Raw genomic sequence first — 121,790 nt, forward strand, 5'->3', positions numbered from 1 at the left:
ATATATATATAATATATATATAAATATATATATATATTTATATATAAATATATATATATATTTATATATATATATTTATATATAAATATATTTATATATAAATATATTTATATATAAATATATTTATATATAATATATATATTTATATATAAATATATTTATATATAAATATATTTATATATAAATATATTTATATATAAATATATATATATTTATATATAAATATATATATATTTATATATAAATATATATATATTTATATAAATATATATATATTTATATAAATATATATTTATATATAAATATATATTTATATAAATATATATAAATATATATATATTTATATATATTTATATATATTTATATAAATATTTATATATATTTATATATAAATATTTATATATAAATATATAAATATATATATATTTATATATATATATTTATATATAAATATATATATATAAATATATATATATTTATATATAAATATATATATATTTATATATAAATATTTATATATATATATATTTATATATAAATATATATATATATATATATTTATATATAAATATATTTATATATAAATATATATATATATTTATATATAAATATATATATATTATATATAAATATTTATATTTATATAAATATTTATATATATATAAATATTTATATAAATATTTATATATATATAAATATTTATATAAATATTTATATATATATAAATATTTATATAAATTTATATATAAATTGACTTTTTCTTTTAAGAATTCAGAATTTTTTGTTTTGAATTCCGATTTGTAATTTTTAAGTATTCTGATTTTCTTTCAAAAATAAATCTTACCTTAAACTTTTTTCTGAAGAATTCTGAGGTTGTTTTTTTTTAAAGAATTTAGCTTTATTTTGAATCCTGATTTTATGCATTTTTATGACTGACTTATAATTCAGACTTTTGTTTTTTATTAGTTACGTCAATCAAAAGTCCTGTCAGGCCAAAACTCATAACAAACCTTCATAAATGTATGTTATTTGGTGCTGATGTAACAGAACCCCCCTCTGATCTCTAAGCTGAGCACGGGGAGGTTTAACTCCACAGCTTCAGGAGCCTTTCTGTGAAACCTGTGATGAAACCTCAGCCTCTGCAACGAGCCGCCCAACTCCGACCAGAGTTTCATCATCCTGGGGTTCAGGGGAGAGCTGCAGTGTAGAAAAATAAATGTTCTTCACAGGGTTTTCCTCAAAAATGATAGAAATTCAGGCAGAAAACACTGAAGGCTGCCTGGGTTTTAATGTCCTGATCCCAGAGAAATCCCAGTGGATACCAGGTGAAGATTGGATGCTCTCCCAGTGTCACCGTGTAAAGTTGTATTTTACTCAACCTTCATCTACGTTTCAATCAAGCGAAATCTAAACACATTTAGAACGTGTTAACAAAAGTGCAGTAGTCCTCCTTTCAGAGACGTCACTTAGTGTTGTTTATAGTCAGTGTAAACACTTTCTACGGAAAAGGATAAGGGCCACTTTTAGTTTCATCTGACCACAAGCTATATGTTTCATTGTTCTGATTTCTTTTCTTCTTTCTAAAGTTCTGACATGTCTTTGTTTTTTTATGAATTCTGACTTCTTTCAGAAAGTTGTCATTTTTCCAATCAGTATTCTGACTTTTAATCTGAGTTTTGTCTTTTGTCTTTCTCTCCTGGAATTCTGATTATTTTATTAAAATATATATTTTTTATTCTGATTTTTTTTTCTTTAAAGATTTTTTACAGAAATCTGTCTTTTGAGAAAAAGGAATCATGACATATTTTATAGAATTTAAAAAAAGGGAATCTGTTTTTATTTTTTCTGACTTTTTCTAAATTCTTTTTTTATTACCTTAAAAAAATTCTGACCTGAATTTCCTCTTTCAGTGTTTATGTATGCCCCTCCAACACTAACACCACTAAAGCACAGTCCTTGTAGATCTACAATAAATCTGATCATTATACTGATAATGAAAAACCATTCATCCCACAAAGGTTCTCTTGATGGAATCGGAGGTCATGCATCCATCAGCTTGAGGAAACAACTTCATCACCTTCACTCATAAGAGTTTTTTCTCTTCAGTCTGCAAACGTTCCGGATCATTCTGAATAAATCTAATGCAGGAAGCAGGTCATGGTGTTGCAGCATCAGACTCTGGAGCTGTGTTTGTGTACAAGAGGTCAAAGTGCAAACAGCTATTAGCTGCCATGAATGAGGCCGTATCATTTCACCACAATATTAGTCATATAGATAACTTACATTGGTTTATGGGCTCATCTTAACTGCAGCGGTACACAGTCATAAAGCCAGTGAATAAAACCTTATGATTACAAAATGCAGAATAAACTCAGTGCATTTCCAATTTAAGAAGCTCTGCATCCCATTTAGTTTAAACCACACAAGTAATCCTGCCAAATAATGGACAATTTGAAGCTAAAATACTACTACTACTTTCTTTATAGTAAGGTTAAGTGCTCCTAATACAAAGTCTGAGTACTTTATAACTTCCTGCGCTGATAGCAACGTAGCAGTAGTACCCGCTCAGCAGTTTGCCTGATAAGACCATAATAAGCTGCAGATAAGAAACAAGCAAAACAGATTTCATCCTGCAGCCGATAAAACACAGAGCCATTCAGGAACGTGTAAGGGTTGTATTTTTAGAATATACTTTCATCATTTGGGGATTACTGTATAGGGCAAAGGAATGGCCCCTTGAATGTCTTGGGTTCTTTTAAATGTATTTTCAAGATGCTAATGATCCAAAAAGCATTTAATTCATTGAGTAAGAATATATGTATGTTCTCAGGTGTTCCTATCTGGTGGGAAATTGGTAAAGAAGCAGCCATTGGGTTAAAAAATGGTCAAAGCTGCACATCACCTGCAGTACCTGGATTTGATTCTGAAGACAGGACGTGAACTGCACCGGACTCCCAGCACAGACTGCGTGAAGCATTCTGAGCACTTTCCAGCCAAAGAGACTTTCAGCACAGTTTGCCCCGATAGGATTCAGAGTCCCTCCGCTGGCACAGTTAGTGCTCTGAAGTCAACGTGAACATGGCCCTTCAGAGGAGAGTAAATAAGAATGGTACCTCATGCTTCCCCGGGTGCCGTACATATGGAGCCCACTGCTCCCAACACTAGGATGGGGCAAATGCAGAATGTACAGTCCCCGTCTGTGGGACCAGTAAGGGTTCCTGCTTCTGATACAGGGCGCCTCCCATTGTCTTATTATGTGTAGTAACAGATAGAGGGTATGCTATCACTTTGCATAGCATCGCCAGCTAAACTAAACTAGTTCGATGGATAGAAAATGTTAGCTGTTAACGTTAGCTTGCCGGTTTGATAGATAGATAGCTAACATCCTCAAGTTAGCTCGAAAGCTAAGGTTCGTTAGCTATCTAACATACAGTTAGACAGAAAGACAGACAGAGAAGATATCAAAGTATGGTTATAATTTCAATTATAAGACCCACCAATTTGGCCATAGCTAGCTAGAGCGCTAACATTTGCTGGCGAGTCTGTTAGATAGGTTGCTAACGTGGGCTAGCAAACCAGTTACCGTAATTTCTGGACTATAAGCCGCTACTTTTTGCACAACCTTTGAACCCTGCGTTTTATAGTCCGGTGCAGCTTTTCTATGGATGTTTCATGATTTTTGTGATATCGTAAGAGGTTTTGTTTTGTTTTGTTCCGCTGTTGTACGGCACTACTTTGTCTGGCGGAAGGGCATGTGATCAGACACACACGGGGGAAAAGAGTGGTATGTTGGTCACATGTCCGTCCGCCAGGCAAAGTCGTGCCGTACGAATTAGCACGAAAAAGAGACTAGATTAGCAAGAGCAAGACGAGTATTACAGGAGCAAAGGAAGCTTTCATTCACAAACCCTCATTATGGCAAACAAAAGAAATGCATATGATGCAGCTTTTAAATTAAAGGCTCTCAATGAGGGAAATAGAGCTGCTGCACGTACCCTTGGTATAAACGAATCAATGGTGAGACGTTGGAGACGCCAGCGTGAAGAACTGGCTCAGTCCAAAAAGACGAAAAAGCTTTCAGAGGTAATAAAAGCAGATAGCCCAAACTTGAAGACTTTATTGAAGACCGGGTGAACACACAGAGAGCAAACGGGCGAGGTGTTTCAACTGTGCAGATCCGACTGAAAGCCAAAACAGTCGCCACCGAAATGAAGATAGAACATTTCAGAGGGGTCCATCCTGGTGTCACAGATTTATGAAACGAAAGGACTGTCCATCAGGGCGCGGACGACTGTGTGTCAGCAACTCCCTCCCGACTACGCGGGAAAAATAACAAACTTCCGCAAATTCACACTAAGAAAGATATATGCATGTTCTCTTACATACGGTAATTAAACATTAAAGCACCTGCGGCTTTTAGTCCAGTGCAGCTAATGTATGAACAAAACAGGATTTCCCCCTAATTCCAGTTTGTGCGGCTAATATTCAGGTGGCCTTGCAGTCCGGAAAATACGGTAGATGGAAGGAACATGTTGGCTGTTAACGTTAGCTTGCCGGTTTGATAGATCTATAGCTAACATTCCCAAGTTAGCTCTAAAGCTAGTATCCGTTAGCTAGCTGTTAGACGGACAGACAAAGAAGATATTAAAGTTAAGATCTAATTTAAATTACGAGAGCCACCCATTTGGCCTTAGCTAGCTGTGCTCACATCTGCTAGCTTAATAGCACACTGACTATAGGTTGTTTTTATACGTTTCAACGCTGTGGACCTTTGTCTCACCTTCTTAATGTTCAGGACTTCAACATTAAAGAATGGAAAGTTAAAGTGATTATAAAGGTTGTGAATCCTTTTTGAATTGAGGATGTTCTTTATATCTGAGAACATCCACAACGTGCTTTATTTTTGGATGAATATCCAGGGTACATGTGACTTTCTTCTATATTCGAATCAAAAGACTCTGTTTCGGCAAACTGTTTTGCAAGGCCACGCACACACACACACACACACACACACACACACACACACACACACACACACACACACACACACACACACACACACACACACACATTCTCCACTGTGTATGGACCATTTAATGCTTTAAGATTTGCATATGAGGAAAAATCCTTCATCCTCCCTCTCAATTTATTTTCTTTTGTGTGTGTGTGAGAGAGAGAGAGAAAGAGAGAGAGAGTGAGTTTGCGTGTGTGTGTGTGTGTGAGAGAGAGTGTGTGTGTGTGTGTCCGTCAGCTTCTCTTTCAGCCTCTTTTGAATTCGATCGCTCTCTCTTGTGATTGTGCTTTTCACCTCTTTAGTTCTCTCCTCTCTCTAACCCAGTTTTTTCCCTTCTCAGCATCTTCTGGTTGTTCCCACGTGTGTGTGTGTGTGTGTGTGTGTGTGTGTGTGTGTGTGTGTGTGTGTGTGTGTGTGTTGTTTTTTTCAAATGAGCCAGCGAGTTCCTGATCTGTCAGCTTGCAGCATTTTGGATGGATTTACTGAGGTTATGTAATGATTTCCCCTTTCCCCCCTCTTTTCCTGATGGTGTGTGTGTGTGTGTGTGTGTGTGCGTGTGTGTGTGTGTGTGGTCTTGTGGGCTCCGAGGTAATTATGGGAGATTTCTCCCTCACTGGAGCGAGGAGGGTGTCTTAGGAATAGTCTCTCCCTCCTTGCCTTTTCTGTCCTCATTACGGCGTTATGGTGTTCAGGTCATTACATCGTGTCACTTCATTTGTGTTTCCTGTAAATGCACCAAAAACCCTCACACACACATTTCAGCACACATGTATATCTTGTTCATAGTATAATTTAAAGCTTGGCTAGACAACTTTCGGGATTGTTTTATTGAATACCCAGAAGGTAAAAAGCTAATGTTTGGCTATACAGGAACTACAGCACGGTCACATGACTTCAGGTCACCACCGCTAAGCTAACGGCGGCTAATGTTGGGCTATAAAGTAACAACAGCACGGTCACATGACTTCACGTCTCCACCGCTAAGCTAAAGGTGGCTAATGTTGGGCTATAAAGGAACAACAGCACGGTCACATGACTTCACGTCACCACCGCTAAGCTAAAGGCGGCTAATGTTGGGCTATAAAGGAACAACAGCACGGTCACATGACTTCACGTCACCACCGCTAAGCTAAAGGCGGCTAATGTTGGGCTATAAAGGAACTACAGCACGGTCACATGACTTCACGTCACCACCGCTAAGCTAAAGGAGGCTAATGTTGGGCTATAAAGGAACTACAGCACGGTCACATGACTTCACGTCTCCACCGCTAAGCTAAAGGAGGCTAATGTTGGGCTATAAAGGAACTACAGCACGGTCACATGACTTCACGTCACCACCGCTAAGCTAAAGGAGGCTAATGTTGGGCGTGATGACGTTTATTCGTCTCATTTAGACTCTTGTTAGCAACCGTCGTTTTTAGCCACCAGTGGGATATTTACTGACAAATTTCATGTCGTAGAATAAAATGTCTTCAGCTTGTGTTAACCTCAGACCATACTCAACAACCAAACCAAATATTTCAACAACCAAAAACACTTTCAGAAAACCATTGACTTCCCGACGCTGTGGGCAAGAAGTGGTAAAGAAAATACTTGAACAATTAACAAAATAGCTGCCATTTAATTTCCCATCACTCCAACTCTTCCTCCCTTCTCCTTCCTCTTTCTTGCCTCCTCACCCCCTCTCTTCCATTAATCTGGTTTTCTGGTGACGGTCCAACAACAGCTGTTTCTATTGGCTGGCAGAGATTTGGAGTGTTGTGTGTGTGTGTGTGTGTGTGTGTTCTTTTTAATTTACCCTACGACACTCTCATCCTCTCAGTTCAATTCAAATGGGCATCATCATCTCTTTATAACTACACACACACACACACACACACACACACACACACACACACACACACACACACACACACACACACACACACACACACACACACACACACACACACACACACACACACACACACACACACTTGTGTCTCATGAATCTGGCAATTCCTTTCCTTTCTAAATGCTCTCTCTTTATTCCTCCTCCTCTGAGTGACTCAGGGATAATCCTCTCCTCCAAAATAAAGCTGAAAGGGAAGATGGAACAGAACCAGGAGCAGCAGAGAGGGGAGGAGAGAGTGTTGAAATAATACAGACGCTGCTAACGTTGCTTTAGGTATAGTATTAAACAGCTTAGGCTCTATTTGCTGCTCCCTGCTCTCCGTGTTTCCTTGTTACCCTCTGACAGTTGCTATGCAGAACATCACAAATATTATTCCTGTGCAGCTTCAGTGAGCGAGACATCAAAGCGCAGAGAAATACAATTTGGGAAAAAGCATCCTGTGTTTAAAGAAAGTGCAGTAGCATCTCCCAGCACAGCAAGTTCCCCTCTGTCACTGTGCATTACATCACACACACACACACACACACACACACACACACACACACACACACACACACACACACACACACACACACACACACACACACACACACACACACACACACACACACACACACACACGCACACACACACTGGGGGAGAGGAGCTGTGTGTATTTATATTTCCTGCCTATTTGTTTACAGTATAAGTGCATGTAAATAAATATAGACATTGTTTTGCATGCATGTGAGCTTGTTTGTTTATGTGTGTGTGTGTGTGTGTGTGTGTTTGTGTTTGTCTGTCTGTGTGTGTGTGTGTGTGTGTGTGTGTGTGTGTGTGTGTGTGTGTGTGTGTGTGTGTGTGTGTGTGTGTGTGTGTGTGTGTGCGTGTCATTGTCCATGCATTCATTCACACACACGTTTTTCTGTTACTTTCTTTTATTTGTCAGACGTCTTCCTTCTCATTCTTCTTCTTCCCGTGTGATTTAGGCTGCTCTTCTCTCGTGATTTTATTGGTGTCCCTGTGTTCTGAGGGAGGTCACAGCAGGATAAAGGTGTGTCTATAAATCAAAGGTGGGATCTTCCGAGGAACTCATAAGGAAACCAGTTAATGTAGTGTAATCTGGTGCGTTTACGTTTATGATAAGACTTTCTTCCTTACATTATAAACCATAAACTCCTCTGAGTTGTTGACACAGTGTGCACTCCCATGATGCATTGTGCTGGTGTGCAGCAAAGCCAAATAAACAAATGCAGGAAAGGCCTTTTGAGTAATCCTTTTAGCACAGATGCATGAGTTGTTATACATGCCAATGCAAAAATATACAATTCAAAATTCATAACGCTCATCTGAATCCTAGATGAGACATAAGACACATTTTGAATATCTGCAATCTCACCAGAGACATTAGTACAATGTGCACCTCTAAAATGATGCTCATTTAATGATCTTACTTTTAAATGAATTGTATTCGTGTGTGTGTGTGTGTGTGTGTGTGTGTGTGTGTGTGTGTGTGTGTGTGTGTGTGTGTGTGTGTGTGTGTGTGTGTGTGTGTGTGTGTTGAGAGGCTGAAGAGCAGAAGTGTCTTTGAACAGACCCAACAATGACAAGAATGCGACACATGCGACTCAAAGTACACACACGCTGCTTTGAGTCAGCCTCACACACCATTGGACACACACACACACACACACACACACACACACACACACACGTCCCACAGTGCGCTCTGTAATTCCTCTCTTTCTCTTTTCCATGCACAAGGAATTAAGATGACTCATGGTGGGGGGGGGGGCTGATTGGCTCGGTATGCAATGTTAGCGTAGTTTCCTCAGCATTTGCCTATACAGCCTCCGCCCAGGGTTAAGAGAAAGATGGCGCCCACCAATTCGGCGCCCTAGGCGGGAGCCTTGTTCCCCTATAGGAAGGGCCGGCCCTGCACACACACACACACACACACACACACACACACACACACACACACACACACACACACACACACACACACACACACACACACACACACACACACACACACACCCAAACACACATTTATCTATCTGAAAAGCTAACCAGTGAACGTTAGCTATCTATCCAACCAGCTAGCTAGTAACTGTTAGCTATTACATTTAAACGCTAGCTAATGTTCGTCGTCTATCTAACTAGCTAGCTAGCTTACATTAGCTACCTATCTAACTAGCTATCTAGCGAGCTCTGGCCAAATTGATTATAAGTATTAACCCCTTTAGTTAGACTTAGTTAGTCTACGTTCAGGCAGTGAGAGTCATTATACTGCTGACAGTGTAAAGGGTTTGTTTGTCACAGTTGTATTCCTAACAGTTTATTTGCAGAGCTTAAAACTGTTTCTTTGTTAAGTCAAGCTTCATAAAGCTGGTGATGCTATGCTAAGTTGGTGTAAACGCTCTCCAGCAGGTGAAGCATGAGGTGACGGACACTTCAAGAGGAGATCATGGATGTTGTTCAGCTCCATGCGGGATCAGACGTCTGATGCTCTGCAGTGTTGACGCAGGGCCGAGTCAGCGCGCCTGCAGAGCTGCTGTTAATGAAAGATGTTTTAATGAGGCCGCCTTAATGAGCAGAGCCCCAGTTTAAGTTCTCAGGGCAGCTCTACATTTACTAAAGAAATGGGTCCTGGACTTAATGGGATCTTAAAAAGCTTGGTAGCAGCTAATGAGAGTTGATTTAAAGAGACGTTTGACTCTTTTCACACGAGGACAGCACTTTGGTTTCTTATCAGAACCCCCGGACTCTTAGTAATGGAGGTTTTTTAAATCAGTCCCCTCAAAAACTCCAAGGTCAGGAAAAGGTTAGAAAACTTTAAAGCACTCATAGATCCCAGAGGAGGGGAGGGGGTGTTCTGGAGGCTGATATGATCATTTAATCATAAAAACCCTGAATTGTTTGCATGTATTTTTAAAACTTGGTCCCTGTCAATCACTTCTTCTGACGGCTGCGGTGCAACTCCACCTTTCATGCTTTATAGGCTTTCTGTAGTTCGGAACCAGAGAGGAGGACTGACAGAGCGTGACTTTAGATCAGATCTACTTACTCATACCAGATTGGGAAACAGTTTTGTTGTTTTTGTTTTATATGTTTCAGCATGAGTTAGAAAAATTAACATGGACAATAAATGTGTGTGTGAAACCGCAGAGAGATACTTTATTCATAAACTATAAAAGGGTGTATGGAAGAGGACTAGGGCCACATGTGAGTATCAGCAGAGTTTAATAAAGAAAGTAAAAGAATAAAGTCAAAATCGCAGAATGTCTACTTTTTCCTCCCAGATAAAAGCATGTGGTCAGATCTCTCACATTCATTCATATGTAACCCTAATGTTCGTCCGTTTGGTGCAGGTTGCATGTATTTTAATCCAACCTGCATACTTTAACCTTAACCATGAATTACATTGAGCTGACATTCTCTGTTACTGAGATGGGTCCTTAAGCATAATGAATACTTTGATGCTCACACTTCCAGTTGTCTTGACTTTAGTGAAATCTTGACTCGAGCACACGATCTTATTTCCCCCTCTGTTCAATAATTTAGAGCCAAAAGAAATTCTAAATTATTTTCCTACATTCAGCCTGCAGCGTCTCTGTCCATCATCTGACCACTCTTATCCAGTGTGTGTGTGTGTGTGTGTGTGTGTGTGTGTGTGTGTGTGCACGTGTTTTTGCACTCTAATCAATATTCCTTGCAGAGCAGCCACAGGACTCGGCTCACGTTGCTCCCTCTGACTGAGCCAGCATCAGAATCTTGATCAGAACCGCTGCTGCCCACCTGCTGCACGGCCGGCTCGGTCCAAAGAGCTGAACTCTGAGAGGCGTACAGTTTCATAGTGTCCTGCAGCCAAGGACGGGACATTGCTTCATGATCCTGAACGTCCACCAGCACTCTGGTCCCAGCTGTGTGTGTCTCTCTTTAGTGTCCCCTGGTCTCCAGCTGTGTGCGTTTCCTTTAGTGTCCCCTGGTCTCCAGCTGTGTGCGTCTGTGTGCGTCTCTCTTTAGTGTACCCTGGTCTCCAGTTATGTGCGTCTCTCTTTAGTGTCCCCTGGTCTCCAGCTGTGTGGATCTCTCTTTAGTGTCCCCTGGACTCCAGCTGTGTGCGTCTCTCTTTAGTGTCCCCTGGACTCCAGCTGTGTGCGTCTCTCTTTAGTGTCCCCTGGTCTCCAGCTGTGTGCATCTCTCTTTAGTGTCCCCGGGTCTCCAGCTGTGTGCGTCTCTCTTTAATGTCCCCTGGTCTCCAGCTGTGTGCGTCTCTCTTTAGTGTCCCCTGGTCTCCAGCTGTGTGCGTCTCTCTTTAGTGTCCCCTGGTCTCCAGCTGTGTGCGTCTCTCTTTAGTGTCCCCTGGTCTCCAGCTGTGTGTGTCTCTCTTTAGTGTCCCCTGGTCTCCGTTGTGTTGGAGCTTCTTGCAGCGTTTGGTTTCTGCAGCTTTCAGTAAACTGCTCATGTTTCCTCTGCTGAATGTTCTCTAGAGGCTGCATGTGTTGAAGAGCTGCTGCAGATGTTTCTGCATGAGTTCTGATTTGTGTTTCTAAATCTGCATCCTCTCTGAAGCTGTTCCTGCTGATGGAAGAGTTCTGGACCGTTGCAGCACAATAGTAATCCAGGTTAAAAAGAGAATACAAAAAGACAGATTAAACTATTTGTAATGCTGCAGATGATACTAGGCTTTCGTCTTTGCTTTAATATTTTCATAACAGCTGGATATTTAACCAGAGGGATAAAAAAACAAAAACCAGTAAGCGCTCTTAAAGCTGCTGAGCACCTCGGTCCAGGCTTACAGCGTCTCCCTCTGCCAGGCCGGGATGTTTACATTAAACATAATGATTGGACTGAAGCCTTACATCTGTCACACACACACACACACACACACACACACACACACACACACACACACACACACACACACACACTCTCTTTGCATGCACACACACACACACACACCAGATCATCCATGAGAAATACCTGCATTCCCTCTCACTCCCCCTCTCACCCCCTCACCCTCCATCTGCCACACAGAGGCTTAGCATGCATTGTGTTTAACCGAGTCATCTCCGTGTGCACGAGTGTGTGTGAGCTTTTTTATCCTCCACTGAACACACACACACGCTAGGAAGTGAGACAGATGGAAACGTAGAGACGGGGACATGAATGCTGATTTACAGCCAGTGGGAGAGCCCGGTCTGCTCTGATTGGTTGACTGGCCGGCTCTGTTGTGATTGGTCAACCAGTTTAGAGATGTCCCGCTCCCTTATGCTATCAAGTACAATGTGTTGGAGCGCAAGTGTTTCATGTTGATGTAATTAGGTTCTGGGAATTTGGGATTTTAGCCTTTGCAGACCATTTACATGCACTAAAACCTGTATGACACACTAAAGGAGAGGGAAACCTCCAAAAAGTGTAGGCTCTTTATAGATGAAGTATGCCAATGCTAATGTTAAAAGCTAATGTTTATGTGCTTAAATACAACTTTCAAAGATGTTTTGTGGTGCTGCTCAGATATTCCCGCCTACAAATGATAATCAATAATGAGAAGAAAGATGCAATCCCTCCAATAAACACACAACAGGAAGAGGAACACCACGAAGAGCAGAATAGGGCCCCTTTAAATGTTATTCACACACAATATACAATGATACGCTTTTTTATTTTAGCTTCACTTGAGGTAAAGAAAGTCCTCACTTTGGATCTGTTCTGGAAAATATTTATAGCATAAGGATTATTTCTGGATGTTGGAGAGTTAATGTTTGGCCAGTAAGGATTCTGACATTCAAGGAGATAGAGATGGATGAGAGAGTGTGTGTGTGTGTGTGTGTGTGTGTGTGTGTGTGTGTGTGTGTGTGTGTGTGTGTGTGTGTGTGTGTGTGTGTGTGTGTGTGTGTGTGTGTGTGTGTGTGTGTGTGAAAGAGAGAGAATGACACAGTCACACAGAGAAGGAGAGAGAGAGAGAGAGAGACTCTGCGTCGTGATTGGCTGAGAGGACCTCTTGTATCCGAGTGGAAACGAGAGCGAGGAAGAAGAGGAGAGAGAGGAAGGGTTTACACGTGCTGCCCTGTCACATGACTCTCTCTCTCTATCGCTCTCTCTCTTCATGTTTTACTGTGCTCTCTCGCTCTAATCCCTTCCTCTTCTTCTTCGTCTCTCTTTCTTTGCTCTTCTTCTTTCATCCTCTTCCTCCCATCACTGATATCTCTAACTTCCCTGTGCATCATACACCTTTGTGTGCGGAGGTCGACAGGTGCAAACACCTGACAACAGAGAAACGTACTGCAACTTCGAGAGGATGCAGATATAGAAACACAAATCAGAACTCCTGCAGAAACACATGCAGCCTCTAGAGAACATTCAGCAGAGGAAACATGAGCAGTTTACTGAAAGCTGCAGAAACCAAACGCTGCAAGAAGCTCCAACACAACGGAGACCAGGGGACACTAAAGAGAGACGCACACAGCTGGAGACCAGGGGACACTAAAGAGAGAAGCACACAGCTGGAAACCAGGGGACACTAAAGAGAGACGCACACAGCTGGAGACCAGGGGACACTCAAGAGAAACACACACAGCTGGAGACCAGGGGACACTAAAGAGAGACGCACACAGCTGGAGACCAGGGGACACTAAAGAGAGACGCACACAGCTGGAGACCAGGGGACACTAAAGAGAGACGCACACAGCTGGAGACTAGGGGACACTAAAGAGAGACGCATACAGCTGGAGACCAGGGGACACTAAAGAGAGACGCACACAGCTGCAGACCAGGGGACACTAAAGAGAGACGCACACAGCTGGAGACCAGGGGACACTAAGAGAGACGCACACAGCTGGAGACCAGGGGACACTAAAGAGAGACGCACACAGCTGAGACCAGGGGACAGTAAAGAGAGACGCACACAGCTGGAGACCAGGGGACACTAAAGAGAGACGCACACAGCTGAGACCAGGGGACACTAAAGAGAGACGCACACAACTGGAGACCCGGGGACACTAAAGAGAGACGCACACAGCTGGAGACCAGGGGACACTAAAGAGAGACGCACACAGCTGAGACCAGGGGACACTAAAGAGAGACGCACACAGCTGGAGACCAGGGGACACTAAAGAGAGACGCACACAGCTGGAGACCAGGGGACACTAAAGAGAGACGCACACAGCTGAGACCAGGGGACACTAAAGAGAGACGCACACAGCTGGAGACCAGGGTACACTAAAGAGAGACGCACACAGCTGGAGACCAGGGTACACTAAAGAGAGACGCACACAGCTGGAGACCAGGGGACACTAAAGAGAGACGCACACAGCTGGAGACCAGGGGACACTAAAGAGAGACGCACACAGCTGGAGACCATAAAGCTGTCTCTGTCTCTGTCTCTGTCTCTGTTGTTGTTCTCCTGAAATGTTTTCTGGTCTTATTTTAACGATGTGATCACAGGACTCCTTCTGATGTCACTGCAGATCAGCTGTGAGCTAGCTCGCTAATGTAGCTAACCTTCAGATAGACTAACAAACTCTTCCAGTTCTGAGACAGACTCACTCTGAGGCAGAGACATGTATTGCCTAACCTGAATGTCCTACACTGATGTTGGACACATGGACAAAAACGTGCAGAAATAACTCGAGTTTCACTTTGCAGAAGGACTGATTCTATTTCAGGTGTGCAGCAGGGCGGGGTCACGGTAAGTCGGGTAACTTCGGTTAGAGGTCAGAAGTGTATTTATAAAGTGACCAGAGGTCCCTCAGCAGCGCAGCGACCTATATCAAAGAGCGGTGTTCAATCTTAACCTCCAGAAATACAAGACGGCATCGGGAGGATCATTAAAGGGGCTATAGGGGCGGGACATCTCTAAGCGGTTGACCAATCACAACAGAGCAGCTGACCAGCTAATCAATCAGAGCAAACTGGGCTCTGGTTTCAGATGGAGGGTGAAAAGTCAAGCTGCAGCACAGGCAGTCTGAGAGACCCTACATACTGACATACACCTGAACATCAGCAGGAGAGGACTCTTTAAAGTAGAGACACTACATACTGATATACACCTGAACATCAGCAGGAGAGGACTCTTTAAAGTAGAGACACTACATACTGATATACACCTGAACATCAGCAGGAGAGGACTCTTTAAAGTAGAGACTCTACATACTGATATACACCTGAACATCAGCAGGAGAGGACACTTTAAAGTAGAGACACTACATACTGATATACACCTGAACATCAGCAGGAGAGGACTCTTTAAAGTAGAGACACTACATACTGATATACACCTGAACATCAGCAGGAGAGGACTCTTTAAAGTAGAGACACTACATACTGATATACACCTGAACATCAGCAGGAGAGGACTCTTTAAAGTAGAGACACTACATACTGATATACACCTGAACATCAGCAGGAGAGGACTCTTTAAAGTAGAGACACTACATACTGATATACACCTGAACATCAGCAGGAGAGGACTCTTTAAAGTAGAGACTCTACATACTGATATACACCTGAACATCAGCAGGAGAGGACTCTTTAAAGTAGAGACTCTACATACTGATATACACCTGAACATCAGCAGGAGAGGACTCTTTAAAGTAGAGACTCTACATACTGATATACACCTGAACATCAGCAGGAGAGGACTCTTTAAAGTAGAGGTGAACATGTATATTTCCCCTGTCACTGTTTGAAGCTGTAACATGAAGGGAAGAACTCTTTTTTCTTAACCTTGGTGCACGTTGAGTAATTCCTCAGATGGAGGCTCCAGCTACAGGGGGGATTATTGATTGCTCAGCTGCATGTCCATATGTTCTGCTTTCTCTGCAGATTTATATCTATCTGTTTATTTCAGGAAGAGCACAATATGAGATTCATGGCGGTGAATACATAAATGAGAAAATACATATAGGTGTCAGCTGCCAGAGCCCATGACTCCAGCTGAGCAGCAGCAGACATGTTTTATGCAGATGGATTAACACCGGCTGTAAATAAGAGTGCTGTCTGCACACATATCAGCCTCTTCCCTGCATGCTGAGGATATTTCACATCCCTTTATGTCAATTGTATCTCCTAAAAGCAATAATCACACCAGTGGAAGCACGCTGGACCAGGTGTCTTTAATCCAGTGAGCTCTACATATCATTAAAAGAGACTCCCTCTTCTTCAGTCACTCCTCTTCTGTTCTGAAATGCAGGTGTTTTTATTATTCCTACACATTGAACTCAAACTACAGCCTCGTGGCCATGTTTACATCTGTCTCGACTCATGACAAGATATTCTTTTATCAAAAGAAATAAGCAACTTTTTGGGGGCAAAATGTGTGATTTCGACTCAATAGTTTTGACTAGGAATTATTCTCTCTTTACTCACAGAAAGTAAAGAGAGCTTTGTGACATGCTGCAACTGTGAAGAGGAACCAGTTACATGCCAACAACGACACGCCCTTTCTGCTATCCAGGTTCCTATTTGTGGAACGAGCTGTCCACTGACATCAGGACGGCGGAGAGTCTACATATCGTGCGCTGCAAACTGAAGACCCTCCTGTTTCTCTTATTCCTTTGTGAATAATCCAAACAAAGAGTGTACCTGATGCAGCAGCTCTTACTGTGGTCTGGCTTGTGTGAAGTAAACATGTCAGCACGGTTCTTGTTGTCTTTATGCTTTATTGCACTTATTGTACGTCACTTTGGAAATGTAATGTAACTACAGTCACCCGGCGCTCAATCTCAGCAGGAGCTATGAAGTTCTACCCATATACCATATAATAAGCCTTTTGTTCCTCTCACCTTTTGGATATTTAGGTAATAAAGTGCCAGGTTTTACGTCCATAGACTAATTGGAATAATCTCCAAGCGCTGTAGCTCTGGGGTTTCATTACTCGTCTCTAAGAGGACATATTCAGCTCCTTTTCAGGTTCGTGTTGTATTTTCTTTTCCTCTCCTGTCCGATGTTTCTATAACACCTGACATGGCGTCATGGATCCATCCATGTGTCGTCGGATGAATCGGACAAACAGTTCTGATCTCTGGAGAAGTTTAAGGAGGAAGTGAGGTTTTGTGTGTCGTACTGGATCCGTATTCTTTTGCTGTCTATCATGCAAACACTGGAAAACAAGTTGAACAACTCAATCAAAATGTTCTTCCTCTCTCTGTTTTCCCACCTGTTTGATTATCTGATCCTGTTCACCTGCAGCCCTTCCCTTCCACAGGTGTGCCTTGTCGCTGTGATTAATCCTGCATGGTTTTAAGATCTGGTTTTCTGTCCGTCCTTGTTTGTTGTTGAATGGGGTGTTCTGCTCAGTTTGCTTGCCTTGTCTTGCTCTGTTATCCCTGGATATCACCCTGCTCTGCTCTAACGTGACATCTAAAAGATATGTTCTTTGTAGAACCCAAATTGTTTCCAACGACTTAAAGCTCCATGGGATCATCCAGGGATATGTGATGCTCCATTGGCCTTACTGTCTAACCTCTCCATTTCACTCCATTTATCTCACCGTATAAGATCTAGAGAGGCAGGCTTGACGACGGGGCTCTATAAGGTGTTGAGACTTTAAGGTCCTGAGGAATTTGTGGGGACATGGGTTCCCATCCCGACAGCTGCTTCTCTTGAGCCTTCTAACTGCGTCATGACCCAACGGTTTCAGATTCTCTCTGAAGACTTTGGACATGGGGAATAAAAAGACACCCAGTTCAACACTTAGAAATGCTGTGGGGGGTGCATGCTTTACGGTCACACCTTCACTCTGAAAGCAAAAGATAGCTAGCATTGTCAGCATGCTTTTAAACGATAACGGGGTCTGGCTCGGGCTGTGCAGGGGATTTTATTCCCACACGCCTGCCTGTTGTTTGGTAAAGAATGTGATATAATAACCGGGACCTAAAATGCAAAAAAACAAAAGTCTTAACTGAATTTAAAACAACCAAAAGCCAACAACTCTGCAGGCAGAAACACGCAGCTAAAAACAAACGCTCTCTTGATTAGACGTTGAAAAAGAGGAACATGGGCAGGAGGACTAAATATAGAAGAGTTGATGGGAGGTTTTGACAATCAAGGGTGGGGCTGCCCAGCACACTTGCAGGAAAACATACAATGGATGAAGGTGAAGGGCTCTGAAATGAGACAGAGTACAACATAAAACAATGACTCAACATACATCTCTGAATATGGCAGATTTAACAAACATAAACCGTGCTTTCCACTCCTGCTGCTCCTCTTTACCCTCATACACTAATGCACCTCAGAGTGTTCTCTGGGACTCTTAACAATAATTAGATGTGCTCGTAATGGTCTTCTGAAATGGACTGCTTCAGGTTTGCTTTAGTTGCAAAGTTCTCTCGATTAACGTTGAGAGTCTAAACTGATCTTTACACTCCAGAGTTTCTAAATCATGGATTGGTTTCTTAACCACAGAACTACAGCCTGTGTAACAAGAAGAATGGGTAATAATCTCCTGGATGCTAAATGAGCTCTTTGTACCTTTGGACTGCTGCTCACCACCCTCGATGTTCCCCTGCACATCTGGGTCTCTTCCAATCTTTCGGTGCTGCTACTCAGCTCAGTTTTTGTCTCTTGAGATGTTTTGGTACAGTCCATCATCGTGACCTTGTTTGACTGCAAATACAAACTCCATTTGTCTAGAAATGCATCCTTGTTTTCTGACTTGTCTTGTCCATGTGTCTTCACTCCATTTATCTCACCTTATAAGACCTAGAGAGGCAGGCTTGACGACGGGGCTCTATAAGGTGCCCTCTACTGAAGACGCATGGATACAAGTTAGGGGAACTGGGATGTACCAATGCGTTATAATCCCTGCAGGCTCTACTTTTATTGCACTTTAATACAAAAAGAAAGGCATTATGATTCGCTCAAACTCATGTAATCAATTGTTTGTACTCCTAGGATCCCCCTCCTGACACATCTGACTGTAATGATTCCCTCTTTAAAGAAAGGGACGTTTATCACAAACTGAAATGACCCTTCATTATGATGGAATATTCTACCCAACACTACGCCTCTTAATTACACAACCCGTCACACCCTTTATATGTCCGCTGATGAATGTATGATGTCGAGTTGTTTTAAAGGTGAGCAGAAGTCGTCTAGATTAACGACCAAACATCAGGTCATTTTGGCGGGTGATGAGTCATTGGGGATTATTCACGTCAATCAAAGCGCTGTAAAATGTTTCTCCAGATGAACATCACCATATGTTTCCATCCGTTTTTGTTGATTCATAACATTTCAAATGATAACAAGTCCCAATTTGGCCATAGCTGACTACCTACAGAGCTAAAATTCATTAGCTCGCTTGTTAGGTGGGTAGCTAATGTAAGCTAGTTCACTAGTGAGATAGAAAGACAATGTTAGCAAGCTTGTCCAGGAGATAGCTCAGGTTTGCTAGCTTGTTAACTAGACAGCTAACATTCGCTACCTGTAAACATTTACTAGCTTGTAAAGTAGATTGCTAACCTTCGCTAGCTCATTAAGTAGTTAGCTAATATTCAAAACTAGTTTGATAGGTCGATCATTTAACAGATCTATGGGATAGTTGGCGCAGGCACATCAGTTTATTGATCCTGCTGATTGATTATAGGCTAAGCACACATATATGCGTCTGATCTGAAAACTACATACTTGCAGACATATATTTGCAATTTATATACTTTAGCATCCCAACAGGGCTGCAGGGTAAGAAATAACACTGCCTTTTCTGAGGCCTCCTCAATATGTTGACCCAAAAACCTTTAAGCTATCTGATCTCTTTTGCTGGTTCTGGGAAAAGCTATATTTTGATGCTTTTTTATCCCCTCATTGAAATGCAAATAACATGTCTCAATCATTCAAATATGTCCATGTAAATCAAGCAGCAAGGTCATGTAGACTTTAGGACACACATAGGGAGAGCTGTTATCCAGTCAGCTGTTTTTTAGGTTGCTGGGAACGAGATGTCAATGGTAATGTGAGGGAGGCAGCGTTCCTGGTGATCCAAGATCTGCAGCCCTGCTCATGGAGGCTTATAAAGTGTTGGCCTGGAGAGAGTATACCAGAGTAACTATAGAGACAGAGGGATGCTTCATCGCTGCCGGTGCATGACAACCCATTTTTGGTCCTTTTCAATGTTTTGAACTTGAATTGAAGGACACTCAAGTGAATAGACTGTAGAGCCTCCAAACTGCCCGGCTTATTATTCCTCACTGTGAAAAAGACTGGCATTTGCAGTGTTTCATAGGTCACTGGTAATGTGCGGGACTAAATATAGTCCTGAAAGAACTGAATATTGTGTGGTGGAGCATTTTGCTTCAATATTGATGCAGGAAAAGGGCTTGAAAATGACTCACGGGTCCAAATGATGTCCAAAGCACCAAAGTCTGGAACAACTGTCACGCTGTAGACTCCTTATTTTGTTATTCCAGACCTGTGTTTGCGTTCAGATCTTAAATGCTTTAACTTTTGGAAACAATACTTTTTTTCAGCCTATATTATTCGTAATGGTTAGTAAACCCAGCTCTATGATTGGTAATGGTTAGTAAACTCAGCTGTATGATTGGTAATGGTTAGTAAACTCAGCTGTATGATTGGTAATGGTTAGTAAACCCAGCTCTATGATTGGTAATGGTTAGTAAACTCAGCTCTATGATTGGTAATGGTTAGTAAACTCAGCCGTATCATTGGTAATGGTTAGTAAACTCAGCTGTATCATTGGTAATGGTTAGTAAACTCAGCTGTATCATTGGTAATGGTTAGTAAACCCAGCTCTATGATTGGTAATGGTTAGTAAACCCAGCTCTATGATTGGTAATGGTTAGTAAACCCAGCTCTATGATTGGTAATGGTTAGTAAACCCAGCTCTATGATTGGTAATGGTTAGTAAACTCAGCTGTATCATTGGTAATGGTTAGTAAACCCAGCTGTATCATTGGTAATGGTTAGTAAACCCAGCTGTATCATTGGTAATGGTTAGTAAACTCAGCTGTATGATTGGTCAATGCTAAAAGCGGTGAAGGGTTGGACCAAAGGCTGATCAGAAAGATTTTGTTGTGGGTGTTTTGCAGAAAGCATGAGACTGGAGCGCTCTTCATCAGAAATGAACATGCAGTGAGGCGGCGTGGAGAGGAGGATATTTGAAGCCGCTGCACGTCTGAACACCAGTTTCTCACCTGTGGGTGGAAGTGAGCGAGCCGTAGAGGAAGAGATAGAGTAATAAAGAAAATGAGCATGATGGTAATGATGAGTGTGAAATGGAAAGAGGGAAATAAAAGGGGTGAATCAGGTGGAGGTGGGGAAGGAGAGAGGAGGGATTAGAGGACAAAGATGATGAGGAGGAGACGATAAGGAGAGGAAGGAGGTGTTGTGGAAAATGGGATGAAGATAGGGCAGATGATATTGAAAACAGGAAGGATTTTAACAGGGAAAATGATAAAGGAAGTAAGAAATCCAGAGGAAAGTGGGAGGAAGATTTAGTGCAGGAGACGACAGGAGATGAAAGAGGAAGTCTCTCATGCTGAAGTTCATGTCCATACGACCTCAAACCTACTACTTACTCCATCCGCCTGAATCCAAGTGTTCAACACAAGAGGAAGTCGTTCCCAACACTAGGAGTCTGTGAAAGCCATAGGTTAAGGGTAGCATGTTTGTGGGATGTATTAAAGTGTGACCCATGCTACACACACACACACACACACACACACACACACACACACACACACACACACACACACACACACACACACACACACACACACACACACACACACACACACACACAGTCTGTCCTCCTCATGTGTTTGCTGTGCACTTCCTCCCTTTGTCTGTTTCCCGCCCCGGTGATTGTTTGACTGCACCTGGTGGTGTCTGCAGGTGTAAATAGGTCCGGTCGCTCCAGCGTTTCGTCCGTTGTCTCGTAGTTCAGTTATCGTCGTAACGATCGGTCATTGGTAGAGAAAGGTAAGATCAGGTCGTATTTAATTAAGTATTTTTCTAGTTATTATTATTATTAGTGTATATATATTGTATGTGTCCGTAAAGACTCTTTTGTGCTTCAAACCAAGATAAGCTCCTCTCTGTTTATTGCAGCTTCGGTTTATTAAAAAACGTCAGGACAAGAAAATTAACGGCTGCTAATCTAAAACAAAAGACTTTCACACAAATTGTAACCATGACATTTTTGGGCCAAAACCAATTAACGTCAGCCGTGGATAAGAGAGTCAGAGCGTGCTTTCCATGCCGATAAGCTAGCACAGTGAGCTCTGCAACAAGAACAGCAAAACAGAGACCAGAGAAAGTTTGAGCTCTGCTGGCCTCGGCCTCTGTGTGTTTATTGACTGCTTTAACACACACACACACACACCGGTAATCAATACACACATGACCCGTCTATGAAATAGGTCACGGCCCTGATTGAAAACTACAAACAAGACAGGGCTTCCAATAGTTCCCATCGATAGAGGATGTAGTCTGGCTGCGAGGCGCTGCGTGTCACCCTGGGTAACCCCGCTGACAGCTTCATGAGATGCTAATTCACGAGGCAGATTTAGAGACTCAGAATCAGAAAATCATTAGACGTGTGTACAAAGAAATATCGCAGGCTTCTCTGTGTGCCGTTTAAATATAGAACCACATAAACGAAAGCAGTGGTGACGACTGTAATTTGGCCCTTTCACTGTCCACTTGCATTGAGTCAATAGTTCTGTCGTATTTCCCATTTTGAGATGTTTATTTGTTGTATTGGTTCATTTTATACCTTGGACATGTTGGATACATGCTGGTGTGACAAAAACATTGTAAGTCTTACCTTACCTTACCTTACCTTACCTTACCTTACCTTACCTTACCTTACCTTACCTTACCTTACCTTACCTTACCTTACCTTACCTTACCTTACCTTACCTTACCTTACCTTACCTTACCTTACCTTACCTTACCTTACCTTACCTTACCTTACAAAATGCACAGTTTTTATTTTGCAGTTAACATGAAGATGTCTTTGGTGGATGCAGTCTTTGAACTGTGGTTGTCTCTGACTTCTTCCGATGTATTAAAGTTTGGTTAATCACATTTTTATTGGTGACTTAATCAAAAACACACTGGTTGCTTCCATGTTGTCCTCTCTGCTGTTGGTAGTTCAGGTAAGAGCATACTTGCTATAACCTTGCATCACCAGCTTTATCAAACAGCCATATCCAACTATACACCGTTCATAAACTTTTTGTTGAACTAGTTAGCTGCTTACATAGGTAGTTAACTTTACCTAGCTTGTAAAGTATATTGCTAACTTTAGCTAGCTAACTTATTAGATAAATTGCTGACTCTCACTAATGAAATATAGATAGCTATAGATAGACAGCGTTCGCTAACTAAAAAGACTGGAATGGATAAATTGCTAACGTGGGCCGGCTAAATGCTGAGATAGGTAGCTAATATTAGCTAGCTTATAAAGTAGATGGCTAACTTAGCTCGTTAGAGAGATAGTGTGCTAGCTAAATAGAATCACAGTCTACACTGTGGACCTGTGTGTACCCTTCTGGATGTGAGATTTATTATAAACTAGACTGATTTTTTATATTATGTAAAATAATGTTTCCACCTAGTGGCGCCTCTGTAGTCCAGGAAATACAAAAGACTACAATTCCCACAGAGCCAGCCTTTAAGGGAAACAGATATAGGCAAACTGTGTGAAGACCCTGTAGAGAAACAGAGGGGCCCCTATTCTGCTTTTTGCGGTCTTCCCTCACCTGTAGTGTGTTCTATCTGTGTGCATGTAAATGGTCTGATAGAGTTATTCTAAACTGTCTTCATGAGCTGTCGTCTGCAGTCTGACCGGTTGGTGAGATTCAGTACTTTGATAGTTTGCCATCTACACCAAGAGACTCTGCAGGGTTATTAAAAATGTGAGGTTCTGGGCCATCCTGCAGCCACTAACAGCGGATGTTTGCTGTTAAACCATCCCATAGCTGCAGTGCAGCTGAGAATGATCCCAGATAAAGTTCACTGTTTATTTGTATTTATTTTACACCCTATTTTGCAGCAGTTCGGTGGATATATGCTACGTATTTCTGAATTCTGTTGGAGTGTGTATCTTGATGCAGACTGCAGAGGTACGTGCTGCCGTGGTAATTGGAATATAACACGGTTAAAATCGAATTGGACCATCATCCCTGCTGTTCAGTGGGAGGAAACAACCTCCAATGGGACCAGAGAGATGATGAGGGAGAGAATGAAAACATGAATGAAGCATTTAATGGTTTAGGATTGTGTTTGCAGAGAGTGGGGAGAGAGGAGCAAATTCACTTTCTCCGTGTTGATGGAGCGAAAACAGACATTTTCTTTGTGGTTATGTTCCAATTAAAATGCTGCGCGAGTTCAAAGCCACTGCCTGAACTCTTGGCAAAACTAAATGGGATTCAGTGCCGGTTTCCTTCAACGGCTTTTATGTAGATATCTTCAAGAGGGTGTGAGGAGATTACATAACACAGGAAGCACCAGACAACACGATACATCTTTCAATTGAAATGACATGGCTAAAAGGAGGAACCATTTTAACCAGTCCAGAATCTGTTGGCAGAGTGTCTCAGAACTGGAAGTGTTGGTCAGGATATCTGAAGGTTAGCTACGTTAGCGAGCTAGCTTCCAGCAGATCTGCAGTGACATCAGAAGGAGTCATGTGATCGCATCGTTAGAATAAGAGCAGAAAACATTTCAGGTAAGTTCCAAATGCCCGATCATTTTTTTCCCTAAAAATTCGACTTTTAAAATGTCCCTCTATTTTCTCATTATTCTCACTCCTTCTCCATGAGGCCCTAATCGTCTTCACCTAATCATCTCCCAGTTCTCCTTTTGATTTACTTTCAAATTTTGATTTATTAGAAATTCCGACTATTTCTTCAAAATTATCACTTTTTTCCTAAAAGATCTGAGTTTTTATCAAAACAGAATCAGAATTTTTTTAAGTCGACATTTAGAAAAAAAGTCAGATTTTTTTGGGAAAAGTGATAATTTTGTCAAATGAATCTGAGATTTGTGACGCACTCAGCTGCTGCTTTGAGCTTCTTGCAGCGTTTGGTTTCTGCAGCTTTTAGTAAACTGCTCATGTTTTCTCTGCTGAATGTTCTCTAGATACTGCATGTGTTGAAGAGCTGCTGCAGATGTTTCTGCATGTGTTGAAGAGCTGCTGCAGATGTTTCTGCATGTGTTGAAGAGCTGCTGCAGATGTTTCTGCATGTGTTGAAGAGCTGCTGCAGATGTTTCTGCATGTGTTGAAGAGCTGCTGCAGATGTTTCTGCAGGTGTTGAAGAGCTGCTGCAGATGTTTCTGCATGTGTTGAAGAGCTGCTGCAGATGTTCCTGCATGTGTTGAAGAGCTGCTGCAGATGTTTCTGGTGTGTTGAAGAGCTGCTGCAGATGTTTCTGCATGTGTTGAAGAGCTGCTGCAGATGTTTCTGCATGTGTTGAAGAGCTGCTGCAGATGTTTCTGCATGTGTTGAAGAGCTGCTGCAGATGTTTCTGCGTGAGTTCTGATTTGAGTTTCTATATCTGCATCCTCTCTGAAGCTGCAGCGTGTTTTATCCTAATGGAAATGTATTGTGATCGTTGTGCAGCGTTTGCACCTGTACACTATATCCAGTCCTTCCTGTAAACACTGTGAGGTATCTGTATAATTGTTACCTGTAAACGCAGACGCTATTCCCGCCTGCATGGTGTGTGAAGAGTGTCACACCGTCTGCTGGCAGCAGCCTGCAGCCTTCTCATGTGGCCTCCTCTGGATCCGTGCTGTGATTTACGATATAATTTATGAGAGGAACTGAGTCAGAGCCAACTTTTGTGTTCCAAGTCTCTGTTGCATCACAGCCAGAGAAGCTCATGGAGGTCTACATGTGAAGAGGCTGAACTGTAAATAGACGGCATCAGACGGCATGTCCTCCTCACACACTGACCTATCAGTGACCGAGGCCGTATTAATAACCCATCGCGTGATGGGATGGCATTTATATCAGCATATCTGTCTGCGTTCACACTTGCAGTGATTAAACGGTGGGGATGCTGATGGATGACACTCACACACACACACACACACACACACACACACACACACACACACACACACACACACACACACACACACACACACACACACACACACACACACACACACACACACACACACACACACACACACCTGTTACACAATAAACAAAAAGCAGCAGGATGATCAGAGCCACGATTAGCATTTCCCAAACGCTGTCTGTTTTGACTAACGGGTGTTAGAGACAACACATTCCCACAGAGTCAGCTTTAAGGGTCCCTAATATTTTCTAAGGGGTTTTCCCCCCCTCTCCTGTAGTGTGTTTTTCTGTAGGTTTTAGTGCATGTAAATGGTCTGCAAAGGCTAAAATCCCTGTTTCCCTCCGCAGGACTCCTTTATTTACTTCCTGAACATAGTGACATCATGGAACACTCGCGCTTCTATTGGCTAGCACTCCAACACGTTGTAGGTTAACGGGCGGGACATCTCAAGGCAGGGTGACCAATCACAACAGAGCCGGCCAGATAACCAATCAGAGCAGACTGGGCTCTGCTTTCAGAACGATTATACAATAACTAACATACAAAAACAGCCCCTTCTTCCCCTTCGTTTTAAAGCGACTACAGGTATAAAGATACCCATCGTTATGTGTTTGTACTTGCTGCTGAAGCACATGTTCAGTCAGGTCTGTTGGAGATGAACACTCTTAAAATATGGGGCCAGGAAATAGACCAGCATGCACTGCAGCACAGGTTTTCTTTTCAGTAAATTGCGAAATGTCTCTTTTTATGTCGTCGCTTAATCTAAATCATCTCTCGTTGATTTCAAAACCCACATATTTCTCCATCATTACACCATGTTCCTCGTGCTTTCCAAATACTGTGTTGTCTAACAGTAGACCCCCCCCCCCCCCCACACACAGTATCTTCATGTTGGTGGTGTCCAGAAGAAGGGGCCAGCATGACTGAAATACCAACTAAATATTCCAGGGTTGCGAGTCCTCTTCTTGTGTTACAGCCCTCTGCCAGCAAGGTCAACGGCAGAGGAGCCGTCCAGGCTTTGACCGTCAGGAAGCAGATCTTCAGTGTGTGAAAGTTCAGAGGGGATGGTTTATAATAACTCTCAGTGCCAGACGGGGAGGCAAGGGGTTTAAAATTAGAAAAACACAGAGTTCACACAGAGACCAAACTAACCTGTCAGTGTGCTAGTTAGCTAGAAACGTTAGCGATCAGGCTAACAAGCGCAACTTAGCTATCTATCGAACTAGCTAACGTTAGCTATCTACTTCACAAGCTAGCCACTGGCGGAAGAAGTATTCAGATGCTTTACTTGAGTAAAAGTACTAATACATTATTGCATTCAAAATCTCCCTTAAGTGAATCAGCTAAATGTACTTCAGGTGTAAAAGTACTCATTGTGCAGAAATTGTGTTTATTTCATTATATTTATACATGTGACATTTCAAGTAGCATGTTACTGTTGGAGACAAACAAGGATCTGATTGCATTTTTGTAAAATATTAAAATAATTTCACTCTTTGTGACTTAAACACTTTGTCCTCTAGTTTCATTTTTAGAGAAGCATTTTGCTAAAAGAAGCTAAAGCTGTTGTGACAGAGCATCATGGAAATACTCCAGTAATAGTTCAGTACAGTACTTGAGGACATGTACTTTCCACCTCTGAAGCTAGCTAGTGTGTGTGTTTACTATCTATTAGCTATACTTATGTTAGCTCCCTAAGCTAGCTAGCGTGTGTCAGCTATCTAGCTAGCTACGGCTAAATGTGTGGCTCTGATAATTTCAATTTGAATGATTACTTAACCCCCTATGGATGGACTCTCAGGGTGGAGCGGTGTCTGCGTCAGACAGAGAGAGGAATTATGAAAACCTTGTTGACGTGTTTTGTCTTTAAGCTAACCGGCTGCTCTCATACAGCAGCAGCACCTCACAGACATCAACGTAGATTCATAAATAAGTGTTATTTGGACAAATTAATCACATATTGATAATCTTAAGGTGAGTTTCTTAATACCAGTTGATTTAAAAGCTTAAAAAGAGTTTATTTGGACAGGTAAAGGTTGCTAAACCTAGTGATACAGCTATGCGAAGTAATAGAAATGAGTCTCTAAAATAACTGTAACAAACAAATGATATCTCAGTACAAACAACTTGAAATAAACCCAACGTGTGACGGGGGGACGAGGACATGGGGCAGGGGTTTACTAAATGAACAACTCAACCGGACAGAAACCCAGGAGGATAAACAGGCAGCTTCAGTTTACCTCGCTGAGCTTCAGACCAACATTAAACACAATCCCACTGTCTTAAAGCGGAGAGGATGTGTGTTCTAGCAGCTTCCACACACTCCGAGTGACATTTCAATAATGTCCCGTCCTCAGGCTGCAGACAGGGCCAACAGCCTGAGGTCACACAGCGTTTAGTGAGGGGACCACCCTGCAGGACGGCAAATACGACTGTATTTATACAACTGTTTCAAACACAAAGGGAAGTGCTTCACAAACCAGAATCAGAAACAGAAATCAAGACCGACCCTCCGTCACTTTACAGGTAATAAATAATAAATAGGGATAAAACCAAGAAAAAATACAGAAAAATAAAAAACAAAGAAATACAAATAAAGAAAGTAAAATAAAATAAACAAAAAAATGTGAAATAATAAAATAATAAAAAACAAGAATTTAAATAAAATAAAAGAATCGAATAAGGAAATAAGAATTAAACAAAAATTAAACAATACAATTTAATGAAAAGCCAAATTATAGGATGCCTTAAATGTATAAAATATGATTAAATAGAACCCAAAGGTCAGGACGAGAAGACCTGAGGGTTCAAGAGGGTTCATAGGTTAAAAGCACACCTGATAAATAGCTATGTATCTGTGCAGGTGATCTAAGCATGCATTAATACCTCTGTGCTGGTTGAGAGAGAAACGTGTGTGTGTGTGTGTGTGTGTGTGTGTGTGTGTGTGTGTGTGTGTGTGTGTGTGTGTGTGTGTGTGTGTGTGTGTGTGTGTTCCCCATATATACAGTATAATAATCTGCATGTATGTATGTGTGATGCCCTGGGCAATGTGAGCTCATCCTTGGCCGGGATTTCACCTCGTGTTAACCAATCAGAGGAGAGAACAGCTGCTTCGGGTTTTCTATTTAACTGAATGACGACACGTTGAGGAGCTGGAGGAAGGGTTTTAAACGTGTGAGATACAGGTAAGAGCTGAAGGGACGTCAACACGGAGGGGGGGTGTTAATGCTGCCTTCAGGTGCTGCAGAAAGCTGGTATTTATGGCTTCGGTCGTTAAGAATATCACTGATTTTGCACATTCTTGATTCCTTATTTTGGCTGCTTTCTCTCCAGATCCCCTAGAACATATCCTGGCACCTTTCTTCCTTGGTGTTTATTTTTTAAACGTTAACCTTGTACATATTAGTGACATTTAAAGTAGTATTTCTATGTATTTATTTAGCTTTTAAAAAAAATGTTATTGGTGTTTTATTGACACGCACAAAACCACAGTAATATAATTCAAATTGAACAAAGACATGTAAACAACAATGGAGACAAACACATCCAAGCACTCATTCATACTAAATAAATGTCACATATAACCTGTGCAGCGTCTGCAGAGTTGACCCTCTCAGGTATTGCTGCAGCAGCGGTTTGAACACGAGGAAAATGACCATCAGCGATATCTCTGCAGCTTCACTGTCCTGCTCTCCCGCTCCGCATGGAGGCCGTCTCTAGCAGAGCACCTTATCATGTTCTTCATCGCCTCAGCGCCACCTCATCGGGATTCAATTACCATGTTAAACTCACCTTTCCCTGCCGAGTGTGCTCCGCTCTGCAGGTTGGCTGACCACCAAACACTCACATTCACAGCACCTGAAGGCAGCGGCACACTCAGTGTTTCAGCGATTTCTTTTTTTCATTATTTATTTAATTGTTTGCATTGTATTTGTACCCCTGACGTCATTTCCTATGTGTTGTGTGTATATAATGTACAGTGGGGCAAAAAAGTATTTAGTCAGCCACCAATTGTGGAAGTTCTCCCATTTCAAAAGATGAGAGGCCTGTAATTTTCATCATAGGTATACCTCAACTATGAGAGACAGAATGGGGGAAACAATCCAGGAAATCACATTGTAGGATTTTAAATGAATTTATTTTCAGATGATTGTGGAAAATAAGTATTTGGTCAATAACAAAAGTTCATCTCAATACTTGTTATATACCCTTTGTTGGCAATGACAGAGGTCAAAGGTTTTCTGTAAGTCTTCACAAGGTTTCCACACTGTTGCTGGTATTTTGGCCCATTCCTCCATGCAGATCTCCTCTAAAGCAGTGATGTTTTGGGGCTGTCGCTGGGCAACACAGACTTTCAACTCCCTCCAAAGATTTTCTATGGGGTTGAGATCTGGAGACTGGCTAGGCCCCTCCAGGACCTTGAAATGCTTCTTACGAAGCCACTCCTTCGTTGCCCTGGCGGTGTGTTTGGGATCATTGTCATGCTGAAAGACCCAGCCACGCTTCATCTTCAGTGCCCTTGCTGATGGAAGGAGGTTTTCACTCAAAACCTCACGATACATGGCCCCATTCATTCTTTCCTTTACACGGATCAGTCGTCCTGGCCCCAAAGCATGATGTCTCCACCCCCATGCTTCACAGTAGGTATGGTGTTCTTTGGAGGCAACTCTGCATTCTTTCTCCTCCAAACACGACGAGTTGAGTTTTTACCCAAAAGTTCTATTTTGGTTTCATCTGACCATATGACATTCTCCCAATCCTCTTCTGGATCATCCAAATGCCCTCTAGCAAACTTCAGACGGGCCTGGACATGTACTGGCTTAAGCAGGGGGACACGTCTGGAACGGCAGGATGTAAGTCCCTGGCGGCGTAGTGTGTTACTGATGGTAGCCTCTGTTACTTTGGTCCCAGCTCTCTGCAGGTCATTCACTAGGTCCCCCCGTGTGGTTCTGGAATTTTTGCTCACCGTTCTTGTGATCATGTTGACCCCACGGGGTGAGATCTTGCGTGGAGCCCCAGATCGAGGGAGATTAGCAGTGGTCTTGTATGTCTTCCATTTTCTAATAATTGCTCCCACAGTTGATTTCTTCACACCAAGCTGCTTACCTATTGCACATTCAGTTTTCCCAGCCTGGTGCAGGTCTACAATGTTGTCTCTGGTCTCCTTTGACAGCTCTTTGGTCTTGGCCATAGTGGAGTTTGGAGTATGACTGTTTGAGGTTGTGGACAGGTGTCTTTTATACTGATAACGAGTTCAAAAAGGTGCCATTAATACAGGTAACGAGTGGAGGACAGAGGAGCCTCTTAAAGAAGAAGTTACAGGTCTGTGAGAGCCAGACAGTCTTGCTTGTTTGTAGGTGACCCAATACTTATTTTACCGAGGAATTTACCAATTAATTCATTACAAATCCTACAATGTGATTTCCTGGATTGTTTCCCCCATTCTGTCTCTCATAGTTGAAGTGTACCTATGATATAAATTACAGGCATCTCTCATCTTTTTAAATGGGAGAACTTGCACAATTGGTGGCTGACTAAATACTTTTTTGCCCCACTGTATGCTGTATCATATTTGACAAAAAAACCCACTCCTCCAGACTGTAACCTGTGTGTGTGTGTGTGCAATACAAAAACTGTGCAGCTATTTTTTGTTTTTGCTTCCCATATATAACATATTCTTAAAGCTGCAGAGAGTTGGAGTTGTTTGAGTTGTTTAGCAGCTACATGTATGCTCACGATCCTAGTAATAAAACATATTTGATTGTACGGGTGTGTCCTTCTTCCTGGTTGTGATGACTAGTTGTGTGCACAGGCTGCAGAGTGTTAATGCACTTTGAATTTGAGCCTTAACGAGTCTATCCCTCCATTATTTACTCACACTTTCTTACTTTCATCAAAGCGTTTTTTCATAATTGACCTTAGAGTTGAGCTAACATGTTTAGCAGCCCCATCTTTCCGTCTCTGGTTGCATATTTTCCAACAGACGGTTTGGGAACAAATCCACCTTCCATGTATCTTGTCCACAAATAATCAAACCAAAACACATCTGACTCACCTGGGGGGTTTGTTTTCTACCCGTCTGATCACGTGCTCCAGTTTCCTGTCATACTTCCTCTGACATCCAAGAAACAACAACCTATTGTTCTGTCCGGTGAACGCTGATGATCAACACGAATAAAAGAAGAGTTAAAAGAAGAAGAACCGGGAGCAGAGGAAGCTGACGGTCCTCACAGAGATACATGAAGCCGTACACATGTTGTATTAAGGTCAGCTGTCAGCCTTTTGAAACACACACACACACACCCCCACACCCACCCCCCCCCCCACAAACACACACACACACTGACAGGCTGATTGCATTGTTATCACTGCATTGCAGCACATTCTACTGTCCGTAAGTAATGACTGTAACTGTGTGTGTGTGTGTGTGTGTGTGTGTGTGTGTGTGTGTGTGTGTGTGTGTGTGTGTGTGTGTGTGTGTGTGTGTGTGTGTGGGTGGGGATGTGTGTGGGGGTGTGTGTGTGTTGCAATTGTTGAACCTTGTAATGCAATACCAGAAAGAGTCTCATGAAATTGATCAATCAAGGTTTAGATTGCCTCATGATGATGTCATGGGAAAAAGAATATTGTAAAACATCCCATAATATGAAACGACTCAACTAAAGTCAGATTTCATATTTATCCAGGGTTGGGAGGGTTACTTTAAAAATCTGCAACAATAACCTGTTACCTGTAAAGAAATGTGATATAAGGATCACTCTATAAAGGTCATGCCACCTCAATGTGAACCGCACGGTGATGTTTGAAAATGTGTTTGTATTTTTAAGCCTAAGATTAATATTTTGACTTCATGATATATTTATATTATTATTTATACATTATTATTTATATTATTATTTATTATTATTATTATTATTATCATTATTTTTAATATTATTATTTATTTTTAATATATTCATATTTCCTATAATTATGTTTTGTGGGACAATTAATATTTAATGAGTTGTTATTATTCAAAATAATATTTGACATATTGTTTTTTTTAAATGAACTTTATTAGATCTGTGTACATTTATATATTCAATACTATTACCTTTCAGTTTTAACTGTGAACCAAAGAGTTATTTGGTAAATGTGTATTACATTTGATATATTATTTTATATTTAAATTAGTTTTAATTATTGTTTAAATAAATATTTAGCATTTTGATAAAACATATGTTTTATATTTTATGATTAAATATATGTATTTTTTATGTATCATTCTATTTCTCTATATTTATATTTCACATGTTTTCAAATTCCTGGTAATTACTCACGTTTTTGCACTAATGCAAATCTGCTGGATCTTCCGGAGACACTTTACACAGCACCATTGAGATCAATGCCTCCTCATTTTACTCTAGGACCCCCTGGAGCCTCTGACCCTTGGAGGTCTCCAGACCCCCCTCTGAGGAGCCGTATGTCTCCAGGTTTGTAAACAGATGCGCCCCCTACCGGGGACCTTCCTCCACTGCTGCTCCTCCTCCTCTTCCTCCTCTATACCCGGTTCTCTGGTTCCTCCGCTCCTCATTCACTAGAAGATGGCGGACTGCGCTCCACTATTAGATGAGGAACTCTCGTCCTTTGTCTTCAGTTACCTGACAGAGACATCCGGCAGCCAGGTAAGATCCGGGACTCTTTGGAAACCCCGTAACCAGGGCTCTGCACACCGGGGTCCAGCTTTACGCGTCGCCGCCTGTGGCGCTCGATTTGCCCGGTAGATGCTTGCCTTTCCCCGGCTTGTCAGGCAGCATCACCCCGGTGTGTGCATGTGTGTGTGGATGTGTTTGTGTGTGTGTGTTCAGTATATCTTGACGTGTGGCTTTCACGTGTTTTCTGGAGGAAATGTCATCAGGAAATATTGAAGGAGAAGAATTTTCCGGATTTTGTAACGTTTTTTCTGTGTGTGTTTGGTCTAGGTGTGTTTGTGTTTGCAGCGCACACACACGATACTTGGTATGCAGAGGGCGCTTTGGAAACTTTTGACGCATTCTTCTGGGAAGTTTTAATGTCAGTGACTGGGCCACGTGGTGCGCGTCTGAACGCATGGACCGAGCCTGAAAGGACTGTTATGATTTTATCACATTATTGAGCCTTTCCAGGGTTTACCGGGGGGGTCTGAGACCTGAGACCGGGCAGAGAAACACGTGTACGGCGTGTTTGATTCATGGGACATCACGCTGTAACGGATCGGAGCCGGTGGTTTAATAAAAGTGTGTGTTTGGGTTGAGCACACCGCTGTAATGTTGTGTACCCTCGCCAGTCGGTAAGCTCCTTGCCACAGCAGGGTGAGCTTACCCCGGCTCTCAGGGCTGGAGATCCGCTGCGCTTTTATCTTGACCGCCGATTATTCCTGTCATTTCCACACAATTCGTCCATTATGTATCACACCATGTTCTGCAGTGCAATGGGATGGAAAAGAGACAGTGGATTTTTGGGGTCAGCTGAGAAAGTTGGCGCAGTTTTTACGCTTTCATAACCGTTTGCGTAATCGTCAGGGAACGGTTACAAAACGTGTGCATGTGGACCACTACATTGCTTGCTGAACACACACTGATTCTTGGGATGTGAGTGTATGTGAAGGGTAATGATGACGCCATACAGTCTATAATAACCCCATGCTGTGAAGGTGATTTTACACCGATTTTCGTGCATACGCCAAACAGCGTTGAGAAATTCCTGCATTTTTAGGATTCCCATTTTAACTCTACATTTTACATCATTAAACATGCATTGTTTTTTAAGTGAATGGATGGGATGTTTAGTTTTATTCGGGATACTATCAGTACACCCAAGCAGCACTTAATTGAAGCAATATATGAAGTTTTAAACCTGACTCTGCTGTTAATCCCAGAATAAGCTCCTGCTCAAGAGCACAGGGAAGAGGCGCTTTACCATTTATAGAAGTGGCGACTACATCTAAATGATGTGTTTCCCTGCACCTGAAGAGAAGCCGAATAATCTATGAGGACATATTTAATAACTACAAGTCATTTGTTGTTTTGCTTTATGGTTTTTGCATCGTATCTGGAAGGAAATGGTGAATTAGCGCATTCCTGCAGGGGGTTTGGTGCCTAACGCAGATGGGAACCTGTCAGATCTAATCCCCCCCGCGCGGTTGTAGAGTCGGTTGTAGAGTTACAGTGCACCCATAAACCGGGACGTCATTGTAAAACAGCACCCCCCCCCCTTCCCCCCAACACCACCATCACCACCACTGCATCACACAGTGACGTCACATTGCGTCGTGCTGATTGTTATTGCTGTGATTGCGCGGTCATCTGAGGGTGTTATACTTACTGTATGAGTGTGTGTGTGTGTGTGTGTTTGGGGGGGGGGGGGGGGGTCTGTCACAGCTGATTGGCAGTTAATTCAGTGTGTGTGGAGGATCCAGAGAGACCTGAGCTATTTATAACCTGCAGCCTCCTCAGAAGATGCACAGAGAGGAAATGCATCAAAACCTGCCACATAAAGGATCTCATGATATTCATACATGTCTTATTATCGTGCATTATAAAACTCTACATAGAGACATTGTACATTAATATCCTGTCCTATATAATCATCAGAATATAGTGAAGAAATGCATCCCAGCTGCACTCATACTCCAAATAGGTCATGTTAGAGTAAATGCATCGACATATACCCAATCTATTTATAGCAATTGTAATCAATGAGTTGTTTAGTTTATAAATATCAGAATATTGTGCAGAAATACCATCCGAGCTACATATACTCCAAGTTTGAGTCATTTTAGGTTATTTTTCAGTCACAAAACCCATCATTCTTAAAGCTACTATGATACAAAAAGCAGGATTCTTCATATTTGAGTCGTTATTATGGTGTGATTCATCTCAGACTCTACAGCAATTTGCATTTTGCTGTATCAAGTGGATGAACTTGAACTTGGGAGTCTAAAAATACCCCTTTTTTTGGGCCATCTTTGAGTGAAAGTACTTTAAATGAACAGAAGATGCAGCCAAAGAGATGTTTACACAGGAAACACTTTTCCATCTCATGCTTTGGTAATTGGACTGCGTGCATTCCTGCAGTAGCATGCATGCTCTTTATATGAAATATCTGCTCATGAAACTGGATTGCTGCAAAGTCCTTGAGACAGAAACACACTCTCTGAATCTCAGCTTGAATTCTTTCTTCAGTCCGATAAGGTTCTCTATCCTCCAAATGTTAATAAGTTCATATCTACTTAGTTATTTGTGTGTGTGTGTGTGTGTGTGTGTGTGTGTGTGTGTGTGTGTGTGTGTGTGTGTGTGTGTGTGTGTGTGTGTGTGTGTGTGTGTGTGTGCGCGCCCCTGCCGGCTGGTTATTGTAATATTACTCCATCCTCGTGACTGGAGTTACAGAACAGAGCTGCTGCAGTCATGTGAGTCGTAGTGGAGGGAGGAGGGGGGGAGGCAGGGAGGGAGGGGCTTTACGTCACTCTTCACGTCACGATAATGCTCCCTCCCTCCCTCCCTCCCTCCCTCCTCCTCCCCCCTCCTAACATGTGACTGCTTCCTCCTCTGTGTGTGATTGCTACACATGCATACAGTAGCGTCTCACTCACTCGTTATGCTCTCTGCATGTTGGAGTGATTGTGTAACGTGTGTTTACTTGTGGTTGTTGTTTATTATCTAACACAACACATGTGTTTACAGGTGTTCATGCAGCCTCTTTAATAAGTGCAGAAGTTCGAAGTATGACACTCAAAGCACCTTTACTTTGACTGATATTGCAGCAGAGGGGTTATCATTATTATATAAATACGTTAAAACTGTGCCATAAAACCCACATTATTGTGCCATTTGTTAAGTAAAAGTGTCTTATTTTACACGACAATATAAACTAAACAACATCATTAATACAAAGGGACAATACTGACACTTTAGTTCAATCCTCTTGCCCTAAAACCATAGTATAACACAACCAATGCATTTCAAATTCCATCCAGTTTGGCCTTTATTTTTATCTCGGTCTGCAAAGATGGGTGGCTCCCCGTGCGATGCGTTGTCCTGCTAACCAGTAACTATACTGGCCACCTTGACCCAGTTAATGACAAGGTCAGGACTGACTGAGTGATGGATCTGTTCACTAACACAGTCATCGTGCTGTTAGCATCAAATCCTCTCTGATGTTAGTATGAGTACCGGACTCTTCAGGAGGATGAGATCTGAGTTTGTTTTACGTGTTTGGTGTTGTAGATCTTCAGCTTCCAGAGGAGTAATCGTGGCATGTTGTGTGTTCATTATCGGTAAAATGAATCTAGTTTTGAATCCCGTTTTCTGTCCTGCAGAGTAGGAAACCAGGTCTTTGTCGAGTCTAAACACAGTCACAGTTTTCTGAGATAAACCGCTTATGTTTTGTGTTTAAAATCAACTGAACATCCTCCAGCTCCATGCCTGGACGTATCGAGAGCCCTGTCAGGGAGCAGGTGGATCCTCAGAGCTATTTCCATGCTAATCATTGGGGGCCGGTCTGGATCCCTGCAGGGGATTTGACTCTGAAGATCAGGCCGACTTAACGTCAGTCACCACATCCTGTTGTAACAGGACACAGCCGGCGCAGAGCTGGTGAAATATTAGCCGCGACTCCACTTTGGCTGTGAGAGAGAGAGTCGCCATAAAGTCAAGCTCGAGGAGACGGCGTTTCCATTTCAGAGGCACATGTTTAGCTATCAGTGCGCGGTGTGGGTCAAGCCTTGGGTTTTCTTTTTCAAGTTTATTTTGAGTTTTGAAGAAAAGAAAGTTGCATTAGATTCATCCTTCACTGTTCTACTGTTCAAACTGCACAAAGTGGTGCAGGAATGAGTCCTCAAACCTTGGAAATCAGACATTTTAGCACGTTCTTTTCCCTGGTCTGGAAGTCAATGGTTTTCTAAATGTGTCTTTGGTTGGAAATAGAGCAGCTCTGCAGAGGTCAGGCTCTGTTGGGGTATTTGGATTCTATAGTATGCATTCTGGCACCTTATGTACAGTAAACATGCAAAAAAGTGGTGCAGGAATGAGTCCTAGAAGTGGAAATTGAGTCAGCATTTCAGCATCTTTGATTCTCTGGATTGGAAGTCAATGGTTTTCTGAATGTGTGTTTGGTTGTTGACACTCTTGGAGCATTGTGTTCTTGTTCCCCCGTTACAACAACACTTAATTTGAGGCGTGTGATAAGAGAACAAGACGTTAATAGACAGCGGTCGGTGGAAACAGATCCCTGATTGAAAAACTTTGGGAAAACCTTTTCAGGAACACATCGTTCCCGGACCGCTTCCTCCTCCTCTGCGCCGCGGGTTACATGTTGTTGTTGAATAATCAGCTCTGCAGTGTCTAAAGCTTTAATTGCATCTCTAAAAACGACGCCTACACAAAAACCAAATGGAAAACTTAATAAAGCTTAGAGCCATTACTGCGCCTGACCGTCAGTCAGCACTTTATCCTATCACTGTGTGTGTGTGTGTGTGTGTGTGTGTGTGTGTGTGTGTGCAGCAGGCGCTCCGCTCTCATCTTCACGTTTCAGGTGATCCTGTCTAATTCTGGATCGGAAGTCACAAAGCCTTTCAGTGAGCACGTTCACACTGATGCTGCAGGGTTTTTAAAGCGTTAGTCAAAAGTACATGAATACAAACGTGGTCTTTAGCGTGTAAAGTCGTCACATCTGCATTATTTTCATGCAAACTCATGGTGTACACTCTCCCTGGCTGACTCGTGTTACATAAGTGTCTTTGAGTCTTCCTCCTACGTAGAAAAGAGCTTTAATTCTCCTCGTTGTTTTCTGACACATGCATGCTTTAAGTTGATGCATGGACGGTGCAGTGCAGATGATTTGCAGCAATGTTAGCAGTTCTGTAGAGACCCGGGTGGTGCAGGAACACTTTGTACTTCAGAAATCATAAAGTGGTGTTAATGGGTGGGGATTATCTTGCTGATTATTGCCCAATAATCCCCAAATCCAATGGAGGAATCCCCTTGGATTTTTGTGGAGGGAGCCCTCGAGATGCTAACTTGCTTCTGAAAGTACGTCATCGCTGCACCACTCTCGCCCTGAGCGGCAGGTATCGCCCTGCTGATGGGACTTAATGAATCCCAGTGTCAGTTTGACAGCACAGCAGGCGGCAGGAGAGGGAGGGAGGGAGAGAGAGAGAGAGAGAGAGGGAGGGAGGATTGGCTCTCAGACTGATCTCCTCTCCTTGGTCTGCAGCTCCTCTCCTGTGTGTGTGTGTGTGTGTGAGTCGTGATGTCGGTGCTGCAGTGTGTGTTCATCTGCAGCCTTCAGTGACTCACCTGTCCTGCTGTCACTGAGCACCGGACACACACACTTCAGCACACACACACACACACATAGTTTATGCTGCGTGATCAGCATGATACCTGGAGATGATATTGTTTACTAGAGGGCAACATTTGATATATGCATTCAACTCTATATCTTTGAATGTGGACTGATGATGATGATGATGATGATGCAGAACTCATGATCGATTTTAAATATTATTCAGATTTTATATTCATGTATTTCTTTTTTACACTTTATCATTTGTTTTAATATGGTTACATTTGAGATATTTCAGAACATGTATTTTGTATATATGGTGTTTTTATTTAACATGTTATATTTTGTATTTGAGGGCAGCACCAGATATCTACTGCTAATTAGGAAACTGCAATAATAACATTTAAATTGAGCTAAAAATCCAGTAATTTTGCAGCCTTGTGAATATCTGATTAACCCCGTATCCTAAAATATGTTGCATGAAAACAAAATCACTTTGTTCCATATCGTGCCGACCTTGTGTGTGTGTGTGTGTGTGTGAGTGTTTGCGCATCAGAGTGGGAAGTGTGTGTGTGCGTGTGTGTGCGTGTGTGTGCGTCAGAGTGGGAATTCGGCTTCTTCCTCCCAAATCCCTCTGAGGTTCATCAGGCATCCGGCTTAAGACGCTGACCCCCCCCCCCCTTTCCCAGGGGCCTGTGTTAGTTTGTGTGACTGTACATAAAGTGTGTGTGTGTGTGTGTGTGTGTGTGTGTGTGTGTGTGTTGGCTGTTGCTAGCTGGCATGCTAGCAAAGGCAGGTTAGGGGTCTCTCAATAATTCAGTGCGTAGTGATTCGTCAGCTGCTCACTCGGGCCTGCTTGGCAAGACTTGGCTGCAGCACACACACACACACACACACACACACACACACACACACACACACACACACACACACACACACACACACACACACACACACACACACACACACACACACACACACACACAGGTCTAGATGAAACACTAATCATGATTTATTTCTCTCAGGTGTCTCTCAGTGTTCTTGGCGGTGTGTTCTCTCTGTTCCTGTGAGATGTGTCCTGACGTAACGCTCCTTTCTCGAGCGTTAGTCTAACACTGTTTCCGGCTGTTTGTTTCCTCGTTAGCTTCATTTAAATACCATGCTGCGATAAGCTCAAGACCACAGATTCACTTCCCTGCGTCCTCATCATCGTGTTTTACTCCTTTTAGTTTGACATGCAGGAGCAGAGGTGGATGAAGAACTCAGATTTAAGTACAATCAGCGATACTACAGCATAAAAATACTCATTTACAAGGAAAAAGTGCATTAAAACATACTTTAATTACCAAAAGTCCAAGTACTAATCATGCATAATGGCTCATTAAGGCACCATGTACTTCAGATCCTTGTTTCAGATCAGATTGTAAGATTACATTTTTAGGAATATTCTGCAGCAGAATGGTTTCAGTAAGGCAGCGCTAACCGTTAGCCTAGCACTCGGATGAACTTAGCAAAGGATCCAGCATGCGCCACCGTCAAATCTACATCCTGGCATTTCTCTGCCTCCTTCAGTCATTTAAAGTCTCATCCTGCAGCCTGGGCTCCGTAGCATCACATGCTAAGCTCCTGGAATGAAGCCGCTCGTGATTTGAGGCTCATTTTACAACATTTTTAGGTAGAACTTTAAACATTTCAGTCTCCTGTTTGTTTCCCCTTCTTGCATGGAGGCAGCAGGATTTTCCAAACCCTGCCTCCTCCCCTGAGGTGCAGCAGCAGAACGCATTGAGCCGTGCAGAGAGTCCAACACGCACAAAGGCTGCAAGGGAACGAGGAAAGGACGGAAATAAAGGAGAGTTTGAGACTGAATTTATATGAAAATCTATTCTCCGTCCCTCTGTGGTTTAATACTCTTCAGTCCGTGCTCTCTCCTATCACCTCTCATCAGACTTCCTTCCTGCTGTCTGTCTCTTTTTTAATGCTCCTTATCTTTATGCCTCAGTCAGACCCTCGGCAGACCACAGAGGATTTATCAGTCGGGTTCTTTATTGTTAAATCCTCACCAGCTAAACCTCTACCGGCTGGAGCGCAGGTTCTGTAGTCTGGATGGATGATTGTGGTGCTGCTGTGGCGACCATTAAAAACCTAAAACAAAAAGACCATGGGCCAGGTGGCAGTGTGACAGCTGGGAGAACTGGGTAGATGTGGGGCGTACAGCACCGTGCTGCAGGAGCACACATACACAGGGCTGGGCCCAGTAGCCGTGGTGGGAAGTAGATTTAAGTACAGTTTTGAGTTACTTGTACTCAGTATTTTCATTTTACGCTACTTCATACTTCTTCTCCACTAGCCGCTACTCTGCTTTTAGGTGTTTACCCATGTGTTCTATAGGTTTGAGTGCTTGTCAATGGTCTGCAGAAGCTCAAATCCCTGCTTCTAAAGGCTGCATGACAGTAAATGTAAAGTAAATATTGTGTGTGTGTGTGTGTGTGTGTGTGTGTGTGTGTGTGTGTGTGTGTGTGTGTGTGTGTGTGTGTGTGTGTGTGTGTGTGTGTGTGTGTGTGTGTGTGTGTGTGTGTGTGTGTGTGTGTGTGTGTGTGTGTGTGTGTGTGTGTGTGTGTGTGTGTGTGTGTGTGTGTGTGTGTGTGTGTGTGTGTGTGTGTGTGTGATCTGTCCTTAGCTAACCTTTACTGGCAATTTGTATTCATCACAGGGACACTGTTGCTATATTGATAGTGTCAACAGGAGTGTGAGGCTGTTTGTCATTCTCTGCACCCCCCCCCCACACACACACACACATGAGGGAGGCAAGGAGGGAATACGATCTGCAGCTGAGGTCTTTGTAGGAAGAGGTGGAACAAGTACTCAGGTCTTGAGTAAGGGTAGAAGTACTCAGGTCTTGAGTAAGAGTAGAAGTACTCAGGTCTTGAGTAAGAGTAGAAGTACTCAGGTCTTGAGTAAGAGTAGAAGTACTCAGGTCTTGAGTAAGGGTAGAAGTACTCAGGTCTTGAGTAAGGGTAGAAGTACTCAGGTCTTGAGTAAGAGTAGAAGTACTCAGGTCTTGAGTAAGAGTAGAAGTACTCAGGTCTTGAGTAAGGGTAGAAGTACTCAGGTCTTGAGTAAGAGTAGAAGTACTCAGGTCCAGAGGGAATGGAGTCTCTGCCCTACTTCCTCTCCTCCTCTGCTCCCTGATGTATCTCGGAGCGCGGCCTCTGGGGAAAGGTTTTATTTTAAAGCGTTTCTCTGTGAAGTGACGGCGACACGACGTCCTGTTAGCCGTGGACTCGAGAGGCATTTGAGGCACATGAGAGATAATTGAAGAGGAGGGGTGATGTGTGAGGAGAGCAGTGTGTGTACGGCTGTAAACACTCCTGTTGAAAGGGGATTTCAAACGACTGTGTTTGTGCTCATGTGATGGAGGTGTGATCTCTCTTTGCTCTGACACATTATGTCTGTATCAAGGGAGCTCTTATGATGCATACGGTTGGAAATATTGCAATTATTTTGACTGTTATTGCAATATGAGACGGATTGCATCTTGATTCTCATCATCAATTATCATTTGTATGCGGGAATTAAAAGTGGTATTTAAACACATTGACATTAGCTTTTAGCATTAGCACAGTTAGCATTTAAAGAGGCCCTATTACACTCTTGGGGTGCTCTGTAGCTGTCTGTCACATTAGACGCAATAAATACTAAAATAAATGTGAAAATGAGCAGATTGTGTCTTAATTCAGTTAGATTTTGAATGCAGGACTTCAAATGCTTTAGTTTAGGTTAATAATCGGAGCACTTCTTCCACCTCTGGACACTGCACGAGTCCGTTAAATGTCAGATAGGGTCGGAGGATGAAACCCTCTTTATTAGTCACATACATGCACACAGCAGAGCACACACAGTGAAATGTGTCCTCTGCACTTAACCCATCCTAGTGCTAGGAGCAGTAGGCAGCTATTGTGCAGCGCCCGGGGAGCAATGGTGAGGGGGGATTGGAGGTGTCATGGTGCCTTGCTCAAGGACACCACAGCAGGGCCTAGGAGGTGAACTGGGACCTCTCCAAGTAGCAGTCCACTTTCCATATTTCAAGTCTGTTTGGGGACTTGAACCGGCGACCCTACGATTCCCAGTCCAAGCCCCAAGTTAATCATGCAGTGAGGATCCAGTACTGTCCACAGCTGTGAGGATGATGCGTTCACTGTCCGCTCCACGGAGATGGACTTTGACTGCGTCTGCTGTTGTAAAAATGTAGACTTTGATGCGGTGCCACGCTGTCATAAAATGCCCGTGATGAATGGGAGTCATGTAGGAGTAAAAACGCTGCTCCGTCACGGCCCACAATGCATCTCTCTCTCTCTCTCTCTCTCTCTCTCTCTCTCTCTCTCTCTCTCTCTCTCTCTCTCTCTATCTCTCTGATCAGGGAGTAAAGATGTCTGGACGGTGGATAGGCAAACTCCCAACTTCACACAACACACACAGGGTTGCTACCGTACATTGTGTTAAGAGAACCATCCTTATCTCCTAAAATCCTCTTGTGTTTCCTACTGCTTTTCTCATATTTCCTAAATCCTACCCTCTCCTTGTCTCATCTCCTCCCTCATCTCTTGTTTCCTTTCCTTATTTTCTCTTTACCTTCCCTCTCTCCTTTCCTTATTTCCGTGTCTCGAGTTCTTGCAGTAAACTCCAAAGGGGTCCACATACTTTTTCTCGCCACCATCATGTCCCTACCCATAATGCACTGGTGCTGCAGGATTATTGTGTGTGATTACGACCCGTGCCGCTCAAGGTTAGGGATTACAGGGTGCATTCAGGGCCCGAGTGCAGTCTCTCTCAGCTGTGTGAGCTCATTAGTGACTGACTGCAGGACGTCTTCATGCCGCTCTGCTAACGGTTAACCGGGGGCGGGTAAAGGTGCTCTGCCTCGGGGGGCCACTCTTGTAAAATGACGGTTAATGAATAAACCGGAGCGGCTCGGCAGAGGTCAGGTGTGCCGGGAGGATCTGGGTTAGGAGGGGCTTAGCCGACCTCTGATACACACACTCCATTAGCATGTGCTCTGGCTCTTTATTCACAGTGAACATGAACACACATGTTCCTGTAGTGGTGCAGGAAGGGGCCCGGAGTTAGCATTTAGCATGTGGTGTTCCCTGGTCTGGAAGTCAATGGTTTTGAGCCTGAAATAAAGAGCTGCACATTAAAGCATAGAGACATGTCCCAGTAGTAGTGGGAGCTGTAGGAAACAGAGCGGTGTTGTCAGTGGAAGTACTAGGCTCAACACTACGGCCGTTTGTTTTATCTCAACCGTGGCCTATACACCCTCCTGTGTGTGTGTGTGTGTGTGTGTGTGTGTGTGTGTGTGTGTGTGTGTGTGTGTGTGTGTGTGTGTGTGTTTGATCTCAAGGGCACTGGTGTAAACGAGACAAAAGGTTAGAGGAAATTTCCATGGCATGGTGCACAGGGCAAAAAGACACACACACACACACACACACACACACACACACACACACACACACACACACACACACACACACACACACACACACACACACACACACACACACACTTATGCTAGCATGGCATATAGCCGTGGCAACCAGGTGCCAGGGGAAGACAAGCACAGACTGCTCTGAACATGCTCATACACATACACACACACACACACACACACACACACACACACACACACACACACACACACACACACACACACACACACACACACACACTCACCAACGAGCTCATGTGCCTTTTTATCTGAGGAAGCATCAGTGTCTAAAAATAACAACAAATGGCTTTTAAAGCAAGCTAATGGAGTGTGTGTGTGTGTGTGTGTGTGTGTGTGTGTGTGTGTGTGTGTGTGTGTGTGTGTGTGTGTGTGTGTGTGTGTGTGTGTGTGTGTGTGTGTGTGTGTGTGTGTGTGTGTGTGTGTGTGTGTGTGTGTGTGTGTGTGTGTGTGTGTGTGTGTGTGTGTGTGTGTGTGTGTGTGTGTCTTTATAAATACTTTTAAACCGGGATGGACCTGCACTCGTCACTGTCACAACACACACACACACACACACACGTTTTACCTGTGTGTGACCTCACTCTCTCTCTCCCGCCTGCATCAACTCTGATTATTTCACCGATAGATCGTAATAAACATCAGGGTGGGGCTGGGTTGCAGTCTCAGGTGGCTGTGCAGGCATGGAAAGTTTAGAGGTGTGTGTGTGTGTGTGTGTGTGTGTGTGTGAGTCATGTGTGTGTGTGGATTGAAAGCAAGCAGCAGGCTTCTACCTGCATAAAGCATGGGGAGAGGGAGGTGGGTGAGGTTATTAATGCCCTTTTGGGATGCAAACACACTGACACACATGTATTTACTACACACACACACACACACACTCACACACGTCAGTGCCATATATGGTGTGTGTGTACATGCTTTTATTTATGTTATTTGCACCATGTATGTTGAGTTGTTGGAGGAGCACGCGACATAAGATTTTCATTGCCAACATATACGCTGTATCTGCTGTGCATATGACAAATAAAACCTTGAAACCTTGAAACCTTGAAACCTTGAAACTGGTAACTTTCCACTGTCACTGCTCCCTCCTCTTCCTCTTCATATCTCTTCATGTATCTCTCTCCCTCTCTCTTTCACTCATTGACCTACTTCCCAAAGGCTGCTCAGGCTTGCGTGACCACAGTGCAGTACACACACAGATAAACACACACACACACACACGCATAATGCTTGCACATGTTTACGGCTCCTTGCACATCAGAAGCCTTCCTCTCATAGTAACAGATTCAATAATAATGTTTATTCTTGTGATGATGCTACGAGTAAATAGTAAATACTTTATACTCCACTACAAATATTTACCCACATGCTCCCTGTGTGGGCTCGTAGAATAAAGGACCAGAATAAGTCCTCTGATCATCTGTAAGGATCCGTCAGCGATGAGCTGCAGGCTGTAGGATATAAACTCACCGGCCATATTTACTTGGTATACTTTGGGCCCATTTGTACCAGTTCAGCGTGGTCTAAAGGCCACAGCCCACCTGAGTGTTCCTCACGGCGAGGGCGTTGGATGAAGAGTAAAGCTTTTCGTGCATTTTGATCCTCAAGTCATTAAAGATGGTACTGACCAAATGTCGAGTGGATTGGATGAAAACTGTAGGAGGAATTTGTTCAAATGCACCATGTGAAAAATGGCAAAAAGGTGCATATACAATTCTAAATCACTGACTTCCTGTTTGGTTTATGACACACCTTGAAGAGGCTTTTTTCTGCGTCTCAACGTGTCCCATATGCCTACCAAATACCAGACTTGTAGGTGAAACCACAAGGAGGGGCTGCCTTTTAGCAGTTGGAGGCCCTATAGATCCATCTTCCCTTTATGAACATAGGGTTCCCGTCCTCTGACTGCTACTTTCAGCAGGACGATGTCTCACGATGTCTTAAAGTTCAACTCATCCCAAACTGGTCATGTCAATATGGACCAACACCAGCACCTTGGTGTTAATGCCACGAAGAATGAAGGTAGTTCTGAAGGTAAAGGGGGTCCAACCTGGTACCAGGAAGGTGTGCCTAATGATAAAGTGTCCAGTGAGTGTGTGTCGCTGTTTTATAGATTCAGATGATCGTAACTGGTATTAAAATTAGAGGATCAAACATTCATTTGTCAGCTACAGTCAGATGAGTTTCTGCAGCGGATGTCGTCAACATCTTCCAGCATGCAGGTGTTTGTTGGTGTTTGTAAACCCCTTCATCTCGGTCCGACAGTGAAGCTCTGTCGGCTGCACGCACAGATTGGTCCAATAATTTGCATAAACCGTCCGAGGCTGAGCGGTGCCTGCAGGGCGCCAGGTGACGGGTTAATAAGGAAACACTTCTCCGAGGGACTGACTCACGGTATTGTGTTTCCATTCACACCCTAAATCTTCTGTCTGTAGGCAGTTAATATCCCGTCTCCCTCATCAGATTAGAAACGAGCGGCGTCTTGTAGCTCGCTCGCACAAAACAATGACACACCCCACATGCCGGAGTATGTGTGTAGAGTGTGTGTGTTTGTTTCCCTCTAACAAACCAAGAAAAGGCAGGGGCGCTGTCGGAATGTAACTACTGTGATGCAACATGGGTAATAAGCCACATTCCTGCATGATGAGTGTGTGTTCATGTGTTTGAACGAGTTCAGGGATCCTTTATGTGCAGATATTAATGTGTTTACATGGGAGGGTATCTGGATACAGTGTGTCCCCTCCTCCTGCTGGTCAACTGATTTTAAATGGAGCGTCCCCAGTGCAGACCGGATCGACTTGGACTGGTGTTTTCCGTGCATTAATACCCAGAATGCTTCGCTGTAAGACTGTGTACGGTTACATCTGCTTTAGGTTTTGTGATGCAAAACGGATTTTTTTCAGAATGGTGTGGACAGAATAACCAATCAGATCTGGGCCCCCCCATATGCATTACATATCTTACCACTGGTCACATGTCAGCTACAGTATGTTGCTGAGTGCATATTATCATGCATATGTCTGGAGTTGGAGCAAATGCCTATTCTACGGCAAGATGTGTGTTTGCCTCCACGCCACTTCAAGGGCATTCGATGTAGAGTAAAACATTTAATGCATATTGATCCCTAAGGTCTTAAGATAATACTGACCAAACTTGGAGTGGATTGGATGAAATCTGTTGGCGGATTTTGTTCAGATGCACCATGTGAAAAGTGCAAAAAATGTCAAAAAGTTGCACGTAGAATTGAAAATAGCTGACTTCCTGTTTGGTTGACGATACCCCTTCAAGAGGCTTTGCTGTGCGTCTCATCATGCTGCATATGTCTACCAATTTCAGACTTGTACTGTAGGTCAAACCACAAGGAGGGGCTGCCGTTTAGCAGTTTTGTAGGGTCCTCTAGAGCCATGTTGCCTGCCCTGATGAACCCTCAAACCTCCTCCCCAGTGTGCCCTTCAAACGTTCATGCTGGGCAGAAGGATGTGGTTTTCTGTGCAGGAGTGGAGGTGTTCTGCTGATGCATGATACGGATCTGTGTCCTCTTCAGGCCTGCAGCATTAATACAGACATGAGTCACTGCAGGATCTCTGTTAGTTACTAAGCTACTGATGCTCATATTAGTTGACACGTGTCCTCACACACCTTTCAATCTCTTTTTACACACACACACACACACACACACACACACACACACACACACACACACACACACACACACACACACACACACACACACACACACACACACACACACACACACACTATCAGAGCCAATGAAAACACAGCATGAAATACAGAGAGTGTGTGTGAGTGTTCACGGTTCCTCTTTCTGTATGCTTCATGCTTTTGCCTCAGCTCTGCTCGGCTTTTTTGTCAGCAGCGCCTGACCTCCTTTCAACCACCTCTCTCTTTTCCTCTGTCTTTCACTTTTCATTTCAATGCCTCCCTCTCTCCCCCTCTCTCCCCCTCTCTCCTCTCTACTCTATTCATTTGTTTTTACCCACATCTCACGTCTTCCCCTCTCTTTGCATTAAATATAGTATATATAGTTCCTGCCTGTTTTGAGATAGCAGGGCGAAACACACACACACACACACACACACACACACACACACACACACACACACACACACAGAGACACACACACACAAAGCGACACAGGTGAGTGATGGATGTTTTGTCAATCGAATAAGGGATTCAGTCTGAAAACACACACACACACACACACACACACACACACACACACACACACACACACACACACACACACACACACACACACACACACACACACACACACACACACACACACACACACTATCAGAGCCAATGAGAACACAGCATGAAATACAGAGAGTGTGTGTGAGTGTTCACGGTCTGATAGCTTATCGATTCCTCTGCAGGATATTTCAGGAGGAAGACAGAAAGTAGACAAAACAGAAGGACAGGTGAGGCGCTGGGTGTCAGAGAGACTCTCATTATTCATGCGTGTCGAAAAACTCTGGAGATGATTTTGAAAAAAAGACGTCTGATCTTTTCCTTGAGTTGCATCCATTAAAAAAAGTATTTTCTAGGAATTAGAGTCTGATGGAAACGGGCTTAAAGCTGCTTAAAAAGTTCCCTCTCGCAGAAACACACGTTATGGTTTGACAGGCTGGAAGGTGGAGAGGTAACGGTAAACTAAAGGTTGTTGAACTCTGGTTCGTCCACGAGTGGAAAGCAAGCTAATCAGTAAGCTTTGGAAGAGCAACAGCTCAGCCTGCAGTGGATGCAGCCTTTTATGGGCCCTGTTTTCTCCTGGAACTTTAACCAGGCTCATTAGCATACTTTGGAGAGCTCTTTATGGCCATTTGAGAGGGAAGAAGAGTCCTGCAGAGCTTCACGTTTAACCGTGTGTTGGCTAGCCCTTTAGCTCTGTAGCTTAGCATCAAATAGCTCTATTTATCATGACCTTTCTTAGCCCTTTGTGGCAGTGGTTGCTTCTGTCTTACAAACCAGATTTGATTAGCTGAGTGAGCTCTTAAGTGTTTTCCACTGAGCTATTCTGAATGTTAGCCGTCTAGCTAACCAGCAAACGTTATCTATTTCTTTAACAAACTACATGGCTTACGAGATCTATCAATCTAACACGTATTGCTAGTGAAGGTTAGCTAACTTCTTCACTATCTATCTTACGTTAGCTACATGTCTAAGAAATATTGCTAGGAAAAGTAAGCTTTCTACTCAACAAGTAAACTAACGTTTGCTTTCTATGTAACTATTCAGAAGTGGCTGCTCAAAGATTGGTAACAAAAACATCATTTGGAAACAACACTTGAGATGCCATCACGGTAAAAACGCAGAAACATGCCGAGCTTAGGTTAGCGATCTATCTTCTTGGGGTGCAACCTCTATTCCTACATCCCCCTATTCCTACATCCCCCTATTCCTACATCCCCCTATTACCACACAATTTTAGTACCGCCATTCCGACAGTCTACCCAGGCGCGTCGGGGCATCGTCTTCCTTTCATTTTTGTCTGTGTGTCTTTTGAACACATTCAGTTTATTTAGTTTAATATAACACAGCCTGTTGGTGTAATGGATGCACTGACTGGTTTCGTTGTTGTCCGATCGCCCTCCATCCGATCTGCAAGGGAGTCGCTCAAAGACAGCTAAAGCTATGCAAGCCATCGAGGCTGCTCCCAATTCTGCGGAGCTGTAGACCGGAGCTGATGGGATGACGATAGAGAGACTCGGAGGAGCAGTGGCGGTGGATTCGGGAGGGCTATCAGAAGCGTCTGTGAGGGAGGAGGGGGGCCCTGCGTGTCTGACAGTGTCAACTACCGCTCCGAATGCTTCCACTGAAGTGGAGCTATGCAGACCCAACGCACCGCAGATGCAGACCTTCCGACACCCTCCCAGCACATCACACACACACTTGCAGAGATGGCCTACAGGCCTGTGTAAGCCTATGGCCCCCATTTTATATTAATGACCTCATGTCGAAAAAAAAGTAAAGTGCCGTGACTCAGACAATTAGACGTCAATGTCGGAGTAGAGGTATGTCGGAAGCAGCATGTAACCTATCTTCTTTACCATCTAGCTTACGTTAGCTACTTGTTACATAGATAGCTAACTTCTTTACTACTTCTCTACTTTCTACTTTACAAGATAGCTGTATTGTAAAGTAGTTAGCTATCTATGCTACTATACAGAAATGGTAACAAGACGAGCTGCATCACAGTGAACGTGCAGAAACACAATATTTTCCCCTCAAATCTTATATTTATATAATTGAGTTAGCTGTGGTTGGCCCTGGTTGGCCCTGGTTGGCCCTGCAGTGCAGATCATGCTGGTTGGAAAGGCCAGTTTGGCCCAGAGTCAGAACACTGCGTAATGCTGCTTGGTACTCCGGTCAGATCCCCCTTCATGTGTGTTTGGGTGGCGTTACAGCCATACCGTCTGGTCATGTAGTGGACCGCCTACTAGAAAGTCTGAATGATCACCCTGAGTGTGTGTGTGTGTGTGTGTGTGTGTGTGTGTGTGTGTGTGTGTGTGTGTGTGTGTGTGTGTGTGTGTGTGTGTGTGTGTGTGTGTGTGTGTGTGTGTGTGTGTGTGTGTGTGTGTGTGTGTGTGTGTGTGTGTGTGTGTGTGTGTGTGTGTGTGTGTGTGTGTGTGTGTGTGTGTGTGTGTGAGTCCCATTAGAAAGGCAGCCCCGGTGCGGTTCATTAGTCTCGTTGCCAGCAGCTGACTGAAGGAGCAGAACACCTCGGAAACCAGCAGAGAAAAGCTTTCTGTGCTTCCTTACACTCGCCTCATTCTGGAAGCCTGGCCACCCGCGCAACAGGAAGACACACACACACACACACACACACACACACACACACACACATACATTCTCAGCTGTTGTGGCAGTAAAGCAGCCTGTGTGTTGGGATGCCCGGCGTAACTTCGGAAGTTGGTAGAACAAAAAAAAAAATCCAATCCTGATTTTAGCTTTGTTTTAATAAGGGACACAATTGTTGATTTTAAATATCAATTACTTGTGTCAAAAATGTGCCAATTAGCATTTACTTTAGATTCACAACTAAACATATTCAATTAACAGCCAACAGTGAGTGAAAACACATCAAACATGATCGTTTTAGGAGCTGGAATCAAGGAGTTTACTCGCTAGATATTTGGTAATTGACTTAACAATTAACAACTTCTTGATGAAGTTAATTTTTTTGAATTTCCTAGACTTAGTCACCTTATGTAGGAGTAGGTCTACAGTAGTGAAATGTTTATAAAAACAATTAACCTGTAGTTTAAATGAGTATTGAATGTATTACATGTCTAATAAGTAATATAAGGTCCTGTAAGGCGCTTTGAGCACATGTCAATTAACCAATTAGTCTAAATAGCTAGCATACATGTTAGCTCACAAGCGGACTAGTGTTGAGTACTTCTGCATTTAATACTTCAAGTACATTTTACTGCTTACTTTATACTTTGAAAGGCAGTACTTGTACTCTTAACAGAGTATTTTAGTGTGTATCAGTACTTTCACTCCTGTAGTAATCCTTTGATGATTGACTGGAAGCAAATGTTCCCGTTTCCTCTCGAGTGGAAAGAAATGTCAAGACTGCTGAGATGACTAACGCTTGCATAAGAACCTCCTACACACACACACACACACACACACACACACACACACACACACACACACACACACACACACACACACACCCACAAGTTTGCAAATTCGCGGAGTGACAGTGTGTGTCCATAACTCATCCCCTTTTTTCTTGTAGTGTGTGTTTCCTTGAGCTTGTGTGTGTGTGTGTGTGTGTGTGTGTGTGTGTGTCCGAGAAATGCTGTTACGACATCGTGCCTGGTTGGAAAAACTCTGCTTTCTGAAGTCAGATCTCTGCCTGCTTTCCCTTTGAACATTTAGTGTGGTGCTTACACACACACACACACACACACACACACACACACACACACACACACATATACACACACACACACACACACACCACATCAGTGCACAGGTGTGTGTGTGTGTGTGTGTGTGTGTGTGAAAGACTGAAATGGGATCGAGGTCTCTATAGTAACAGGATGAGGTGGTGGCGTGAAGGTCGTTCTGCCACTATAAACATGGAGACACACACACACACACACACACACACACACACACACAGAACACAAGGTCTCACAGCCGTCTGTCCCACCCTGTGTGTTATATACTGCGGCATATTCCAAGCTAACCTGCTACCTGAGGTGTGTGTGTGTGTGTGTGTGTGTGTGTGTGTGTGTGTGTGTGTGTGTGTGTGTGTGTGTGTAGGCCAGTTCCAGTCTGTCAGGTGAAAGATATGCTGCAGTCGTGGTGACAGGGAGGGACATTTACCCAATCAGCTGCTACCAAAGACAGAAGACAGTCCCTTGATCCTCCTTCAGTGAACGGGCTGTTACAACAGACCTCTGGAACATCCAATCAGCATCGAGTATTCATCTGAGCCGTGCAAAATGCATTCTTTATTAAGCAACATGTTATTTCTTCAGATTTTAAAGCCTCTAAAATGAAAGGATGACTCGCTGTCTTCTGTGTTTCTCAGAAATAACTCTCTAATGGACATTTTCTTGCAAGTCTTCCATCATTGTCCCGTCCAAACTCCCAGCTGATCGAATAGAAAGCCTTTCATTTATCAGTCGTATTGAATTTAATCAGGATAACTGAAGCTCACACATCTTCCTCCAGTTCATTTATATCAATACGGTGCTGGAGGATGCAGAACATCGTGTACTTTTCTGTGTGTGTGTGTGTGTGTGTGTGTGTGTGTGTGTGTGTGTGTGTGTGTGTGTGTGTGTGTGTGTGTGTGTGTGTGTGTGTGTGTGTGTGTGTGTGTGTGTGTGTGTGTGTGTGTGTGTGTGTGTGTGTGTGTGTGTGTGTGTGTGTGTGTGTGTGTGTGTGTGTGTGTGTGTGTGTGTGTGTGTGTGTGTGTGTGTGTGTGTGTGCACCTGCACAACCAGAATACAGCATGTTAGCAAGTGTGTGTTGATCATCAGGCTTTGAACTTCCCAGCAGTCCCATCAAAAGATCTGCTTCCTCTCTGCATCACACACACACACACACACACACACACACACACACACACACACACACACACACACACACACACACACACACACACACACACACACACACTGTTACATTGTGTTAAAAGGGAACCATCCTTATCTCCTCGATTGCTTTCCTCCTGCTTGTGTTTCCTTTCCTTGTTTCCTCCTGCCTCTCTCGTATTTCTTATATCCTACCCTCTTTCCTTTCCTTTCCTTTCCTTTCCTTTCCTTTCCTTTCCTTTCCTTTCCTTTCCTTTCCTTTCCTTTCCTTTCCTTTATTTTCTCTCTTCCTTTCCTCTCCTTGTTGTGTCCCCTCTCCTTTCATCTCCTCTCCTTAGTTGCCTCTTTCATTCTTGTTTCCTTTCCTACCCCTTCATCTCAAGTCCTCGTTCCGTCTCCTGACTTGTTTGGTCTCCTCTCATTTCCTCTTTACACTCTTATTCTCTCATCTCCTTGTTTCATATCCTCACTTGTTTCCTCTCCTCTTCTGTTTTCTAGTTTCATGTCTTGTCTGAAGGCTTGTTTTCATGGTTCTGTTTGTTTTTATTAGTGTGTGTGTGTGTGTGTGTGTGTGTGTGTGTGTGTGTGTGTGTGTGTGTGAAGCTGTTTTAAAAGTAAATCTCATACATTTAACCATCTGTGAGATTAGTGAAATGGCTCTTTTGTTGCTGCTGCAGCTATCAGAGCGCCTTTACCCTGAAAATCTGAGGAGATTTCAGAAGTGTAACGACCAATCAGAGAGAAACGTTTGATAAACAGATCCATTCCTCGTCTGTTCTGCACCTCCTCTGTTCACACTCTGTCTGAAACCAGAGCCCAGTCTGCTCTGATTGGTTAGCTGGCCGGTTCTGTTGTGTGATTGGTCAACAGCTTAGAGATGTCCCGCCCCCATAGCTTATCACGTACAATGTGTTGGAACATAGTGATGTCACTGGACGTAAACAATGGAGACGTTTGAGGCAAAGATGGCCGAGTTGATGATGTCACTGTAATCCCCAGCGACAGGTCAGAGGAGGGGTCGAGGCTCAGTAAGTTGGACTGGAGCCTCCACAGTAAGCTAACTGGTTGTACTGGTTGTTCTAAGTCTGTGTGTTAAGCCAATAAGCTCTGTTTATCTGCTCACAGTGCTGTAAGCAGGCTAACGTCTGGAGGGGGGGGGGTCTTCCTTCCTTCCTTCCTTCCTTCCTTCCTTCCTTCCTTCCTTCCTTCCTTCCTTCCTTCCTTCCTTCCTTCCTTCCTTCTTTCCTCACCCATCCTCCTATTCATGGCAGTATGCTGATGCTAAGGTTTCTCTTTTTGAGAGCTTGTCCTTCAGCTGAGTTTAATGCATGGACCTGGAAGAGTTGGTGTGTGTGTGTATGACTGTGTGTGTGACAGGTAGCTGGTGGTCTGAGATTGAAGTGGGGCACTAAGTTCACAGATATACGTGTGTGTGTGTGTGTGTGTGTGTGTGTGTGTGTCCTGTAGGTTTTTGCTCTATGGATTTTTCTAAACCACACAAATTAAAAAAGATGATAAATGGTCAGATTCTTTTAAATATCAGACAAAAATCCACCCAGCACAAACCCATCGTGCAGCTGCTCCCAGAGCGACTGCACACCCTGCAGTACTGTGGTGTGTGTGTGTGTGTCCTGCAGACTCTGGGATATGAGGATGGAGGTCACACCTGTGCTGCGTCACATGATGCATGCTAATGTTAGACTGAGCTAAGCTGCGCTACACATGTTAGCATGCAGGCCGGGCTGGGTGGAGGACTTTAGGAGCTCACGTTAGGAGACACAGTTACCTGTTCTCAGTGTCCAGTTACACCTGTTCCTCCCCAAGCCTGCTCACCATTAGCTTTCTGTAGCAGTCCCCCCATCGTCTGCCTGTTGGAGCATGATTTGAGGTATTGACCGACCAACTGCTTGTATTTCTGTCCTGCAGCCGTCAATATCTGTAGTCACCTTGTATGTTCCTAGAGGACATGGGGTCAGGGGTCAGCGCTCTGCCGGCTCATGTTTCGGCTCGTGTTGCCTGCCGCAGCAAAAGCTACTAAGAAGATTTGTTAAACGCTTAGTCATGCTTTTATTCCCGCCTCTCCGTTGCACGTGTGTGACGAGGCGACCTGTGCAGCCGCTCCTCTGTTTATGTAAATGTGTGTGTGTGTGTGTGTGTGTGTGTGTGTGTGTGTGTCGGTGTGTGTCCACCTGGCTGTCCTGACAGTGATGAATAGGACAGGCTGCATCTGCTGACACTTCTCTGCACACACACACACACACACACACACACACACACACACACACACACACACACACACACACACACACTCATTAAAACATGAAAGCGCAACGTATTTATAGCCGCGTGTCTGAAATATCCTCTTCCCTCTCAGCAGCGTGGGAGCTGTATCTCGAGGACGTGCCTCAAAAGCTTCTGTTACTGCGTGCTTGTGAGGTCACCGTCTGCTATTTGCGGTGTGTGTGTGTGTGTGTGTGTGTGTGTGTGCACACCAGTGTTGTAGTCAAGTCACTATGCCTCGATTCCAAGTCCAGGTTCAAGTCTGAGTCAGCTCGCGGATGGATTAATAAAAACCAAAAACTAAATTAAACGGGTCGAGAAATACACCTGGGCGGCCGTTAATACACCTGGGCGGCCGTTAATACACCTGGGCGGCCGTTAATACACCTGGGCGGCCGTTAATACACCTGGGCGGCCGTTAATACACCTGGGCGGCCGTTAATACACTGGGCGGCCGTTAATACACCTGGGCGGCCGTTAATACACCTGGGCGGCCCGCCCAAGTAAAGTCTATGTGTGGGAAACCCTCGTTGTTAAACTTCAAAAGAACATAACTGTGGTCCCGCAGCTCATAGGCCTGTCCTAATGGCGGGCGCTGTGAGCTTTCATATGCACTGAAAGGGCGAATAAGAGAGCTTAACACACATCATTCACAAAGATGTGTGTTAAGCTCTCTTATTGGCTCCCTAGCTCCGGCTGTGAATCACGTAGGCTCTCGCAGGAGAATGCATCGGAGAGAAGAGAGTCTACCGGTTCCGGCAACATTTCTACGCCGTATTACGGCATAAATATTCATGGAAACATATCGACCTCAGGGTTTTAATAACAAAGTCGAGTCCTTTCGAGTCATCGCGAGTCCGAATGCACGAATCCAAGACCAAGTTCAAATCATTAGTGCTCAAGTCCATGTCAAGTTACGAGTCTCTAAATTTAGCTCGCGAGTAGGACTCGAATCCTGGACTCGAGACCTTCAACACTGGTGCACACTCACCAGAGAGGGGGTCTCTACTCTACCCATTTAGTCTCACAAGGTTGCGGTCGATCTGTGAAAAGAAAATCAGCTCTCTGTCTTTGTCCTCACCTCAGAGAGACGTCAGGGGCTGGGGCTGGAGGATAGAGACACCTACGCGACATCGTTGGTGTGTATTGTCGCTCTGCATCACTGTAACGCCGCACCGCAGTGTCTATATTTGGGCCAAGCACAGTGCTGAGAGCCTCAGGGAACAGAAACCTTAGCCTCCAGACCTCTGAAGAAAGTAGAGCCGCAGTGAAACTCAGGTACACGAATCTGTTTCCGAGATAACACTCTTTATTTTCTCACACTGCCCCTCTGTTCACCCTCTGTCTGAAACCAGAGTCCAGTCTGCGCTGATTGGTTAACCTGCTTAGACATGTCCCGCTCCCTTAGCCTGTCACTTACAATGTGTTGGAGTGCTATATTTTCCTCACTATGTTCTGGAACTTTTAGCCTCTGCAGACCGTTTACATGCACTAAAACCTACAGAACCCACACTACAGGAGAGGGAACACCCTGATGACACGACGTTTCTGATTGGCCAGCTGTGTGAAGGTGAGAAAGTGACTTCTTCACACACCTTGTTCAGGAACAGCTGAGTGCAACACCAGCAAAGTCTTCTTCCTCCATGTCTCACCTTTGCTCTAATTCCCCCCCCCCCCCCCCAGACTGCTGATATGAAAGTCAGGCAGCCTGAAGGACATGCAGCCTGGAAACAGAGCAGCTATAAATACAGCTTCCCTCTGAAGAGCCTGAGAGTGTTTCAGGATCGGAGGGGAATCACTGCATTCAGCGGGAAGCCACGTCTCTTATTTATAGACCTATATGAGCTGGGGAGGGCTCACTTGTTCGGAGATCTGAAGGCCGTCCTGAAGGCCGCAGACGGCCAATAAAATCAGGATATGGATTACAATAATTTCCTCTGTCAGCTGTGTCTCTCAGATCATCCAGAGAGGTTTACCTTTCAGTCCCAGGGTCAGAACCAATCCAGACCACCTAACCCCAACCCTGAATTCTTGCTTGTGTAGATTTGAGTGCATGTAAATGGTCTGCAAAGGCTACAATTCGTCAAAATGTTCATCAAAGATTGCATCAAAACTGCTCTTCAGATGGAGTTGTGAGCCTCAGAGCGTTTGAAGCAGACTCTCAAACAGTTGGCCTCAGTTTCCTCCTCCTCCTCTTTCACATGTTCAGTCCCCATGTGTGAACCTGAGGCAGCTTCATGTGTGTGTGGTGTGTGTGGTCTGTGTGGGTGTGTGTTGCCACGTACGAGTGTGTGTCTCAGATCTGCGGGTTTTCTGAGGACGAGGCTTCTCTTCTGCTGACAGATTGCAAGTGGAGAGAGAGAGGATACTTAACTGTGTGTGTGTGTGTGTGTGTGTGTGTGTGTGTGTGTGTGTGTGTGTGTGTGTGTGTGTGTGTGTGTGTGTGTGTGTGTGTGTGTGTGTGTGTGTGTGTGTGTGTGTGTGTGTGTGTGTGTGTGTGTGTGTGTGTGTGTGTGTGTGTGTGTGTGTGTGTGTGTGTGTGTGTGTGTAAAGGGGAGCAATTGTGCAATGCTGGCCGTCTCCAAGGAGATGCAGGAGGCGAGAGAAGCAGCCACCATGTGTAGTAAACCAAAAAAGTGTCTGTGTGTGTGTGTGTGTGTGTGTGTGAGGGTGTGTGTGTGTGTGTGTGTGTGAGGGTGTTTACAGTGAACTCTTTACCTGCTTATTTGTCGCCTAGCAACTGTAAGTGTACTTTATTGAGGAAGGATGCTTGATCTCAGGTAGCAGGTGTGATTATTGTTCATCCTTTATTTTGCGGGATGGTTTTTGTTCCAATATCGACTCACTTTTTTTTCCTGTCAGTTAGACAGGCTTGACGACACTTCCTGTTCATCAGGTGTGTTTTTGTTCTCCCAGTTGTTTGATTATTTGATTACCTGTTGTTAGGAAAACAAAGGTTAGGAAACATAATGAAATGTATTTATATTTCCTCTCCTGCTTACACTTTAAAACCCTCACAATGGAGCCAAATTAGCAATCAAACATTTCCACTTTCACCGTCTGAAACGCCGTAATTACACTGTGTGTGTGTGTGTGTGTGTGTGTGTGTGTGTAGTGGGATGATGGTTTGTGTTGGCTGTCGGCCAGCGGGGGGAATTACAGGTTATTTGTCAGAATAATGCTGTTTGTTGACTGGAGGATTGTGTGTGTGTGTGTGTGTGAAGCGGCAGAACTGGATGAGTTCTATTTGTGGAGCTTTTGTTATTGTGTGTGTGTGTGTGTGTGTGTGTGTGTGTGTGTGTGTGTGTGTGTGTGTGTGTGTGTGTGTGTGTGTGTGTGTGTGTGTGTGTGTGTGTGTGTGTGTGTGTGTGTGTGTGTGTGTGTGTGTGTGTGTGTGTGTGTGTGTGTGTGTGTGTGTGAGTTTGAGATACCTTTGTTTGTGTCTGAGTGGTGCAGGAATGAGTCCTCAAACCCAGGAATGAGTCAGCAGTATAGAGACATGTGACCCTAATAGTGCACTCCTATTATATTATGCAAGGGCTTGAATCTCAAAAGAGAAGCGATAATCAGATTTAGATATTAGCTAAGGCAGGTAAACGCGAAGCATCAGAAATGAATGAATGAAATCTTTCATTTGAACTTTTATTGAAGAACGGGCGATTTGATCCTGACGAAACTGGGTTTTTAAAGTACCATGCAATAAATCTGTATGTTTTATCTACAATAGATACCTCTTTACCCTCGCTTCAGAATAAATGTATACTTCTCCTTTCTCTCCTAGTAAATTGAACCTTTAAATCTTTAGTTATTCTAGTTTTTTTTTGCTGTAAATCTGATTTTAAATAGAAGATCGTTTTCCTTTTTAATTCATTTTATTTAACATTACATTTTAGGACCATTAAAAAAAGATCTTGTAATTCTACTTTTTTTTGCGTCAATTTATGATTTTATAATTAGACAGAATATTTACCAAACATCTCAGAAAGTTCGCACAGTTTCCTCCTAAAGACTCCGCTTTAATCTCTCATTTCCTCAGAAGGTTCCCTCCCTCTCCATATTGTCTGTATTTTTAGCCACTCGTTTTGCAGCTTCTATGTTTCCTAAAGCCAGAGTCCTGTTCCTCGAGCGGTCCGAGTCAGTGTCAGGTTCCTCCACCCTTTACTCTGATATTCACTTTGGGCCTAATTGACCCGGCGACCCGGTATGACCCCCTGCTGTGGCAGTTTGTTTAATCTCCGGTTTACGAATCATTTTTTTTCAGCCCCTTTTCCCGCGTTCCCCCCTCCCCCACTTTAAACTCCTCCTCACCCCCTTCCTAAAGCTACAAATCTCCGGCCTCACCCTAACCCCTGTGTATTGACTGGTAGGTGCATTCTGGGAAATGAAGGAGGCCCAATGCTCAGAGGGGATTTCTGTCAATAGTGTTTACAGATTTCTCTCTAGTGTTACCAGTATGCCTGTTTACCTCTCCTGTCAGTTCAGATTGGTATTGAAGGCATCTTGGCTTTCAAATCCTTATTGATATGTTGATTTTATTGCAGTTTGAGTTAAATAGTGCTTTCAGAGTCAGAGGAAGTACAACGTGCAAATATAAGCAGTTTTTAATGACAGGAACATTTTTGACGATATCTTTTAAGGAGATAAATCCCCCTTTTTACTCGTGTTTGTAGAGAAGACATTTGTATATATTTTTAACTCTTATTTATTTAGTATTTCTCATGAGTCCTTATGTTGTTGTGTTATTATTTGCATTAGTAAATATATTATTTTAGTTTTTATTATTGATAATACTTTAAAAAATGAATACATGCTGCTGACGACAAAAGGTGAACACATGTTCCTGCCCTGGTTTCCTTTTGCATACTCATGCTAAGCTCCCTCTAGCCGCAGCAGCATGCACCGCTAACACTTAGCGTAGCATCGAGAAGCCCAGCAGTCAAAATAAGGCTAAAGATTAGCTCTGAAACCAGGCTAGGTAGTAAACCCTATTTAGCCTCGCACAAACAACCAGGCTAAGGATTAGCCCGACATAGCTTCAGGCTAACGAGGTGTTAGGTCCATTCAGAGAGACGCAGGACAAAATGTACCAATTAAACCAGTGTGTGTGTGTTCTGTGTTTTTGATGTGAAAGTGTGTCAGCCAATCACATCGCTCGATGGGAACAATGTTGCTGGGTAGGAAGTTGCTTCAAAAAGTTGCTCGAGTGCGGTTCCCTTTCGAGCAGATGGCCCAGCCGCCTGTCTCCACATTAGCAAGATACTGATTAGATGAGTCAGTTCACACACACACACACACACACACACACACACACACACACACACACACACACACACACACACACACACACACACACACACACACACACACACACACACACACACACACACACACACACACTCACAATGGCAGCACTGAGAAGAACAGCTGAAGCCCCAAAACTCCTGGAGAATGCTATATGCTTTGTTTGATAGAAAATCAAAAGCACTTCTGATTGAAAACTGTGATTTTTTTCCAGCGCCGCATCAAAAACAATAAAACTCTGGGGAGAAAAACACCACCACTGTGTCTGTGTGTGTGTGTGTGTGTGTGTGTGTGTGTGTACACTGAGACTTTGAAACACACTTAATGGGCTGCATCGTATTCAACTCTAACTCCTGAGTGCGTCTGACTGCTCTTATGATAGGGCTGGAAATAATAAACAAAGCTCTGATGGAGATGCAGAGTTTATATATACACACACACACACACACACACACACACACACACACACAGCAGCTTTCCGCCTCTATCGCCTTAGAAGACGCTGAATCGACGGCGCTATAGCTAGCAGCGTTGGGATGTGAGAGTCTTGATCTTAATTTAGCCGTCACCAACGTAGGAGTGATTCACAGCCAGAGGTCAGCTCAGATCTCACCCTCTCACTGGGGGGTGTTTACCAGCTGAACAGGCTGTTCTTCTGGGGGGGACAGGGTCAGATGAGGTGCAGGAGCAGTGCATGAAAGCTACCTTCTGATTCTGAATCCGGCCCTGGTTCGGTGTTGCAGGACAGACCCTTTAAGGATGCTATTCTTAAATCCTCCTCTCTCTGAAGGCAGCATCAACGTTTCCCAGACTCACAACCAGCTGTTTGTCGGCATTAATTCATGAGCGGAGAATAAAACAATTTCAATAATTAATCTGGCTGCATCCATAAACATAAAGCACATCCCTTCCTGTGCAGTTTTCCTGGAAAAGGAGACTTTCATGGCCCGGATAAATATACCGTAGAGTGAATTAAAAAGTTGTGGATTATTGTCTTAACGGTATGGAATCAGAGCAGATCCTGATTGCGTAACGTCTTTTAAACATGCAGAATCAGCTGTGAGGCCCCAGCTGTAATCGCTGCTTGCGTGGGAGTGTGTGCGACAGCTGTTTCCACTGTGTGTGTGTGTTGGTGTGTGTCCTGGAAGTGTGTGTTTGTACAGGAGGATGTGTCTGAAGCATTTGCATGTGAAAGGGTTGAAATGGTTGTCTTTTGGTGGATTTGGGTGCTAATTTTAGGCACAGTTTTAGATTAGATTTACTTTATTTATCTTTATATTTAGCAACATGTTTACAAGGCATTGTACACAAGATGAACATATCATGAAATATATGAAGTAAACTGTACATATTTACATTTAAACAGGAGGAATATAGACAGAATAAATCAGAATACAGAATAAAAAACCTGAGTCTCATCCAGAATGTATTGAGGTTAATCTCTGACAGTGAGCACCTTGGTTCCCTGATGAACCATATGTTGGACTTTTGTGTGTTTGTTGTGTAAAATGTGGACGTCGCGGCAGTTTTCCTAAAGTGGGAAACTTTCCCACGTCAGGAAAATGTTGGTTGACTTTAACATGGGTGTCTATGGGCGAGGCAGCTGGACTTTTGTCACTTAAGGGCACTTTTGGACCAGATATGACGCTCACTTTGGTTTAATGAAGACATCCACACGACACTGAGGACAGTAGCTACTGTTATCATGTACTATAGTATATGTAGAGTGAATATTATGGGATTCAGAGCAGTTTTGAGACCTCTTTTCAGAACACTTTAAAGCCCCTCTACACTCTAACTGATGATGTCATCACTCTGAACATTCCGCCACATACACACCCATCATAGCATCTGAAGAAATTCACCAAAAGTTAAACTGGGATTACAGGAAAACTGTTCCATGTTTCATAAAACCCTTTCAGTCCCATAAAGCTAAGAGTCTGGAGAGTCATTTAAACTTTTGATCTGTTTGTTCCGTTAACGTTTGGGGAAGCCGTGGGACCTCAAAGTCGGGGGATTTTGAGCTCTATTCATGTTGATTTCCCATTCATTCCAATGGGAAAGGTTTCACCAGGGAAACAGAGGAACACCTTTTATAAAGCAGGTGTGTTTTGTGTTCAGCTGGTTGGTTTGAATGCTTTAGGGGGGGACAGCTGAGAAGCAAACCTGTGACCTTTCTGGTAGTGGACAGGTGGAAAGACACCCCCCCCCTTCACAGATGCTTCACACTGTTTTGTGAAGCAGAAATCGTGTTTTTGTTGTAAATCTGTTTATCTGTAACTTCGGACAGCTGTTTCTTGCTGTGTCCTTAACACACACACACAGACACACAGACACACACACACACACACACACACACACACACACACACACACACACACACACACACACACACACACACACACACACACACACACACGCTCACGCTCACACTTATATACGCCAGTTATCCTGTGCAAAGGTCAGAGCTCCACCCCCCAGGGCGACACACACTAGAGTTTCAAAACAAACCCCCCCCCCCAAACCCATGGCATTTGCCACTTTCTCAGGCGAAGGGGTGTTAATGTAGAGTGATGACACCCCAAAACCTCACACACACACACACACACACACACACACACACACACTGAAGCCAGTACTTTGAAGTAATCCCACTGGAATGACGTTGAAGTGGACGAGTGATCTTTGATCTTTAATTTGTGATCCAGGAGCTCCAGTTGTTTGCTTTTTAAACTGTGTGTGTGTGTGTGTGTGTGTGTGTGTGTGTGTGTGTGTGTGTGTGTGTGTGTGTGTGTGTGTGTGTGTGTGTGTGTGTGTGTGTGTGTGTGTGTGTGTGTGTGTGTGTGTGTGTGTGTGTGTGTGTGTGTGTGTGTGTGTGTTGGGGGTGATTATTTTTTTGCAAAGGAAGTGGTGCTTTTGTTCCAGAAGTGAGTGTGCATGTCTCTCGTTGTATCGGAGCGTTTCCCTGAGGAGGAATGAAGCGTAGAGAGAGAGGGGGAGAGAGAGAGAGGGGAGAGAGAGAGGCTGCAGGAATAACTTCCATATTTAGACTTGGAGGAAGAGGAGAGATCCGGAGAGAGGAGCATTAAGGAAAGAGCATCACAGGATGGAAAGCTCTTAAAGAAGTCTGCAGTTCTGCCCGGAGAAAAGTTGAGCGGTCTTGAGCCAAATCTGCGCTCCTAAAGTCCACATTTCTTCAAAAATCAGAAAATGTAAATATTTAAAAATATTTGTATATGTTTTGTTTTAGTGCATGTAAATGGTCTGCAAAGGCTGAAAAGTCTGCCTTTTCTTCACTGGTCTTGATGTTTGGAAATGAATACTTGTCATAGCTTTTAAAAACCGACTCTCTAAGTAGTTCCTGTAAAGCCGTCACACATTTCTAACCTCCGCTTTCTTTTTGTCAGTCTGCAAAATAACCTTTTCCTCCTCTCAGAGCCCATTAAAGGTTCCACTTCAGATTGATCCCTCACTATTCAACCATCACATTAATTAAGCATTAATGGCGTTTTATGGGACCTTTTTAAAGGAACTATACCTCCTAAAACGGCTAAGCAGGGATGTGATTTAAGCTCGTGGCTCCATTTGGCCGAGCTCTCTCACATCAGCATCTCATCTGTACAGTAAAGCTGGGCCAGTTGGGGGGGGGGGGGAGTTGACCAGCACTTTGGAAATGATGATGGTAGTCAGTGTGCAATTTAAAAGAAGCATCTCTCTAATCGGGCGAACGAGCCAATCAGACCCACAAAAGCTTGCTTAATGAGAGTATCGTAAGGCCACTCCCTTCCGCATTGTCTGTAGTCAGTGTGCAATTTAAAAGAAGCATCTCTCTAATCGGGCGAACGAGCCAATCAGACCCACAAAAGCTTGCTTAATGAGAGTATCGTAAGGCCACTCCCTTCCGCATTGTCTGATTGTGTGTTGGTGCTTCAAATTAGAGCATTATTGCTATACATTTTCATAAAATCAACATCCTTATCGACAACAAAACAAAAAACAAAACAAACTTTTAAGCTTTTAAGGAGCTTTTATGAACTAATAAGGCCAGACATGAACCATTTAGATTACCAATATGTGTGATGTTTATCTACATGAAGCATATTTAGGAATGTACGGCGATGTTTAGAGCTGTAGAGCCTGAACAGTGACCATGGGATGTTAAATAACCTTTGTAATTTAAATTGTTAATGCCAAAAATTTAGCCATACCTAGCTAGAGAGCTAACATTCTCTAGGTGGTTAGGTGGCAAACGTAACCTAGCCGACTGTAGATGGATAGCGAATGTTAGCTGGTTGGTAAAGTAGGCATACCATTAGACGGCTGGTTTGTTGTTGTTTGGTTAGGGATGGATAGACAGCTAATGGTCGCTCGCTAATAGCACTCTGGGTTGTTTCTCTACGTGTCAACGCTGGACCGCTGTCTCCCCTTCAGGCAGAGGGAGTTATCGTACGGATAGCCGTGTTTTTAGATCGATGAACGGGGTCTTCTTGCGTTTCAGGCAGCCATTAGTTTCCATTTCTGTCAGCAGAGAGAGGAATCAGAGCGAGGTCCAGAATAAAACCAGAGCAGCACCACTTATTCCTCAAGGTCTTCTGATTCAACCTCATCCCCTCATCCTCTCTCTCCTCTGCATCCACTCCTCTGCATCCTTTCCTCTGCCTCCTTTCCTATGCATCCTCTCCTCTCATCCTCTCCTCTGCATCCTTTCCTCACCATCCTTTCCTCTGCTCCTTTTCTATGCATCCTTTCCTCTGCCTCCTTTCCTCTGTCTCCTCTCCTCTGCCTCCTTTTCTATGCCTCCTTTTCTATGCATCTTTCTCGCCTCCTTTCCTCTGTCTCCTCTCTATCATCTCTCCTCTGCCTCCTTTCCTATGCCTCCTTTCTCTGCTCCTTTTCTATGCATCCTTTCTCTGCCTCCTTTCCTCTGTCTCCTTTTCTATGCATCCTTTCCTCTGCCTCCTTTCCTCTGTCTCCTTTTCTATGCATCCTTTCCTCTGTCTCCTCTCTTCTGCATCCTTTCCCCTTCATCTCCTCTTTTCCTCTGCAACATTAAGGAGTCGTGACTGGACGGATGGATGCAGGGATTCGTGGATGGAGGGATTGAAAGCAAAAAAGAGGGGGGGAGGGCAAGGGAGGAGAGGGTGTGTCGTGATGCTCGGCTTCACCTTTCAGCTCTGCAGGGTTGGGAGGGAGGGGAGGAAGAGAAGGAGAAGGAGGAGGAGAGGAGGGAGAGATGCATTAAAGACATAGGAAGAGGTTAAAGAGCAAGGAAACAGGAGTGAGGAGAATCAAATGGAAAAAAGAGGAAGAGCGTAAAAATGAAGGGGGGAGGAGAGGGAGAATTTGCAGACACACAGCGCACTGCATGAGAATGAGGCAGGCCACACACACACACACACGGTCGTGATGCATCTGCTAGATGAGCCGTTGGATCAGGTGACCGACGGCTCTGTTACCTTCTACCTGCTTCTCCTCTTCCTCCATCTCTCCATCCATTCATCTCTCCTTTTTAATCCTTAAATCACCACTCTTTATTTTCAACCCTCCATCTTTTCTCTCTTTCAATCTGGCTTCTTATCTACCCCCTTCCTCCCTTAGTTAGTGGGAGTCAGTGTCTCAGTAATGAAGCTCCTCTCTGTCCACACTAATAGAACTACTGCCATACAGGAAGGCCATAACTCAGCCCTTCAGTGTGTGTGTGTGTGTGTGTGTGTGTGTGACATTTAGATGTGTCATTGTGATATAAGTGCCTAATCTGCCTGGATACAGTACCTGTATCACGTGCACACATACACCTACACACACACACACACACACACACAGACACATAGAGGTGGTGCCACATAGTCAGGAGGTCGAGACAAATTCAGTGTTCAAAACGTCTCCTTCGTGTTGGGGGGGTATATGAGAGTGTGTGTGTGTGTGTGTGTGTGTGTGTGTGAGTGTGTGTGTGGGAACAGGTGTGTGTTATCCAAGCTGCTGTAACATTAGACACCTTCTGTCATTGTCTTTGTGTAAAGGATACCAAAGTGCTGACTGACTCGCTAACCCCTGTAGTGTGTGTGTGTGTGTGTGTGTGTGTGTGTGTGTGTGTGTGTGTGTGTGTGTGTGTGTGTGTGTGTGTGTGTGTGTGTGTGTGTGTGTGTGTGTGTGTGTGTGTGTGTGTGTGTGTGTGTGTGTGTGTGTGTGTGTGTGTGTGTGTGTGTGTGTGTGTGTGTGTGTGTGTGTGTGTGTTTTTGAAGCTGTGGGAGAATGCAGTCATGAATATGCAGGAGTGTGACAGATGGTTAAGGGTGTGTCTTAATCCCACCTGATGGTATACAAGATATAATCAATATGACTTCCAGTCTGTAGTGAAGGGTTATTTGTTTTATTGATTCTTGTTTTATTGATTATTTGCTCTTCAAATCATCTTTAATGTATTAAATTCATTTTTTCTATTAGTTTGTTTTTTGTTTTAATTTTTACTTTTTTATATTTTTCCAATTTTCTTTATATTTCTGATGTTGGATTTCTGTCCCGTTTTAGCCCATTTTTATTGGCTGTAAGACATTTAAAATGATATCCACCCCATAGCCATGTGCAACATTGCTTCACACATGCTTATAATATTCATATTTAACAGAGATTTAGTCGATAAAATATCAGAAAATTAGAATAAATCCCCTCCAAATGAAGACCATTCCTCATTGTTTCTCAATTTCAGTTTTTAAAGAAAAGGGTAAAGATGGGGGACTTGATTTGATCAACGCTGGTTTAAATAAAGACGTCCCCTCATCTGTTCTCTATACTTTAATTACATTAAGGTGTCATAATTAATTAGGCGTTGATGAAGTGATCGTGTGTTTTCCCGTCCAGAACCCTTTAACCCTCTCATGCTGCTTATCTGCACCTTTCCTAGAAATCTCAACACGACCTTGAGAAGTCGCCCATGTGTGTGTGTGTCCATGTGTGTGTGTGTCCGTGTGTGTGTGTGTTTTTCCGAGCTCTGATAAGATTTTTCTATTAGTTACAGCTAGCTAGGCCCGCCCTGCTGAAAGGGAAAACGGTGAATTGCAATTGAATTTAAAACAACTCACACAAATGGGCTGTTTGGATCGCTGATAGAGTGTGTAACTAAGACGCCGCGCTAACACGTGTACATGTATGCTGTATGGAGTGGTGTTGTGAGGGACGGATTGTGGGACCTTTTCATTGGATTTTCAATCACTGCACAAAATACAAGGTTCACGTCTCCACTGCTAAGCTAAAGGAGGCTAATGTTGGGCTATAAAGGAACTACAGCACGGTCACATGACTTCACGTCACCACCGCTAAGCCAAAGGAGGCTAATGTTGGGCTATAAAGGAACTACAGCACGGTCACATGACTTCACGTCACCACCGCTAAGCTAAAGGAGGCTAATGTTGGGCTATAAAGGAACTACAGCACGGTCACATGACTTCACGTCACCACCGCTAAGCTAAAGGAGGCTAATGTTGGGCTATAAAGGAACTACAGCACGGTCACATGACTTCACGTCTCCACCGCTAAGCTAAAGGAGGCTAATGTTGGGCTATAAAGGAACTACAGCACGGTCACATGACTTCACCTCACCACCGCTAAGCTAAAGGAGGCTAATGTTGGGCTATAAAGGAACTACAGCACGGTCACATGACTTCACCTCACCACCGCTAAGCTAAAGGAGGCTAGACGTTTAGGCGTTTACTGATGTATTTGTCGTAGAACAATATGTTTTCCTCTTCAGTTTGAGTCTGCTTCTCTTAAAAGCTTGAATCAGCGATTTTACCTCTGAGTGTTATTGATGCTTTTGTTTGTGTTTCTGTGTTTCACTTTAATGAGAAGCCAGTTAGCCCGGTGACCAATCTTCACAATGCAGCTCCACTCTGTAATCTGCAGGCTACAAAAACAATCAGCTGCAGTTTGTTTCACACACTCTCACTCACACACACACTCAGGTTTGTTTATGTTTTGTGGCCGTGCAAACAGGAAGTGATTAGGCTGTAATCAGCTGTGAAGTTTTCATCAGGTCGGTGCGTCTGCGCTGAGAGAAAGATAGATGATGCTTTGAGGTTTCTGAGTTTGACCCTTAACTTTTCGGATCCATCTGCACCATCTCATCTCAAGATTGACCTTGTCAGGAATTGATTGGGTGATTGAGAACACTGAAACAGAAGGACCTTCTCTTTTTAATATTCATCCACTAAAACACTACATACTGATATACACCTGAACATCAGCAGGAGAGGACTCTTTAAAGTAGAGACGCTACATACTGATATACACCTGAACATCAGCAGGAGAGGACTCTTTAAAGTAGAGACGCTACATACTGATATACACCTGAACATCAGCAGGAGAGGACTCTTTAAAGTAGAGACTCTACATACTGATATACACCTGAACATCAGCAGGAGAGGACTCTTTAAAGTAGAGACGCTACATACTGATATACACCTGAACATCAGCAGGAGAGGACTCTTTAAAGTAGAGACTCTACATACTGATATACACCTGAACATCAGCAGGAGAGGACTCTTTAAAGTAGAGACTCTACATACTGATATACACCTGAACATTAGCAGGAGAGGACTCTTTAAAGTAGAGACACTACATACTGATATACACCTGAACATCAGCAGGAGAGGACTCTTTAAAGTAGAGACACTACATACTGATATACACCTGAACATCAGCAGGAGAGGACTCTTTAAAGTAGAGACACTACATACTGATATACACCTGAACATCAGCAGGAGAGGACTCTTTAAAGTAGAGACACTACATACTGATACACACCTGAACATCAGCAGGAGAGGACTCTTTAAAGTAGAGACACTACATACTGATATACACCTGAACATCAGCAGGAGAGGACTCTTTAAAGTAGAGACTCTACATACTGATATACACCTGAACATCAGCAGGAGAGGACTCTTTAAAGTAGAGACGCTACATACTGATATACACCTGAACATCAGCAGGAGAGGACTCTTTAAAGTAGAGACACTGCATACTGATACACACCTGAACATCTGCAGGAGAGGACTCTTTAAAGTAGAGACTCTACATACTGATATACACCTGAACATCAGCAGGAGAGGACTCTTTAAAGTAGAGACTTTACATACTGATATACACCTGAACATCAGCAGGAGAGGACTCTTTAAAGTAGAGACACTACATACTGATATACACCTGAACATCAGCAGGAGAGGACTCTTTAAAGTAGAGACTCTACATACTGATATACACCTGAACATCAGCAGGAGAGGACTCTTTAAAGTAGAGACACTACATACTGATATACACCTGAACATCAGCAGGAGAGGACTCTTTAAAGTAGAGACTCTACATACTGATATACACCTGAACATCAGCAGGAGAGGACTCTTTCTCTTTGATATATTCAGGGTGTCTGAGGTGTGGAGGAGGAGGATGAGGAGGATGATGAAGAGCTGCGAATGAACACAGCTGTCATGTTTCATCCCAGGGTTTCTCTCCCAGCATAAAGAGTTCCTCTCATGGGAGTGCAGGAGCATTCGGGTCGTTCCACACACGGAGGCATTATCTAATTTGACTCTTTATAATTGATTAAGGCACCGGTGACTCAGTGGTATCGTATTACTCCCCCCGTCCCCGTCCCCCCCCCCCTGTCCCCCAGTGTCCTTGCAGCTCTGTTTCTGTCTCAGCTGTTCTTTGGTCAGAATAAGCAGAATGTGTTGCGTCCGCTTATTCTGCACGCCGCGTACAAAGCACGACACGACATCAGCAGGTCCAGGGTCAGTGCGGCGGAGACGAGAGGAGAATCCAAAGCAGGGTTTGTTTGGACGATAAATCCAACACACACACACACACACACACTCACACATGACGGAATGTTAAGAAAGAGGCAACAAGGGTACTTTTTTTTATTCGTCACTTCAGCACATCTCAAACATTTGAGCAGATAGTCAAAGCCTCCATCGTTGAGTGTGATTGGCTGAGATCAGGGGACTTTAAACCAACGAGCAGTAATCTGATTGGTCGACCTGGCGCTGCCGTATTAAGGTCAAGTGAAGCAATGGATTTCAGAACGAGTGTGTGTGTGTGTGACGCGATTGGCCGAGGTCCAGAGTTGTAATCAGGGTCAGGGAAAAGTGTAGGTTATGAAAACACAAACAACCTTTATAGACTCCTGCGTGCTACAAAATGCATCCTCTTCCTCCTATGCACACACACACACACACACACACACACACACACACACACACACACACACACACACACACAGCATAATTAACCTTTGACCTGACCCCTGTGATTCACTCTGATTTTCTCCAATCCTGTTAAGCGCTTTAAAACGCTGATCACCTGCGGAGAGGAGAAATGGAGGTAGAGGTAAATAATGTTTTAGCAGATATGGAATAAACAGGAAATGCAAATAACCTCAAATATAATAATAATAATAATAATGTGCTTTATTATTCAAATCTTTTCGTCCAACAATTGGAGTCCACAGTGCGTCACGGTAAACGATTGACAACTCCTAAAATGGTCACAGAGAATTGACGTCACATGGAATACAGGTACCAGAAAAAGACATGTACTGAGCATAAATGCATCCAGATTTAAGACGGTATAATAGTGCATTAAAAAGAGGATAGTGGAAGTTCCCAGTGTGATTACAGCTGGAGATAATGGCAGCGATGTGATATCATAACAATAATAACACAAAATCAGGGGACAGTTTGAGGTGCCTCAGATAGCAAGTGTTGGCTTTCTAAAAGAGAACAGATCAGTTTGGAGCTTCATTTACAGGTCTTCCACTGAGCATGCCTCCCCGGTATTTTGTTCCATAGCTTTGGTGCATGATTGAGGGATGCACCAAAAGAAATCCAAGGAATCCCATATAATTTGCATTAAGTAATGAGTGTCATGCTTTAGGCTGTCCAAGGCATGTGACAGGAAGTATAGAGAGAGGGGGGGGGGGGGATGAGAAGCGAGACGTTGCACGGGTTGATGGGTATCCCTATTTGTTCCCTCCTAATGAGATCCCCACTGGGAGTGATCGGAGGGGGTTTGACCTTGTCTGGAAACAAGCATGTGCTGCTCATACATGTGTTAATGCACCGCAACCAGCCGGAGATGGAGCATTGAAATAAAGGAAGGGAAGAAAGAAGTGATGAAATGCTCATGAAGAAAGTGGATTTACTGCAGCTGAAGTCAGCTTTATTGCCATCTTCTCCCCACCAATGCTGACTCATTCCTTGGTTTTAGGACTCATTCCTGCACCATTGTTATATCTGAGCTGCAGGAGTTCATTTGCATCAGAGTGAATATATCTCACTTCAGAGGTGTGCAGGCTGGTTGTTTCCACATCAGATTGTCCTGTTGAATATTGAAGGGTAAGATAATAGGGAAGTCAATCCCTCGCATGTTGCCTCAGTGACAAAAAACACACCTTTCCACTGATTCCTTTGTTTCCGTGTCCTTTACCGTCACTCCTGCACTTTGCGATCTCTTTAAGCACTGGTAACCAATTTCCATTTCCCTGAGAGACGCGTGTTGATTAAATTGTCGTTGAACAGGTTTTAACCGCTGCTACGTCCCAGTCTCAGGTGTCCAACCGTCCCAGTGTCTGGTTCCTCAGCACCACAAAACCTCAAACCCCTGCAGTGCATCCATTAACCGTCACAGTCCTGAGTGAACCTCTCTACGCTGTGTTTGGATGTAGGAGTCCCACAGTGGCAGACGTGTGCATTTATCCTGTATTTGTCGTATTATATAATTAGAAATAAGACAGAATCTTTATTTAATTTGATATTTATTTATTTATTTGATTGAATATAGATTGTTCTATTAATTTGTTTAACTTTAATTTTGTATTAATATCCTGTCAAATAAATAGAAGAAAAACCTTACATTTATTTATTTATTTTATGGAATATTTATTTATTTCTAATACATTTTATTTAACATTAATTAGAAAATGACTTTTTATACGGCTTCTCTTTCTGATCTTATGTATTTCCTCTCCACGACCACCCATCACCACTCAGCATCCATCAGCCCCCCTCGCTCCTGATTGGCTGCGACTTCTTCTTTATCCACCAGCCAGTGGAACAGTCCGATTTAGCCTCGGCTGCTAATCTGACAGCATAAAGCAGGGTGCTTAGTGGCGGCGTGACGGTGGCGTGGGCGTCGTCCTGTCACAGAAACCAGACAGAGTCCAAAGATAGAAGAGGCAGCTCCACGTTGCATCCATCCTAGAGATGCATCAGACTCAGTATTTTAGCTTAGTCTTATTTAACCAGTAACCTATTAACTCCATCCAGACAGAATCAGAAAACGTCCGGTCGCATTATAGCCGCGTTTTTGTTGCGCAATCGCTGCTGAAAGCTAAACTATAGCATGTACGAGAGACAATAGACAGACTCCTGATGTCAAATACTCCTCCATCTGTCTGTGAGATGTTCTGTCTCTGCCTCAGCATCCTGGTTGGGTTAAACAACAGGCGTGTCTACATGTGTCAAAAGTGGATTTGTGCATGCAGAAATGCGGCATGTTTACAGCCGCTGATGCAAACCGCAAACATTATTGTTCCTCAGGTAAAATAAAGTCTCCAGGCGTCGCTCTGGGGCGCTTTGGTGGCTCTACGTCCCCACAGCGTGGTCCTCTCGTATTGTACGAGAATGGCTATCACTGACTTTTTTAATACCTTTTAAGTTGTGCAAACAGTAAATGATTTTTAACCAAACATGATCAGAAAGATTTAAATCTAACCCTAACCTTCTGTAGAGTTTTCTGCCCATAGTCAGTTTAATACCGGCTAATGGGAACACTGGTTCTAGTCTGTGGTGTGGTTTACCGGGGGCCGTGGAGGTGGAACAGTTAGCAGGAAGGAAGGACCTCTGGTTTCTCTGTCAAGTTAGCTAGCTTACATAAGCTCTCCGTTATACACCGCCTGAATCAGCAGAAAAAAACACTTCAGACTTCAAAGGTTTTGGAGTGAAGACAAATGCAATCATTCATCGGAAAGAAAGCAACAGATGCATTGATCTGTGTGTGTGTGTGTGTGTGTGTGTGTGTGTGTGTGTGTGTGTGTGTGTGTGTGTGTGTGTTAGTGTGTGTGTGTGTGTGTGTGTGTGTGTGTGTGTGTGTTAGTGTGTGTGTCTTATTGTGTGTGTGTGTGTGTCTTATTGTGTGTGTTACCAACCCTCCCCGTCATTAGCCTCTTACAGGCGAGGGGAGGGTTCACCTGGCAGCCACTTCCAGATTTGGCCTCCTCCTCACCGTGGGTCTGAGGAGGGATGGAGGCAGATTATGTTTCAGAGGGACAGAGGTTGGCTGGAGGTGAGATCGGTGTAACAGATCTCAGGAAGCGCCGTACACGGATTCCTCGCCATCGGTGACCCGGGGAAAAGTGACACACATGATTTTTTTATCACATAGGGATGTGGAGGATTTCCAATTAACATTAGTGATATTTATGAGAGTCATTAGGAAGTTATGAGATCATTAGCTTCCCTTTTGGGCGCCCAAGGTAAAATATAAAGACCTGAACTAAACAAAACAAGGAGATATGACAGAAAGGGTCTTAGTCTTCCAAGTTTGCAGAACAAATGATAAAGAAGCTTATAAACTGAGTCAGTTTGGTGTGGAAATGCAAGGAGAAAAACCACAGAGAAACTCTTCTGGGTATCGATCGAAATCTTCTGGTAATATTGAAACAATTAAAAAGAGCACTTCCTTATTGAACTTCTGCAGCAAAACTTTCTTATTGCCTAACACCGGGATTCCACCGGGTCCGTCTGCACCGCAGTTTTGTTCTGACCTCCGAACGGCATCATACCCCACCAGGCGCGTTTCAGAAGTGGAGGGTCTTGCGTGCACGGATCGCAGTTATTGTTGATTTGGTCATATCTCCTGGACATTTGTACTTCTACAAGAAAGTAGTAGGCTACGTAGTGAAACCCTGATGTTTGACAAACCTCTGAGGCACTCACCTGATAAAGGCGGCGGTGTATCGTCCAATAGAAATGACACATAGAGACAGAGTGAGCTTTGGATTGAACCCCTGAGTGCTTTTGATTTGGGCATGAGCGGCAGTCAATACCACTTGTTGTATCGACTGTAGCGCAGGCATCGTGTGTGTGTGTGTGTGTGTGTGTGTGTGTGTGTGTGTGTGTGTGTGTGTGTGTGTGTGTGTGTGTGTGTGTGTGTGTGTGTGTGTGTGTGTGTGTGTGTGTGTGTGTGTGTGTGTGTGTGTGTGTGTGTGTGTGTGTGTGTGCGTGCGTGCGTGCTGTGTGTGTTAAAGAGTGAACAAAGGAATCAGTGTGTGGAAAGGTGTGTTTTTTGTCACTGAGTCAACATGCAAGGGATTGACTTCCCTATATCTTACCCTTCAATATTCAACAGCTTCACCTAGAGACACAGAACTCCATTAACCTGTCTTTGTGCTTTTAACCTACCTACCTACATTCTTTCCTATCTGCAAGTACTGCAAGAACGTTAGCTATCTACTTTACAGGCTAGCTATCGCCTATCTAACCAGTTAGCTCGCTTGTATTAGCTACCTATCTTACAGGCTAGCAAGCTAACATATCTAGCTCGATGGCTAAATTGGTGGCCCTCATAAGTGAGAGATGAATTATTATTTAACCCCCTATGGTTAGCCTTACAGTGTGGACCTGTGTCTGTGGTCAGACAGTGAGAGTCATTCTTAAAACATTGATGACGTTTTCTTTTTTAGCTACCCGGCTCCACATAGCTCCAGACATCAACGTAGATTCCTTAATTTGCATAATTTGGATAAACTAATGTCATATTGGTCATCTAAATAGTTAGTTTCTCACCTAAACTCAATAACAGTTCATCCAAAGGCTTTAAGGCAGTTTATTTGGCAGGTAAAGGTTGATGAAGCGGGCTATGCTATGCTAAGTAATAGCAAAGACTCTCTAACTGGATGTACCAACACATGATAAGACAAAATGCATGAGAGTATCTGAAGCGTGAGGTGAATTATTTCTGGACGCAGTGCTCTTATTTTAGGCCTGTAACGTTTTAAAGTGCTGAGTGGTCCTCTTGCTCAAGGGCACCTCAGTAGGGCAGGGTGTCGCATGAGGGAATGCCATTCCTCCGATGAATGCTGGTAAAGATATATATATATAAATGCACATAAAACATATAATCACACACACACACACACACACACACACACACACACACACACACACACACACACACACACACACACACACACACACACACACAGCCTGCAGCAGTCTGATGGGAACAGCCAGTTCTTGACAGCACACTTCCCCCTCAATTCACCTCATCACAGCACATTTTAACACACACACACACACACACACACACACACACACACACACACACACACACACACACACACACACACACACACACACACACACACACTCTCGCTGACCTCATGACTTACTGACTGCCTGATCCGGTCCTTCACAGAGTTAAATTAACGTAAGAGGGAAATCAGACAGAATGCTCCTTTAAAGGTTCAGAACTGCAATAAAGCTTCCTCTCTCTTTCACTGCGGAGGCTCTTAATAAAGAAACACCGGCTGCCAATTTAACCTCTCATTCATCAGTGTGTGTGTGTGTGTGTGTGTGTGTGTGTGTGTGTGTGTGTGTGTGTGTGTGTGTGTGTGTGTGTGTGTGTGTGTGTGTGTGTGTGTGTGTGTGTGTGTGTGTGTGTGTGTGTGTGTGTGTGTGTGCGAGAGCGTGTGTGAAGGGTCATCTGTCTGGCAGCGGCTCCCCAAGTCAGAAGCCTATGGAAGAATTGGTCATGGGACCGGGATAAAAATAGACACACACACACACACACACACACACACACACACACACACACACACACACACACACACACACACACTCAGGGCTGTATCGGAATGAACCGGGGAGCTTATGAAGGTTTGCAGAGTTGCATTTCGTGCTTCTTTCTTATTTCCAATAGGAGCGGTTCTCCGACTTCAGAGTCGCTTCTTCAGGAGCATCAGTATTTGGAGACGGTCTCTTTCTGTGGCTCGTGTTGCCTTTACATTTTCCTCATCCGTCTCTCGTGCCTTTACTAATACTCCACTGCAATGCTTATCTTTAAGTTATATACTCTATTCACATAATAAAAATCAGGATCAGATTTGGGAGTTATTGAACCATTTGTCTTCGGAAGATAAGTGGAAATAAAAACAGCAGGTTTAAAAGACATTAATATAAACGGGTTCAATGTAAGATTACATTTAATTCATACGATCTCTATTAAATCTCTTCATCATTAATCAATTTAGGATCATCAATAGATGAATGATCTTCAGGTCATCATCGTTTACTGCAGAGTATTACATGGATGTTTGATTCAACACAACATCTCTTGCATTCATGTTGATCCAGAGGCTATGACTGGTGATCTTTATTCCAGTATTTGTTTTTTGGGGAGTTTTTCCTTATTTCATTCCAAAATGTTTTAGGCTTTCGTGCTGCAGGAGTGGAAATAAAAATACTACTTTAAAAGGTTGTCAAGAAACAATAATCTAGAAGAGAAATCAACAAGTATAACCACCAAAGAAAAGGAAACCTGCACAATATAAAAAACCGCTTCAATAACTACTTTCATTTTTGTTGATTTTTATCCAGTTGCGATTCCTGATGTTTCTTCTGCTTTGGGGACTTATTCCATCTGTGGAGGTTACATATGCCGTACGGATTGTAAATCTTCCCGAGGAGATGTGTGATATAAGGAGGTTTGAATAGAGAGTTGGAAAGGTGAGCTCCTGAGGCTCGATGGATGGCAGGTTTGATTGTTGTGTGGAGAAATGAGGACTAAAGGCAGGAGATATTCTGCTGCAGTTTGTTTTGTAAAGCCTAAAACACATTTTGTTGCTCAGTCAGGCGGATAAATAAAGACTGAGCAGCGCGGGATAATGATTCCCATTGATCTGCATCCTAATGTAGCGTCCCGTCCGTCCCCCTGTGAGCGAATTTGTACCTCGATAATCAAACGGCACATAATTGGCTTTTTGTGGCCCTGATTAAACATGCAGGGTTCTGTTGGCAGTCATTAAGCCCGCCCTGTCTCTGTTGGAGAAAAGCGAGTCGGGAAGTTTTAAACTGTGCAGCTCTCATTCCCTGTCAACAGATTACCCATCATGCAGCAGGTCGTGGTTTTACTGCACAGGTCGTAAGATGATTGTGGATTGATAGCCTTGTGTTAGACGGGAGGAACCTCCTCAGGATGGATGTACACGGAGGAAATAAGCAGTAATCATAGCCGCACAGACAAAAGCGTGGCAGAGATCCAGAGAACAGATCACCCAGACCGGCTAATTGACAAGAACTGCAGTGCTGACACACCGCGGCAATTAGTGCTTTGTGTGATTCTCTGAGGATCAAACCCGCCGTCTGTTCATCAGAAACATTTCAGGAGGAGAAGCAGAAATCTGGAAGACTTAATTCCCTCTCTCTGTCACTCTTAAGACCTAACATGTTCTTACTTTATGATATACTTGCTTTTAAGAGACGCGCTGTAGCAATTAGCACCAAAGTTCGAGACAGAATCAGAAAGATCAAGGCTTGTCTGGATCTGTAAATGTGAATCTCTGAAGATCAAACCACAGTCGTTTCCTCTCTCTTTCCCTTTTAACCCGTGCATGTTCCTCTCTGACTCTAGGATACACTTGTTTTTGATAACAGTCGTTGCTGAAACACTGTTAGCAGTTCGTCTGGATTAGCATTAGCACTTGCAAAGAGAACTAAAACCTGTTAATGTAGTGTTTTCTGTCACTCTTCATACCTCTATTAGCTATTCATGATATACTTGCTTTTGATAATGCAGTAGTCTGTGCTGAAACACTGCAGCAATTATCACTTATCACCAAAGATCCAAAAGACCAAGACTCGTCTGGATTAGCATTAGCACTTGCATTGAGAAAATAAAACCTGTTAATGTTTTGCAAATGTGAAACTCTGAGGATCAACCCCACCGGAGAGAACCAACGATCTGGAAGGCATAACCCTGTCCTCTCTAACTTTGTGATATACTTGCTTTTAAGAACTGTCGGTCATGCTACAGTCGTTGATGAAACACCCGCTGCAATTAGCACTTTGCACTATAGACCGAGACAGAATCCAAAAGACCAAGACTCTTTTGGATTAGCACTTGCAAAGAGAGAAAACACCTGTTAATGAAGTGTTTCTGTCACTCTTCATACCTCACATCTTCCTCTGTTACCCTTACTTTATGATAAACCTGCTGTAGACAATGCAATAGTCGCTGATGAAACCCCAACAGCTGTTAGCGCTTAGCACCAAAGACCAAGAATCCAAAACTTGTCTGGATCAGCACCGATAAATAAAACCTGCAAATGTGAATCTCTTAGAAGCATCTAACTAAGGAGAATAGATATACCATTCTGTCTGTCTCTCTTCTTACCCGACATATTCTTCTCTTCATGATACACCTGCTGTTGATGATGCATGGTCATCCTGAAACCCCGCAGCATTTAGCACGAAAGATCGTAAAGACCCAGACTCGTCTGGATTAGCATTAGCACTGCGATGGGAAAATAAAACCTGTTAATGTAGATGTCGATTGCTTTACTCGTCCTCGTTAACGGGGGTCACGAATCGACTTGAGGAAGCACTTCCTGTCAAAGTGACCTACAAGACAGTGAGTGTTTGATCTCTCAGGTCAGTCGGATGTTCGAGTCTTGGAGGCGAGTTTAACTCCTCCGTCTGGATCCTCTCATCACCATTTTTCAGTTGAATTGGCTTCAGTTTGTCACCTAACCTTCATGCACCCCTCCCCATTTTCTGTACTACTAAGGCAGGTTTAATCACAGGTGCATTACTGCTGCTAAAAACTTACAAATATTTCAAAATGCTCTTCAGTGCAGCTTTAAGAGGAGCTATTCTGCCATTTAGACCTTAGAAGGTAATCCCTTTCAGATCTAATCCAATTCTAATACAGTTGTCTGTAGCTGGGGTCACTCATGAACCTCCATCATGTCTTTAAAGGTCAGTTTCAGAGTTTGACTTTCCGCTGAGCTTTTCTGATGGATTACAAAAAGACACGATTAGATTTGCTCCTCTTGGGAATTGAGTAACGACGCTCAATTAGGCTCAACAGTTTCCCAATAAGTAAGAGGGATTTCTGCAACATCTGTATTTGCAACGGCATGATCTGTTTGTCGTCTACAACCCCCCCACTGATCCGATGGAACCTCACAACCTGTGCTTCAGAAGCCTTTGAGGGTCAAATATAGAAAAAAAACCTCCTTATATTCAGAGGACACTTATAGCCTTTTTCCCCTCCTGTGATCTACAGCCGAGGGTTGAGGGATGTTGACCTTGTATGGCAGTGCGTGTAGTAAGTTTGTGTGTTAAGTGTGTGTGTGTGTGTGTGCATGCCTAAAGGGAAGTTTGGAGAGTCCTGAAGCTGGCAGGGATTCACCGGCACATGATCCAGCGTGTGACTCCACTTACATAACATTACTGCAGAGCCCAGAGAGCAGCTGTGATTGCTCTGTGTGGATCCATACATGTTCATTTTAATATCAGAAGCATGTAGTGGGGAGGGGAACATGTGCTTTTAATACCGGTGCAAAACAACATACCCTAAAAAATAAAATATTCATAGATTTTAAAAGTGTTTGGAGTTGAGGTTTGAATGATTTGGGACAGGATTATTCCATCCAGTGCGTTTACGATAATAAGTCCGGTTGAGTTCTTGCGCAATAACTGCATAAATGACACTGCAAACTTAAGTATGTATTGTTGTGTCCCCCATAACCAAATAAATGTATAGTTTCTGGATAACTAAAGAAGGACACTGCAGACGGAGCTTCTGAAAGTAAAACCAGAACTTACTTGCAGTCTTTAGTCTTCGGTCTGATTCCTCAGATGTGTACCTACGTTTATAACTGAACTGTTTGTTAGGAATTACATTTGAGTCTATCTAGTACTCTGTGGGAAGCGCTTCTGGTTCCCATTGAGACGCGGCATCATGTAGGTCAGTTATCAGCTGATCGCTACGCAGTATTTACATGTTGAGCTAACTAGCTGGAGTGTAAGTAGCGTGTAGAGTCATATTTATAGCTTTTATTCCAAGAAAAGGCGGCTTTTTAAAAACCCACGCAGAGCTCAGGATGATTCCTCCAAGACGTCCTTGTGTAACCGAAATCCCAAAACGCTATTCATAGAAAACCACCGGAGGGTAGAGTAGAGAGATAACAGTCAGAAGAGAGTGTGTGTGTGTGTGTGTGTGTGTGTGTGTGTGTGTGTGTGTGTGATAGTGCCTACATCACGATCTCCTTGCGGGTGGTCTCCAGCATCATGTACTTGGTCCAGTCGTTCCAGTTCTCGTAGGTCTTCGACTGGTCCACGATCTTCTGGAACATCGTCCTCTTCCTGCAGAGACAGAGCAGCTTTCAGTCTCAGGCTCTCATGTTGTGATACTACATACTGTGTGTGTGTGTGTGTGTGTGTGTGTGTGTGTGTAGATAGACTAAAGATGAGGGATGCTGAGCACAGGCTAGAGTTGCGGTGGTGAGGGTTACTTCCAACATGCAATCCTTTTATGATGAGTCTTTATGTACCTATATATTCTTCTGAATCTAACCTGACCCCCAGATATGTATTCATATTTCTACAACGTCGGCCTTTACTACTCCTGGTTGGATAACATGTAACAGAATTATCAGCAATGGAAAATAATCAGGTTACTTCACTTTTATATCCTGACTTTTTTCACAGAATTTAGAATTTTTTCCTGATTTCACATTTTTCAAACAATCAGATTTTTTCTTTCTAGTTTTAATTTTAAGACTCTTATTAGCTCTTTCCTTACGTAACTGTGAACAGCTCCTTTTTCTGTACCCTGTAATCCCATTACATGTAACCCATTACTCCCATTACTCCACTTCCCCTCGCTGCTGTAGCCCAGATAGCCGTCCCTCGTACCGCCTGCTATAAATAGCCCAGTTTATTGCGTGATGGTCCCGGGTCTTTACGAGTGAACGGACCAGTAGGTTTGCTCTGTTGTCACCGAGGCAGAGATTAACCACAAATGGAAGTCACCACACTTCATTTCTTTTTACCCCCGTCCTCCTCATAACACGCTGTTATTATATATATATATATATATATATATATATATATCGGTTTCAGAAGGGGGTCAGAGGTCAGGACTCAGTTTGCATTCATGTACAGATATATCGTGCAAATAAGAAATGCTTTCAGCGTGTGAAGAAATAGGAATAATTTGCAAAAACTAGGGAATTTAAAGCTCCTTTAAGGGACATTAAAGAGGTTTCCCTTTCCTGTAGTGTGTTCTATAGGGTTTAGTGCATGTAAATGGTCTGCAAGCGCTAGAATCCCTGTGTTCCCTCCACAGGAAGTCACAGTACAGCCAAAAGATTCTGATTTCAACCTGAAAAGAGCAAAATATGTCCATTTTAATTAACATCCACTGTAAGTTTTGTATTTTACACATATCATTTTTACTTGTTTTTGCATTGGATTGCACACGTTGTCAGTTGTACTCTTGTTTTACACTTTTTTTTGTTCTATTTTTGTTTCTTTTTGCACTTCTGTCGCATTGTTGGAGAAGCCTGGGACTTTAAACACCAAATTATGCTGCAGCTATTTTGGAAATTACAATAAGTCTTTGAATTTAAGTCCTTAAGCATGTAGTTTGAACTCAATGTTCCTCAGTTCTGTAGCGTTTGAACCCCTTTGTTTCTGCATTGCTCTGGTCTTTCTGCAGCGGTAACCCTAACTTACCTCTGCATGAGCTCATCACATCTCCCTCTGAATTATTCCCTTTCTTAAAGGTGTTATTGTACTCTACATTAATTTCACGCCCATTTGCTTAATGTGCCCACTCTAATGCTCCATTTAAGACATAATACACTCAGAGACTCTGTGAGTGATGAGTTCATTCCTGATGTTCAGTTAGAGCCATTATAGTGCAAAGACACAGGAGAGAATAAGACACCTTTTCCTCTCGTTGTTTCCCGTAGAGCCTGCATTTATCGTGCTGTAGTTCCAACGTTAGCCTCCTTTAGCTTAGCGGTGGAGACGTGAAGTCATGTGACCGTGCTGTAGTTCCTTTATAGCCCAACATTAGCCTCCTTTAGCTTAGCGGTGGAGACGTGAAGTCATGTGACCGTGCTGTAGTTCCTTTATAGCCCAACATTAGCCTCCTTTAGCTTAGCGGGGGTTACGTGAAGTCATGTGACCGTGCTGTAGTTCCTTTATAGCCCAACGTTAGCCACCTTTAGCTTAGCGGTGGTGAGGTGAAGTCATGTGACCGTGCTGTAGTTCCTTTATAGCCCAACGTTAGCTTCTTACTTCAGAAATGCTAACTGTGTGGTTGTCGACCTGCACCGCTCTATAGTATGCATGTTTAAGACAGTAAATGCATCGGGACGTTCGGTGATGATGTACAAAACGAGTGTGTATGTGTGTGTGTGTGTGTGTGTGTGTGACATGTCTTTATTGGTGCATTTGTGTGACACACCAGCTCAGGACTGCTGCCTGGTATGTGGATGTAAAGCAGATCATATCTCATGACGTGTGTGAGTGTGTGTGGGAATGTGCTGCCGGTTTTCCACTGGGCTTCCATGCAACATGTGTCACTCGTGGGTATATTTGTGTATGTGTGTGTGTGTGTGTGTGTGTGTGTGTGTGTGTGTGTGTGTGTGTGTGTGTGTGTGTGTGTGTGTGTGTGTGTGTGTGTGTGTGTGTGTGTGTGTGTGTGTGTGTGTGTGTGTGTGTGTGGCCTAAGGATGTTTTTATTGATTGACGGCTGTGATGGAGGGAAGGAGGGAGGCTGAGCAGAAGCAAAGTAATCAATCAGACATGTCCTCTGAGTTTATGAGAAAGAGAAAGATGAAGGGAAGAAGGAGGGAAGAGGAGACGAGAATACAGGACGAGAAAAAGGGCAAAGGGAGAGGAGTAGGGAAAAGATGGAGCAAAAGGTGGAAGAGAGGAGGAAGGATACTGAGGAGAAGCAGGGTAGATGTTGGAGATTTCAAGGAAAGAAAGATGGATGGAAGAAGGTAAGGGGAGACAAGATTAGAAGACAAGAAAAAGGGAATAGAGAGGAAAGAGAAGAGGGAAAAAAAGGGTGATTATTTGACAGGAAAAGAGGGAACAGGATGTAAGAGGTAGGATACTGAGGAGATATCAAGGAACTAAGATAGAAAAAGAAGGTTGAAGATAAGAGGAATAGGAGGGTAACGAAAGGGAATGAAAGGAGAGGAGATGATGGGGGAAGGTAACATGAGAGGAGGTCATGAGGAAAGAAGGATGACGAGTTAAAAGGAGGAAGACTGAAAGGAAGGATTAACGGAAGAGGAGACAAGGACAGAAGACAAGATGGAAAACGTGATGTTTGACAGGAGAGGAAATAAAGGGGGAAGGATGTCAGACAAGAGCTGGGATACTAAGGAGATATCAAGGAAGGAAAGATGGAGGCTGGGAGAGAGAGCAAGGGAAAGAAAGGCGAGGAAAAGGAGATGAAGGAAAGGTGAGGAAGATGGGAGGGAAAAGGAGATAGGATGAAGGAAAGAGGTCATGATGAAGGGAAGATGAAGAGGAGAAGGACCGGAGGGAAGGATGAAGGGAAGGTCAGATGAAGGATGAAGAGGAGAGGGGTCAAGGAGAGAAGAGGAGGTAGAGGGAGGAAGTGCTGAGTGGTGGAGGGGTGAGTCAGACCTGAGGGGCATGTGAGCTGCATGCTAATAACACACACACACACACACACACACACACACACACACACACACACACACACACACACACACACACACACACCACACACACACACACACACACACACACACACACACACACACCTGCATCTGGAGGCAAAGGGAGGGTCTTATGAAGGGCGTCCTGTTCCTCGCTCTCTCTCATCTCCTCCCTCCTTCCCTCCTGCATTTCCATCAAGTCACGACTCCGCCTCCTCCCCCCATCGCTCCTCCTCTATCCCCGTTTTACTCTCCTTCTTCTCCCCCACACATCTCGTTCTCCTCTTCCTCTTCATCCCTGAAACACCTATTTATTTCCTGCAGGAATGAGTCCCTAAATCCCAGGAATGAGTGGGCATTTCCCTACCTGTGTGGTGTGTGTGTGTGTTGTGTGTGTGTGGTGTGTGTGTGTGTGGTGTGTGTGTGTGTGTGTGTGTGTGTGTGTGTGTGGTGTGTGTGTGTGTGTGTGTGTGTGTGTGGTGTGTGTGCGACGCGTGTGCGTGTGTCTGCGATGTGTGTAACCATGAATGATATCAGCTCATGCTTTCCATTCTTGACCCAAATAAACACTCCCAGTACAGACTAAACACACACACACACACACACACACACACACACACACACACACACACACACACACACACACACACACACACACACACACACACACACACACACACACACACACACGGGGGAACACCTGTATGAGGTCGTAAATGAACACGCGATGAACAGAGATAATAAATACAATGTAATAAAAAAACTAAAATAATAAAATGATAAATAAATAACAATTAAAATAATAATAATATTAACAATAATAAATAATCATAACCATATAAAAAGGTAATAATAACACACATTAAAAAACAGACACAATAATAATTATAATAGAAAGTAATCATTGCCATAATAATAAGGGTAAAAAATGTTGACTGAATTTTCCCCTCTAATATTTCCTGGTAGGGTTTTAGTGTGTGTGTAGTGTGTGTGTGTGTGTGTGTAGTGTGCGCAGTGTGAGTGTAGTGTGTGAGCGTGGTTGTTGGAGGATTGGAAAGGTGCTTAAGTGGAGTGATGAATAATGGAGTGATGAATAAGTATAATAACATTTGAATTATTTGGACAGGAAAACGTCTTTACTTAAATGTGTGGATTAGGGTTGAAGTGAGAGCCTTACTGCTCTGTGGAGATAATGATGGAGTATAATACTGTACATCCATCATTAACGTGTAAGCTGTTTGTCAATTAGTTTTTGGGATGACGAAACACACCACTCACAGTTAATGAAGAGCCTTTCTGAGTAGAGTAAACCTGGTTCTGGGCTGGATTATCAGTAATAGGTGCAGGGACACTTCACCACGGAGCTCGCGTGCCGTTGAGCAGCTGAGATCAGTGAGGAAACCTGAGAGAGGACGATGTCTGTTGATTCAGTTTGAAACAGGGTGGGTGTAACTGGTTGACCCTGTGTGTTCCCACACTGAGATGAATGGGAAAGTGTGTGTGTGTGTGTGGGCGGTTGAAGTGAATGAGAGTCAGTAGTACCAGTAGCAGACTGTGTTTCCTTATTGGGAGCACAATAGGACATTTGATATCCTGCACACATTGACTCGTAAAAAACACTTGGCCTCAGGCTCACTCCATTCCTTCCCCAAACTTTTTCCTCATTCCCCCCCCCCCTCGCCCCTAGAGACCACACTTCCCTTTACACTGAGTCACGTACACACACTTCCTGTTCTTCTTCTTCTACACTCTGAGTGACGTGGCTTGTTCTGTCTGAACCGCAGCATGTGTTGTGACTGCAGGCCACGTGGCCGACAGAGGCTTCCTTTCAGCAGATAGGGAGCACAGTGGGGCTCTTTAGGGTCACTTTAGAGGGTCTGAAGGGTCCTTGAGGGTGTTGCAGGAGTTTCTATGTCAGGTTGAGAGCACTTTGATGAATCTTGACAAGATTCCAGCAATGAAAATGGGGGTAAGAGTTCCTAAAGAGGTTTAAAAGTGTTCTTTTATGCGTCTTCTTGATGATTACACACAATTCATCCCATTATTGGATTTCTTACAGCTTTTAGAGAGGTTTAAGGTTCATGTAGGGGGTTGTTGAAGTCTCCAGTTCTTCCATTCATGGGTTTTTATATTCTTAAGAAGTTCCTGAAGAGGTTTAAAGGCGTTCTTGAGGGGGTCTTGAGGGGGTCTTGAGGGTTTAGGACAATTCAACTCATGCTTGTGTTTCTTAAGGACGTTCTTGGTTCTTTTGGGGGTTGTTGAAGTCTCCAGTTCTTCCATTCATGAGTTTTTATATTCTTAAAAGTTCTTGAAGAGGTTTTCACAGTGAGGACCCGGTGTTGTGGACTTTCAGGTTTCTTTGTAGACGTATCAGTAATGAACATAAAGCTCAGAGGGGTTCCTAAAGAGTCGTTCTCTCACCCGCTTCTTGGTTTTTTTGGTGGTTGTGAGGTTCCTTATTTTGCTGTAAAAGTATTGGGAATATTACCTCCAGCGATTTGGGTTATTCAAGGGTTTTTAAGGTTCTTGAAGATGTCAGAAAGGTTCCTGAAGATGTCAGAAAGGTTCCTGAAGAGGTTTAACTGTGTTTTTTCAGGGGTTCTGGAGGGTTAAGCATAATTCAACCCTCTCTTGGGTTTCTTGAGGACGTTCACGTTTTTTTTCGGGATGTTGTTTGGGTCCTTCGTGGGTTTTAAGGATCTGAAAAAGTTCTTGAAAAGGTTCTCTTAGAATTAATCGGGGGTTATGGAGTTTTTCAGGTTGGATCAAAGAGGTTTCAGCAATTCCTTGGGGTTCAGAGTCGGATCTGATTCTGGAAGTTTCTAAATTGGTTCAATGGGAATAAGCGGATATTTTATGGATTTGTTTGGTGGAGCTCAGCGGAGTTTAAGGCGGTTAAAGGCATTCTTTAAGGGATTTCTGGGTTTTACAAGGGCATTCCTGTGTCCTGATGAGGTTTATAGGGGTCTATCAATCAAAAGTACGTCTAATTTCCCTGTACTATGAATCTATGAATGAATGAAAACGTGCGTCAGAGCAGTAGAGCAATGATCAGAGTGTTTGCGTGATTCAGGCCGTCTCTCTGACAGAATTAAAGACAGAAAACAAAGATGTGCCGCCGTGACTAAAGAGTCCCCAGACCAAACAGAGCAGCTCATCTCACTGATTAACACACCCTCCACCGACGAAGGGGAACTAATCAGCCGAAGACATCCTGGGTCACGGCTGCACTTTGTTGTGAGGGAGACGCTTCCAGATAGGTGCTGCCGCTTAATCCTGCAGTGTGACGCGGCTGACGCCTCTAGTGTCGAACCTCCTCTCGCATGGAAGTCTCATTATCTGTAATGAGGAGCTGTTGAGAGACGAGAGGCCGTGGACGAGCATGGACAATAATATACAGTACAGTACGAGGCGTTTATCCAAAGTGCCTCACAGTGCTGCAACTGTGCACACATGTTTCAGAAAGAGAGGCCGTGGACCGATGGGAAATCAACCCCCCTGATTCTAACAATGGCTGGTGCGATGAACTTCCCAGGAAGCATCAACCCTCAGAAGTCCCATCGAGGGGACGCGGTTATTTCCCATGTGTTTCACAGAGCTGTGGTTCCAGAGAAAACATCCACTCCTTTGTGATGGCGTTAGAGAGCTTCTCACCGAGGGTCTCATGACACCGCACGCAGTGACTCTAAAACAGACAAACCGCCTGGGAATCTTTTTCTGCTTTAATCTCAATGTTTGACTAACGTGACCTTTCCCTCTCTTTTTCCATCTCCAGTATGGGGAGGAGGAGGTGTGTTCGGACCGCTTGGACAATGACTTCCCGGACATCGACCTCTCGCAGCTGGACACCAGCGACTTCGACAGCGTCAACTGTCTCAGCGAGCTGCAGTGGTGCAACGACCAGTCGACGGACGCGTCTCCGTCCTCCATCCACTACAGCACGGCGGACGAGCTCTTTGAGGTGAGGACACGTGAGGAGAGGACTCTTTAAAGTAGAGACACTACATACTGACATACACCTGAACATCAGCAGGAGAGGACTCTTTAAAGTAGAGACACTACATACTGATATACACCTGAACATCAGCAGGAGAGGACTCTTTAAAGTAGAGACTCTACATACTGATATACACCTGAACATCAGCAGGCGAGGACTCTTTAAAGTAGAGACTCTACATACTGATATACACCTGAACATCAGCAGGAGAGGACTCTTTAAAGTAGAGACACTACATACTGATATACACCTGAACATCAGCAGGAGAGGACTCTTTAAAGTAGAGACACTACATACTGATATACACCTGAACATCAGCAGGAGAGGACTCTTTAAAGTAGAGACTCTACATACTGATATACACCTGAACATCAGCAGGAGAGGACTCTTTAAAGTAGAGACTCTACATACTGATATACACCTGTACATCAGCAGGAGAGGACTCTTTAAAGTAGAGACTCTACATACTGATATACACCTGAACATCAGCAGGAGAGGACTCTTTAAAGTAGAGACTCTACATACTGATATACACCTGAACATCAGCAGGAGAGGACTCTTTAAAGTAGAGACGCTACATACTGATATACACCTGAACATCAGCAGGAGAGGACTCTTTAAAGTAGAGACTCTACATACTGATATACACCTGAACATCAGCAGGAGAGGACTCTTTAAAGTAGAGGATGAAGAGGACCTCTAACCTATACCACACATTGAATCTGGGCCTGGGGTCAGTCGGTTGACAGGTACCTGACCTCTCTGCTGAAATGTGAAATCCGCAGCACGTCTCACCGGTTGCTGCCAAGGTTTTCGCAGTTACGCTATGTGAAACATGAGGAAGCAGTCCATTAGCTTGGATCGGTCGGCTTCTACAGGGCCAATAAAAGCCCAGAGGCTCTGGTATCAGGTGCATGAATTCAGGGAATACCCTCTCGGTTCGTCTGGATCTGAAACCCTGGATCATTGATTGTCTTTAGTTTTCCAGCCCCGGTGATGTCTCCTGGTCCCATTACGGAGGCTGTATTGAATGCGTCTCCAGGATAAAACAACAGATAGATAAAGTGGCGTTCAGGTGCAGATCGCTGGGTGTGCACTGCTCTGCTGGTAGAAATTGCCGTGACGCTGCAATGCACCGCCGAGTGTTTGTTAAATGAAGACATGATGGGAATACAGGTGGAGTAAACACGCCCTGTCTCGGTCTGAGCTCTCTTTATTCTTATTCCCATCCCCATTAGCCCACGTCCGACTGGTTTGTCTTCCTGCTGTCGACACAAAAGTTAAACCACAGTCGGGACAAAGTGCTTCATTACCTGTGATGCTTATTCATTTAGAAGACGTAATATAGGAGCATACTGTCTTTGATCAAACTGTTATCTTGTCTCTGGCTCTTTCTTTGCCTGACTTCAGTGTCACCCTGTCATTTCCCTTTCCGTCTTCATCTTTCCTTCTCCTGCCGGGCATTGTGTGGTTTTTCTCCAGCTTTACTTTCGTTGGTTTTTATGGGATTCTAGAAGCTTTCTTTCCTTGCTCTTTAACGTTCTATTTTACGGAACAGGATAAGAGCCACATGAAAGAAGTCAAAATCCGGGAAAATGTTTGATTCAAAGAAAACAGAAATCATGTGAGAAAACTTAGATTTAGAGGAATAAGTTAATCATGTTCAAAAAGTCAAAGTCGAAGAGAAATGATTGATTCAGAAAAAAGAACCCGAACATAAAGTAATGTGAAGTCATCACTTCACGTTGCTGATCATCTTGTCCATGAAATCACTCCCCATCCTGTCTATCAGTGTCTGTCTGTACACACTCCAAGGTTAAATGAAGCCCGGCCACACACACCCACCGATCAATAGTCGGCTGACATGGGATTAGTTTCCGATGCGGTACGTAAGGGATCGGACGACAGCTGGGGGGCTTTTCATGCTATTCAGTAATGTGTTCATAACCAAACCCCAGCTGCCCGTCTGCTGCGCTCCGCTCGTCTGATCGATACTAAAATATAATCTCCCCGGGTTAGAGGTTGACCTTTTCCCAGAGGTGAGGCAGAGGGCAGTTATGTACAGGCTGGAGGAGGGAGGGGGGGGGGGGGTACATTACTTTTATATTGTGATGCTTGGATTACATGTTTTACTGGTAACTGTGATGAAATACATCAACCCTCCTCATGCATCCTTCTATCGTTCAGTATTCCAAACTAGTAGGAAGACTAGCCGATAAATGCTAATGGGTATTCTTAAAAACAAACTCTCTCTGGAGGGAACACAGGGATTTTAGGCTCAGCAGACCATTTACATGCACCAAAACCTATAGAAGACACCACAGGACACCTAAAAAGAGTAATTGGGGAGCAATAACTCGACCGATTCAACCCCAAAACACTATCAGGAAAAGCATCATTTCAACCCCAACTTTGATTCAACTTGTTTTTGACATCTTGAAAAGTCTAAACTGCAGCATCGGGGGAAGGATCAGAGAGTCAGAGAGCCCGACAGACAGAGAAATAAATAAAAGGATGAAGATTCTGACGCCGGGAACAGATCGAGGCTGAGGATAAGAGAGAGGAATGCAGCTTCTGATTTCACCTCCGCTGCAGACTCTGCTCTCACCGAACACACACAGAGGCATGATGGCTGGAAATACAGATTAACTATAAGTTCTGCATTGGCAAATTGGACCGTGACGTGCAGCCTGTGCACCATCAGGAGAAGCTGAGATACAGTAGAGGCAGGTAGTGCCAGCTGGTGGGTTCAAAGGCATCAGAGTGTAAATAAATAAGAGATAGAAGAAGAAGAGTGGACTTCAGACTGCAGCTGATCAGCAGGTGACGGGGATTAATAGAGAGAGTCGTCAATGACACACATACTTTTTTTCTATCTGGTGCAGTGATGACGTATCTCAGTGGGCCGAACCCCTGAAGCTAGCATTGCAATGGTTCGCTCCATAAATAGTCAATGGGATTTAATGTCTGTGTTTCTGACTTCTTGCAGGAGGAGAATGCCGCCCTGCTCGCCGCTCTGACAGACAGCCTGGATGGGATGGTGGACGCCGAGGTGAGCGGGCTCTCCGTCTTCCCCGTCCTGGGGGAGGGGCCCGACCAGGAAGAGGAAAACGAGGACAATCTCTCTCTGAGCACCGAAGACTTCCGCCGATCCCTGGGGGCCGACACAGAGGACCCATCTCTGGTAAGGACTCCTCTGTTCTTCCTGTGTCTTCTTATTTCACCTTTGTAATAGAGTGGGATGTCATTTGGAAGTTAGCATCGCATGGGCTCCCTCGAAGCCAATGGGATTTCTCCAATTAATCAAACTTCAGCACGGTCACATGACTTCACATCACCACCGCTAAGCTAAAGGTGGCTAATGTTGGGCTATAAAGGAACTACAGCACGTTCACATGACTTCACGTCACCACCGCTAAGCTAAAGGAGGCTAATGTTGGGCTATAAAGGAACTACGGCACGGTCACATGACTTCATGTCTCCACCGCTAAGCTAAAGGAGGCTAATGTTGGGCGTGATGACGTTTAGCCGTGTCATTGAGACGTAGTTTAAGACGTGTAAATCTCTACAGCTCGTGCAAAAACTTAGACCCTTGGGATAAAGAAGTGCTAAAATGCTGACTCATTTCCAGGTTTAATGACTCATTCCTGCACCTCTCTACAGAGACAGCGTCAACTTATTATAATTCCCCCTGACCCCTAACATCTCCCCCCTACTTTGAGTGCTTGATATCTCCCCCTTGTGTTTTTCCATCAGAAGTTCTGAAATCAAAAAGTCTTTCATAAACGCTTCAAACACCAACCTCACCCCCGCCTCGTCGTGCCTCCCATTTCCCATGATCCCCTCTCTCTCTCTCTCTTTCTCCCCTGGTATCTTCATCTGTGTCGCGTTTGCACACCTTGATGTTCCCTCTTGTCGGCCTGCGAGGTTCAAAGTCTGCATCTCTACTCCAGGAAAACAAGAGGCCCGCTGTGACCTTTCATCCAGAGTGTGTGTGTGTGTGTGTGTGTGTGTGTGTGTGTGTGTGTGTGTGTGTGTGTGTGTGTGTGTGTTTTGTACTTCTGTACTGCTAAGCACCACATGTCATTCCAGGAATAGAGAGAAAGTCTACACGCTGCAGATTCTCATGCAGAGTGTGTGTACAGTAGCAGGAACATGTGGGCCTTATCGTTTCATTATGGACGGTCACGTCTGGATTTCTGCTCCTTCTAAATGTTGAGCTCAGGTTAGGAGTAATCTTTATTTGCCCTGGTTAGATGGCATAGTGGTGGCATGTTCCCAGAGCTTTGGTGGAATATTAACTTGCTAAATCCAGCTGGGGACATGGGGAGTGAATGTTTAGACGCTACATCACTTAATACATCACCTTTTATTCCTTTTGGCTGGTGAAGGATGCTAATCTTTAGCCACTTACAGGAAGTCGGTGATCATTGACAGAAACGCTTTCAAACCCTGCATTAGAAGCAGCTGTGTCCCTCCGTCGGACTCCTGTGTTTGCTTTAGCAACATAATGACATCACTAGGTAACATTTGCGCTCCTATTGGCTAGCGCTCCGACAGATTGTATGATAAAGGCTAAGGGGCGGGACTTCTCTAAGCGGTTGACCAATCACAACAGAGGGACACTTTTTGTTGTTTTTAGGCTCAGGATTAAACGAGTCTTCATGTTTAGTACTCTGAACATGTATGACCTCTTTCAGCTGGTTTATGTGTTTGCCTCCCCTCCTCCCCCTCTCTCTCTTTTCACACAATGCTGCTGGATGCCTCCCTCTCCCTCCCTCTCTCTCTCTCTCTCTCTCTCTCTCTCTCTCTCTCTCTCTCTCTCTCTCCCCTGGCCCCTTCATCTTTCTCTGAATCAGATTACTAGGAACTTGTTTTTGTCTCCTCTCTCTGTTACCACCCCCTCCCCCCCTGCACCTGACACAACCCTCACCCCCCTCTGCAAAAACCATTAAACCCAGTGCTGGAAGAAGTACTCAGATTTAGGCAAAAGTAGGGATGCTAGAAAAGTACCCAAATCTTTACAGTAATTAAATATAAAATGAGGTGCAGTATAAGTAGAAGTGCAAATACCTCAAAAAGTACAACACTTGAATAAATATCTGAGGTAACAATACTCTAATAGCATCAGAATATACCAAAAGTACTCAAACAAAAACCAGCGAAGGTGGAGCTTACTGGAATGGGTTTTATACATCTTCATCCCGTTCACTGAAAGACTATACACAGGATATTAAGAATCAAGCTAGATACATGTAGGGGAGTTCCAAGTACAATATCTCCCTCCAGGAGTGCAGGAGAAGTCATGCCCTGTGGTTTGACCCGCTGCTGGGTGTAATGGTTCCCAATGCTAACCCCAGTCTCATGAACATTGGGCCCGATGACAAACCAAACCAAAACATCTGTTAAATATTGGTTTCTTCACCAGTACATTGTAGAAAATGATAGCGTAATGCAGTTTATATTTATGAGGGAGAGATGTTTCTGTTCGAATAAGACCTGAATCTAAAACCGTAATGCTACAAATGCTAATTGTAGTTCATAAACCGATGACTTTTGAGTGAGGGATGTTAGCCTTTGCAGACCATTTACATGCATTAAAACCTTTTACAGGAGAAGGAAGGCCCGGAACAACAGATTAGGGCCTCTTTAATTAAATCTCAATGTGTCATAAACACAGAAACGCTCTCCTCTTTTTTCAGATGTCCTTCCTTTAAACTCTGTCTATGGAGGAGAACCATGTCAAAAACCAGAGTAAAAGTACTCATGATTCCTCCTCTCATCATACAGACCCTCTCAGTTCTGCTTGTGTTCGTGTTGCCCTACTTTCCTCCGGCTCTGCAGCTTCAGTGAAGCAGGAAGCTCTGCAGCACACCGCTCCTGGTTCCTGCCGTACGGCCGGCTTATTCTCAGGAAGAATTCATCCCGCTTCCTAGATTTGAGTTCTGAGCCGAAGCTTCCAGGGTTTTCTGCCGCGCTGTGATGTAGCGTCGGATCACAAAGGAGCGATTGTTTTGCAGCTATGCGTCACGCTGCTCCGCTGAATACCTAACCGCTCAGCGGGCCTTTCTGTTTGTAATTAAACACCGTACTATATAACACTCAGAGGATGGCCTGATGCTTTACAGTGAAAGGACGGGGGTGTAGCAACAGTTGTAAACTCATGGACATCTTTGAAACCTGCAGGAAACCTTAAGATCCCATTCCATCATCCTAAGATAAAGAATTAGGACTTTCAAATGGTCTGGTTCATCATTTTTGTCCACAAATACTTAAATATTGCATAAATTGATGGAATTATTGGAGAAAGTATTGGATGCTTTGACATGAAATTTGGTAATTTGCACGGCAAATTTATTTATATATGAAATTTGGACACAATGCAAAAGAAACAGCATAGAAATGACGTTTTTTGTCATTGCAAGCAGTGCCCAAAAACAAGCATTTCATCAGTGGCATCACTGGAGATTTGCTGAAAAGTTGAAAAAGTGGTCGTGCAAAAAAAGGCAGAGCGCAAAAAGACGCTGGGTGCATTGATTTCACGCCAGGCTCTCTGTGTTTATTGGAAACTATTGAGGCGCTGGTGCTCAGAAACAGGCGCTACGTGGTCTCAGGCCCTGATGGGATCCTCCTGGCAGCAGAGGGACCAGAGGAAGGGGCATTCCTGTCAAATTGGTGGAAATGAAAATGACTTTAATGAAGCTCCATTACGGGGATAAGAGTGGTTTGGCAGTAAAGGAAGCTGAGATCTCTGTGAGCGGGTGGATTACACTCCCCTCCGCTGCTCTTTAAGGCCGTGCAGGTAGAGTTTAGTCCATAACAACCGTCCAGAGACACAGCGATGTCACACCAGCAGATCCCACCCTCTCATGGAAACATGGAGGTCGAATGCTCTGCCTTCGACTCACCTTGACTGGTTCTGCTGGTTATCAGTCAGAATCAGAGCGGAGTGTGTGTGTGTGTGTGCTGGTTAATCAGTTACGGCTGCCAGTTTCCCTCAGTCCACTGCATCGGGGCTCTGAAGGTCGGCTGGTTACCGAGGGGAACCTGATTAAATGCAGCGTGAGTCGACGTGCAGGAACCACTCCATCATGCTTACATCATCCATCAGAGCACCGGGCTTTCTGACGCCACCACGGTGACTTTGGGGGTGAACGCATCGTCCGTGCATGAAGAGTGAGACACCTGGAGGTTACTGCAGACTGCAGACCTCTGCTGTTTCTGCACCTGATGAAATAAAGCTGTGTTCAGACGTAATGGATTCCTCACCCAGGTTTCACGAACATTGGGCCGGATTTGTTTGCAATCCTGACAAAAAACCCAAGTGAAATATTGGTTCTTTACCATTAAAGTGTTTAATATTATAGATTTATTTCACCTTTATTACATCAATGGCACAGAGGCCACCTTGTTGCCACTTTTATTGACTAAAAAGGCGTTTCTGTTTAAATAAGACCTAAACTAAAACCTTAATGCTACAAATGTTAATTGTAGTTCATAAACCTTTGATTTTTTGTAAGGATCACTGGGATTTTAGCCTTTGCGGACCATTTACATGCACTGAAACCTGTAGAACACACATCAAAACCACAAAAACAGAACAGGGTCTCTTTTAATTAGATATACCTTGATGTCAATGTGTCATAAACACTTCTCAACTATTGTCCAATTAGTGCCATGTTTCTGAATGTCCTTCCTGTAAACCCTGTTTGCTGTCTCTCTATATATAATATATATATTATTTCCTCCTGCAGCAGCCACTTACCTGTGCTCACACCAAACACCTCACAGGTTAAATCACTGTTTACCCGGCAACAGGGACCTGTGTTTATATCCGAGCGTCTCCGTGACCCGCTGTCTGTCGCCCGGGTCCGTCATGTTCTCATGTCTGCAAGAAGAACTGCACACCACTGCAGGAATATCCATTTCAAGGTGTGCTTGGGTGGTATTCCCTGCCTTGGAAGACTTGAGACTCACTAACTGAGTGAAATGCATAGTGCGAAAACTCCAGGAGCTCTCTATATATTATTATACATAAGTTATATAATAAGCTGTGTTTACCATCCGTGGCAGAAATAGCAACACAACAACCACTCACAGAGAAAATCCTGCTGGAATAACATAATGCTGTTTACTGTGTGTGTCTGTGTGTGTGTGTGTGTGTGTGTGTGTGTGTGTGTGTGTGTGTGTGTGTGTGTGTGTGTCTATTCTCTTCAGTTGAGTGGTTTTCTGTCACCTGGTTGCTGTCAGCCATGTTTGAGTGTCTCTGCCCTCTACTGGTGAGAAGTGGTACTGCAGGCAAACTGTGTGTGTGTGTGTGTGTGTGTGTGTGTGTCCGTGTCCCTCGCAGAACAAGGCCTGCATTGATGCTCTGGCAGGCGTCCAGAGTGGAGTAGAGTGTGTGTGAGGGCTTTCAACGTTTCACACAGACACACACCTTCAGTCTCCCCTTCACTTCTCTGAGAGCAACACACACACACACACACACACACACACACACACACACACACACACACACACACACACACACACACACACACACACACACACACACACACACACACACACACACACACACACACACACACACACACACACACACACACTCTCTCTCTCTCTCTCTCTGAGCCAATTTGGCCTGACCAGCAGAGATGTCAGTCATTTGACCCAGATAGTATCTCTGCCAAAGGGTTGTGATGTAGTACTCATTAAAGTATTACAGTAGTACACACATTACTGTAATACTATCAGAGTGTTGTAAATACACTCATAAACAGCCGGCACCATAAACACTGCGTTTCAGAGGAGTTCTTCACGTCCCATCAGTTTAGATTTACCTCCATAATGTTTTACAGCACTGTCAGAACCAGCCAATAAACAGTAAGAGCCTCAGCAGGGGGGACTCTTTAAAGTGGAGACACTACATACTGATATACACCTGAACATCAGCAGGAGAGGACTCTTTAAAGTAGAGACACTACATACTGATATACACCTGAACATCAGCAGGAGAGGACTCTTTAAAGTAGAGACACTACATACTGATATACACCTGAACATCAGCAGGAGAGGACTCTTTAAAGTAGAGACACTACATACTGATATACACCTGAACATCATCAGGAGAGGACTCTTTAAAGTAGAGACTCTACATACTGATATACACCTGAACATCATCAGGAGAGGACTCTTTAAAGTAGAGACACTACATACTGATATACACCTGAACATCAGCAGGAGAGGACTCTTTAAAGTAGAGACTCTACATACTGATATACACCTGAACATCAGCAGGAGAGGACTCTTTAAAGTAGAGACTCTACATACTGATATACACCTGAACATCAGCAGGAGAGGACTCTTTAAAGTAGAGACACTACATACTGATATACACCTGAACATCAGCAGGAGAGGACTCTTTAAAGTAGAGACTCTACATACTGATATACACCTGAACATCAGCAGGAGAGGACTCTTTAAAGTAGAGACTCTACACACTGATATACACTGAACATCAGCAGGAGAGGACTCTTTAAAGTAGAGACTCTACATACTGATATACACCTGAACATCAGCAGGAGAGGACTCTTTAAAGTAGAGACACTACATACTGATATACACCTGAACATCAGCAGGAGAGGACTCTTTAAAGTAGAGACACTACATACTGATATACACCTGAACATCAGCAGGAGAGGACTCTTTAAAGTAGAGACTCTACATACTGATATACACCTGAACATCAGCAGGAGAGGACTCTTTAAAGTAGAGACACTACATACTGATATACACCTGAACATCAGCAGGAGAGGACTCTTTAAAGTAGAGACGCTACATACTGATATACACCTGAACATCAGCAGGAGAGGACTCTTTAAAGTAGAGACGCTACATACTGATATACACCTGAACATCAGCAGGAGAGGACTCTTTAAAGTAGAGACGCTACATACTGATATACACCTGAACATCAGCAGGAGAGGACTCTTTAAAGTAGAGACACTACATACTGATATACACCTGAACATCAGCAGGAGAGGACTCTTTAAAGTAGAGACACTACATACTGATATACACCTGAACATCAGCAGGAGAGGACTCTTTAAAGTAGAGACTCTACATACTGATATACACCTGAACATCAGCAGGAGAGGACTCTTTAAAGTAGAGACTCTACATACTGATATACACCTGAACATCAGCAGGAGAGGACTCTTTAAAGTAGAGACTCTACATACTGATATACACCTGAACATCAGCAGGAGAGGACTCTTTAAAGTAGAGACACTACATACTGATATACACCTGAACATCAGCAGGGGAGGACTCTTTAAAGTAGAGACTCTACATACTGATATACACCTGAACATCAGCAGGAGAGGATTCTTTAAAGTAGAGACACTACATACTGATATACACCTGAACATCAGCAGGAGAGGACTCTTTAAAGTAGAGACTCTACATACTGATATACACCTGAACATCAGCAGGAGAGGACTCTTTAAAGTAGAGACTCTACATACTGATATACACCTGAACATCAGCAGGAGAGGACTCTTTAAAGTAGAGACACTGGGAAACTACCCCTCTTCCTGTAGAGATGCTGGAGGGTGTTCTGCTCTGAGTGAACTCTGTGTGTTTGCTGGGAATCATTTGGGAATATCCTCCCGCTCCTCACTCTTCTCACATCTGTATGATTCCCGGCGTTTTTCTCCGGGCTGCGCAGCTTAGCGGGGGATTTTCTCCCCAAGCTGATTCCTCTCAGCTGATATCTCCGTCATGAAGCCCGGCGCTGGGACTGATTGAGCGGATGAATAACAATGAAAGGATAGTGGGGGAATCAGGAGCGTTATGGTAATTTCAAAACCCTTTAGAAGTAATTATGGGGGAGTTTGTTCTGATTCCTGCTTCCTGTTTGATCTGAGAAGAAGAAGTATATGAATGGGAGGGAAGGAGAGGTCCACAGGTGTAGATGAAGAGGACTTTTTTATTGGAAAGGAAAGTAATGGAGAGTCAGAGAGGGAGGGAATAAGAGATGGAGAAGGATGGGAGGGGAAAGAGGTTGATGATAAGACATGAGGAGGGATTGATGGAAACATGGAGGAGCAGAAGTCATACAGTGTTATTACAGCCAGAGAGGAAAGGCTGAGTCCGGCTCTTTAATGGGAGTCGTGGATGTGCCATGTAGCTGTCGGCTTTGGAGATGTGATGAATGTACAGTAGCGTTACCCCGGGACCTCTGCTCACATTATTCCCCCGAACAAACATCCATCTGCGGGGAGTTAGCGGCCGACAGCTCGGAGATTAGAGACACGAGTTTGGACGGGATCCGACTTTTTATCCACGTGGAAACATTAAAACCTCCGTGTTAGTCTTTGCCACGCACACACCAAGTCATGTCTTTATCAAACACTTTGCATCCGATGGAAGTTAAGGCTGAAAGATATACATTCTCTGCCAAACAACATTTGCTGAGATTCAAATTCCTCTGAAGCAGCTCTAAGTATAACTACTGTATTAAAGGTGTTTGTGTTTCCCTCCTCTTCCTCACCAGCTGAAGAAGCTGCTGCTGACGCCGCCCAACGTTCCCGCGGGAATCGACACACAGAAGGTCAACGGCCATCGGTACAGCAACCGCAGCCTCCGGACGGTCAAACCTCTGGTCAAGGTGAGTGTTGTTTAGTATTTACTTCCTGTCTTCTGCTGTTCCCTTTAGTGTTTACTTCCTGTCTGTCTTCTTCTGCTGTTCCCTTTAGTGTCTACTTCCTGTCTGTCTTCTTCTGCTGTTCCCTTTAGTGTCTACTTCCTGTCTTCTTCTGCTGTTCCCTTTAGTGTTTACTTCCTGTCTGTCTTCTTCTGCTGTTCCCTTTAGTGTTTACTTCCTGTCTGTCTTCTTCTGCTGTTCCCTTTAGTGTTTACTTCCTGTCTGTCTTCTTCTGCTGTTCCCTTTAATATCTACTTCCTGTCTTCTTCTGCTGTTCCCTTTAGTGTTTACTTCCTGTCTTCTGCTGTTCCCTTTAGTATTTACTTCCTGTCTTCTGCTGTTCCCATTAGTGTCTATTTCTGTTGTTCCCTTCATCATTTACTAACCTGCCGCAGCAGGAAGTGTTTCCTCAGTAGCTTTTTGTTTGTGTTGGTCTGAAGTTGTGCATCATCCTGCCTTAAACAACATCAGTCCCCGACTCCATTACGCTGGCTGTCTGCAGAGTGTTTAAACATTAAGGTTTAATTAAAGACTTTTGTTTGGACTAAATTATTCTGAAACTACTGAGAGTCTGTCACTGACTTACAATAAATAACCAGAACCAGAGAATGAAGGAGCTCCTGGAGAAGCTGTAAGTCTTCGTTTCTGTACCTCTAACGATCAAACTGTTCAAAGACGATGTCTCTGTGTCTCCGCCCTTCAGTGCGACCTCCGTCCGGACAGGAAGCCCCGCGCTGTGCGTCCGGCCGGCCGCCTCTGCACCGAGCTGCACCGACACCTGACCACCGCCCGGGACCACGAGGACGCCCAGGCCCCCGACACCGAGGAGGACGAGGAGGAAGAGGAGGACGAGGACAGTGAGTCGGAGGAGGACGAAGAGGAGGAGGAGGAGGAGTCTTCCAGCAGCGAGGTGGAGGGTGGGGGAGTCGCTGCTCCTCCCCCCGCCGAACCGCCGAAACCTCAGTTCAGCTCGGAGAAGGAGCTGCGCTCGGTGGTGGATCTGATCACCTACATGCACACCTACTGCCTGCCCAGCCGCAAGCAGCAGGGCTGGGATCGCAAGGAGGCGCCGAGGCCCCGGGCCCGACACGAGGCCCCCCGCCCCCCCACAACCTCCCACAGCAGAGTCGTATTGGTGGCGGCTCCGGGGACTGGGAGCATCAGCGCCCCCCGCAGGCTGCCCTTTGCAAGGTTAGTCCATTCAAACGATTTTCTTATGCTAAAACTGTCAGAAAGGTTTTCAACATCCTCCGAAAGAAATTTTGAATCTGGTTCTGATTCTGAATCTGGTTGTGGTTCTGGTTCTGATTCTGGTTCTGATTCTGGTTCTTCTCCTGAAGGCGGCGGGAGATGAAGGCCAATTCCCTTCTCCGAGATCTCCTGCAGCAGAGCAGCTCGTACGACGTGAGCAAGCCTTACAGACTGCACAGCCCCCCGTATGTCCACTCCCCCAGCAGAGTCTCTCCCCCGGCTAAATCGGCCTCCCCCGTCTCCTCTCACGGACCCACCTCCACCGCCTCCGCTAAGCTGGAGCTCCGTAAAGACTCCCAGCAGAGGAGGCCTCAGAGCCCGGAGGACTCGGCGGAGGACGGCGGCTCGTTCTCGGTGCGTCGCTCCCGCCGCCTGGCCTCCTTCCCCAGCCGCTTCGCCAAGAGGCTGCGGCCCGGACGGGAGAGGGAGGGAGTCGTCGGGAAAGACAGGGAGGAAAGGGAGGAGGCAAGAGCCGGGGTCAAACTGCTGCCGACACAAGCAGGAGGAGCGACTACGATGACAGAGACCGAGCAGCTGACGTCCGGAGAACAAGACAACAAACCCTGCTGCCACCACGGTGAGGCGGCTGCAGAGCGCACTCAAACACTCTGATCACCAGCTGCTAAAACACTTCCAGTTCCAGTGAGCGTGCATGTTGTGACGTTGTGTTTATAACCGTGTTTTTTATGTGTTTGCAGAGAAGCGAGCCTGCCTCTGTCTGCCTCTCAACCCCAAGAACACAGGGTGAGTCTCTCTACGTTAGGATACCTTTCTCCAGGCAGAGTCTGATGCTTAGTCTGATCTAAACTAAATGGATTCACTTGAAGCTACTGGTGCACATTGCTGAGGAAATGCATTCAGCTTCATGCAAATGGTTTATTGATGATGGCTGAGTGAGGCAGCTTCCATTAAGCGTTGGAGGATTGTTTCTGCTGTGTTATCGTAGAGCCTGCAAACCCCGGCGTTCATTTCCTCTGCTGTCATCTCAAAAACTCCCCTCTAATTGGTTCGATCCCACTTGTTTTGTTGTATCAATGATATAATATAGTGCTTCACATTGTGGCAGCGCTCCATAACTCATGCATTTTCACTTCCAAGTATTGAGTTGTTTGTCCAGGGTATTTGTTGTTGGCAGGGAGGGAAAAACCTTCTGAAACTTAGACGGATAACACAGCGCTGATGAGCACATTTAACAAAGTCTGACGGATCGATTGAGGATCTTAAAACCTGTTTGCTGCAGACAGGTCGGGTCTATCGTGTATCCATCCCAGTTTAAATTGAACCATTCCTGCTTCTGCCTGACGAAAGCAAAATATGAGTTTGACAGCTTCAGTCACTTCATAGAGGATCCTCTTCAAAGTACACTGATCTGGAACATTTCCACTTGGGCTGAAAGCGGCCCCCCCAGATGGTTCCTATGAGAGAGTGAGGGATGTAGGGGTGAAGGGATGAGAGAGTGAGGGATGTAGTGTTGAAGGGATGAGAGAGTGAGGGATGAAGGGATTAGAGAGTGAGGGATGAGAGAGTGAGGGATGAAGGGATTAGAGAGTGAGGGATGAGAGAGTGAGGGATGAAGGGATGAGAGAGTGAGGGATGAAGGGATGAGAGAGTGAGGGATGAAGGGATGTAAGAAAAGAGGGATGAAGGGATGTAAGGATAAAGTGATGTAGGAAAAAGGGGATGTGGCATGTAGGGATGAAGGGATAAGACAAGGGAGGGATCAAGGGATTGTATATGAAGGGATGCAGGGATTTAGGGGTAAAGATAGAAAGGGATGTAGAGATAAAGGAAGGAAGCGATGAGGGGATGGGAGAGTAAGGGATGAAAGGATGGAAGGATTGATGAATGAACGGATTGTGGATGAAGGGATGAGGGGAGGGGTAGTAAGCTAAGTCTTTGTGGTCTGATAAACAGTAAATTGATAAACTATGGCGTCCCATGTTTTTTTCCCCCAAAGCAGCGTTAGTGGACATTATTACAGCGTTGTTAGATGGGGATATCCACGTTCTGTTTATAGGTCCATGGTGTGGCTGTGGTTACATCCAAACTGGTTTGAAAAAACCATAGACGCAGACGGGTCACCTGAAAAGATGTGAGGGGCTAAAATACGAACAAAAAAGTCGTCAAAAATCTCCAGAATTCCTGTATTTTATTCAGCATGGATTGCATTCATGTCATGTTTCATCTCATAAAACCAGGCCCAGTTTTTATTTTTGAAGATCCCTAATGAATCGGGACCTCTGCCCGGCTCTCTCTGATTTAAATCTGTGCCAGACAGACTGCTCTTACTTTACCAAATCAACCCCCCACACTCCCATCCAGCCTGGATCTGCTCCAGCTCCAACCCAAGCTGAATGTTTCCCCTCCACAAACCCCTGGCGTCCGTCCATCTTCTAAATGAGTCTGTCTTCTGAAGCAAAGAAAGAGTTGTGTGTGTTTTTATTTTTTGCCCTCCTGTTCTCTGAGGAGTTTCAGTAATAACCCGCCTGAAGCCAATCCACTCCGTGCTGCCTTTCATGGTGACGGGAGAAACAGCAGCCAGGAATAGAAAGCAGGAGAAGAATAGGGGAGGACAGTGGCGTACATGTGGCTGCTGTGATAAGAGACGAGCAGAAACATCATTCAGATTCAGCAGACATCAGCTGCAGCTATTTTTATGTCAGGGGGAAGAAAAGCTGTCAGGCTGTTATTGGATTCCTTTTGACTCGCAGGATTGAAAAACACAACAGACTCCAACATGACAAAGCACCCTTTAATTTAACCCTCTCTTCCTCTGTCTCCAGAGAGTCCCAGTACAGCAGCAAGCCTTTCGAGCAGACGCTGGGTGTGGACCTATGTGGGACGGCAGGTAAACACCGCTCACCTTTAATCAGGGTTTGTTTGGAGAAAGGAACCAGGTCCGCTCTAACGTGAGGGCCAGGGAGAGCAGGACTAGATCTGACTTTGTTTGGGCATCAACGTAGAGATTTAGGAGTTAGATGCAAAGGTCGATAACCCTCTCATATATACAGCAAATATCGACCTGGAGTCAGCAGACTGTTAGCCTAGCTTAGCATAAAACGGGGAAACTAGCTACGCTCTATGCGGCCTTTATGTCTAGAGGGTAAATGGACTGTATTTATATAGCGTGGTATCCAGTCAGTTTGATTCTGGTTGGTCAATTTGGTAATTCAGCGGTCTTCTGTAAGGCAGATCACTGCTAGCAATAGCATATTGTTGCTAATAAAGGGACTATGTGCGGTCATATCAATCCGCAGAAAGAAGTCCGGACCATTTCACGTCCAAAATAAACAGATCTGTTTTCAACTCAACTCCAAACCGTTAAACATTGAGTTCATACGGGGGTTTATGTGCAGGACTATTTCTTGTCAGGGTGCAGTTTGTTCCCCGCTCATGTTGTCCCTCCTTCCTCCCTCCTCAGGTCTCACCCCCCCAACAACCCCGCCTCACAAACCAGTGGAGGATGAGCTCTTCAAACCATCAGAGGCAGGAAAACCGGGGGAGGGGATGGGCGGCGGCAGCAGGGGCGACGGCGGCGGAGGAGGCGTCTCCACGAAGGCCTCGTCCTGGCTGAGCCGCGCCCACCCCCCGCGGAAGCTTCCGGAACAAACGGAGCTGTACGCCCAGCTGCGCCGCATGGGCCAGGCCGGCGACACCGACACCTACCGCACCTTCGGAGACCACGACTACTGCGCCCTGAGCGTCGGGGAGAGCCGCAAGCGCAGCGCCGACATGCTGGGCGCCATCCTGCAGGCCCAGAGCGGGGGGGATGGAGGCCGGGCACCGAAAGTTGCAGACGATCAGGGGTCGGGGGAGAGGGAGCGGGAGGACGGGGAGGGGCTGGTGGCGTCGCAAATCGCAGACCTGCTGGAACAGCAGACCCCCACCACCACGAGGAGGCTGGTGATCTCGTCGACGCCACCGCCATCGCACTGCCACGCAGCGACCGCCACGCCGCCGGTGAGCGAGGAAGAGGCGGAGCGCTCGTCTGCGTCCCGCTCGCCCTCACCCACAATCCACCTGTGTCCCGACTCCCCCGCCAGCAAGACTGACTCCAGGTGAGACAGAGAGAGCTGGGCGTACCGATATGGGTCAGAAAGATCAGGAGGGAAATGTAGAGCGACCCGGAAGCTAGCATCACAGAACGCCAGGCAGTTTGTAAAGTCTGTCAGTGTCTCTCTGGTGTAATCGTCTCGGCATATTGTGCCACATATGGGACGCCAACTGCCTCACAACACAGGCTCTGCAGTCTGTCTGCACACACAGGGCATTATAAGAGCAGCATCTCTACGTCTGACTGAACACCAAACCCTGCAGACAACAGAGCACTAATGCACACATCTGTGGTTGTAAATGTGCAGAGAGTCGAAGCATCCAACGCTGATCAGACCTTTGTCCTTTCACTTTAACAACCACCGAGATGTGCCGTGCTCTTTTTGCCCAAACCAGTGAAGGGGATGCATTCAGTCAGGGGTCGTTCAATAACCAAATCATGCACACATTTCAAAGCCTGTTCTTAGAATCAGGTCAGTGGTCGTTTCATTCCTGCACAGGAAGAGAAAGGGAGGGGGGGTGAATCAGTGAGAGGCGTTGCAGTGCTGCAGTCAGCGGGAGGAAGTGTCAGATTTTGCCGCAGTTCACCTGTTCCCTCCCGTCAGCCTCACCTCCTATCCGTCCTCCTCTCTCTAACGACCCTCTCTCTCTCTCTCGTCCTCCTTTCAGTGAGAACTCGGAGATCTGTCCCGACGACAAGAGGAACAAAGCCAAGTCTGACGAGGTACAGAGAACATCCAAAAACTTTTGAAGCTAAATGCAAACTCCTCAGTAGCCTTCAGACTTTAGAACAAACCTGTAGAAGTGAAACGTTTGTGACCCAGATCTGATTTTAGGTCATGCATATGCAAACTGACCCTCCGATGCATGCTGCAGCTGCGTGTGAATGAGTGTCGCCTGCCCTGCAATCATTTCCCATGTCTGTCCCTCCGTCCTTTTTTTTTGTCCCTGACTGTTGCCATGGTTTCCCTGTTGCCAGGACAACTGCCAGGTGTTCTACATCCACAACCTGCCATCCAGCGTGACCCAGAACATGCTGCGGAAACGCTTCCAGGTGTTTGGAAAACCCGAGGACTGCAAAGTCATCATCTGCAACGAGTGAGTGTCCCAGTGTCAGAGCACCCTTTGTGATCAGAGGGAGGGGTCAGAGGAGGTCCCGTAGTTATCAACTTATACCACACTGAGGGCTGAAGCTTTTTAAATGAGCTGTAGATGCCTGTCTCAAGTCTCAGAAGTGATCCGGCAACCTGTTGCTTTAAGGATCAGCGGCAATCTTTCTCCTCTTAAACAGAAAGGAGTGTTGCTCTTGACCGAGTCACGTCTCCTGGGACTGTCTCTGCCCAACAGAGGACAAGTGTCCCCAAAGAACGTAATTAAATATGACTCTTAAACAAAGGAAGGGTGCCCGCTTTAGCTGCAGACAAACCCAGGCATTGTTCCTTTTATGCATCCTTTAAAATCGAGTCACTGCTGAAATACAGATCAGGCATCGGTCCAGAGACAGAGCGGATCAGGCCAGACGGTTCGGACCGCTTCAATCCCATTACCCTCTCGATGTGTGCGTTGGATGCCCGTTAAATGAAAGGATGCATATGATCCTTCAAGCTTTCATCCTCTCAAAGCATTATCTAATGCGTGTGTGTGTGTGTTTGCAGGGAGCGCTGTGGGGTGATAAAGATCCGCCAGGCGGGGGTTCAGAAGCACTGGAGGGAGCGGGAGACGGTTTTCCAGAACGCTCCTGCAGGTCTGAGGCGGCTGACGAGGAAACGCTACATAGATCTCGGTAATGAAACTCTCTGACAGCTGAACTGCCGGATACAGCTTCACGGTGTTCTGACATGTTTCTGCCATAGACAGACGGATATGTAGATACTCTATACACTGTATGAACACATCTACAGTACAAAGGACATGTACCACAAAGACACACACTACAAACTGTAGTTACTAGTTGTTGTTTTGTTTGATTCTGCACTTGCAATTGGACGGCAATTTGTGAGCAGCATCTCAGGGGAATACTAGTTCTAGGAGTTCCTTCAACTGGAGCTGAACTGGGTTTTCTTTTCTTCCATTATATCTTTCTTAAAACAGGACATATTTGTGCATGTTTGTTCCTGTGAATCAAGAGCTGTGCTTGTTGACTGGACCTGTGTTTATTCAGTCCATCTCAAATTCAGATTCGTACTCAGGAAAGATTGAGCGGAACTGATGAAACTGGACTATGCCTCCGTGTGTTTGACCCTGTCTCTGTGTTTGTGTCCTGCAGACGAGGCAGGCCCGGGCCCCGTCAAGAGCAAGTACGATGCACTGGACTTTGACACTCTGCTGAAGGAGGCCCAGAAGTCCTTGCACCGCTGACAGTGCCCCCGTCTGGCCAGCCTTAGTGAACTGCAGCAACACCCTCTACTACACGGCCCTCTGACGGGCCACTAGTACCTCCATGCAAGGCAACCTCGCAAAATGTTTACATTTTTACCATTGGAATAAAGTAGTGATAAGGACCTCGTCGTTTTTTTTTGTTTGTTTTCGTTCACCGGAGGATATCGCTTAATAACGAGGAAGGGAGTCCGGAGAGTGAAATGATTTAACAGCAGCGGTACAACGAGTACGAACGATGCCGCTACAGTTGTTTGCTGACAATAACCGAGCCGTCTGTCGGTGACTTCACTGCCCGCCTGGAGCGCGGGCGGGGGGACCTCTGTAGCAAACCCTTGCTATTCCTGCGTTGGTCGTCGTGGTGTGTGTGTTTCTGCGTGTGCGTGTTCTTTGTTCTGTTTGTTTTGTAAAAAAAGATAAAGCCTCCCTCTTTCCGGTTACGGGTGGTGGCGCTGCACGCTGTGCGGCCGTGAACCAGAACAAAAAAAACCCCCTGCTTTGTTTTAGCGAAAAATTGTGGATGTTATAAATTCTAAAAATCTATTGTGTGTGTGTTATGGACAAAGAATATATAAAATACATTTAACGTAATCATTTGATGACTGATACAAGTTTACAGATCTAAAATGAAGAAGAAGAAAATCATGTTTGTTTTCTTTTTGTAACTGTAGTGCTTCCTTGATTTGATCTATGCACTGTACGGAGGGGAGCGTCTCCTCCTCCTTCCCTGACTCTGCCGGGCTCGAGGCTCTGCTACTGGCTGCTGCAGGCTCCGTTTGCTAGGCGATTTATACATTAAGGCCCCGACTACGACCTGGAAATGTACTTTATGTAATCCAACCCATGCAAACACGGATTGGAAAGGCAATACCTGCTGTGTTGGTGAAGCAAACCGAAAAGACCTGCGGGATACTCAGAAGCGTGCTGCATCGGTTGCTTCCAGGTCTGGAGGGGTCTTGATGTATCCTCTTGATGTATCCTTGGTAGGGTCCCACTGAACATGTGTCCTCTGAAGGCTGAAGCCTCATGACACCCACAGCCAATGCAACACTTACTGTTTACATTCGGACTGCTGCAAGCGGGACGGAGATGGGGAAATGGAGATGGTAGCCATAGAATACTTTGTGAACTCCTCACAGCTGCACTTTGTCCAGATCATCCCAGTCCATGCCCCCATTACAGACCATTCAGCTATTGTTAGTGTCCTGGTGACACATTAAGGGGGGGGGACCATTCTTCTCCCCCTGTGATCCACATCATCCTCATCATCGCAGGAAGTAGACGAATCTGTTGGAATGTATTCAAGAATTTGAATGTAATCATCGAGTTTTCCCCATGTCTGCTTGCCCAAAGATTGTGGAGTTTTTTTGGTGCTTTAAAGTAAGTTGTCCGGTCGACTGCCTGCAGGAAGTTCCCGTCTGAAGTGCAGTCCGGTTAGAACCGCTTCCCTGACGCAGCCAGTAGCAGTGACACAAAGGGAGAGAGCCTCCACACCTGGTGGCACCGAGGGCGAGCGAGGGACGGGCTTGAAAGTAAAGAACAAAAAAAACAATCTGCCGAAAATCTGGTTTCTCACCCGGGAGGTATCAGCTGATCTCTACCTCACACCATCCGTCCCTCTCTCGTCTCCTGGAGGCTCTCTGCCGTCTCCTCGGTTCCTCACTTTCCTTTTAGAAATGATCTGTCCGTCCCCGGGCGGTTCTGGGTTTTGACTTTTGATACTACGACCCCCCCACTAAAGGGGAGTAATCTCTCTCTCTTTCTCTAACTCTTTCCTCCGCTTGCCTCATACCGGTTTTAAGCGTGTCCGTCACTTGGAGTCTCGACCGTGTGTCCGTGTGTTTCTGAGTGTTTCGTCTTTGTCTCGTGTTTGAGTCGGACACTGCTGGCGCTTGCAGGTCGGTGAGGAGGGGGCGAACGCTGGCTTTAGGGGTTGTTCGGTCCTCGATGGAAGGGGAAGAGTCTCTCGGTTTTTATTCAGGGACACGTTCCTCCTCTCCTCGCCTAAGAATTTCAATTAATCGCAGCCCGACTCCCTCTATCGCTTTCCGTCGCGTGGGTTCTAGGCCTCTTCCCCAAACCCCTGGTAATCCGCTTGATAACAAATAGTCCCTCTTTCACCCGTCCTCTTTCTCTATCTAATCAACTCCTTGGTAACACACACAACAAATTGAATGTTTACATCACTCGATTCTCCTTTGACTTTATTAGGAACGCACACTTAGTACAAAGGCGCCTTATTCAGTGTTTAAAAAATAAGAATTCACCGCAGAGTGAAGTTTCCCTCCCCAGGCTCACTGATGTCCCAATCTAACAGAAACTCTTTAGTGCTATACATACTGATGAGAAGTAGAGACGATATTTAAAACCACAAACAACTGAATAAGTGTTTGTGCTTCGTATGTACAGTACTAAACAAGTGAGAGAATGTGCTGGTTTACATAAAAAAGACGATATATGAATATAAATGTGTATATAGCACTATGCCTCGTTGTAAACATAAATTGTATTGTGTGTTTTTTTATTTTGAAGGTTATAGTAATCACATCCAGTTCAGTACAGGGAGGACTTGAAGGGAATTCACACTGTTGTAAAAGAAGGACAAAACACATCCCTTTAGAAGACCACACTAAACGCTTCTGTTCTGAAATATTTTTTAACGTTTTCTTAAGTGTTTTCTTAAAGAGCAATTTGAAATGCAATACATAATAATCTTATCTTTAAGACAGCCTTTCCGAGACACTGAGGTAATAATATATATATATATAGGTTGGTTGTTGAGCGACGGATCCATAGATACTGTACTTTCTGTAGACTGCTGTTAAACACAAAAAGACGTGGGAGCTACGGAGCAGGGGTGGGTGGCTGCGGACACGAATACAAAACTAATCGTAGATATACTCTTGCACAAACAACTTCCCGAGTGGTGAAATATCTTCACAGTTTTTCTTCTCGTTGAAAGGAAGCCATTGTAACTGTCCTCACCTCCGAGGGTGCAGCCAGCAGCTGGGGGAGGGATGTGGGGGGGGGGGTCGTCGCTGGTTTGACCCTGTTTTAGTTTCACATTAGTTGATACCGATAAGGAAGACACTGCAGAAATCCTGCGATACTCCTCGACTTTCTACCTCCAAGGACAATATATCTTACAGGGGGGGGGGGCTGGTGGTCCTAGATGCTAAGTGAAGCATAAAAACAGTCGGATTCTGCCAATTCGGGAACAAATCAGAACTTTACCTTGAGAGGAAGTCATGGGGTTTTTATCGGAGAAGTTAGAGCTGAGCTAACGGCTAAATGCTAACTTCGCTATCGTTAGCATGTCTCGCTAGCCTTTCCACATCACAAAGCTAGCTCCCGTTTGGCGGGTCGGGAGGAAGACCTTCGTTTCTACATGTTGAGGATATGTTGAAACTGAAGTCTGTGGGGGGTGGGGGGTTTCTCCAGTGTCTACCGCCGTGCCAGTGAGGGTGCCTCGATTTTCTAGAGGTGAATGACGTTGAAGAACCCGTTTTTCATCCTGGCAAGCCTTAAAATCAATCGGGAGGGAAAACGAAGCTAACCACTAGCTTTTATTATTGCGGTTTCAACTCCTTTCCAATCCAATGTGGTTTATTATTAAATGATTACTGACGTAATTACAACTTTTTTCAATAGCCATATTATAAAAAGGTATATACATATATATGAATATATATATTTGTGTGTTTGTGTAGATATCTAGATGATTATATACTTTCTTATAGAAAACTTTGATGTTGACCATTCTCCTCGGTGTTTTGAGAACACGTTTCAACAGAATAACCAACTGCTGTCCGCTCGGTCTAGGTCCTAGGTCCATGGACAACGAATCCAAATAAAAAAGAAAAGTAAAAAAAAAACGATCCATCCTTCCAAAGGGAAAGCCCTCATCAGAATGCAATACCTTTCTGCCCATTCTTCATTTCAGGAAAAAATGGAAAACGGCAAGAAAACCATAAAACTTGATAGGCAAGTTGACCAAAAAGATCCAACTTTACACACCGACGATAACGACCGTGGAGGGGGCGTTTTCCACGGCCACGTCAGATCCCGTTTTGTAGAGGTTTCCGATGCCACTAAAAACACGTCTTTGTTTTCACGTCACTTCCGGTTTTACTTTCGGGAAAAACAATGTATCTGTCAGCTATAGCTACACCGTCAGAGAGTGCGTTCAATTCCTCTTCCAGGTCCGATCTACAGTGGTTCAACACACACACACACACACACACACACACACACACACACACACACACACACACACACACACACACACACACACACACACACACACACACACACACACACACACACTAATGGGTAACCTGTCAAACTTGATGTCAAACAGGCACTTCGTAGGGACTGCAAACTGTCTAAATCTGCTGAATGTGAGCGGCTGTTTTCTGGTGGAAGTGAATATTTTGACATAAAGGGCATACATTGTTTTTGATGTTTTTCATTACTCTTGATTTTATTGTCTATTTACATCTAATGACTATCAAATCCACATAAATGATTTCTGTTTTTTAACTTTAGTTTTTGGTAAAAACAAAAGGTAAATACTGCTAGTGAGATTTTATATTTTTACATATGTTGGTTTTATTTTGCGTTTCTTTTTTTATTTATACGCCACTTAGTTTGGATGTCTTTAAATGGTGTTTCTTTTCTTTGTTTTGTGTGATTTCATATGTCTTGAGAATGTGGAGACAAAGGCATTTCAGTATTTTTGAATTGTTAAAATCTAGTTTCATAGAAGCGGAAGTATCTGATGTTATAAATTATATTTTAATTCATGTAAAAAGTTTAAAACAGAAGACGATGGCTTCCTTTTAAACTGAATACATTTCTCTTCAGAGATTGTTTACATTATGAAACTGTAGAGATGTGCTCCTCATATACTGTATAAAGTACATATATTCATTGATTTGCCTCCAAAAAATAAAATCCTAATGAACAGCACTCTGCGCTCGTCGTGTCTTTTGAAAGATGGAACGCCGTATTCAATCTGTTCTTCCTCTCACTGTTACGGGTCTTTACTTTCAGAGGGCTTGGACTGGGAATCGTAGGGTCGCCGGTTCAAGTCCCCGAACAGACTTGAAAATATGGAAAGTGGACTGCTACTTGGAGAGGTCCCAGTTCACCTCCTAGGCCCTGCTGTGGTGCCTTGAGCAAGGCACCGGACACCTCCAATCCCCCCTCCCCATTGCTCCCCAGGCGCTGCACAATAGCTGCCCACTGCTCCTAGTACTAGGATGGGTTAAATGCAGAGGACCAATTTCACTGTGTGTGCTCTGCTGTGTGTGACAATAAAGGGGTTTCATCCTCCCATTCTATTTAGATCATTGAAAGAAAGATCACAGACTTTTTAAAGGACAGAATACATGTTTGTTTCCCAGAATAACCAGGATGAAGAGGGATCTTATTATTCAGTATTTTAACATGTTGAGAAAAGGTCAGCTTTTAGAAATATCCCTAGAAATCCTACAGCAGCGGCTCCTCACAGCTCCTCACAGCTCCTCACAGCTCCAAACATCGCCGTATATTCATTAGTGTGCGTTATTTGATAAACTAATAACACGTGTCATCTAAACGGTTAGTTGGTGACCTCAGTAGCCTTTTTTCACGGATGTCTACCTTTTTCTTTAGCTTTGAACTATCGTGTGTTGGGCTGAATGTTGATAGTAATTCCTGCTGCAACAAAATCCTCTCTCTCCCCGAGAGTTCCTTATTTGACTTCAGACAAACCGTTACACATCGAACACAACACTGCATGTATTGTGCTGATGTGATAATGCTGGAGAGGTTGAGCTTCATAAAGCAGTATGCTCTGCTGTCTGTGCTCACACACACACACACACACACACACACACAGACACGCACACACACACACACACACACACACACACACTAATAGCCATGCCCCCTTCCCAGTCTTTCCCGGTTAAACAGCATCCCATTACCAGGCCGCTGGCAATTTTCCGGCTGGCTGGACAGTGATTCACATGTCAGGGGCTGCTGATGTCGGTGCAGAGACATCACTGCACCGGCACGGTCTCTGGTCTCCTGTCACTCCCACAGCAGCACAAACACACACTGGAACATCTATGTGTTCACAGAGCCCAGGAGACCATGAAGGACAAGAATAATATAAATATAACAGGCAGATTTTCAATTTGCTTCAACCTGGAAAGAAGCAAGAAGGCCTTTGAGAGGGCAGAAGGACGGGATAGAATAAGAGTCAACATGAGTCTGACGGTTATAGATGTGGGTTAAATGAAGAGATGGCACACATGCCTGATAACGTGTAAAAAGCTACACACTTCAAGGTTGCTTTGGCAGAAAACTACATCTGAATACTTCACAGATTCTGTTCTGCATGCTCTTTGACTTCTTGTATCTGACATTTCCTTTTTCTGGTCACTACCCAGACATCATGAGAGCTGTAGCATCGACTTTCAAATTGAGAGATTCACTTTCAGGCTCCGGCATGTCCGTCTGGTACAATGCGTCTTACACAACACGCTCACTCAGCTGGGACCGAGACCTGAAATGGCTTTTACCCGGGAGGGAACTCTTGATCTAAAGGAGCGATTCATTGCACCGTGGCCTCATACCACATTTACTCCTATTCCAGCTGCTTCACATTTTGGCTGACAGGGTTCACACTTTGGCTCAAATTCTGATGAAGCAGCAGAACTGCATCATATATTCAACCCTAATGACCAAATCGTAGAGCTATCAGAGGCTTCACTCGGATGTTCTGATCATAAATATCACAAACAGCTATAAATGGCTCGCAGGGCTCAGAGCAACTCAGGCAACAATCCATATCGTCCACAGTATGTCCAGGACTCCTTTTCTCCTAATGAGGGTATGCTTAGTGTTTGGAACGCCTCTCAGGACAACACAAGTCAGTTCAACAGCGCCAGATACTGCGGCGTCCAAAATGACCATAAGGCTCAATCAACGCTTCTCTAAATGAGTCTCAACAAGATCTGAAGTGTAACACGATGATGAAGGTAGGATTGAATGCCAGGCTGCTGCCTTCACCTTATGAAGCCTAATGTTTGTTCTTCCAGTGTGGCACACGGAGCATTGAGAACATCCTGTGCTGATAGCTGCAGGATGACAGTTGACAACGGGCCAAATTCTAAATCTCCTAATAACCCACACTGCGGAGTGGAGTCGAAGGTCCTCAGGGTTGAAACGTATAAAACAAGTTAACCCTGAATTGAATTACATGTCATTGTGCTATTTAGGGAACCTTCGCTATCTAGCTCACTTGCAAACATTAGCTACAGTAAATCGCCAAAGCTTTCCACTTTACAAGCGAGCTAACATTCCCCATCTGTCTCACAAGTGGTCTAGCTTACGTTAGCTATAAATCTAAGAAGCTAACTAGCTACTAGTGGCTCTATGTAGCTTGCTCTGGCCTGATCCATGACTTAAGTAGAATAAATACTGAATATTTTATGGTTAGACTTACGATATCTTTGGCAAGTAAAGGTTGACTCTGTGCAAAGTAATAGCAATAACTCTTTTACTAGAAGAACCAACACAAAAGACTCAACCAGGGTATGATTGAGTTGTAAAGCATTTGATGTTTTCTCTAAGCACATCCCAAAGTCAGAGGACAGAGCAGATCATTAGAAGTCCTGATGTCAGCCATTCTCTGCTGTCCTCTGTTTGGTTCTGAAGTCGTGACTGCAGCACAGAGCCGCTCTGCAGTGTTCGGGGTTATTACACACACAGTGTCATCCCATGAGCCTCAGCTTAACTCTGACAGGGACACCAGGACAAGACTGTCATAACCCCCCCGCTGACGTCCATTGATCTGCCAAGCATCCTGGTGTTCAGAATGAGCCAATCCCAGAGCTTTGTGATGAAATACTTTAAACTACGCTGATCAGTATGTAGAGTCTCTACTTTAAAGAGTCCTCTCCTGCTGATGTTCAGGTGTATATCAGTATGTAGAGTCTCTACTTTAAAGAGTCCTCTCCTGCTGATGTTCAGGTGTATATCAGTATGTAGAGTCTCTACTTTAAAGAGTCCTCTCCTGCTGATGTTCAGGTGTATATCAGTATGTAGAGTCTCTACTTTAAAGAGTCCTCTCCTGCTGATGTTCAGGTGTATATCAGTATGTAGAGTCTCTACTTTAAAGAGTCCTCTCCTGATGATGTTCAGGTGTATATCAGTATGTAGAGTCTCTACTTTAAAGAGTCCTCTCCTGCTGATGTTCAGGTGTATATCAGTATGTAGAGTCTCTACTTTAAAGAGTCCTCTCCTGCTGATGTTCAGGTGTATATCAGTATGTAGTGTCTCTACTTTAAAGAGTCCTCTCCTGCTGATGTTCAGGTGTATATCAGTATGTACAGTCTCTACTTTAAAGAGTCCTCTCCTGCTGATGTTCAGGTGTATATCAGTATGTAGAGTCTCTACTTTAAAGAGTCCTCTCCTGCTGATGTTCAGGTGTATATCAGTATGTAGAGTCTCTACTTTAAAGAGTCCTCTCCTGCTGATGTTCAGGTGTATATCAGTATGTAGTGTCTCTACTTTAAAGAGTCCTCTCCTGCTGATGTTCAGGTGTATATCAGTATGTAGCGTCTCTACTTTAAAGAGTCCTCTCCTGCTGATGTTCAGGTGTATATCAGTATGTAGAGTCTCTACTTTAAAGAGTCCTCTCCTGCTGATGTTCAGGTGTATATCAGTATGTAGAGTCTCTACTTTAAAGAGTCCTCTCCTGCTGATGTTCAGGTGTATATCAGTATGTAGAGTCTCTACTTTAAAGAGTCCTCTCCTGCTGATGTTCAGGTGTATATCAGTATGTAGAGTCTCTACTTTAAAGAGTCCTCTCCTGATGATGTTCAGGTGTATATCAGTATGTAGAGTCTCTACTTTAAAGAGTCCTCTCCTGCTGATGTTCAGGTGTATATCAGTATGTAGAGTCTCTACTTTAAAGAGTCCTCTCCTGCTGATGTTCAGGTGTATATCAGTATGTAGTGTCTCTACTTTAAAGAGTCCTCTCCTGCTGATGTTCAGGTGTATATCAGTATGTACAGTCTCTACTTTAAAGAGTCCTCTCCTGCTGATGTTCAGGTGTATATCAGTATGTAGAGTCTCTACTTTAAAGAGTCCTCTCCTGCTGATGTTCAGGTGTATATCAGTATGTAGTGTCTCTACTTTAAAGAGTCCTCTCCTGCTGATGTTCAGGTGTATATCAGTATGTAGCGTCTCTACTTTAAAGAGTCCTCTCCTGCTGATGTTCAGGTGTATATCAGTATGTAGAGTCTCTACTTTAAAGAGTCCTCTCCTGCTGATGTTCAGGTGTATATCAGTATGTAGAGTCTCTACTTTAAAGAGTCCTCTCCTGCTGATGTTCAGGTGTATATCAGTATGTAGTGTCTCTACTTTAAAGAGTCCTCTCCTGCTGATGTTCCGTCTTCATCAGACGTCTCTGAGCTGCCGTGTTTGAATGTTTATCTAGACGCTGTAAATTGCTCTGCCATGAATTCATTTCAGAAATTTGTTTTTCTAAATTGTCTCTCAGGACGTTCACCGAGCTCTGCTGGAAAAACGACACACTGCAGAGGTCAGAGGTCAAGTTGTGTTACACACTGATAACACACACATTCAGGGGAGGATGAACCTGCAACACACACACACACACACACACACACACACACACACACACACACACACACACACACACACACACACACACACACACACACACACACACACACACACACACACACACACACACACACACACACACACACACACACACACACACACACACACACACACACACACACACACACACAAAATCAGGAATATTATTTAACCTGGCTACAGAGGATCAGTCTAGGATAACGTAATCAGGATACAAAAACAAACGTTGGAGGAACTTGAGTTTCGTGCTCCATTTTAGAAATAAAAAATATAATTTAAATAAAAATAAGAAGTCAGAAAGTAAAAGTATTTAAAAATAAATAAACGTGCATCTATTTGTTTAAGGTAATATGCAGGCGTGGGGAGCTCCCTCACCGTTACATAAAAGATGTCGTCAGAAACCTAAAGAGATATATAAGTACAGAACATTTAACCTTTGCTGTAAATACAAAATATATACATTAACAGATATATAATGATGCACACGTTCCAACACTTTGCAGGCCTCACATCACGCAGCAATAGAGATTAAAACTGAACAAATGAATGTGAAAAAGCACTTTCAGCTAAAGGTTAGCTAATTGGAAACGAGTGCACCAGTAATGACAATGGTCTGGCTGGTTTTATGTAAATATATCTACATGTTATTGTTCTTCTGAGTTTGTATCTTCACTTATTGTAGGTCACTTGGGATAAAAGCATCAGCTAAATAACATATAAAACTGTGATGTCTAAAGTGAACCGAAGCTAAAACATAAAGACGATCTCTGAGCAGAGGATGCATTCCTGATCCTAAATATGTTGGTTGCTTCTTCTCTAAGGTCACGTTGTTCTGTGTTCTGACATAAAACACTTCATTAAAAAACACCTTACTGATATTTCTCTTCTGTTATGCATTGCATGTGATACTGAGGCGATCCGAAGTACCAGAAAGTAATCAGATTACTTAGCTCTTTCACATCACAGCGAGCAGACTGCTGCAGGTCTCACCCGATGTGTCTCTGCACAGATCCTGCAGACTGCTGGAGGGGTGAGATAAGCCTCTTAAGCGTGCTCATGAGGCATGCTAATCCAGCAGCCACAGACACACACACACACACACACACACACACACACACACACACACACACACGTATTAAAGAAAGGTGAGAGAAGAACAAATAAAAAGGAGCCATCTTATTTCCTCCTAAATACTTTAACAGTAAACCCTTTTGTCTCTGAATCCGTCTACAGCAGGTTATTCAGAGCCTTCTTGCACGGTATATTGATTAATCCAGTTGTTGAGCTTATTAGAAGCCCCCCACCTCTGTTCACTGATCTGTTTGAGACCCTTATTAATTAACATTCTGTGTTTTGATGACATTTATCAACAGCAGTCTCTGGGCTTTTAGTGATGTGTGATGGAGATTTAGCGTGTTTAGCGTCAGCCAAACATCGTTTAGGACGTTTGTTTTCACATTCTAGTGGAGAGGAAAGCTTTTGGAATGATATTTCATATATTTTGGCTAATTGTGAAGAACATATACCTAAAGTGTTGCATAAAACATCTACTTTATCACCCTGAGTTTTCTAATGTATAATTGAATCAATGCAAAGATCGATTCTGCAGGATTCTGTTAAATAATGTGGAACAACTTAATATTTATAACCCTAGCTTTACTTAAGTGGAACATAAGGGAATCAGGGATGTTAAGGGATAAATAATGGATGACTTAACTTATTTACCTAAAAATTGTTCCCACTAATAATCCCCATCTATTACTCCCACAGCCTGGTGATGAGGCAAGAGTTTGGAGAGATTATACTCTATATGTTGAGAAAATGTGCCTAAGATGTTGCATAAAACATCCACTTTCTCCCCCTGACTGAGATTTCTAATGTATAAATGAATCAATGCATATATTGAATTAGTGTTTTAAATGCTAATACATGCAGGGCAGGTATAAACACTCTGTTGAATAATGAGGAACAAGGTGATGTTCAGGGATGATGCATGCATCATTTAATGTGTCAAGTTGTTCCTGCTCATCGACTGAACACGGGACCAGCATGAGTGCTCTCAGACGCTCTGCAGCTCCGGCCTCCTCTGCTCGGAGACTGCAGCAGCGGCCCGTGCACGCCGGCCTATAAATAGTCCTGCATCGCTCCCTGGGCTTTGGCTTGCAGGCTGGCAGCTCTGCAGTCACGATGGCTTGCTGCTGAACGAGGCTGAAGCTCCGTCCTGCAGGCTGCTGGGTGTACTGCAGCTAACCCTAACCCCCCCCCCTCTCTCTCTCGCTGCAGTCACGGGTTGGCGCTGCGTCAGAGCGAGGCTGCTGATCATCACCACCATATACGGCAATCCTTTGAGCTCCCAGCACGCCCTTACGTCACGGAGACTGGCGTCACACAGCGATGACGACACTGTTATGTATCCACGCTATTATTACATTACTACAGCCCCCCCCCCCCCCCCCCCCACGAGGTGATCACTTTCATCTGGAGTCATGTTGTGTTTCCTAACAGCATTATGCAGGGCTCTGGGTGGGAGAATTATCTAACACACACACACACACACACACACACACACACACACACACACACACACACACACACACACACACACACACACACACACACACACACACACACACGCAGATGTAAAGCACAGCTGGCAGATGTTTATACGCTGACAGCTGTTATGTAACTTCTCTTTGTGCTATGTTTCCTGCAGCGATTCTGCATTAGTGCTGCAGACAAATCCCTGTCCTTCACTCAGAGTCTCAGAGACGCTCTCACTGCAGTCTGCTACGTCTCTACAGATGGTAACGTGATGAAGAGAACGGGCTTCACACGCAGACCTAGAACTCCAATGTTCCAGAACTCCTGCAGAAACATCTGCAGCAGCTCTTCAACACATGCAGCCTCTAGAGAACATTCAGCAGAGGAAACATGAGCAGTTTACTAAAAGCTGCAGAAACCAAACGCTGCAAGAAGCTCCAACACAACGGAGACCAGGGGACACTAAAGAGAGACGCACACAGCTGGAGACCAGGGGACACTAAAGAGAGACGCACACAGCTGGAGACCAGGGGACACTAAAGAGAGACGCACACAGCTGGAGACCAGGGGACACTAAAGAGAGACGCACACAGCTGGAGACCAGGGGACACTAAAGAGAGACGCACACAGCTGGAGACCAGGGGACACTAAAGAGAGACACACACAGCTGGAGACCAGGGGACTCTAAAGAGAGACGCACACAGCTGGAGACCAGGGGACACTAAAGAGAGACGCACACAGCTGGAGACCGGAGCGCTGGGTGACCTTCAGGACCATAAAGCTGTCTCTGTCTCTGTCTCTGTCTCTGTTGTTGTTCTCCTGAAATGTTTTCTGGTCTTATTCTAACGATGTGATCACAGGACTCCTCCTGATGTCACTGCAGATATCTGACCCCGGCTGTTGGTCACGTTGAACAGAAAAATAATGTTGGAAACCAAAAGGAAAGTAGGATTTGTCTTAGGTTAGGTTCGGGTTAAAAAACATGGCTTTAACTTAAAGA

General features: G+C 44.2%; 1 protein-coding gene across 1 annotated transcript; it reads left to right on the forward strand.

The window, feature by feature from the left end:
• Positions 1-33,504: 33,504 nt before the first annotated feature.
• ppargc1b (peroxisome proliferator-activated receptor gamma, coactivator 1 beta) lies at positions 33,505-113,536 on the forward strand. Its single transcript, XM_063877140.1, has 13 exons — positions 33,505-33,615; positions 88,960-89,145; positions 92,171-92,365; positions 100,736-100,849; positions 101,589-102,076; positions 102,226-102,713; positions 102,835-102,880; positions 104,920-104,984; positions 105,558-106,194; positions 106,859-106,913; positions 107,169-107,287; positions 107,845-107,972; positions 108,456-113,536. Exons 1-13 carry the CDS (start codon positions 33,535-33,537, stop codon positions 108,545-108,547), a joined length of 2,694 nt encoding a protein of 897 aa, XP_063733210.1. The 5' UTR covers positions 33,505-33,534; the 3' UTR covers positions 108,548-113,536.
• The last annotated feature ends 8,254 nt before the right edge of the window (positions 113,537-121,790 follow it).

The sequence above is a fragment of the Eleginops maclovinus genome, chromosome 23 (assembly GCF_036324505.1).
Source record: "Eleginops maclovinus isolate JMC-PN-2008 ecotype Puerto Natales chromosome 23, JC_Emac_rtc_rv5, whole genome shotgun sequence".
NCBI classification, from domain to species: Eukaryota; Metazoa; Chordata; class Actinopteri; order Perciformes; family Eleginopidae; genus Eleginops; species Eleginops maclovinus.

Bases quoted from the DNA above. Each gene is read 5' to 3' on its own strand.
- ppargc1b (XM_063877140.1), top strand. From the start codon at position 33,535: ATGGCGGACTGCGCTCCACTATTAGATGAGGAACTCTCGTCCTTTGTC. The intron at 89,146-92,170 runs GTGAGGACACGT...GACTTCTTGCAG, and splicing joins CGGCGGACGAGCTCTTTGAG to GAGGAGAATGCCGCCCTGCT. The intron at 104,985-105,557 runs GTAAACACCGCT...CTCCCTCCTCAG, and splicing joins GGACCTATGTGGGACGGCAG to GTCTCACCCCCCCAACAACC.